General features: G+C 38.0%; 3 protein-coding genes across 7 annotated transcripts; 2 read left to right on the top strand and 1 right to left on the bottom strand.

Annotated features, from left to right (window-relative positions):
* Positions 1-11,469: 11,469 nt before the first annotated feature.
* Positions 11,470-14,873, bottom strand: LOC139968994 (QRFP-like peptide receptor). Its single transcript, XM_071973655.1, has one exon. It carries the CDS (start codon positions 13,586-13,588, stop codon positions 12,437-12,439), a length of 1,152 nt encoding a protein of 383 aa, XP_071829756.1. The 5' UTR covers positions 13,589-14,873; the 3' UTR covers positions 11,470-12,436.
* A 12,227-nt stretch (positions 14,874-27,100) lies between these two features.
* On the top strand, positions 27,101-58,860 carry LOC139968990 (nuclear factor NF-kappa-B p105 subunit-like). 3 transcript variants are annotated; one of them, XM_071973648.1, is made up of 19 exons: positions 27,101-27,623; positions 30,214-30,377; positions 31,172-31,270; positions 39,281-39,429; positions 41,386-41,663; positions 42,087-42,286; positions 42,618-42,756; positions 43,697-43,783; positions 44,907-45,515; positions 46,237-46,329; positions 50,199-50,534; positions 51,835-51,982; positions 52,421-52,535; positions 53,177-53,399; positions 53,794-53,882; positions 54,652-54,999; positions 55,588-55,810; positions 57,415-57,593; positions 58,310-58,860. In XM_071973648.1, the coding sequence occupies exons 2-19, from the start codon at positions 30,261-30,263 to the stop codon at positions 58,415-58,417; spliced, it is 3,540 nt and encodes a 1,179-aa protein (XP_071829749.1). In that variant the 5' UTR covers positions 27,101-27,623; positions 30,214-30,260; the 3' UTR covers positions 58,418-58,860. The 3 variants fall into 3 exon arrangements, with proteins under 3 accessions (XP_071829749.1, XP_071829750.1, XP_071829751.1); XM_071973649.1 differs by having other exon boundaries at positions 27,101-27,669; XM_071973650.1 differs by lacking the exon at positions 27,101-27,623 and adding an exon at positions 27,724-27,743.
* Positions 58,861-70,094: 11,234 nt separating this feature from the next.
* LOC139968992 (nuclear factor NF-kappa-B p100 subunit-like) lies at positions 70,095-101,706 on the top strand. 3 transcript variants are annotated; one of them, XM_071973652.1, is made up of 20 exons: positions 70,095-70,243; positions 72,703-72,970; positions 75,153-75,251; positions 78,151-78,299; positions 85,545-85,822; positions 86,127-86,326; positions 86,564-86,702; positions 87,318-87,404; positions 87,866-88,180; positions 89,318-89,419; positions 90,183-90,515; positions 90,865-91,015; positions 91,472-91,586; positions 92,266-92,491; positions 93,127-93,215; positions 94,217-94,537; positions 95,037-95,232; positions 96,142-96,317; positions 97,478-97,580; positions 98,333-101,706. In XM_071973652.1, the coding sequence occupies exons 2-20, from the start codon at positions 72,782-72,784 to the stop codon at positions 98,383-98,385; spliced, it is 3,321 nt and encodes a 1,106-aa protein (XP_071829753.1). In that variant the 5' UTR covers positions 70,095-70,243; positions 72,703-72,781; the 3' UTR covers positions 98,386-101,706. The 3 variants fall into 3 exon arrangements, with proteins under 3 accessions (XP_071829753.1, XP_071829752.1, XP_071829754.1); XM_071973651.1 differs by having other exon boundaries at positions 70,232-70,329; XM_071973653.1 differs by lacking the exon at positions 70,095-70,243 and adding an exon at positions 70,400-70,521.
* Positions 101,707-102,281: the final 575 nt, after the last annotated feature.

The raw sequence follows: 102,281 nt of genomic DNA, 5'->3' as shown, positions 1-102,281 counted from the left end.
AAATTGCATCTGATGCTGTGACACGTACTACTCTCAAAAACTGTTATTGCCGCAGGCCCGCCTAGTCAAGAAATCTGAGATAGAGGGGCACCGACATTTTAAGGAAAAGCACAATACTCGTGAACTGTAATTTGTGAAGATGTTATATATACACATATTGGTAGAACAGATGGGGAACAGTGGTCTGCGATAGGTAGAGAGGCATACCACTCGGTCTGTTTATGGGCCTCTAGTCAGGAGCGTAGGCTACAGTCACCATCTTTGATACCGATTAGATTTTTGGGACCGATTGCAGTGACTGGCTAAGCAACGTTGCTAAATATAAACCAAAAAGAGTATAAACAAAAGTATAAAGTACAAAAAAAAGTGAGAGAGAGAGAGAGTGTATTCTAATTTCTCTTAAAATTATTTCAAAGACCTAGTGCCGTCAAGGGCGGATGGAAGGGGTAGACGAAAAACCCGAAAGGTTTAACATATGTTCCTTGTTCTCTTGTAGTGTCTTTTATATGATAAAACATTAGAAAGATAAATTATTCTAAACTTTCTATGGAATGGATCAGAACCTTAGTGGGAGCCCAAAGGAAAAAATCCTTTGCAAGATTCAGCGGATTAGATATTTATTGTTCTTTATTGTTCCCGGAAGCTTTAGCACTTCATACTCCGTGTTTTCTTGTAGCGAATTCAAACAACAAAAACACATCTCAAAAAGAATATGTAGCATATGACAGTTCTCTGGGATGTGTTCTAATGTTTGATGTGAATACTGGGGACTTCAGCTGCAGCATTTGCAGATAGTTCTTGTTGTTTTGATTTTTTTTAAAGCAAACTAAAGTTCAGAGAGGAATTCAGTTTCAGTGTATTGTATTACAAATCTTGCTGGGGGTCTGGGAGGCACCCGAAGCTTTAGCAATTTTTAGCTTAATATTATCTTAATCCTCGATATGTAGACGACAGAAGAAACAGAAACAGATAAAAGCTTTGGTTTTCTGTTTCTTTTTCTCATATTTAGCTCATCGCTCCCATAGCTCCCATAGATGAGACTATTTTAGTTACTTTGCCAGTTGGGCATTATACAGCTATGTCAGTTGCCGTAGCAACAGTTGCCATGGTCATGGTTAATTTTCCTTTATAGCTGCTCTCGGGGGGGGGGGGGTTACCCCATGCTAGGGTACCCTAGAGTGATCGGAAGGTGAATGAGGGAGGGTCAAAACGTGTCCGTGTGTGCGGGTGTGTCATTCAATGTGTGTGTGTCCAATTTTTGTGTCAAACTACCTCCTCCTACACGACTGCGCAGATTTTCTTCAAACTTGGTCGGAAGGTACCTCAGGGTGAACCCTTATTTTTCACAGGCCCCTGGAATTAAAAGTCAACTTTACTAGTAAAAATTGACATGGAATCTTCACAAAAATTTCAAGTCGTACTTTCCTCCGATTGCCAGATTGTGTAGTTCATCATAAATTTGAAATCCGTGTTGCTAGCGCATGATGAGATATCTGCAACTCCGTGGATTGCCCCCTTACTTTTATATTACTCTTACATGGGCGTGTATTTTGTATGTATTTAAGATCCTCCTGCAAGCAGGAACTCGCGAAGAAGCCTCATTGGCTTATCAAAGCCGCAAGCTGACCGAAGTCAGTCTCTTAGATCATCATATTTAACGTCCATGATTATAAATTGTCAATTGTCAGCAACTCTGTAACTGGACGACATACATTAATCTTGGAGTGACTCGAACTCGGGTCCTTATGATTGGAAGACACTGGCGTTAACCACTGAGCTAACACTCCACAAAGGTCATTCATGCTGATACATAAAGGTCACATATAAAGGTCACATGTTGAAATGTCAGCAGACATGATGACATTTAACTGTCACCCTGAAAGCACTATTCCCTCATTGTGACATTTATTTATCTACCCTTGAAGGTTTTGCGAAAACCATGGATGTTCAGAACCTCCTGTAACAGTACCGTACAGATTTGAGCAAATTTAGCATGGTAGACTTCGGGCCAACAGCCACTGGCCATTTATAATATATTGGTACTAACCTTAGACAGTGTTACAGATCAGTCGAGCACTTGGAGGTTTAAATGCTCTTGTTGCAGCATTTAGTTTCAGGCTATTGTAAAGACTATGCAAAAGTGCTAAATGCAATAGCCTAATAATGTAATATTTAAAGAACTCCATAGTTTATTAACCGATCATCCCTTTTCCCATCTTCTTTCAGTCCAATAAACGGTGTTTCTGACACATGCAAATTAACATGAAAGTGTCGAGAGAAAAACAAAATGATCAATCTATGCTGAAAAAAAGTTTTGAATTAGCCGTATTTTGATGTACTTCTTGCTGACATTATTGCAGATTTACAAGTGCATCACCGATACTCTACGTGAACTCTTTCATAATAGCTCTCAGTGGTCATTTAAATTAGATACACGGACATGAATTCTACCTGTTAATAAATTTATTTTATAGTACTTCTTTTTACGAATATACTGAAGACAGTTCGTGTTTTATCTTTCAATTCTGACCTTACTAATTTGAATGTGACAGAATAGTTTTCCCTTCAGGGAAACCAAAAATAACGGTGATACGGGGCCTCCACTCACCACTGACCTCAATCGTTACCAAGGGCTTATGATGCTTACTGAAAAATATAAGACGAAGTTTCATGTGTCAGTACAAGGCGTATAGGAGGCAGGGGGGGCTGGGGGGTTGCAGCCCCCAACCAAACTTTTTTTGTGAAAATTCGGCAATATGCTGAGAATTTTTCGGGCACCTACTGAAAGAAGAATAACTTGCAATGTGTTTTGCAATGGTTAAACTTATATTATTATTGTTATTATTGTAACGACTTCCCCAATAATGTTACCAATATGGAAGGGTTACACGGAAAATGATTGTATGTTATTGGCATGTGATGTAATAACCAATGAATGCCTATATGATATGCACATAAACATGTTGAACGCGCGCGGAAATTGTGGTTATATTTTTCGGGCAAGTCGTTACAGCCCCCCCCCCCCCCAATCAAATTAGGCTCCTACGCCTATGAGTACAATAGTTTCAAACCTGCAAGTGAATGTCTTAAACAAAACATATGTTTGTTGCAGGACACTTTCTTCTGTGAGATGAAAGCCAGGGAACATGTCAGATATGTCAGATGTGTGCCTAGGAATTCAACCCAACCCCGCACCCCTCCCCCACCCTGACTAAATTAGGTACGGGTGCATGAACCATCATGCACGGGCTGTTGGCGGATCAAAATGTTATGAACGAGGAGCGTGTATGTGAGGTCGTTTAAGGCGAGGCCCATGTATAAGGGGTCCTCTCTACAGAGAAAAATATCAATGGGCAGTACATTTTAGATATATAATTATCTCTGTAAACGCAAGGTTGTGCTAATAAATACTTTGTAAGTTTGAAAAATTACGCAGAAGAAAGTATGGAGATAGACCCGAATCATTCCGTCCCTTGTGAATACCGCTGTGTAATGTGTTTTGCAGCGAAAGTATACGGTGCTTATCTAGCTGTAGAAAGCTGACTCACCTTGTACAGTATTGTTCGTAGAGTTGTATATAACTCTGTCCAAGTACATTTTAAATAAATCCCTATAGGCTATATGGAAGTCATTTTATCTTATGACAAACACATCTTTGCAGATCTTGAAACACTCAGTCTGTGCCTGTCTTGATTTTGCTTGCTACAAGTGTTCTTTACTTTAATACCCATGCAGAAGTACGGGGCAGGTGAAAAATGTGGGTTGTTTGTTGCTTCATCTGTGAACGCACATGTATATGCCCAAGAGTCGTGTATGCGCGTTAGATGATTCATGCGTATAGTAAAGTGCGGTAAATATATATGGAATGTAACATGGCGGAAGAAGGCCAGAACGATAGTATACCGTACAAATTCTTCTGACATGCAGAGGTCACTCACGTTTAGCGACCGCCAAAATGGGGCAACGAGGAGAAGAAATAAAACATTAAGCCTTCAGGTATGAACGTTTTCTGATAATATAAAATATATAAATATAAAAGAAAATTGTTCAATTGCTCAGATGGAATGAAGTGAACACTTGAACATTTTGCAGGAAAATGTTGAATTGCTCAGTTAAAGCAACTGAGCAATCCAACATTTTTCTGATTTTTGATAACATATTATCTTGTTATCTGAACAATTTACTGAAAATGTCAACTTATGGGGCAAAGGTTTTCTTATGTTGATGGCACTTTTAAGCTTCCGTATTAAACAGCTGCGATTCCTTGCATTTAATACTCTGTGGATTTATCGTCTGTACGCAAATCCAAAGAGTGTCCCATATATCTTATACAAGCAATCCTTAATCTGTCAGGTTGAAGTCAAATTCATATATTATCGAAATCTTCTGCTTTATATTCTTCTCGAGGATACATTTCTACTTTTCTCTAAGTCTTTGGTATTTAAATATTCTTTGTTGAGTTTGGAAACGATTTCTTCGAAGGAAGATTACAATCATGCAAAAGGGAATTACGTGGTAAATGTATATTCCTCACATCTAGGGCCACAGCAGGTGTTTTCAATGTTAGAAATGTGAATTGCTGACCGCATGTTGTAGGTATATGTTTGTCACGATCATTCCCCTAGGTCAAATAACAAGAACTGACAATGGTAGCCCCAATTGCTAAGCTACACTAAGACGTATGAGCTTCACTGTAGAAATCGACTAGATAAAGGTTATGCATACCCAAGTTCTTACTTAATTCATCAAACATATGAATAGTATCTTCTTCATGGGCTACCAAATTGTTATTAAGTTGGCATATTTGGGTTCAAAGTCCCCCCCCCCCCCAAGTTGCCCAACTGATTAAGGTAGAGGGATGAATCTTAACGGAATGTTCAGAGGCTATATCCCTTCCAGGTATTGTGAGGTCATCAATTTCGTCGTCAAATTGTGCTATCTGAGGGAGATTTAGACTATAAATTAGGCATAAATAAGAAGCTCTAAACGCAAGATTGTACTAATAAATAAAAGGAATTAAAAATTTGCCCCACTAATTAAAAAGTGGTTTTGAACTTTCATGGGAGGCGAATCGAGGATTTTATAAAGGAGGTCTATGAAGCCGACTGCCATGTCAAATGATGCATTCTGAGGGAGATTTAGACTATAAATAAGGTCTATATATAAGTTACCTACACGCAGGCTGTGCTATAAATATACTTCTTATGAGGGTGCAAAAAGGAGGGACAGGGTAACTTGGGGTGAACACCCGCAGTATCGGTCTGTTCCTTCCAAAGTGTCGAAATGATAATATTAAATAAAATCCTTCGAGTATGTTTTCACACAATTGATGAAATGCAGACCCTACACTTTACGTAGGCCTATATTCCGCAAAATGTTCAAATTTCTGAAGTACTGATTTTGTTACTTTTCATTTAAATGACGGATCAGTTGATAAGAGTGAAGAATTTTCATTTGCTATACAAACTGTTAGGTTATAACTTATCAATTAACCGTTTTGCCAAACAAAATACTAATTTCTTTATGATAAAATTTGGTATTCCGACTGCACCATAAACAAAGAAAACTGATCAATGCTGAATTCTAGTGACGTTTATGTTTTTATTTGGATTCGTTTGACTTTTCAAGTTCTCATTGTTGGCCCGATTGTTTGAATCCCTCTCTCGAATTCCAACCTATTTCGTCTAGTGTTGGTTTGTACACAGTGAGTCAGGCCGCCTAGCTTTCTTCAATTAGGCCTGTACCATGTTATATACAAGAAGCCAGCTTCTTCAACTTCGCACTTATTGTACTCATCGCACTTATCATACAGGCCGAGTTGAGCCAATGTAATAGATTGACTGGCCGGAACCTGCTTATTGTTTGTCATGAACAAAGACCGATAAAACCAATGCTTGGCCAATGACACATACACAAGCCATCACTTCTCTTTAAGAAAGATTATAGTCATTCCTACTTGAGGCATGTTAATATTGTAATGGATCATAAACCTGCACTTTCCACACGCTATCCTAAACCTTACACACATCAATACTCGTTCTGTATGCAACAAGACTGCGGATATTCTTGATTATGTGCACGATCATAAGATTGATCTTTGATGTATGACTGAAACATGGGTCTCTTACAATGATGATTTAGTCCGGTTATAATCAGGAAAGCTTCCGGGTTAAAAATTTCTTGACAGTCCCAGGCAAAGTGAATGTAGCGGTGGTGGAACTGGCTTGCTATTCAGGTGGTGAAACTGGCTTGCTATCCAGGTGGAGGAACTGGCTTTCTAGTCAGGTGGAGGAACTGGCTTGCTATTTAGGAGGAGGAACTGCATGGCTTGCTATTCTGGGAAATATGGTAGTTGCTATGATTAATGATGGTGAAGAGGACTCGTTTGAGTTTTCCGAATGGATGATTTAACTTCAAAGGCATCAATAGTGTATCATCTTCTGCTTCCCGTGCACCATGCATAGAGTAACCCGATAGTCCCCGCGTCAGTGTGGACTAGACCCCCCCCCCCTCCCCTCACCCCATGCACCTCGGCACCCTCGAGGTGGAACATGACAACCGTCGGTAACAAATCTCAGTTCTTGACTTCCAAGCCAAATCATACTTTAACTGGAAGTCCAGGACCTTTTAAACTATATAAGGGGCTGAGTCAAATGTGCCCAGCCCTACAAGTTGCCTCCAGTGATGATATTTTTTACTAGGCAAATATACCTAAACATTTATTATATCATATGTTGTGAAAATCAGCCACATTATTTCTGCGAATCTGTTCATGCCCCTAGTTTTAGAATCCAAGTTGTTGCTCCAAATTTATTTTTAATGCATTTTTCAGACTGACGGATAATTCCAGCCCACACTAACATGTTAAGATCTCTGGGACTCTGGTCATTCAACGCTCTTCACTCCCCACATTTGATTTGTTGATATCAGCAATGAATTGCTGATATCAACAATTATTTGTTAATATCCTCAAATAATTGTTGATATCAGCAATTATTTGATGATAACATCAAATGGTTTGATGCTATCAGCAATTAATTGGTGATATCAATAAATAATTGCTGATATCATCAAATTGTTGATATCAAATATCGAATAAAGAGTAAAACGGCTTGCCATATGGCCGTCCCATTATCCTTGACTGCTTTGTTCGTAAGTCTGAATCCGAAGTGCCCTGCAGGATACTTATGTCATCTGCTTCCACTAGTTGTACCAGCGACCCAGACCCCACTGGGCTTCATAAAGATACGGTCGACCTTTTAATACCGTCATAGCAAAACGTGTTTAACCTTTCCTTAGATTCAGGCGATTTTCCGAGCTTTAGGAAAGAAGCCATGGTTTTACCTCTGCTAAAAAAACCTGGTCTTGAACCTAAATTTGCAACTGTAGACCAGTAAGCAACCTACTATTTATTTCCAAGCTGGTTGAAAGGGTCGTTGTTGAACAATTTAAATCACCATTTGAAAAATCACAATATTTTACCTGACTTCCAGTCTGCCTATAGGGCGAGGGTACATCACTAAAACTCGTGTAAAAGTTCACAATGATATTATCCCAAGCATGGATGACAGGATATAATTGACTTAAGCGCTGCTTTTGATACAGTTGACCATCGTATTTTACTTGATGTCCTTAAAATAGGTTTGTTCAAAACATGGCCTTAAGTTGGTTTAACCTCTTTTCCACATAGAAGGATTTTCAAGGTAACAATTAGTAACTCCTATATTCTGATGCTTCCTGGCTTACTTCAGGTGTCCCTCAATATTCCTGTGTTGTTCTAGTTCTGTATACTTTTACATCATCACTATGAGCAATTGCCTAGTTGCATGGACAGTTCCATATGATGAACAGAAGACTGAAACTGATGAGACTGAGATAAATGTTTTCGGTTTCGTAATCAGAGACTAAAGTTTGATCATCTAATTGTTGGTAAAACGAGGGTGGATTGCTGTTAGGGGCTATTCTCGACAAAACTTGTGCAACCTGACTTACGAATGAATAACATATATCAATTTGTCATACTCTCATCCATGTCTCATGTTATTAGTAAGTATGTTGCTTTAACATAACCACTTGTTCGTATATTCACTCGACTTGATGAAGTTTGCTAAATGAGACGTATACACCTACAAAGCGACCACACGACACCAAAATAGAATAAAAAACCAACGAAATTTATCTTATCAATCATTAATGCGGAGGCCATGTGTTCAATCTGAAAATGATTTTATCTGGACATTTATTTTATTTTTATTTACTGATAACGGCAACGATGACGACGATGATATAATATTACATGCGTGGCTCAATCTACAATTCTGTGTCACTGGCACATATTGGCCTACTTGTATATCGTTATTAATATTGATTATGTTTTCTGTATGGAATTTTGTTTTGATCGTTATAATTAGGCATAAGACGTACTGATATCAGTACGTCTTATGCCTAATTATAACGATCAAAACAAAATTCCATAGCAAACTTATGTTATCTGTTTGTGTGCCATGTAGACGCGCACATATAGTGTGCATCCGTCCAAGGCTGGAAATTTGGGTAACTCACAGATTTGTGATTCGTTAACAAGGAACGATACCACTAAGATCACAACTGATTACTTCTTCATATATTGGATAGTCTGAGGCTATACTTCATCAAGTATTAATCATTGACCATAAATAACAGGTAAGAACTTAGAAAATTATACAGAGAGGTCATATTCAACCCGTCCTATATACTTCAAACAAATTTCTTCTGGGAAAAAGAATTTGTACAATCTTAATGATAAGACGTTCCTTATGCACTTTTAATTTAAATCTGTCGATATAGGATTAGTATTTCTCTTTACATTACGAACTTGGTTGTAGTTGTTGTTGTTGCAATGGCCTTAGTGGTGGAAGGATTTAGGCACGATCGTGTTGAAAATTAGACAGCAAAACAGGAAATGTCATATCAAGTAGGATGACGGTTCACATGGCAACCGAAAAGGTTTTGCTAGATTTAAGTAGCGGTGGGAATGGTCCTCGTGAAATGTATGAGGCTGTAGAGGAGAGTGACATCATGAATGCCAGCATCCCATACAGCCACACTGACTATACCTATATGATAAACATCCCATACGGCCACACTGACTATACCTATATGATAGACACGGAAATTCTTAATATCACAGAACACAGGTAAGTTGGGTCAGTTCATTAATAAAGTAAAGTCGAAACAACTTGAAGTATTTTAAACATTGATACAAATTAATGAATTCATGACAAGAGCAGTTCAAATCTTGACAGCCATCGATACCTGAGTGCTTTTCGATCACTCTCTCTCTCTCTCTGCATAAACTATGCACTTATCATTTATGTGATAGCCTACAGGAAGAGATACATAGGCACTGAGCCCGTATACACTGGGCTCTGTATAGGCATATACGCAGTAGCGCCGTGTTAACTCGATACACAGTAAATTTTTATTTGCCCATATAAAGAGATATTAACAGTTAAACATAAAGCATAACAGGTTGAGGAAACATGTTCACTGCAAATAAATTAATATATTATGATATTGCTTTTCAACCATTTATGCCAATATAAGCATCAACACTATAACTGATAACTTCAGTAAGAGATTTATTTCCAATTTATTAGTGTGTTATTTGTTTATAGAAGAAAAAGAAAGCTTTTAATTACAAAATTCACTCCCTGGATGGAATCAAATGGAAAGCACTTTCTGATTATCGCTAGCGGTGTGAGTTTTACTAACATCAATGAACTTGTTGAACACTAATTGAGTCTCGATGGCAGCCGGTGGGAAGATGAAAACTTAAAGGATTGGTTCGGGTTTCTGACATGTCTATCTTGTATGAAAGAGCTTAAAAAGACAAACAGAATAGTGAAGAAACTACCATGATAGCATTCTCTGTTAAGGAGATATCACACTTTAAAGATTTCAAAATTTCTTTGCAAATGACTGGTGTAGAAAGACTAACTGTGAGGGTGTGATGTCACATCCTCACTTCCTTAACATGTGTCAATATATTTCATTAAAAAATAATTAAATTTTTTTTCACAAATCTAAAAAAATATAATCAAACATTCTGCAGATGTTAAATCTCAAATACTTTCCTTGACACTTATGAGATCTCCTGACGTATCTTTTGGTTGTAAGTCATAAAATCTTACAAAATATTTTAATGAAATAACAAAGACTTTTCAGGAATGTGAGGATATGACGTCACAGCTAGTCTGATTCCAGCAGTTTCTACATAATCAGATAGAACTTTAAACTTGAATATCTCCTAAACGGAAAAAGATAATTTTTTCACTATTGGGTTTCTTTTATTGTCCTCTTTCATATAAGATAAACATTTGTGACACCTGAACTAATCCTCTAAGCGTTTACACGTAATGTGACGTACTCAAAATCAATCTTAAGGATGGGAAATTGATACGTTTCACCCAATAGTGGTCATATTTCTAGGGGAAAAAGTAAATGGATGGGTAAGTTGTTGTTTTCTGAATTCCTTACACTTTTACCAGGGAAGGCAACAGACAAACTAAAAAATAACCAAGTTTTACGGGTCAACTATAATAGTCCCGAACCATCTTAAGATATGACGTGTGACAATTAGCAAGCCAATCCGACAGGCAGCCAGTTCATGAATATGGCTTCGCATAAACTAAAACTGCACAACCTTCCGCCAGAACCATGCCGATAAGCTAACTGTAGTTATCATGAACTCCGAATACTTTGTGTGAACTCCAAAATTGGGCCCAAATGGCCCCACAAGTTGGAGCGCAAAGGAAGTGTCCCAAAAATGCATTTGACGTGGAAAAAGTTTGCCCAAAAAACTTTCTTGCCCAACTGGTGCCAAAAATATTGGACCTATATATGTGGGACCAAAAATTTGGCTAATAATATATTACCCCCCCCCCCAAAAAATGGGCCCAAATGGCTCCCAAAATGCATTCGAAGTAGACATAAACTTTGGGCCCTTTCGGTCCAAAATTTGACCCAAATGTTTTGGTGCCCACAATGTCTCAAAAGTATGTACCAGCTATTAACTATATACACATACAACTGCTCTAACCTTGATCTTGTGTGGTGCGCGGCGCCTGTTTCCGTTGATCCTATACGCTTCGAATAAACCGCACCTTTTGTTCCGTCTTTTTGGGCGAAACAAAGCTTGTTTCGTGAATGTCGTTTGATTCTCGGGGTTGCAGTTGCGATACGATGCGGTAAATAAGTTACATTTTCGAACAATTTGTACAACTTACAGTTTGTTTCCTTGCTTAATTTGGCTCCAAGGAAATTGAATGTAACATTAACAAAAGATAAGAATATAACAGAAAAACAGGTTTGACAATTAAAGTTTTATTCGGAGAAGAATAACAATTCTTTAAACGTGTTTTTACATTTATAATCTCTGTTGAGCATAATTAAAGGTTTAAAGTCAATTTTTTTTCATTCAAAATTAATTTAACTATTCCGTTTAATTTAAAGTGGTTGCCATATTAAAATAATTTTCAATAATCCGGCCTAAATTAATTTCGTGGGATTGTAAACTAATTTTCTCAGTGTTGTCTTTTTGCCCCGATGGCTGCCCATGATTTTCATATATTGTAGACCCTGCGCGAATTAAACATAACGAGATCTCTCGTCAGAAAGGAGAGGCCGTCTGTGTGATAATGGAGGGGATGGTGTGCATTCATTTTACTCAGTAAAAGTAAATTCTATCTCTAATTTCTACTTAATTGGGGGGTTTATTTTGTGGTTGACGTAAACATACTAGTTATGATTTTGTTGACGTTAGTATATAGGCTAGTATATGTTTCAGTGAGTTTCCCCTCCATGTCTATATATAGACGATCATTATTTACATAAACCAAGTCAAGTCAAGTAAATTCCAAATGAAGCAAAGTAAACATATTCGGCAAGGCAAGTCAAAGGATCTGCCTGAGTCTTCTGGAGACAATAGACTTAAACACTTCAGACAGAAGACTCGCGTTCCTTCCTAAGTTAACTCGAGTCCATGTCCTCTGATTCAAGTCCTTTTTCTGATTCGAGTGAAGTGATGTTTGAGTCCAAGTCAAGATAAATCATTTCCGCTGACTCGAGTCACTTGCTTTACGGTTGCTGATGGGATTCAAGTCATTGAGATTTCCAACTCGAGTCAAGTTACCAGATAATGAAACACGTGTCCAAGTCAGTAACTTAACTTGTTACATCACTGATATACAAGATGTATGATGGTGCTGGGCATGGTCACACAAAGCGTACGTTAAAACTCAATTGGTGTTACATTTATAAGACACGATAAGTTACTACACATATGACTTTGTGACTTTCCGCAACTTGTGAGTTTTCGCATATTATTTTCACATACACAATGTAGTAGTTTAACCCAGTTTTGTCAGTTAGCATACTATGTATTCAGCATACACATCTATAAAGAAGAAACTATTAATCCCATTGGTGTTAATTTCTCTGCAGGTGTTCTCTTACCCGGTGGTGGTAAAGACTTCGTTTTCTTTTTCCCTTTCAGTAAAGCAGCTATATTTCTCTTAAATTTGTCGTTCATGAAGCCATATACAACCGGATTATTGCAACTGTTGGATAATCCAAGAAGTTGGAATAGAGCCATCAAAAAGCGGTTTCTTTCAGTATCTTCAAGTCCCGAGGATTTGAAATCTCGAAAGAGGATAAAGATGTGATAGGGCAACCAGCATAACGCGTAAAGTAGCACTACTAACATTAGCATCATCGTTGCGCGTTTTTTCTTACGTATATTGTTATTGGCAGCGATATCTACATGTGTTTGCACATCAGCTGGAGCCACTGCATTCCGTATCCATAGCTTTTGGACTATACTAGCGTACAGTGCACATACCAATAACAATGGTGCAAAATAGAGTAAAAGGACATAATATAGACTGACGCGTTTCTCCTGCTCCACATCAGACCATTCACAGAATTCGTAGGTGATGTCTTGAAATGGGTGTTGAAAGTAGGCGATGTCGATTAGAAAGAAAAGTGGTGTGTTAAAAATAAGAGTGAAACACCATATAACAACAGAACACAGAAACGCTCTTTGAGGCGTGTGTATGACCCTTGATCTGAGAGGATGGCATATCGCACTATGTCGTTCAAAGGCGATTGCAGTTATAGTTAATACACTTGATACAACCGATACCGTAGTAATATAATTCAAAGTTTTACACATGAATCTCCCAAGAATCCAGTCTTCTGTTGCCTGTTCCAAAAGAGTAAACGGCAGGCAAAACAAAATGACTAAAAGATCCGCTAGAGCTAAAGAAACATTGAATATATTAATAACTGTACGCATACAACGTTTACCAATCACCAACACAATCAGTAGACCGTTACCAGTCAATCCAACAAAGAAAATCAGAAAGAAAATGGCGCTCAACCATCCAATGGCCGTACGTGACAGTCGATGGACAACTTCTATCTCGTCATATTTATAAAACTCTATGAACGCCTGTTTATCGGAAAAGTTTAAGATAGCAAGAAGTTCATCAAGAGATTTACTCTTGTACGGATCATCAAATACAGAGTTAACTAAATCTTCATCCATGGTTGCAGTAGATTTGTAGTCGCTGTGCCTTTTAATATACTGGCAGGTTCGTTCATTGAGAACTTGTTCTATAAACCACGTATTCAACACTTTGTCAACTGAAATAATAAACGAGAATTGTTTTTGTCAACGTTACTCATTATGCAGAGAAAGAAACGCGATGCGTCGCTAGCTAAACTATTTAGGTAGGTCAAATATGTTCCCGTTATCATGCCACACAGATATATAGGTTCAGCTCATCCTCTACAGATTGATGGAGTCGCCGAATAACTGACAAAATCATGCGGAAAGACGAGTTTTAAAGAGAACTTTGAACTTTTTTATAAAAAAAGGCATGGAACTAACCAAAATGAAAAAGAAAAGAACATTCTTTTACCAGCGCAAGCTTTTGCACTTTAACTTTAATTTGAAAGGCGCGACCTTGTCAAACAAATAGTTGTTTCAAAACTTTCGTGTATTGTTTCATTAGTCACAGAGCTTAAACTTAAAGTGAGAGACCGTGAAAAGCGCTGCAAGGCTGTTTTCTGCACTGTAGCATGCAGAAGTAAACAAATCTTATCTCCGTTGTTAAACCATATGGCTTTCAGCAAATAGGAATTTGGAATAAAATATTCACCACTCCGAATCAGACGAATTTTCCTAACGATAAGTCATTGAAAATGTTCTCGTTCTTCACAGTATGAGTATTTTAGAGACTTTATAAAATTACACGAAGAAGCCTCCGTTGGCATATGATTTGCCATTCGCTATGTTCGTATAGCAAAAAGGACTCCCTTGACGCAAATGTTCTCTGTTCAGGACAAGGCTCCAGGACTCTTTAGCGGCAATTGTTTTGGTCAGTAGATACTAAAGACATCAGTAGGTACCGTATCCATCGAAGATGAATCTTTTAATCTGAAATTAACACACGTATTTGGTTGCCACGGATCACACAACAGAGTATCCTCATCAGATGAGCTACCCACAACATTGTACATGACACAAACACATAATAAAATATTCTGTAATCTGTTTCGGTGCGTTTGAAGAGTTTTCAGCCGTGAGCAAGCAGAGAGTAAATGTTAGAGCATGCATCATTACCACCGGAATGACGTCACGATGGTTGTTTGTGTGACAGCGTTCCATGCAGCTCGAATCCGGTAGAAAACAAAACAATTATTATACATCATCCAAACAATTAAAATTGCAGCAATCTGACATGCTCCCGAAATGAGCCCCTTATTTTGAAGCAGCCGAAGATTTCAGTTTCGTTTTACAAATTCATCTTAGGTAAAAACAACGTAAATGATCAGGAAAGTGATTCAAATGATCTTGATTGCTCAAAGTTAATGGCTAGATTACTGGCTACGTAAGAGAATATAAATTCATTGCGCTAAGTGCAATTCTATCCTCTAAATTAAAACGCTTTTGTGATGGTTATATTCAGTGGTCCAGTGAAACATGAGCAACAAATGACTTCAAGAACTTTACAGGATATTACATACAAACATATGTAAGTAGATAGTTCTCCAATTGACACCATATAAGCAGTGGGTGATGTTTTGGTGTTAAAGCGTGATTGGCCTGCATATAAATATCCAAATGAGCATACCACGCCCACTGGGATGTAAATGATTTACATGGGCTCTTCACAGAATGATCAAAATTAAATCTAGTACCAACACTTTTTTAGACTGGAGAGATGCTCTCGCAAAAAGGAAGCAGTAATTATCTAACATTGCACTGGTGATGTTGTATACGATACGTAGTAGTGTCCGCCTTTTATGAAGGAACAGTCCGGGAATAAATCAGTGGCGTATACAAGATATCAAAGGTGTATCAGTGAGGGGGTAATACTAAAATTCTCCAATTGATTTAGGTAAAGGCATTTGTATGGAAGAGCCAGAGAGGTGGATCCAGAATTTGATAAAGACCGGGATTACTGAATCTGCCTCACAAAATATGGAGTCCGGGGCTTCACCACCTCAGACAAAACACTTAAAGCTTATAGACCTCATATAGGTGCGTATAAAATACCCTAGGTAAAAACTGTTTTTATCAAATGCAATATAGTTCTTTTGTGTGAACTTAAAGGGGGAGTGTACCGCCGGCATTATTTTTATTTTAGTTATGTCAATTTGGTTGATTTTAACTGCAATGACGTAGTGTTATCATATCCATGTCGTATTTCTTCCTTAGGTCGAGCCGCATCCATGCTTTCGTTCTAGCAGGACAATAAAACTGCTGGCTCTAAATCTCTGTGAGTTTACATGATTGACTTCCTTTCACACATAGAAAACAGTTATATTTCTTGCAACTTTAATTCTCTACCAAGAAAGAATTACAGTAAAATTATGCTAATGATGAAGTTTACCTAATACTGCATGCAGTTAACCATATGTATAGTTTACTTTACACAGGTGTCCATAAATATTTGTTTATACTCGTAAACTCAGCTCAATAGTTATCCTAAGACTAGTTATATTTATTAATTATACCTAACACATATGTCCGTATACTCTGCCTACCCTGCTTGGCTTGTTTAACACCGTACCAAATATCAGTACTTCATATATTGTAACAATTATAGATTACCAGCTTGCACTTGTTAAATATCATAATGGTCGTATACGTGCAATGTATTTAAGATCATAGAATACGTCAGTTCTTCTGTGCAAACATGGCATCTATAAATTGCATTCGATCTCACATCCCATGTGAGTTGGTGTATAGTGTTCACTGTGGGTGATGTCACAGATTTGTGTGACTCTCCAACGTATTGTAAGTTGCAAATATTGCAGTAGATGAGGTAAATGACATTTTTGGATAGGCAGTTTATTTTATGCCGAATTTGGAACGTGCGTTTGGTTTGGTTGCTCTGAAAGGCCCCAGTCGAATCGACAAGTATAAACACGATTTGCAATATTGTTTACAGTTCGATGATCCTGTAGTTTCTGTTTTGTGTTCCCCTAATGGTATGTCATCCTGAAAGGATGCCCGAACTAAAATATCCCGTAGGTTACTGGGTCTTTTAAATGCGATGACAGGTAGTTCTGAGAAAACTGATTTCAAGCGTTCGGTGTTTTGAAGTAGGTGGCAATTCTTCTGAATGACAAGGGCGGCGGAACCGGGGGGGGGGGGCATAGGGGGCACGTGCCCCCCACTTTTCCTCAGGTTAAAAATGTGCCCTTTTTCTACATAAAAATTGTACCCTTGATCACCTTATTACTAGGTCAGCGATATTTCAGTAAGAGATCTAATCCTAATTTAGAAATATCAGGGGCGTAGCCAGTATGTAGCACTGTAGGCCCGGGCCTATCGTTGATTAACAGACTTTATATGTATAGAGCTGCAGCACTTTGTTGCCTGTTGTTGTCACGATCGGCGTTCCAAGTTCCAAAACAGCCTTTTCGATAAACATTTACTAGCTACAGTTGTATCAAAGGCAATTACTGGCTATAGTTGCAACCAAGGGCGGCGGAATCGGGGGGGGGGGGCACAGGGGCACGTGCCCCCCACTTTTCCTCAGGTTAAAAAATGTGCCCTTTTTCTAAATAAAAGTTGTACTCTTGATCACCTTATTAGGTCAGCGATATTTCAGTAAGAGATCTAATCCTAATTTAGAACTATTAATGAATTTCTGTGGGTCAAACTCAAAGCTATATCGAATGGAAAAAATTGTTAGTATCTCTCCTGTCTGACCACAATGACATTCGCCTGGCTATTCCGAATGTTCTCTGCCTAATACACATATACCTACTGGCACCAATGAGCGCAGCCTCCGGAGAGAAATCCTTCTCCGTACAACGCCGGATAAAGACATACTTGCGGAGCACAATTGGTGAAAAACGGTATAATAATATGCTTCATATCCATAAAGCAAGAACGGACGGATTAGTTTTTACGGGACATCGCTAAAGAGTTTACAAAGCGAAACCCACGTCGAATGAAATATTTCGGGAAGTTACTACCACAAAGTTTGTAACCAGTGGCGGAGCGTCCATACAGTCAGGGGGGCGTATGCCCCCCTGACGGACTCAAATGGACTGCTTTTCAGCTTTTTACCACTTTTCACTTATTCGCGATTATTTACTTTTTAATTGCGCTCTCATCTACCTATTGACATTTGTCATGTTCTGTTGGTGTAATTTTCTGACAAAATGGCGATGACACCTATTTATTCTTCGTTTATCTGCAAATTAGCAAGGCCCGCCGGAAAGGGTCATTTCCGGCGATCTAGGGAGTATCTTCACTCATAAAATTTCTGTACGCTTCGCGCCAACCTGTGGTGGCGCTCCACTTAGATAGTGTCGAAAGCGCCCCTACAGACCATTCTCGACCCCCTGGTCAATACCCCTAGCTCCGCAACTGCTTCTAACATTCTGGTGAGTGCCATTATGCATATTCAATTTAAAAAAAAAATTCTAATGCATTTCAAAAATGCATTGCTATATTATATTGTAACTTTTTAATAAGCAGAAGCCGTTTATAGCCTACTATGAATAATGAGTATAGTTTTAATATCCCATAACCTACACCATCCTTTCGTATTTTGACATATTTCATTTGCTTTCATGCATGTATCGATCGCGTGTGCAGGGACTTTATAATGATTTCACCTCATTTTGTCTCGAAAGAAAACTTGTTCCTTGTTTCCCAATTTGCATATTGGATATTGCAGTGCTAGTATGCATTTTTGCCTTGAGGGTGGGGGGGGGGCGTTGATGGAGTGATGTATATACGCAAATAAGATAATACAATAAGAGTTATAAAGGGTACTAAATATCAGGCTGCATCAGTCCAATCAAATTTCTGCAAAGTGCCCTTCGACGTCGGTGCCCCCCCCCCCCCCCAGATTAAAAGTGCTTCCGCCGCCCTTGCTGAATGATATTAGCCAGTGGAGGAAGACCAGGGTGGAATTTTTGGAACTGGTTTGACCAGGGGCGTAGCGAAGGGGTTTTTGTTGGGGGGGTGTGGAGAATTTGATTTGCCGACGGATCTGGAAGTGGTGACGGAAATGGGGGAAGGGTCTAAGAGGAGGGGGTGTCCCCCTCCCCTTTGGCAATTTTTTAGTTTTGAAACGTCCTTAGATGCAATCTGGTGCATATTTTAAGTCAAATTTGATTTGCCGACGGATCTGGAAGTGGTGACTGAAATGGGGGAGGGGCACTGGCGGATCCAGGGCCTTTGTTTGGGAGGGCCAAAGTGGCATTAGAGTGATATGGGGGAGGGGTTTAAGGGGAGGGGGTGCCCCCCCTCCCCTTTGGAAAATTTTCTATTTCTGAATGCCCTCAGATGCAATTTGGTGCGACAAAAGTGTACAATGGTGATGTTAATTTACTTCTAAAAAAAATGTTTCCCAGGTGTAATTTTCTGAAATATTTATAAAACAAAGTTGAGATCATCTTTCTCAAGAAATTTGATTTCTCATAGGTTATAAATTTCTTACAACCAGCCTGTAACTGCAAAATGGTGTTAAACTGTAAATCCTCATGCTCATACATTTACATAGCTCCCAACTCTTGAGAAGGCAAATGCTGGTCTATGCCACGAATCGCCGTCCTGGGGGAGGGGTATAAGGGGAGGGGGTGTCCCCCCTCCCCCTTTTGAATTTTTTTGGAATCCTGGTGATGCCTACATGTAAAATGGTGGCACTTAGAAAGACTTTTGTCACCCAAAATTTTCTGAGAAATATGCATTTTTGTGTGTGTAACATCAATAAATTGAATAGTAGGTGGTAATTCATTCTTTCCCGTGGCATGAAAATGTTCGCTGCTCGCCCCAATGAAAAGAAATATAGGCTAATTTGAGGTTCAAATGATGCTGTAAAGGAGGTTCTATACTCTATTATGCTAAATGCTAAAGAAATGATGGTTGCTAAGTCAAGATTTTATGCAAATTTTTTATGTATACTTGACAATTACAATGCGTTTTTTTTTTCGGACGCTTGTGCGGGTCAGCGGGTTTGGGTGTTAGAATGCGGGTCTAATTCCCGCGAATTGCGGGTCAGTTGGGAGCTCTGCATTTAATTTTAAACCAGAAAACGAAAAGGTTTAGACTAGTCTACCACTGCTATTCCTCTCGATTTTTTTAATTTCCAATCATATGATTTAGCGGATGTTCGGAAACACTTTTTGGCTCACCTTTGGGGGGGGGGGCCATGGCCCCCCTTGGATCCGCCAGTGGGGAGGGGTCTAAGGGTAGGGGGTCTACCCCTCCCCTTTGGAAAATTTTTAGTTTTGAAACGTCCTTAGATGCAATCTGGTGCATATTTTATGTCAAATTTGGCACGGAAGAAGCTCCCGTTCTCCTTTTCTCTATTCAGCTTTCCTTCTTTCTTCCCCTTCCGCTCTCTTCACCTTTTCTCCTTTTGCCGACAGACCCAAAATTTGCCGACAGCGACCAAATTATTGGGGGGGTGTGACACCCCCCCACACCCCCCCGCTCGCTACGCCCCTGGGTTTGACGAGTTTTGTACGTCAATGTTTCGGTACGGGGTTTGCTTTTAGCCTTTTTAATGGCATTTTCAATAGTACCACAAAAATACTTTCTGTTTAGAAGGTGTTTTGAAAGTTCTTTAGTGCGGGAATCAAAATCGACTTCAGAGGAGCAAATGCGTCGAATGCGAAACGCTTGACTGTACGGAATATTTCTGGAACAGTGACGTGGATGGCAACTGCTTGGTAAAAGGTAGTTGCGCTTGTTCGTGGGTTTATTGAACAAGTCTGTTATGAGTGAACCATTTTGTAGGGTCACAGTGGTGTCCAGGAAGTGAACGTCATGTCCAGAAAAATCAGAAACAAGTTTATGTCATCAATGAAGAGCTTTAGATTTGCCTCGCCATGGGTCCATATCATGAAGACATCGTCAATAAAACGTAACCACGTGTGTGGTTTTAAGTTTTGTCGAGATAGAAATTCTTTCTCGAGGTTTCCCATAAAGATGTTGGCAAAAGACGATGCCATGTTGGTACCCATTGCGGTGCCATGACTTTGGAGGTAGTGTTTGTTACCAAATACCATATTATTGCTGGTCAAGATTAGTTGCATCAATTCGGCCAATTCCTTCTTCGTGGGGTTTTGCCACGTTTCGGTTTGAATGTTTTTGTGCAGGCCGAAATGCCCTCTTCGATAGGGAAATTTGTGTAAAACGAAGACACATCCAAGGTAAGTAACAGAGTAGGTAGGGGAAGATATTTTATTTCCCCAATTTTCCGGATGAAATCCGTATAGTGTCCTGCACATAGGCCGGTAGGGCCGAAACAAGAGGTTGTATGAGAAGATCCACGAATTTGGAAAGTTTTTCAGTCGCTGTTCCATTACCCGATATTATGGGCCTCCCGGGATTGCCTTCTTTGTGAAATTTGGGCAGACAATAAAAGCGACCAGGTTTTGGGTCGTTTTCAAGGAGGTTTTGGCCTTACTTGCGGTAAATGGAACCGTTATAGAGACTATCTTTGGGATGACTCTTTTCACGTTTTGTGTGATTTCTTTAGTAGGATTAGAATCCAGGAGTTCGTAGTGTTGACGGTTGCCGAGTAGTCTGTTAATTGGCTTCCTCTCTGTAGAATTGTTTGCCCATAGCGACAATTGCAGAACCCTTGTCGGCTGGCTTGATGACAATGTCATCGCACTTCCGGAGTTCATTGATAGTCTGTCTCTCAGTTTTGTTGAGATTGTCGCGGAAGACTCGAGGTCTGTGTTTTACATCCTCTTCAATTGCCGATATAAATTATTCAAGAGGCGCCCAATGGGCGTTGTGCGGATTCCACGAGCTTTTGGGCTTAAAATTGGAATGCAAGTCGTTGGCTTGTTGCGTGGTGTTATTGCCATTTTCGTCGGCAAAAAAAAATCACGGAGACGTAAGCGTCAATAGAACATATTTAGGTCAAGAGAAAGTTTCTGAGCGTTAACTTACCGTGGTTTAGGGCAAAATTTTAGACCTATGGAGAGTAGGTTTTTTTCCTCCTACCGAGAGTTGGCACTCAGTGGTAACTACTGCACTTTTGGTGGTGTTGCATGAGGTCTGTATCTCTTTGCGACGGAATCTGCGAGACCTGCTTCTTTTTGAGGTTTCAAGTTGGGTTTCACCAGAAAACTTAAATACCTCTCTTTGGGTGACATTATCCCTCTTCAATTTGTGAAACTGTCTTGAAGCTAGGGTATGTGAGAGGTTCAAGCATACAGTAGTTTGGAGATGAAGTCAAGCTTTCTATCGAACTCGTTCTTTGGGAGTTCTTTCTGCAGTTTTCTGGTTTTGGAATCAATTTGCTGGCTAAGTTTGTGAATGGTTTTGCGACAAAAACTTAATTGTACAGCCGTTAATTCAAGTGAAGCCGACATGAATTAATAATCCGATTTTTTAAACTTCTGCTTAATCCAGCAGAAATCAGTAAGTCGCTTTGACTTCACAACCATGCCGACATTCTTCTCCATAAAATAGTTTCAATTCCTGCTATTCCTTGTGACTTTCGGTGATCATGCACTGAAGAAGAGCTAGTTTTGCTCAAGAGCTCTGCAAAAACCAAACATTGGCTGTTTTACCTCCAATCACTTACCTAATTTATTCATTACGATTTTCCATATATATAAACAGGTAAGGAAGGTCGTAATTCCACTGTATAGGCGCTTGTCACCTGTATAAAGAACAATACTAGTTCTGTTTTGGTGACGTATTTGCCCCGCTCTAGAGATCAAACATAATGCTAACCAACTCGAAATCATTTGTGATTCCTAAAGCCGGATCTCGAAAGAGTTCAGACTTTTGTTAATGAAATGGAGGTAAACGACAAAGGCAAATGAATAAATATATATAATTGAAATCGCAATGAGTTGGAAAATCCAGAGCAGTGAAAAAAACTTCCAGCCTCCACCGGGATTCGAACCCGGGCCTCCCGCTTTATATGCGGACACCCTAACCACTAGGCTGTTGACGCTGATTGTACTATGTCCAGGCGTTCGAATCAGGTAAGGAAGGTCGTAATTCCACTGTAGGCGCTTGTCACCTGTATCCAAAACTAGTTCTGTTTTGGTGACGTATTTGCCCCGCTCTAGAGATCAAACATAATGCTAACCAACTCGAAATCATTTGTGATTCCTAAAGCCGGATCTCGAAAGAGATACTTTAAATAGACTTTTGTTAATGAAATGGAGGTAAACGACAAAGGCAAATGAATGTATATATGTAATTGAAATCGTGACAGTCACTGTGCACATGGAGAATACGGATCATCCGTCAAGCGAAGCCCACTATCGTCGGGTTATCCTCAGAGTTGTCAAGAAGTCACCTTTACACATAAACTGTACAAAGAATCCAGATGGACCTCAGTATCAGTCTTGGCTGGAGTGGTGGAGCCAAGAAGAATTGAAACACTACAACTGCCAGATGTAGATATCGGAGGAATCATCAGATGGAAAAAAAAAGAGAGGCCGCCCTTGAAAAATGGTGTCCATCGGAAGTAGCACTCTGAAAAAGTACTGGTTGAAGTGGGAGGAGCTCATAATCAGACAAAACGTTCTGTACAGAGAATTTCTGTGCACGGATGGTATCTATCTGGTGGCAACTAGTAGTACCCAAAAGGACTCCAGTAAGAAATCATGTACCTAGTACATGATCACCGATTCGCAGCACATTTTGGATTCAAGAAAACGTTGGGACGATTCATAAGAAGATATTTCTGGTGTGGCTACAAGAAGACAGTGGAGCTATACTGCGAGAATTGCCTACAATGTTCAGCCATATATAAAAGGGGTACCCAAGAAGCCAAAAACTCCAATGAATCAAACCTATGCAGCAGGATCACCAATGCAACTCTGTGCAATGGACATAATGGGTCCTCTACCAATCTCAGAGAGGGGTACCAAGCATATCCTGGTTATCTCAGACTATATTACAAAACGGACTTGGGCTTTCCCTATGCCTGATCAGAAAGCAAAAACGGTAGCTGATATTCTAGTCTCAGTATTTATCTTCAGGTATGGAATACCAAGAGAATTACACACCGACCAAGGAAGACAGTTTGAATCTGCCATATTTCGAAATATCTGAAAGTTAGTCGACATTAAGAAAACCAGAACAACTCCCTTTCACCCGCAGTCAGATGGCATGGTAGAGAGATCTAATAGAACCTTAGAGAACATGTTTGATGCTGTGACCTCAGACCAAAGAGATTGGGGCACATGGCTACCGTACCTAACCATGACATACAGGTCCACTGTTTTCGAATCCACAGGATTTTCACCAACGAATTAATGCTAGAAAGAAATATAACAGTACCAGTGGATCTGATAGTTACTGACGCACCTGATAATGCAGATACACCGAAGGAAGGAGCCTGTTCAGGAAAGGTTGTTCCTAATGATGTGCCAGGAGACGAAACAACTTACCAGAGTGAAAGTCGATCAACCAAGCCAAGACGGCATAGACTATACAGTCAGCCCCTCAGAATTGTATAGCTCTAAGAGGAATTTGGTGAACCAACTTCAGGTACCCCCAAACAGAAATAGGCCTTCAAGCTGACTCCAGCCTAGTGACACCTTTGCCACTCACCCTTTCTCATGGTGTCCCACCTTCAACAAAGCCTGTTAAAGGAAAAAAATGTTCCATTGAAGCTGATACCACTCGACCTCCCAGCCTTTACTCTACCGGACCCCAGACAACTAGTTTGGCCAGCCCTCAATTGTGATTGCCATTGCAAAGCTGCCAAGGAATTCCGGAGGATCCGTTCCCTAGCCAAATCCGACAGGCGGACTAGATTCAGGAAGAAGGAAATGAGAGAATCCTTTCGATGGGGGGGGGGTTGACTATGGGGGAGAGGGGGCGGGGTGACGGAATTTGCTGAACTGCCTTAAGGTACATAATATAGTGTCACCTACAGGGATACAACTTTCCCAGTCTGCTGCACTGATGAACCATCTACCACAGAGGAGAAAATATCTGGTTTACTTGAGATGTATACCAGCTACATACATGGTGAAGACCCTTGGGCATGGTCATACGCTGCCATGTAACACCAGGATTTGCCCATACCAGCCCTTGATGTCCTATGCAGACGCCGATAAACGCCAACAGTACTGATGTCAGAATACTCGGACAAAGGTTTCACTTATGTTATTCGCGAGATGTGTTATTGTTTATTGTGTTATTGTTTCACGAACCCACTGATGTAGGCTGAGAAGTGCACCAGTCCGCGAGAGTGTTATAGTTTGTTGTTTATGGTAGGGAGATTTAGGGAACATGGTTTCGGTGACTATGCAACATGTTTTATTTCATGTGTTGGCTCCATATTCATCTTCTTTTTTTTTTTATATATTCACCATTTTCACATATTCACCATTTTCTGCTATGTTCTGTATTGAGATAATGCATGGTCGGTGGAAATGGAGTTGAAGGTCAAGTGTTTTTTTTTTTACATGAAATGCATATTTCATGTTGATTTCAGAAATTTCGGTTGTTATTTTGTATATGGACAGTTGTAACCAACAAATGTTTGTTCATTGTTATTTGTACGTGTTACAAAATGTTATGGTTAATTATGATAAATTGACTTTGCATTATTTCAATTGAAGTTTGTGCATAATGTGATATGCATATGTACGATATGTCCCATTTTTTCTTACTTAGAGAAATGTTCTGCGTGTGTTGCATATTACAGTGCTGCCAAGTCACCCGCTTTGGGCGGGTGTCACCCGCATTTTCGGGTCGTCTCCCGCTCACCCGCCCACCTGTCCGAATCTCCCGCATTTTCCAAAAAACTCCCGCATTTTTGAAGAATCTCCCGCATTGTAGGCCCACAGAGTTTTTCCTGTGAAAGTGTATTATTGCTAGCGTGAAATTCATTTCATCACACCAAAATGCGAATTATCTCAGAACCGCCAGGATCGGAAATTACTCAAAGCCGATCGTGCTAAATATCAAGGGCGTAGGAACCGGGGGGGGGGGGCTGGGGGGGGGGGCGCCAGCCCCCCAGTGAAAAATGTGGGGGGCGGAAGTATCGTTCCGCCCCCCCGCTCCGCAAGTCAGAAAACCCCTTTTTCATTTCCAAATGAGAAAAAAATCTCATTTGAAGCACCAAATTGCATCTAAGGCCAGGTGAAAATGCAAAATTCTTTACAAAATGGAGTGGGTGTTGAAGTGTGCTATATTGCACCAAATTGCATCTGAGGCCACCTGGAAATGCAAAAAAATTCCAAAGGGGAGGGGGACACCCCCTCCCCTTAGACCCCTCCCCCAGGCCGGCCATCAGTCCTCAGCCCCCCCCCCCACTCAAAAGTACCTTCCTACGCCACTGCTAAATATGCCCAGCTGAAAGCAACGTTACCTATACGATTCGTGAAAAATAATACCGTTACGACACACGTGAACGCTACAGCGTCCGCAAAATTTCAGAGATTTCTTTATTTCAAGATATTTTTTCCTCTGGAATTAAAAAAAAATAGACACAATACAAATATGGAGACAGTATAGATTCAGCTGAGATGACCCGGGAAGTGATGTTTCCGGCCATCTGAGGGGCCGTAAGATCCCCAAATTTTCTTGTACGCTTCGCGCCAACCCATGGTGGCGCTCCGCTTGGATGGTGTACGTAACCAACAGCATCAGACAATTTTCACCCGCCTAAAAAACATCTGACCTTGGCATCTCTGATATTACATGTTATCTATTTTCAGATAAGTGTCATTGATAAGGGGTAAGTTGCACTCAGTTCAGGTGCGCCCTCAGTTTCTTTGTTTCTAAGTTGAAAAAGAAGGAAGTTCTTTGTTTGATTGTAACTTGTTTTTCATGGGATTTAGTGAATAATGTTAAACATTTTGTTGTAAGAAACTGTGTGACTGTGTTACACCTTACTCGGGATCAGTAAATTTTTTAGAGAGGGGCAATTGTAAATGGTGTTACCCCTTCATTTAGGTACTTTTCTCCATTCCCCATTTTAATTATTGTTCTTATGCCATATACATAGGCATAGGAGCCCAATTTGGGGGGGGGGGGCTGTAACGACTTGCCCGAAAAATAAAACCAAAATTTTGTTATCACCCTTCTATATTGGTTATAATTATTGGTTAAGTCGTTACAATAATAATGATAATAACAATATAAGATTAACCATTGAAAAACATAGGCTATTGCAAATTATTTTTCTATCAGTAAGTGCCCGAAAAATTCTCAGCATATTGCCCGAATTTTCACAACAAAATATTTGGTTGGGTGCTTAAGGGTGTGACTGTGGGGCCGCTAAACGCGGCTCCCCTGTAGGGAGGGGTTTAGACATGAAATTGTGCTTTCTGAGGCAAGTATATTTCGACTATCATTAGGTCTAAACTCAACGTTGTGCTAATAAATCCTATTTTAGAATTATAAAGAATATAAAAAAAATACCCGGCGAAAAAGAACCCTCCCCTTTGCTCACGCCACTGCTTCTAATCCTGATCCGACCTGCTGGTCCGATTCCACTTCCGATTTTGACACCTTTTGTACTCTGTGACGTACTGTTCCAGCTCAACAGAAAATTTCAATTGAAGGGGATTCCCCTTACAATTAATTAATTGCGAAACGACAGACTCCTATCCGGCGCTAGGTTTCATCGGCCTTCAAACTATTTTCTTAGTTTTAGGACTAAATGTGCTGCACGAAATCTCGTCAGAGACAGAAATAATGCTTCGTGTTTGTTTCTAAAGCACTTTCATGGTACAACATCTTTTATTTGGGACTCTTTTCGGCCCAAACAATTCGTTCGTGTGGAGTTGCCTTCCCACATGGAAAGTTAACCTTATCACAGTGTGTATGCTAACGTAATCGAGTATGTGTACATTGTAAACAACGTTGTCCTCTCATAATAGTACTCATAATGGTACTGTGGCGGGTGCTTTTCCCTTGACGTAAGTTGTTACAACAACACACAGAACAGTATTCATTGATATAAGACGCCATACTTCTAACAGTCCGTACCGGATCAAACAGGAACGGTGTACTGCCGTGGTATTGAGAGGAACCAATTTAAGCCTTACGACTATACTAGTGCAGAAGAGGTTCCGGAAAAGACGAGTTTTTGCTAAATCTGGTAATTATCAACCATTCCTCCTTGGATTTTTCAAACTTCTCAGAAGGCAAGTTTGTAAAGTTATTTCGAGAGCTTTCTAACTTAGTCCAGGATACAACTTAACGTTAAACCTATCGTTAGGTAGGTCTAGTAACCCAAAGTTGACAATAGTCAGAATTAGTTTAGGCCTTCTGTCCCAATTTAAAACAAACCCAGGGACATAGTATCACTGATAATATTGCTTAATCGTCAAGCCATTTGGGTAACTAACAGTTGATATAATTCGGGAATCAGGCATACAGAAGTTAGTTCCAAAATTAACATCGCTGAAAGTAATGGAATGAGCAAGCATACAGTAGTGTGGTTTGGTTTTCAATTTTGAGTGTCTGTTCGGGTGATGGTAACCTCCCCAGAAACGGTAATCAAGCAGTTTTATAATTTTAGGAGTTGTTTTCAAATGTCATTTGTTGTCCGCCTGTAATTTCTTTAAATGTGATGAGTATATATGCATTGTGAAGTGTTTTTTTTATATCCTTTTTAAGTACAATAAATATGTACAACGTCTAGTACCATTTTTGGTAATATTTTGAACACTGTATTTGTAGGGCGGGTTGGAAAAATATTAGGAAGCACGGTCTTTCTTGTTAGCCGAAATCACTTAATTTGTTTCCACTTTGCTGTTAGTTCTATAGCCATAATTCAAGTATCATTGTACAGTAATAATAAAAGCTAGACTAATGTTTTGAACATATTTAATAGCGATCAGCCACTATCAAATTCCTGCTAGGATCAATTCAGTCTACAATATAACAAAGCGATATAGTTTACATTAGTATATTCTCTTACATGTATGTGTCATTGATTGTTCATTTCAAACATACATCCACATTTCAGATGTTCCAATGTTGCAAATCCCCACTTCCAATGGGGCTCTCCATAGATGGTTGTGTCATTTCTGTACTAATGAATGTGATCCTTACTGATATACAGTAGGGGTGTTACTAAAACGAATGACAATTGCGTTACACATAACGAATGACAATATGTTGTACACACTAAAAAATTGCGTTGACTAAAACGAATGACAGTAATGACAGCACAGACATTTTCTTCAACCGGGTATCACAGTTCAGACTTCGTGGGTATCTAGATAATGCACGGACAAGATAAAAACGCACCTTATAGTAAGCGAAATTGTAAGTTTGATTTTAAAAAGTAAATTTAACGTCATTTTTCCGATATTAATTGTTAGAAACTAACAATACTATAATCTTGAAATGGCTTCAGTAATCTTTCTATATAAATCTATGGAGGTAAAAAGCACAGAACTAAGGCGCATTCTCACACAAAAACTTTCCCTGTGGTTTCTATCCATAAATTACACAAAAACCCTGCAACCACGTAACATGCGATATCCTCAAATCATTTTTGCGCAGAAAACCAATAACCACGTACTCCACTCCGTTAATCATTCTATCTCCACTCAACACTGTCCTTCGTTGTCATTCGCTGTCATTCGCTGTCATTCGCTGTCATTCGCTGTCATTCGCTGTCATTCGCTGTCATTCGCTGTCATTCGCTGTCATTCGCTGTCATTCGCTGTCATGATAATTAACCCTGTACAAAGTCAATTGTCATTCGGTCATTCGCTGTCATTCGTTTTAGTTTGTCCCCTGATATAGTCAAGATCGCATGAAATGCTTACAAGAATGCAGAAAAGGTGATATGCATACAGATGAGCTGGGTTACATAGTTCAAGATTTCTTTTGCAGATAGGCTGATTAATAATAATAATATTTATACAGTTCTTATAAAGCGCAATAAACATTAAATACATCTGGATGCGCTGAACATCTCGATGCGCTGATTGTGAAGGAGTGCAAGTTAACGTACTTAAAACAATTAAGTTTAAGACTTGAAACTTGGAATATTAAAGATCTCTACTTCAGTAATGAGAAACAAAATTTTACTTCTAGCGATCAGCAGCTCACAGTACCATTTTTACTGCAGTCAGAGATTGCAGCTTGTCATGTTTAAGTAAAACAGTTGGAGAGTCCCATTCCAAAAGTCTATTCGTGGAAATGGACTAATACAGTACTTTCATTGAATGTAAATCATTGGTCATAAAGATGCAAGATATTCATTTTCATTTCTTCTGACAGCAGCATTGCCAATATCCAGAATTGAGCAAGACTAAAAAGAAACTTGACTTAATACATTTCTCCAAGTTTTCCTTCAGGATATGCAACCGACTGTACTGCACTCATAATGAAAGTTAAATTTTGTGTAACCTGATGTAGGAGAAAAATGTCATCAAGTAAGCCTACGTAGTTGGTTTCTCTGTTTTGCCAATTAAGGCATGAAAACCTAAATAGCAAAAATGATCTGACAGTTGATTTGGAAGGGGGGGGGGGGATGTTGGAGTTTTTGCTGTACTCCTCCTATTATTGCCCTGCTTCACCCAAGTGCTTGTAACACCCTGTACATTAAGTAAAGTGAAGCATTTAACGTTGTTCATTGGTGGTACAGTAAGTTTAAGCCAAGTTTTGTGTATCGTCAATGCTTCAGTCTCTTCTGAGTTAACAAATGTGCTTTCTTTTCTGTCTTGCAGGGTCTGTGGAGGCCACACTTGCTATCAGCTACTACAGGTGTCTGTAAATGATGGAGCCTGATCATGTTCTGGACGATATCTGGCAACAAATAGGTGTGCCCGAAGTTGGACTAACCCCTGTCGAGGCAGAACCGGAATTGAAAATTACAGAACAGCCAAAGACTGTGAGTAAAATAATCAACTGAATTACCCTAACCCTAACCAAAAGAAATACAAAACAGCCTGGGAACATCCAGTCAGCACAGGTCTGCATGCAAAGGCATTGGGTGCAAAATAAATTGTTCTTACCCAAAATTGTATTTTATGGACGCCCTAGTTTATTTTTTTCGGAGATATAAATTCAGACATAATCTTCTTATGATGCATGATTGCTTACTTAGCTCAGTCAACTCAACAATTCAAGTCTTTACAAGATTTTGTGTTATTTGTATCAAATGTTGCAAATTAGCTAACAAGTGTGAAAGCTTACACCACAAATATTGAAAGAAAGTAAACATCACATCAGATAACTGCCATGGAATAATACAGGTCTAGTTTTCAAATTTTGTCTACTTGTATAGTAGTTTTGAAGACTCCAAACTTTGATCTTAACTGTGGTTCCTGTGTAAAAAATATATACATCTTTGGACGTATGTACATGTAGCATTTTCACCATTTGGCGCATTTTGCGAAATATCAATTTATTCCCCGATTACTCATATTGTATATAGGCACAAAAATAGATCAACTTCTTAAAAATTTTAGCATATTGCATAATCCAGACTTAATTGATTCTTGCCTCCAGATTAGACTCATCTTTAAATATTATTATGCATATATATAAGAAAACACATTAAAACCATAATAATTTTAAGTTATGTTTAGTGATTCTCATTAGCTGCATAGGGAAGTTTATCATGATCAGCCCATCTTCAGATTTCTTACCTGAATACTGTACGAACACAATTGACTTCAACAGAAAGGATTCCGATTCCGATATAATTGTGAAGGGTTGTCTCATGGAGGACTGCCAGGTGAACACAATCAAAAAGGAAAGAGAACTTATCCATCAGTAGAGGTAAGTGATTGAATTAAATTTCTTTTATTTCCACTTGAAACATATTTAAAGTAGAGATATGATGACTTATAATTCATAGCTTTCAGTACATGAAGTACAGTCATTTCATCGTTAGAGGGAAAAGAGGGAGGGTAATGACAGCTCACCATATGGGCGGACAATTGCCGCCCCCTCCCCCCCAAAAAAAATCCAAACATCTTTCCATTTTTTAATCAAAACCTAGTTACCATTTTTTGGGGGGAAAGAAAGTGCAGAAGTATTAAATATGAGAAAGTATTTTGTAATTTGATGGCCACAGCTCTGATATCTCAAGAAAGTAATGTTTTCAGTGAGCTGTCACTTTTGCTCCAGAGTAACTCAACTAAGTTTGTAACATACTGACGTGCTACCCTGTTACGTGATTCAGACTTTGTTCATAAACCTCAAATTAAAAAATCTCACTGTAGAAAAAGTAGCAATTTAATAGTACAAAAATGTTCATAAAACACCTGGAACAGAATATGATTTACAGCTTGTGGATGTAATAAAGGCACAATAAAGGCTGTTTAATAGGAGCAACACAGAACATATTGTTGTTTATAATTTCCCTGACATTTATTAAAATTACGGTATTAGTATTTTATCTGTATACATTGTACCTTGGACAGTGGGCGCCATTTAGTATGCATAAATTTCTTGTTAACAAAGTTTCACAACATTAAAAAATTCTACAGAAAAAGGTCAAATCGAAAGACTTCCAGGCACTTTTTTCCAGGAACCCTTTACAAGGCTTTGCTCTGGACCTCATCAGGGTCTCAAGTGGTCCCTGTTTAATGTTGCATATGTGTGAGTAATGTCGGCTATGTGAGAGCTAGCATTTTGCCTCCAAGTAGGTCATCCCCCAAACAAAATTCCATTCAGCCGTCACTTATGGGGAGACAGGGCTGTTTGGCCAAACTGTAAATTTCCCCTGATAGATTCAGGTAGGGGCTGAACCTATATATGTAAGGGCCAGATGCAAATGAAGGATGTTTTAATGTCAGATTGACATGACATGACATACAGTATTACATGACATACATACAGGACATGACATACAGTATTACATGTGAATGATAAATGGATGTGAAGGAGACCAGACAAAAGTAGTTATCTTATTGAGGTCAGGCCACCTTAGCTTATGACAAAAGTGAGGGGTCAAGTGATGAAATATACCAATAACAATTGAGAAGTGAGTCATTACTTATCACTGGGGAGGAGGGGGGATGGGGGGGTGGTAGGTGAGGAGGAGGGACAATCAGAATAGAGTTTCTGTATTTCATCAATGGCAAATCAGTTATTTTTACTGTTAATGTTCATTAGGTTTGGTAAAATTGGGTTGACCAAAAGCAGAAAGCTGAGCACTTTAAGATCAGAGTTCTGAGAATATTATTGTTTAACTTTGCTCCTGTGTTACATGTCTCTACTCTACATGTAAGCTCTATTCATATCTTCCTAACCTTTGCAATTGCTAACAGTTTAGCACTGCATCCCCTGTACCCCACTTCCAGGATACTGCCCACTTTCTCACCATTTCTGAACCAGCAGTGGTCAAGTGGTTGCCAAACCATGCAGATGTTCTTATTCCAGCAAGGTTCATCCATTATAAATCTGTTTAGGACTACAGAGTGCTCTAGTGTGGGCAGTATGTGATTTCTGCCTGTAAGTTGGGATATTTATACGGCATTGATGGATCGTCAAAAAGGGCATGATCATTAATTGAATTTAATTGAAGAGACTGCTGTTTCACTAATATGAAATGATACCATCATGGTATCACCTTGTTTAGCAATTGATCCCTTAAGAACACACAGTTTTCCATTATTAACATACCCTGTGTCCTTACTATATATAGAGTCTCTGTGCAAGGAAGTATACAGTATACCATTTCAAGCATTAACCTACCAAAGGTCAATCAGTGCTTGAGGGTCAGAAGGAAGGTAAAACATGGAAAATTAGAAAATTGTAATAACAATGGAAAAGGAAATGCTTAATACAAATCAGTAGATTGTCAACCAGCAGACGTCATATTATTTCTAAGAAATATCATGATAATGGTAAATGGAAAATGTCTTAATTTGTTCTGACTTGAAAACCTCAAATAATATTCTGCCACAGGCATCATAAGGCTGTATACATTATATAGGAAGAAATCCATCCTTGGGAAGGAAGGGGTGTGGAACTGTAGGGGTGGGGAACTGTAGGGGTGGGGAACTGTAGGGGTGGGGAACTGTAGGGGTGGGGAAGTGTAGGGGTGGGGAACTGGAGAGAGAGGGGAAGAGAGATTGGGGAACAGTTTGGTGGAAGGATATCCCGTCCTACCGGAGATAGAAAACTTCACACTACTCAAACAAATTTGCATTCGTATGTCCGCAAATCAATTTTTATGATTAGTTTTGTTTATAAGTAGTGTACATTCCAACAAATGTTGTTTCCTCGTGATAAACTATGGAAGCTCAGTTAGAAGGTAAATCATACTTCTTCCCCTGCTTGAATACCTGTTTCACCTAGCCACGGTTTTAGTGTAATTCCCTTTGTAAAAGTGTCATGTAAATGCGTGGATCCCACTATTAACCAGAACTATTAATTTATTAGGCTGGGAGTATACTTGAATGATTCACGTCCTTCCAATACTATCCATGCCAATGTACCGTTCAGGGTAACACTTAAAGTAGTGCAGGTAATCTCTCTTTAAAGTCTGTAGTCCCCTTTTCACCAGATAACTCAAGTTACATTGAGCAATGTTATCTACTGGGTCATTGCGAAGTCGGTAGGATTAGTTTGTAAGTTGTAACCGTAGTACAGTATTAAACCACATTCAAATTCCAAAGTAAATTTTTAACAGTGTTGATATATCATGCTATCAGTAGGTTGGTTATGTTAAAAGCTACAACATTTTAGAGTTAATATAGCATTTGCATATAATCTATCTCCATAATAGAAGATAAACATTACGAAATCAAGAAAAAACATCACAAAATGAAGCACATGTAGACTTGATCGAGTATTCTGCCTTGTGTTTGGAACAACATAAAAAACTGTGATATTTTCCAAAGTGGAAGTTCCATCTTTCTGGTTACCACTGGCAACAGTTGATGATGATAACATATTAATTCAGCAGAGATTTCTTATTTGTAAAAGTAGGATCTTGGCTGAGGTATATCTCTGTTAATTTATGAAAGTATTGTTGAGGATCATTAATTAATTTCCTACAAGGGTCTGCAAGAAACATTGATTAAAGCAAAGGGCCGTAGAACCCACTATAACTAGATTGAGCAATATTTATACAGGGCAGGCCGTAGGTTGCTCAAAGACATAAGACCTACCACGTTTGTCAGTGCAAGATTGTACTTTACTCTTTATTTCACTGGCCGGATTTAAATCTCTGGGGATTTGGCCTGTCGTTCAGCCCACTGAGAACTTTGGCTTATTGCTTTGGCTTGGTTGATCGATTTGACTGAAGCAGTCATTCACTTTGACAACGATTCCCACCAAGAAAGTTCTGTCTATAAACACTTTCAAGCATCTTATTATTGACTAAGTATTCTTTGACAAAAACATCTTTATAGTGAAATACATATGAATGGCTATAAATAGTTTGTGCCAAGGCTGTGAGAAAAGCACAGCAGGTGTATATGAGTTCATGACCTGCATGTCAACAACATTTGCTAATTAAATGTGGGTGTGTGTGTGCTTGGACGAAATATGTTTGTTTGCCTTTGAGCAACTATCAAACATGTTGCTGTAACTGTTTCTTCTAGAAACTCTGAGTTGCATTACAAAGTTGGCATTCTTTTTCCCATTATTAGCACTACAATAACAATGTTGTGTTTGTGTCAAACTATACACGTGCAAATGCAAAATAAACATTCATAGTTCCATGTCTGGGCGTATTGTCAGTCGGTCATTGGACGTACAGTGTAAAATTGTCACCAATTTTTATCTCAGTATGTCTACTACACTGTAGCTGTGATTTTGTAATGCTTGATGGCAAAGATTGGTTTGTTATACAGTTTTTATACCAGCTGCTAGATCTCTTGAGCAATGCTTTTTTTTGGGAGATGTTGTCATCGGCAAAATTGCCCTACAAAAGTTGTGTCTGTTTGTAGCCTGGAATCATTTCAGAGACAAGCTCTGAGCCATTTTTGTCCTTGTTTGGTGAATGGAAGGCAGTTGTAAGCTAGGTAGAATAAGATAGAAAAGTACAAAGGTTGAGTAGATTAATATGTGTCTTTTGTAAATACTCAAAACAAGTCAAGTTTTGGGGTTTTCTACTTAATCCTCTTCTTCAACAAGTTCCCTCTTCAAAGACTAGCATGCATTGTTCTTCTATTAATAGCAACCCTCCTCAATAAATAGTGTGCTCTACCATCAGTACCAACCTGCTCTTTTAATAAACAATTTCTAAAGGAAAAATAATTTAATGGCACTAACACTTAAAGGGTGTGAAGACTCACGCAAAAAGAACGTGTAATGCCGGTAATATAGCCTAGTTTCGAATGAGGTGTAGCAGAAGTGTTAGACACCACCATCGATCCCAGAAAATACGCACACAGCTTGCTACCTTCGGTAATTAGACACTAGTGTACAGTCAGTACATACAGCTGCGGTCAATACCCACAGCACAGTGTACAAACGATACAGCGATGGACATCCCAGGTCCAGCTAAAGATAACAAGGTATCACGTTCCATTACTGTCTGCAGTTTGTAGCGACAAGCAGAAAACTTCACTTGCAAGCAACGGAAAGTTAACTTTTTCAGAGTGCGGCACGCAGGTTGGGGTGAGTCTTCAATGCCTTTAAACTGGTGGGTCAACTGCTAGTTTTTTAACTACAGGTAGGCACTACACATCAGTGACATGCACAGGATTTTGCAGTTTGGGGGAGGGATGGGGGTCGTAGGAGAGGGCAAAAGTCTAAATTTCCCTCATATGATTTTGAAGTTTGGGTGGGGGAGGGGGGAGGGTTAGGGGGATGGTAGGAGAGGGACAAATTCCAAATTTTCCCTCAACTGATTTGGGTTGGGGCTTGAATTTTAAAGGAAGGGCTGTAGCCCGATTTGGTGAACAAGGGGTGTGGCTGTGGTGTTGTTGAAGTGACTCTGAAGTACGGAGGTAGTCTGGGAGCCCTCCCTCAGATAAAGTCAAATATTAGAGGTCAAATGGTGCCTTCGGAGGCATAAAGAATACAAATTAGGTCTAAAATGCAAAGTTGTGCTACTAAATTCTTTTCAATTTTGCAAAATCCCCTGAGTGACTGATGGAGTTGGGTGGAGGGTGGGGGGAGTGGGGGAGTGGGGTGAGGGAAATGGTGGGTATGGCTCTTCTGCCCCCCCCCATTTGCAAACATCACTGAGCTACACACAGACTGCACATTTTGCTGGCCGTTTAAAATCCTGTAAAACGCATTCTTTGACACATTTCTTGTGTCAATCTTAGTATGGACAAATCATTCCTGAAAAGAAGACTTCCTGTCTAATTGCTAAAATAATGAAAAAAGAAGAGAAAGAATGAAAGCAATAAGAAGCGGAAACCTTATTATTTGTAGATATTGTAACAGGAAGGCTGAGCTGAAAGTGCAAAGGAAGTAGCTTGGCTATTAAGCTGTGCGTACAAGTAACGCTAGAAAGTATTTCCTTATCGTGTAGTAAAATGTTTAGTAGGTTTAGTGAGAGCATCTGCTTGTGTTGGCAACATACACTTTTACAGGCAGGCAAATGCTCAAGTTTTCATGTCTTAGGGAATGATACATAGCACTTGCTATAGAAACAGGCAAATGCTCAAGTTTTCATGTAATACTTAGGGAATGATACATAGCACTTGCTACAGAAAGTTGAACAATTGTCATAGTTTAAAACACAGTACTGTGTGTACTGTTTTCTGAGTGGCTGTTTATTTTCAAAGCAAATACAAACAAGGTTGAAATTCTCTTGATATCCATACTGTACCTCACCTCTTTCTGGGTTGTTACCAATAAAACTAGGGTATTATTCCTGGTTACTTGGTAGTCAAGGTAACATGGCTTCTGATTGGCCCTGTCCAACTAAGAAATGATCATCGGGATCACCAGCAGCAATTAAGCCCAGTCGATGGAGCGTAGGACTTGTAACCTGGCGGTTCAATTTCCATAAATTTGCAAAGAATTGCATGTATATATAAATAAGGTCAGGAGATTTTTGTTGTTGAATCATTTATGATGATCATTGAAGTTGTGGAAAGTGGGCAAGGATTGGTTAGTTCAAGATTGGGTAGGAAGACATATGTTGTGAAGTTTCTGTTGAATACAGGTAGTTCTGAGTGGTTCATGGTAACTTCTAATGTATCAATGGTACATAGTAACACCTTCCTGTTTGGATCAGTTCGTCATTTACTACATACCCTACTATGTACCCCTCTACTCTGAAATTTGAATTTAGGTGATTCTGGTTGACCCTCAGCACTACTCTTTTCTTATACTGTACTTAATTTGACTGTGGTGACAAAATGGCTTGGAATTCAGCAGTGTAATTTCTGGTGAAATGGCAATGCTACTGTATTTATTAATATGCTGTCAGTAGCATGACTAGCCTAGTTTGGTTTCAACTACTGTAATACATGCAGGTAAAAATGAACGGAAAGTTCTTTGTATGTTTGCTGTTTGTAAGCACTTTCTGTGGTGCAAGACCCTTAAATTGTATTCTCAGTCTTGCATATCTCACACACCAGTATCTGTACCCGACTTTTTTATCGTTGTTTTTGAGAGTTTTTGGTTTTGATGATGATGGTAACCTTCGCATTCATGATGGCGTATGCATGTATGTGTGTGTGTGTGTGTGAGTGCGTTTGTGACGCCCAGCTTGTAAACACGATATCTCAAGAAGGGTAGGTCAGACCAACTTCATATTTGGTGTGTAGAAGTACCACATTGGATACAAGAAGCCTCTTGTTTTTGGTGGAGGTCAAAGGTCATTTGGGTCATCAGAGGTCAAATTGTGAAACCCTTGTAAACATGTACACCCTCACTATACATTACGTCAGATTCATGAAGAAAACTGCTCATGTTTTATCATCGAAACCAAAATGAATTTTTGCATTCTGGTTACTTCGTAATAAGAAGGTTCTGGGTTTCCAACTCACTAGGAACCAGAATGGTCAATTCAAAATGGCTGCTTTGCCGTTTCTGCCAAGCAAATGTGTCTTCGTCCATTCGGTAGGTAGGTTTGAATTGGGATGTGGATTTCTGTTTTGTCAGTGCGTCGGTTTCAGGACGACAAATTCAGTACAGTATTGTTGTAAAGTTGGTTATCCTTAAGTACCCCCTGCAGTATTTAAAATGGTTCTGGTCCTCCAGCTACCCACCCCTTGTCCATTGTTGAGGCCTAAGGGGATGTTAAGAGGGGTCCATGGAACAATTATTTGAAACTCTAATCTCTGTATATGTCATGACAAAGAAAAGGTTCAGTACTGTAGTAATATATATTCAAGTACATGTGTGAATATGTCATTCCATCGATGCAAAGCTACAGTACAACCCAGTAAAAATTCAGCTTTTAAAAACTGTTAATAAATAAAATGAAGACTTTCAGACCAGATTCTTCAATACAGCTGTTGAATTTTTAGAGGAATCCTCTTTGGGATGTGGTGTTTCTGGTTTGCAAATTGGAAATGGTTTTGAAAACAACTTTGCTGGCCATCACCTTCATTGTAGTAGTGATGAAAGTGGTGCCCTGAGAAAGCCCTCAAATACTGAAAATACTCAAATACTCTTATCTGTAAGATGGAGACTTGGAGTGGTGACATTCCTTGGAGAAGCAGTGGGTGTGACAATTGCAACCCCTGCCTCGTAATTATCTGAACACTCATCGAAAGTAGAAGGCTTGATATAGGAATATACGGTATATCTGCCAACCACTACATGGATCTATAGGAGTCTCAAAATGAGCTTCTTTTGGCACCGTAACCCTAGGGAATTACTAAACAAAGTAACACTTCTCTTAACATTTATTTACACCAGATTTACAACTATGTAGGGGAAGCACGCATAGTCGTGTCTCTCGTCACCGACGAGCCGGAGCCAAAGCCGCACGCGCACTCATTAGTCGGAAGAAATTGCAATAACGGCATCTGTACAGTTCAAGTCGGTCCTGCTGATATGACTGCTTGGTAAGTAAAACATCACTAAACCTGATTAAGGATCAGACTAGAACTAAAAAGAAAACAAACAAACAACAATATATGAACAAAACAAATGAAGTTATATTACATATGTGAAATCAATATCAGTCAAGCCTAGAATAATTTGCCAGTTGAAACTGAACCTTGGGTGGTATAGGCAGCCATATATAAACTATAAAAAAAAAGTGGTTTCTAAAGCTTGATGACAGTACTTATGATTAATACTTTGAATTTCAAGAGGTCTTTCCTTGTTTCTATGATTCCATATACTACAAATACAAGTATATAACAATGTTCAAACATATGTGAAACAGAGGAAATGGGGAAATCCCCAACAATATCGACCGTGTATCGCATATCATTAAGTGTACTTCCGTTGTGAATTATTAAGTCCGTATATGTTGTTGTTGTTTCTTTATTCATATCTAAAACATCCGACCATGAGTTATGTTTTGTTTAAGTATCCTTTAGCTTTTATGTTTAGCATATGATCTGGAATTCCTGTTTTGAAATTAGTCACACCCCATTGGAAAAAAGAAAAATCCCCTTGAAAGTACTTGTCATTGATTTTCTCTTATCAGAAGCACCCACCTTACTTCCTCATCTTTTGTTTTATATGTTTTGATAGAGTGGGTTTGGTTTTCAATTTCTTCTGTTGTTTCTTTCCCACTCATTTTTGTGCCTTTCCTTTTATCTTTTTTTGTTGTTGTCAAGATCAGGTCTACAGTAGATATCAACTGTTTTCTTGGTTTCTATAGTTAATTGTGTTCATCAATAGATTTTAATAGTATCGTGGTGTAAGGTCACTTTGCCTGTTCCCTAAATTTTTTGATATTTGATACAGTAGATCTTTGAACTCCTGTATTATAAATAGTTGCTATTTATACTGGTTGTAATATATATTCTAATGAAAAAATGAAGAGTATGCAGCTTCATTGATATGTACACTAGTCGCCATGCTTGTAAGTCAAATTGTAACCACTTTTTCTAATCCCAATTTTGATCTATTGCCACAGTGAAACGAGGAAACATCATTTTAATATTTTGAAACACTTTCGTGGATTATTCCACCCGTTTAGTGGAATTATTTAAAGTAAACTTCAAAGCGTGCTCACAGTTAGGGAAAGTTTTGCCTTGCTTCAACCAGTTTGACTGCTGACTTTAAAAGAATAATTATGTCTGTTTCTGGTGGAATCTGATCAATCCATCGATGAAATCACATAGCTGAAAGATACTTGAACTAAACTACTGTGCAAGATCATCATCACCACTATCCTTTAAAAAACATTTATCGTTACTATCGCCAGTGTACCAAATGAAAAGTCAAGTTGAAACTGTAGCCGATAGTTATCATTCATGTAACAGGGCACGGAGCTAATTTGGCCATGATTTCTTCCAAGGTTTGTCAGTAATGCCTCAAATTTTGTAGATGTCTAAGAATTGCTATGATCCAAAGCTCCATTCCTGAAGGGTTCTTCTTCTTCAAGTTTTTCTCTTCTGAAAATCGAATGTCAGCATTTGGCTTTATGATATCCTGACCCACCATACCATACCACACCCCACCACCATCCCTCCTCCGCATCGAGATGGAATGAGATGATGTAAGTCACTGACGTTGACCAAAGTAAAAGATGATAGAGTTGTCTAAACTTGGTGGTCTAAACTTTGTGTTAACTATTGAGAAGGAAGGTCAGGTTTGAAAATGACTGGCTCAAGCTGCTGCAGATTTTGCAATTACTCCTAAAATTTTCTTGAGTGCTGACTGAAACCCTATAATGGCACATGTTTATAAACCTTCACTCATGTTGTTAATCCTGCTGTAAACTTGTGAAATTTGACATTAGCTATATGGCAAATTTGATATTTCAAAGAGAAATACATACAAATTTATATTGTTGATTATTATTATCATTATTTTTGAGACCATCTGCTATCTTACTACAGTTTTCAGAATTTAATGATCCAGCATGCCACAAGGAGAGATGCAATCCCAATCTTGCAGAGAAGAATTCTCGAGCACCAACAGATCCGCAGCATGATATTAGGATCGAATGCGGAACCCCAGATGTCTGTCGCCGAAGCAGAAGAGAGAGCTAAACTGATGGCCAAGGACATGGACTTGTCTAAAGTTAAACTGTGTTTCCAAGCCTACCTGAAAGACATCTCTGGGAGATTCACCCGCGCCCTCCCACCTATCCTCTCCAATGTGGTTTATGATAGTCGTAAGTCATTCTCATGCAGCAGGGGAGGGGAGGGGAAGTGAGGGGGGAAGTGAGGGGAGGGGTTGAATAGCTTTCTTTGATACTTGGGGGCTATTCAACCTGGGGTGGATTGAGGGCTGGTGGGTGTCCCCAAACATATATATACTCTTCAGAGTATTGGGATTAGCTTTACTGGTATGATAATTTTATTTATTAAATTTTGTAATGTTTCATTGTGATAACTTCTTGAATCTACTGTATCTATTAAAAATAAATGATGATGGGGAACTGTGTGTGGAAAGGTTATGGGGGAGGGGGGAGTTTGTGACTTCCTTCAGTCGTAATGTAGGTCATAGGTTGTGATGGACAATAAGTTTAAAAATTGGCCAGCATTTAATTGATGAGTTTGGCAAAAATAATTCCACCTCTTCTTTTTTTTTTCAGACTCTCCAAATTCTACTGCTCTTAAGATTTGTCGAATGGATCGAAGCTCTGGGAGCACACTGGGTGGAGAAGAAGTCTACTTGCTCTGTGATAAAGTGCAGAAGGAAGACATCGAGGTCAGATTCTTTGAGATGAACTCGGCTGGTGAGGTAGTCTGGGAAGGCTTTGGCGACTTTGGCCCCACCGACGTTCATCGGCAGGTAAAGATTTTCAAACGCCCAGGATCAGGTCACATAGCATTAACATATCTGGTTGTTTGTATGCAGGTGATCGATTTGATGGATTTTTAACATCACTTTTACTAGCCTGAAATTCAGTAAGAGAAAGCATACAATGAGAAAAGAGAAATCACTTTTCATTGGAGTGTCGTCCCTCGTGGATAATATTACTGTTCCTTGAAATGCGCATTTCTTCTAACAAGTATGAGCTTCTTTCACCTTCACCTTAATAGACTATTGACCGGTTCATACAATGTTCTTAAAGCTCAGGAAGTTGTAGTCACGGTGATGTACTATTTTCTCTCCATTGCAGTATGCTATAGTCTTCAAGACACCTCCATTTAGGGATAACAACATCCAGCAGTCGATAGGGGTACAGGTTCAACTGAGACGTAAATCGGATCATGAAGTCAGCGATCCAAAGCCATTCAAGTATCATTCACCAATAAAAGGCAAGTAATCTTGCTGTCATGAATATTCATTGAGCTACAAAGCAATGATTCACGACACTGCCACATTAACCAGAAATTCATAAGGTTAGGTGATTTTGATGTCAATTGATGTTATTGATTAATTTAAAATTTTCAATTAAAAGGAGGAAAAAGATTAGAATTATACTCTATTTTAAAACAAGCTATAATTAGACATCTCACGATATCTTTTTCATTTGAAGAAATCACCTTTAACATCTGGAAGTGTTAATTCTGGTAAATGTGATTCACTCTTAATGGTGTAATATTTGAGTCTATTGTAGAATGACATTTTCCTGCAAACCAGGAAAGTTGAATTATCAAATAGCCTAAGTATTTCTTATCACAGTCGTTATTGACCTTGGATTTGCATAAATTTGTGTTCCACTTTTGTATTTCTTTCTTTGAGGAAATCAGCATTATATGATGTACAAACTGTTTCTTGTCAAATGTTACCAAGCAGTTTCACTGTTTAAAATGATCTTGAGGTGCCTTAAAGGCATTGAAGACATGCCCCAAACAGCGTGCCGCCATCTTTTAAAAGTTAACTTTCTGGTGCTTGAAAGTGAAGTTTTTCTCTTGTCGCTACAAAATGCAGACAGTAATGAAACGTGATACCTTGTTATCTTTAGCTGGACCTGAGATGTCCATCACTGTATCGTTTGTACACTGTGCTGTGGGTATTGACCGCAGCTGTATGTACTGACTGTACACATGTGTCTAATTACCGACGGTAGCAAGCTGTGTGTGTATTTTCTGGGATCGATGGTGGTGTCTAACACTTCTGTTACACCTCATTCGAAACTAGGTCAGACTACCGGTATTAGACGTTTCTTTTTGCGCGAGGCTTCACACCCTTTAACTATAACACAATGACAGGTTTGTTTTATCTCTGTCTACAAATTCATTTTCCATTAAACAGATAAAGAAAGAATATCTCGTAAGAGGGTGAAACGCTGTTATCCGATTGCTACCGATGAAGACCTTCTTAGAGAATTGATCGATGCAGGTATGATTATACAGTAACAACCCGTTATCAGTTTCAACCCAATTGTTAATCTTATTCAGATTACATCATTTTTATCTAATTTTGTGACAGCTAAGTTGTGTTTGAAATGTAAAGTGATTATGCTTTTTCGTTTTTTGGTTTGTTTTGACCTTGTTTGTCACTTTAACATTGCTACAACTGTTATGAACTATTTGAGGGCCATTTATACAACACGTAATCCAAGTGCACACATAATCCAGTAGGTTGAAATATGTGAACGATCAGTTTCATTTGTCTACAAACCTCTAAGCTATAATTGATATCTGTTACTTTCACCAAACTAGAACTGCTGCATGTTAAGGGAGAAGAGATATGTCATTTATGTGGATTTATAGTGATGGAGGTTTTACAGTTCTAGTTAGATCAGCTTATAAAAACTTATAAATCTGATGGAATGTGTTCTTTTGCCTGCTCCTCAGCCTTTGATTGAAGTTTGTAGAATCTACGGACTCGTTAATAAATCTGGCTAAATTTTATTCAGCTCAAAATGTTTAACGCCAGATAACCCAATGAAAATGATGAATATTGATATGAAAATTGCATAGAATGGTGCCATTTTCACTGAGCTTTTAGTGCAGTCAGCTGGAAGTGTGAAGTGTGAATTTTGGCAAACAAGTACTGAGACTTTAAGGAAAGGCAGCAATAATTTTGTCATCAGTCGTATAATGGTCAATCTTGGACTGGTCATCTGAATTTATACCTAAACCAGCCAAAACAAGATACCGTGAGAGAACTGTGTTTTCTACGTTTGTATCAGTAGACATACCAACTGTATAACGTGTGGGAAACAATATCAATTGTTTATGACGTTACTTGTTTACTATATTCTGCAAGTTTCACCAATTTTGATCAACAATTTTTAAGCAAAAGGAACCTCTAAACAGTGGAACTTTAATAATGTAGATGGGGAATGGAATGTAGTAAGGAGAATGAATTGGAGGTTATATGCCAAATAAGTGGTGTGCATGTTATAAAATTAATTTTGTTTTTAACTTTTTAACACATATTTGATGAAGTTTTGTGAATTATGTATATTGTGCATAAGTATCTGTAAAGTTTACAATCTCTCTGTTTTCTTTGAAAGGTAATAAATTTGACCCTGCTATGAACCCGTTTGGTCTCCAACCAACCAACCGAAATGAAATAAAACCGATGGTTCTCGGAAACGGTGTCAGTAACACTCAACAGCCGTCGCCAGGAGATGCAAAGACGTCCTACATGCCAGTCGTCACTCAATCAAACATGAGCAGTGGCATAGCAGCCCAACTGCCGCAGCAGCAACAAGTCAACTTACAACAAAGCCAGCAGCTCTTAGCTCAGCAACAACACCCGTCGCCCCAGACGCAGGGCCAGCCAACGTTAGGGGGCCCACATTCCCATTTATCAGAGCATCCAAAAACTCAACAAATGTTACTTTTGGAGAGCAGGTATCGTCAGCAGCAGCGCATGCAGCAACAGAGGTTACCAGGGAGTTGCGATCAACAACAACAACAACATTCAGGTCATCCACAACAACAAATACTCTCAGCAGTTCAACAGAATGTGCAAGTGACTCAACATCAACAGAATCCACAGATCATACATCAGTTGCAGCAAACTGTCCAGATTCAGAGACAACAAAGGGCTGTTGCCCAACAGGATGGAAACTACCCTTTCCAACCACAGCAGAAATTACATGGCGGTCAACAAAATGGTAAAGGAATTTTTGTGGTTTATGTTAATTAATTTGATTTCCTCATGTTTCGCTTATTTGTTTCCACTTCTCGTAAGTCCACAATGAAATATCGAGCAAATGAGAACATTGGTATGAGGGATTTTCGCTTAGGGGATTGATTAGGGAAAGGTGCTAGGTAGTAGAAATGAGTTTGAAGTACATGTATAAAGTATACTATAGTTAATTTTCATATATTCTCTAATAAGATTGTATTATTTTCTTTTGAGTATTGCAAACATTCAATATTTAACCATTTGAAATTTGATATGTAAAGTCTTACTGGTCATGGCTGGGTTTTTGTCCCTGGACCTCATACTCTTAGGCCTGGTGGTTGTTCCTGTGCTGGTATCTTTGGTATAGGATTACTTTATGAATGTGTAATACCTTCTCTCCCCCCCCCCCCCCACACACACACACACTCACTCAATTCAAGGCCCATCTCTGATAATTCTGAGATGTACTTGCCAGCATTGTTGAAATTTTGAGTTGTCCAGTCATTCCCCATACAAATAATAATATACCTTCAGCTGTAGAATGTCATTTTTTGTTGACCCTTCAAATTCTGCTTGTCACCTCAGACACTTATTGCAACTCCAAACAAGTTTGCCTATTACTAATATTGTTTTCAAAATATGTTGATGATATATTATAACTTTTATTTCAACACTTTTAATGGTTAATCTTTTCCACAATATTCAAGGTTTCCAAGCCACGCCACGTAAAATTTGTTCTGGACTTCAGCGTAGAGGAGTCAGTAAAGTTCTGGTAAAAACCGAACCGTTAAACTGCAGAGGTATGTAGTGCAACTAAAATCATGAAATTGACCTGGTATAGCATTGCTCTGACCTCACAGGAGTGAGAGCCGAGTATTACTACTTTTAAACAGTAATATATGAATCAGAAACCGGTAGGGGTGCAGGCACCTTGTTGCATCTCTTTTCCTTTCCCACCTCCTTTTGAAAGAAAAAACGTTTACATGGTCTTTGAAAGTCAGTAAATGCAGGAAAAACATGAAAGTGGAGAAATGTATGGTCTTAAATGGTGTGAAGACTCGTGCACAAAGAAACGTCTCATTCGGGTAATCTGACCTAGTTTCGAATGAGGTGTAACAGAAGTGTTAGACACCACCATCGATCCCAAAAAATACACACACAGCTTGCTACCGTCGGTAATTAGACACTAGTTTACACCAGTCAAGACAGTGTACATAGCAGCATGGACATATCAGGTCTAGATAAAAAGATAACAAGGTATCACGTTTCATTACTGTCTGCATTTCGTAGCGACAAGAATAAACTTCACTTGCAAGCAAGGGAAAGTCACCTTTTTCAGAGCGTGGCACGCGGTTTGGGCGAGTCTTCAATACCATTAAATAGATTTGTTTTTTCAATGCATAACAAGTGCATTGTTTCAAGGATAAATCATGTCGGAAAATTTATCTGTACTTGCACTTGTGGTCTCCTTTTATCCTCTTGTGTATGAAGAATTGAAACTTTCTTTGAAGTGAAAATTGATAGAATTTATAACAAAGAAAGAAGAGTGGTCTCAACAGCAGAGCTGTTGTATCAGGTTAGGTATGCTGGTTAGGAACATTCTGAAACTGACCACGTATTTTACTAGCGAAAATCTTGATAAACGAATAATACATAGAAATTTGACCCGCTACCACATTCATCCATTTTATTGCACTTTCTTTTATGTTAATACATATATCCGTCTAATGCTACTTTGTAAAGGTCAGTTTTAATGGGTGACTTTAGACACAAAATGCTGACACGTTGCAGACTGTAAAACAACACAGATATCAGTCCACATTGCATTTCTTTACTACTTTTCCATTTTGTTGTTGTTGCAAGAACTGTTCTTTAAAACATCTGTGGCCCACCAATCTAAGTGGGCTGGACTACTGTACTTAGTCTAAAACGTAGACCATTAAATAGTGAGAGTTCCTCAGACAGAGCACAAAACTTAATAGGTCAACAAATGATGTGTTTTACAAGTCATTACAAATTTTGTCAAGGACAAGTAATGTTAATTTTTATCCAGTGGTGCTCTGTTGTTCATACACAATTTCAAAGAATATTATTTGGTTAACGAGTCATGACACTTTATAAAATGATAGTTTAAACATCCAGACCTTGTTGTTAGGAGAGAGCACATGAAACACAACCGCCTGTATACGTTCTGTATGCATATCTCTACAAGTCTATTTTCTTACACTGATATATGTAAACTTTATGCACAATAGCAAATCACTCATGCATAACATGAAATGCTTGTCATCCTCTTAATAGGTACATCCCCTAAACAGATATCACAGACCTGTGCTGAGGACCCAACGTCATCATTAATTTAGCCTTTGAGGAGCATTTACATAGATTTAGCATGATTTAACACTGGATACCTGTCCTGAAAACCAGAAAAACTATATAAACATTACAAGCAGTTTCTTTGTGGGTTTGGACTATGAGAAAGCTATCAAGAGTAAAATTCTGCCTAAAATCCTGTCAATGAAGGAAGTGAAACCCTAGTTTGTTTCATCACACACTCCTTTGTAATGTTAATGTTTGTTCCTGATACAAAAGCAGTGAACATAACGCTGTCCTGCCTTTTTGACCACAGGTGTGAAACCACCTTACTGTGTATATAATGATTTAATCAGTTTTCATATTGCATGGTTGCAATAAAACGAGGACACTTGCACTCAAGCAGCGTGTTGTGTTTCATCAGTAATTTTTAAAACCAAACATGCACATATTTACTAAAAATATTATTGCAAGGTATCAAACTAGGACTATCCTGTAGATTTTGTCAATGAATGAAGGTTAAATTTATGAAACAAGTAATTAAAGATTCCACTCAGTTTCTGACATTTCAACTGCTTGGAAACTTTTCATATTAATATTCACCGCATTTAAAAATGCAAATTGGAAAGTTTGAAAGAATTTTGATATTTCATTATTTAAATTGAAAACTTTATTTTTCAAGCTAATGAACCTAGTTATGGGGCTTTAGTATAACCAAAAAAAAAGCAGTTGGCATCAATTCAAGAAGCTTCTTTAAAATGAGTTTGCTAGTTATTCTGCGATCCAATGGGCTAAATTAGCTGCCAAGTCGGGGGAAAAAAATGCATCAAACATGAATTTGCTGTTATTTTATGACGATTGGCCCTGTAGATGTGGTAGGAGCTATGTGGCTTTATTGGGTCTCTTAGCAGATCACGTTAGGGAGCGAAACATGGTTAAAACTGTTTCAAAGTTGTTACCTATGCATGAATCCTTGAGTTGAACTGAAGGTGGAATGTTTGAAATCAATGTTCTATGAGGGAAAATTTATAAATTTTCAGCTACTCTTTCCATTTAATAAAGAAATGGCGAACTTCTGTTTATCAGGATCTTTCATTTCCCCTGGTCAATGAAATTTAAAGAAAAAGCACCTGCTTTCGAGACAAAGCTGTATCATACACAAAGACATGGACTTCTTTTATCTTGCTGTTCCTTGTTACTGGGATCCGGGAAAGTTTAGTGTTTACTTTTAGGGATTTCTGGCTCATGTAAAGGCACAAAACTATTTACATTGGTTTGATCTAATAGTAGTAACACCTTATTGTGAAAATTTCAGGATATATTCACAAAACTTGAAAGTAAGTTTATTCAGCAAGTTCAACATGGGGTTAGATAATGAAATCACAAAAGGAAGTAAAGAACTGACAACTGAGTCATAGTTGACTCGTTAAAGCGGCTGTTTGCTAAATTGACATCAATTTTACCAAACTGTGACAAAGTTATATTCAAACTAAGAGTTTCAATTGATCAAATTAAGATGCCCTCCCAGATATTTCCTTTCCTTGTTTTTTTTCACTAAATTAACATATTAGTCAAGGAGTAATTAAAAAATAAGTGTATTTGATAAACCATCACCTAGACTAATGTTTCCAGTTAGTGTCAGCATGACAAGAAAAAAACTAGTGAAACTTTTTCAACTGTTGTGATATCGCCTTTGTGATTTAAAATGTTGAGATTTTGTTGAATGTTATCAAACTTTACCACATCAACACCCAAATTGCAACTTTGTTTCGTAGAACTTTCAACATGATGAACAGAAAAGCTGCAGCAGCTGTTCGTGCCCTACCCCTACAGCAAAGACTAAATCGGCATCAAATAACAGAGATGAGCACTTCACACCAGCAGTTGTGACATTTAATGATTCTTAAGCGGTCTGGCTGCAGTCATGCTGCAGGCCCCTCAGCCCAAGCTGACTCTTGACGCAGTGCCTAATTCATGACATTATAACAGATGACTAAAGACAATAACAATTGAACTCTAATTTTGTAAAAGTTTTAGAAGTTCTGGTGCACTGTTTTCAGTGCTAACTTAAAGAGAAAAGTGCTTACTCTACCATTTTGAAATAGCTCCTTGCAGATTGGTATCATAGATATCAAGTCACGCTTCCTTGAAACTGCAGTGTTATGTTACTTGCATAGTTTTCTTCTTTCTCTTTCTCTCCCTCCACCCTCACTCCTTTTCTCTCCCTCCACCCCACTCCTTTTCTCTCCCTCCACCCCCACTCCTTTTCTCTCCCTCCACCCCACTCCTTTTTCTTCCCACCCAACAATACCAAATAATGTCAACTAAATTTGGTTTTGCTTCCTTACTTACGTAGAATTGAAGGAGAATTTGCCGGAGATGGATATGGACGTCTCAGATCTGAGTAAGGATAGAGGACTCGGTCTCGACTTCCCAACGGATGTAAGGAGTGATGCTTTTCAGTTGAACCTTCCTGCCAACATCGAAGCAGATGCTTGTGTTGACAGACACCCATCAAAGATGGCACTGGAGAATGAGGCGAGGGAGTCTCTGCGACGAACCATGGAATGGCAGAAGGACTTCGGGTTGGATATCAATATTGATGACGGCCAGGAGAAAGAGATTAACGGAAGTCTTCCGTTTGAAGGGGACAAGGATATGTCTGAGTTTGTAGAGAAAACCATACAGTTTGGTAAATGAAATTGAGTTTTGTATTGTTTCTTTTTTTAAGTGGTGGGGTTGGAGGGGGATGAAGAAGTTAAAAAAGAGTAATTTGTGAGAATTGTAGTGCTTTTGTGGTACTTTTTTCATCTAATATTGAGCAGCAGGTTTCACTGTCATTTTGCTTTTAAGAGGTCTCCAATTTCTTCTCTCGTGGTTTGAATCATCGGGATTGCCCTAGGGTTTGGGCAGGTAGAATTCAAGGAGTCGTGTTTTGCCATGACAATGGTAATGGCTGCTTTCATCACAGTGTATGTGCATATGGAATTTGGAAAATTCTCAATGCAAGAATTTGCATTGCCTCACAAGATTGTTTGTAGTCACCACAGAATGTTTGCTCCTCACCACATTAATGTATCACGTCGCATTATGTGCATGTTTACTTCATCACCACCTTGTTTCCACATCATCACAGCACAAGTTTGCATTGTCATGACACTAGTTTCCCTTGTCACCACACAGGTTTCCCTTGTCACCACACAAGTTTGCATTGTCACAACACTAGTTGCATTGTCATGACACAAGTTTGCATTGTCTTCACACAAGTTTGCATTGTCACCACACAAGTTTGCATTGTCACCACACAAGTTTGCAATGTCCTAACACTAGTTTCCCTTTTCACCACTCTATGTGTGCTCATCATCACGTAATGTTGCCCAATCTGCATTCCATATGTACATGCATGTCTTTGAGGCTTGTGCACACTATATTCATGGATAGAAAACCTTATCTCATACTTTACATGTGGATGCTAAATTTTAAGTATGAAAATTTAATGGCAGTTCAGTTGGAGCTCAAAAGTCTATTTGAAGTTAGCAGGTGTCAAAGTTTAAGGACAAAAACTGTCAAAAGTGTTTCTCAAAATGACAAGATTGATTGATAGATAACATATTTGGCATTTTTTGTATATATATTCCTCAAACTTAGTTTTCTATGTTTGAAACATAAGAATACCAAAACTGCACAATGGTAGACTATTTTATATATGAACTGACCACATTTTCTCAAATCGATTCAGCCGGTATGCAGTGTGTCCCTACTTGTATTCTGGTATAACTGCTTTTTATATGTACTTGCTACCATTGACTTGTACACACGCAAGCACTGCACACTTTGGAAAGCTGGTAGAGACACTAATATAAGGCTACTCATACTTGTGCTCTTTAACATGGGGAATTCTACTTGTACTTGTAACCATAGTTTTCATACCCTTACTGAGATTCTGCTGAGAGCTGAGATAAACTAGTTGTACTTTGACCTTTGTTACACAGATCCTAACACTGACTATGAGCAAGGTATCATTGAGTTAGCAGAGCAGTTATCAGAGGCCCTGTTGATGTATTCACAGACCGGAGATACAAGAGCTCTCCTGCAGGCACAGAAACATCTCTTATCCATTGAAGATGACAATGGAGACACGTATGTATTATTAGTCTGTGAATATTCATATGTATGGTGGCTGGAAGCATACAGACTAAAAAGGCATAACCTTTATACTGAAATACAAAGGGAGTTATGCATGTATTACATGTGAATGAATATTTATATCTATGGTTGCTGGAAGCTAGCATGCAAACACGAATACACAGTGTATGTACTGAAAACAAAATGAAGATACATGTCTTATATGGTATGAATATCATATTTATGATCACCTATTTGCAAAGAGGCACAAATCCATCTTCTATCTATGGAAGTTGAGAATTGTTATGATTATTTTTTTATAAACTAACACATGTTATCATACCTTGAATATTGCTATATTCTCTTGTGAGTTTAATGATTAATTCTTTAAATATTCATGACATTTTCTACTACAAACTGAATATGCATTGCTTTCATTTACATTTTCCACAGGCCACTTCACCTGGCAGTGATTCATGGACAGCCTGAAGCTTTGCAAGCCATACTGAGTGTGGTCATCACAATTAAAGGTCAAAACATGGTCAACCATAAAAATAAATTAGACCAGGTATGTGAATTATTGAGTCTCATAACTGAAGACTTCATTGGTTTATGTTGTATGTTTACTTGATATAAGTAGAAATAGATTAAAAATACTGAAAGTTGTCTTAATAACTGCTTAGTCATGTAGAAGGGAAGTCGACAAAACTTGGGTTCACAATGAAGATAACCAACTGTGCAGTGTAAATATCTTAATTTTAGGAACTCTCTGTTTCTTTGCTGATTTTGACTTGAATGAAGTATGATCTAAGCAAAACTGAACAAGACCTGTCAGCCATTCTCTATCTCAAATCTGAACATGGCATTTGTTCATGACAAGAAACTCCACGATAGAGATACAAACAATGGTTAGGCATTAAATTCTACTCTAATAGTCATCAGTATCAACTCCATATTAATAATATTGCTAATTTGATCAAAAAGAGTCAAATTTACATTGAAAAAAGTTCTTCTTAGACATAAAAGGAGTGTCCAATTTAGACAAATTGTGCATCCTTGCCAGAATGTTATCCTAACTTTCTAGCATATTGAGATTGGTAAGATTTGACGTTCTCAGCAGAAATCATTTGATTTTTCAGAGTTGTACAGGTCTAGTATTAGATAAATGCTTCATTATCATTAGAGCTAATTAATATTTCCATTTCTCAGACACCACTTCACCTAGCCGTGATCACAAAATCACTGGATATGGTTAATTTCCTACTTGACTGCGGCTCAGATCCTAACATACTGGACCAGAATGGATTCAACAGCCTACACTTAGCAGTCGATGGACGCTTCCATATTGGGATTGAGTCTCTTATTTCTAGCTTGCCAGGAAATCAGGGCAGATCAACCATACCTGCAGACCAGGATGCACTTAATCTTGACGGTAGGTCTTTAGAATCGCCGGTCGTTAAATAAAGCAATGATGATCGTTTCTTATGATTAGATTACTTGATATCGTAAAAAGCTCAAATTAGAGATGTTTGTCATACATGATCCATTTCACCTAACTATTCAGTGCTTGATTGTTTAAAGAAATTGTGATATAAGATTGGCTCTTCTCAGAGTAACTGCTTATTATGGTTTTGTTGACAATGCCTGAGCCGTGTAGAGAAGCAGGTGGTGTAAAAACGAAAGAAGAAAAAAATACATGATGTATGTAAATATAAACATTGTTGCTATAATCACAATCTTCATAAAGATCATGTTAATATTGTGGCAAGTAAGGAATACTGCCCTCATGAAGCATGAAATATTTATTGAACATTGTTGTTTTACAGGTTATGCAGCTTTACATATGGCAGTTGAAAAGAAAGACCTCACTGCTGTGCAAAAACTTATCAAGAGTGGAGCCAACAAAGATATTCCCGTAAGTAACTGTAAGAAATTGGTGTAGCTCAGAGCTCGTACTTTGGAGGTCACAGGCTCAAATGCTATGTGTTATCATTTCTCTTTTTTTTATTTTGCTTTCAAATTTTGATTCAGTTGTCAGTTCCTGTTTATTGTTTTCCTTACAGAGTTAATAAACTCAAAGGCAAAAAAAGGTGTTATCTATCGGCAAAAGAAAAGAACCAGACTTAGAAACGTCAGCTTTATGATGCCTGTGTACAATTAGACAATCAAGAAAATTAACAGGTCAAAAATTGAACTTTACTAACTAACATAGTTCAAAGCAGTCAGTTGTCTTTGTGGAGATTTTTGTCCAGATAATACATGATCATAAAATATGTGTTAATTTGTTGACAAAATAATGTCTCTACTTTTAAGGAAAGTCTTGTCTTTCAAACAATTGTAAATATTTTAAAATTGTAGATGCACCTATACCCTTTCTAATTTGCACATACACGACTGGGCTGTAGATGTAATTGGCATCGGGTAACAACTTAACTTTCTGGCCAAATGCAACATTTTGGACAAGAAAATCCGTTCTTTTCTTTCTGTTGGAAACACTTTTCACTCAGACAGAAATTACACTGTATGACTATTGGTCGTTTGTCAGCTTGTCTATGTTGTACGTGCTTGTATGTGCATGTGTGATACCATAGTTGATTACTTATTGACATGACAACCGCCTGCATAAATACCAGCTGTGGAATGCTAGTTCAACCCCCAATATTTTATTCCCTCTCCGTTTCAAGGATGGTAAAAGTGGACGTGCTCCTCTTCATTGTGCTGTCTTGGCCGAAGATTTCACAATGCTCAGTTATCTCGTTGCCGACGCCAAAGTCAACATCCATGCGGAAGATTTTGCGGGGAACACACCGCTTCACATTGCCAGCGCTCACAACTTGAGGGCAGTAGCCGCACTCCTGATCGCTGCAGGAGCTAACCCAGAGTCCAGGAATGGTGACATCCAAAACGAGTCTGATGACTCGGACACCTCTGACAATTACGAAGACTCAGAAGATTATTACGATTTTGACGAGGAGGAGGAAGATGGTGATCGGTTAGGGTCATCTGCTTTGGACTACGCTAAGAGTGACCAGGTGAGTTATCGTATTCCGAGGATAACCAAAGGTGAAACATGTTAAACATGTGTAACATTGTTAAATCTTTTCTGAATCATGATTGGAAAGGTATAGAATTGTATCGTCGAAATGAAATGTGTATCTCAGAAGATGTAGGAATGTGTCTCAAAGAAATCCCTAATTCTTTGGCTTTCTGGTTCATTCTAGCCTCCCAATCAATCGTGTATCCACTTCTAACTTCAAAACAGATGGAGATACCAACTTCTAAGTTGTATTTATCCCTCGACCTTTATCTGTTCAATTTGTCCGACTCAACCTGCTTGAGTTATTACTGATGTAATATTTTCATTATTTTGTGATGATAGATTGGTCGTTTATCTCACATTCATTTATTTATAGTTTCCCACCTAGTTTTCTGCTTTTGATTTGCTTTCTAATTCACTTTCTCACTTTGTCCATTGTTGTTTGGAAGGGGAAGGGGGTGGGGACATGTTGAATAGGTATAACTTACTGTCAGGGAAGCTGTAGGTAATTGGAGCAGTCAGAAAAACAGGAGAGTGTATCTGTCAATTTATCAACAACAAAAATATTTCACTTTCTTGACAGATGAGGCGAATTCTGCTCGGTGAAAGCTACATCCCTTTCATGTCACCGTCATTTGAAACTAGATCAGAGAGTTCAGCAGAAATGCTGAAAGCACCTTTCCAACTTGAAAGCAGCAAGCCTAGCTTTAGGTCCTCACCTATAAATAGCAGCACCGACAGTGGGGTGCACTCTGAAGAAAGATTCAAAAGGGATTCTCTTCAAGGGAGGAGTATCGGACACAGAGGTAAAGTTCATCCATAGTTCATATATAACTTGTTATTAATTTGATGCAAGGATCGTAATGATGACACAGTTCACGCACAAATTGCAAATACGTATTTACATTTCCAAAAGTTTTCATTGCATTGAAAACTTAAAAATACATAGTTTACATGCAATCTCCACCATAGGACAGCGCTGATTAAATATCTATAGTAACTCTAACACTATATTAAACAAACTAAGACCGCATGTGAGGGTTGCACTTGATACCAAAGATTGGTGAATAAGAGTGGTGTGGTGTGTCACCTGGCCCTCTTTTGGAAGTTTTCATTTTCTGAAGTGTATAATTAAAATTGTTAACATTATTCTTTCCCTAATTTTTCCCCGACCCTAATTGACCCCAGACACAAGGGCTGTAGATCCCTTGCAGCTGACTCTGGTCCTCCCCCCCCCCCCCCACAGTTGAGCTTGGTGAAACACAATTTGATGCAATGTATGAGTGGAATGTCAGTTAGTCTCTGAGCAGTGGGTCTATAAACAATTGAATGCAATGCAATGTGTAATTGATTTTAGGAAAACCCACAATTGAACCCACTGAGGGGATCATTCAAGACAGCCTCGTCAAACGTGTCTCAACCTACAAGTATCTTGATCTAGAAATAAATGATCCGCCTTTGTAGCGCATCCACATTGATTATTTGGTTAAAAGGATCAACCCAAGATTGCATTGTGTTTGTAAATTAAACAAGTTTAATATCAATAAATGCATCTTTACTTTGTTTATTATTCCCTGATTTGCAGTGTGTGGCTGTATTGTAGTGTATGTTGGGCTGGGAATGTGGACAGTACAAATAAAAGACGTATTTGATTCCATTATTAGATAAGCTAGTCATATTTTAGGGGATAATCAGCTTACTGTGGCCTCATCATGTCAACATTATCTTGAGGCTAAGCTTAACACCATTCTTGACGATAACAACCACCCCCTATGTGTAGATCCTAATAGTGCAATAATTCCTTGTAGTGGAAGGTTGAGACTACCATTTGCTGCTCCAGAATGACACAAATGATTGTTTATCCCTCGTTGTATTAAACTTCATAACAATCTCTTTAATCGTTAGGTTTCTGATATTTTACTTTTCTACTGTAACCTCTTAGTCTTTTAACTTGTCTTTTCGTCCTGCCATTTGTATATGATTATTGTTTTTATGTATTTATATTTTTATTGCGAGCATGCAGTTGCCCTTTTGGGATATAATAAACTTGAACTTGAGAGCTAATAATAGTTGCAATATGTTCATGTCTTTGGTCCTGTTCTAACATGATTTGCCTCTCTCTCTATACTTGCCAGATAAATACAAAAAAGTAATGCAAAAACTGTTCCTATCTCTGTAAGGAAAATTGAATTTTCTCGCTTCAAATTTTGTACCGTGTAGGGTATATAGAATGGAACTTAATTTCCATTTTTGAGTCATTGCTCTTAAGTGCTTAAGTGATTAGGCTGATTACTATTGAACTGACTGCACTAGTTTGAGGGGGGGGGGGAGAGGGGGAGGAATTAGATCTGTAATACGCCTCACAATCATCAGGAGGCTGCTACACTTCTACTACTACACTCTATTCCAGGTGGCGACATTTCTTCTGTACCGGAAAAAGTCAAAAGCTCTCTGGTGAAGGCATTAGACAGCCGTCATCCTACTGCCAACGATTGGAGGGCTTTTGCAAGTCACCTAGGGATGGGGAACATGGTGAATCACTTGAGAGGATTTGACAGTCCTTCAAAGGTGTTACTGGATCAGTATGAGGTGAGTAGTAGTAGCAAATGTGGATCAAATTTTCATGGATTGGAAAGAAATTGTTTTGAAGGATGGAATGACATCAGATGCATTCATGTGGAGGTTTTTTTTACATTGAGAAGACTAATGGCTCAGCACACTGTTAATTGAACACAAACTGGTTACCATTATTATTATTATGATTATTATTATTATTATTATTATTATTATTATGATGATTATTATTATTATTATTATTGTCATCATTATTATTACTATTATTATTATGATTATTATTATTATGATTATTATTATTATTATTATCATCATTATTATTATTATTACTATCATTATTATCATCATTGTCATTATTATTATTATTATTATTTATAATTATTATTATTATTACTATTATTATTATTATTATTATTATTGAAGTTGTGACAGATATGGTCTACTTTGTTATTCAGGTGTACAGTATGTGAATATTTCAGTGTTCCAGTTACACACAGATTAAGCTAGCAATTGTATGTAGTGTTCCCTATTAATCAGGTATCTGTCGAGCATAAACAGTTTTACCCTCAACAGTTACTTTCTACTAAGAGGTACTACAGGGGTGCAGTTAATTACAAGTTGGACCTCTTAATGTTTGAAACTATTGTTATAAAGAACCTCCCATTCACTATGTAACAAATAGAGAAAGAGAAGCCTTCATGACCCTAATTGTGTTTTCTTTGTCTCAACAGTTGATGGACGGTACTCTCGCAGAATTACGTCAAGTGGCTCTTGGGATCGAAAGGAAAGACATCGTAGACATTTTAAATAATGCGCTCAATGAAATCAATGCCAACTGAACCAGCTCAAGAGTTTTTATCTGCTCTGTATGAAGGAGAGACAGGGGTGTGGGGAGAAGGTGAGGGGGAAGGTGAGGGGGAAGGTGAGGGGTGGATGTGGCTGTAAGATGAAGGATTAAGGAGTGGACGAGCCAAATGCATATGCTATATATTAGTGCTTTCATTAAAAGTAACAGCTTTTTGTAATTTTTGTATAACTCATTTAGTGGTGATTATTACATTGCTATACAGAATTGAATAAAACCATTGTACATAAGGCTTTGTGGGGGTTAAAGATGCATTTTCTTCTATGTGCCATGTATACTTGCTAATGCAGCGTGTTGTGTAATAGAATCTAAAGATTTCTTTTATTATGAATCTTTAATTCCATAAAACTCATAAATATTCATTTCAAACTTTTTGAACCAAAACTTCAAAACACAAAAGAGAGTTCTCTTAAGGAATCAAAATGAATGAGACCCCCACCATATTCCCTAGAGGACAACAAACTAGATAGTGAACAAGTATGTCATACCAAGAAGCAGAAACTAGAAATGTGAAGAAGAATTTACAGTATATTCAAATAATTACAAATAAGTGGTACGTAACAGTTAACCAACTTATCAAAAACATATTTTTCCTTGGGGGGAGGGGATCGGGGCTTTAAAATAGGGTAAAGTTGTTTCTTTAAATTTCTTGTGGCAGAGTAAGCAATTTAAAAGAAAACTCACCAAAAGTGTACATTTTACTATGTAGTATATACTTTGTTTTCAAAGTCTGGAAAACAAATCTCATTTTTCTACAGACAGTGAATATTTTTAGATACATCTCAATTACCATTCGCTCAAGATTCTTTTTATCTTTCATCGTTAATTGCATCATATTACCGTCGGTCAATATCTAGCAGATAATGATATTATATTTTTATTCTGGAAAGAACATAGAGATATTTTAGTTCTTAAGAGATTTGCCTTCACAATTTGGCCTTCAATGGAATGTAAATAAATCACAAGCGAGACATAAGTAGAACACATGACAAGTAATAGACAAAAACTTTTTCACCGTGCTGTAGAAATCAAAATGAAGGTCCATATAGTTAAAGAGGTTGTGTGGTGAAATAACTGAGCAACTATTAAAATTATCTTCGTATGGGATGGATGTATATAAATTTGGATTAAACTCTATTTACTTGTTCTTGTCATGCATATTTTCTACATTATTTGTAGTTTGAAAATCTTAAAACAATGCCCATGATTTAAATTCCTAGATAGCAAGCAAAAGAATGACATTTTGAAACAGCCTAATTTGATTTTGCCACATCTTTATTGAGGAATATTTTCAGATCTGAATGTAACTATTTCTTTACAAATAATTATAATAAATTAAATAATTTCATTTGTTTGAAAAAAAGTCCAGGATGATTATGTCATAGCATCATGAAATGCTAATCTCGTTGCTAATCTCGTTGCTAATATCAATGCTAATCTCATTGCTAATCTCATTTAGGTAAATACTTGATAGTTTGTGTGAAAATTTCAAGAAACTTTTCAACCCATGACAGATGGATGATATAATTGATTTATCAGTTAAACTGATGAAGAGGATGGATTTCTGCGATAAAAGCTGACACTGAATATTCATAGACACTGTAGAATAATCAAATCACTTCTCTGTTAAGCAGGAGTTGAAGTTATATCACTGAATATTCAGTTAAACATTCAATTGAGTTATGTAGTTTTTGTAACAAAATTGTATAACAATTGATAAGCATAAGGTCTTCTGCAGCAAAAACTGAATATTAAGATTTAATGGTCAATGAACGTACTGCATGCATCAATATATCATATAAGTATCTAAGCAGAGGAGCTGTTTAATCACTACTTAATATGCAGATAAATAATCAAATATGGCATTTTTATGTTTGAGTTAACAGATACACTTTCTGAGGATGAATTTATATCCAGCAGATTAAACATGGTGAATTGAATGTTTGGATTAAGGTTGGAAAGGATTGATCATGCCATGTGAAAGCATTGTTCTAATAGCCTTTAAATGCTCATTTGACTCCTTGGAAATGACTTAAAACCATTTGATGTATTTTGTATTTTACATCCATTGTATTGATAAAGTGTACAGTGGTGCCTTATGTGTAATATCATTGCAATTAAACATCAATTGTTAGCCTGCAATAATGGTATCAGGTTTGACTTCCAATTATTTACCCGTAACCCAAATGATCAAGGTAAGTTTTAGAATATAAATTATAACAAACGGTGACCTTTGCCTTATGAGAAGGCATTTTAGAGAAACTGTGTTATATATCTTTAATGCTTTGCAAGATAAATATCTATTCCCCTTTTGATGTCTGTCGTTGGTTTAAAAGTTATCTTATAGAACTGTCATACTGTTAGAAGAAACTCATTTGTAATTAAACTATTCTCTTTACCAAGCTTCAAATTGACAGTTAATAATTTTCATTGTATAACTTGAACAGCACCTGACTTAGGTCAGACCACAGAAATATATGAAGAATAAAATAAAGGTATGCTTGATTTGTTTTCAATTCCTTACACATGACCGTGGCATGTATTTGTCAAACTTAACTGGTATATGGTGGGAGAAAAAAAAGACTAAATATAAAAGAAAAGAAGCGACAACATGAAAACAGTGGTCGGGCAAACATCGAAAGTAAAGCACAATTGAACTTTATAGTTGATATGAAGATCCACATTAATTCAAGAACTTCACAGTTGACTTGAAGTGAGTAATGGTAAAGAATTCTAAATACTGTGTGCAGTGTTACTGTTCAATGTTCTCATCTATAATGTTGCTAGGAATCACTTAGCCAGCTTCCAGGCATTCTGGTTAAAGAAAAACAACAAAAGTGCACGTTTTACTTACAGAAATAAAATGAAGGAACTTTTTGTTAGCAAAATGGAGTGCTTTAAATTGATTAAACAAGGGTACTTTTGAGGCTATTCACAAGACATGGAGGTTAACATCCCTCTTCCACCCCCTCCCCCCCCCCCACTGTTCCCTTGTATCGCCAACCCTGTTTGTTTTATTATCTCATTGCTCCCATAGGGAGGATGAGATATACTGTAGGTCCTTTGCCAGTTGGGCCATATACAGCTATGGCTGTTGCCATAGCAACAGTGGTCTTGGTAATGGAGTCCCAATGGTGACTGGAAGTCCATAACTGAGGGAGAGGTCAAAACGTGGGTGTGTGTAGGTGGGTGTGTTTTAGGGGCGTCGGAGCAGTTCGCCGGACCACCAATATTCACGGCGCAAAAAAAAAAAAAAAAGTAGGACTAAGAAAAAAAATGGCAAAAAATAAAGAACCAAAATGAAACAAGCAAGTAGGCTAATTGTGACTACTCTGGCATGGCAGGGGTCTTGTTTTCAAGCTCGGGAAGTGCCATTTCCTGCAATCTGGGAGGCACTTTTTCAAAATTTTCTACATTACGCTACGCGCCAACCATGGTGGCGCGTAGAGTAGTTTGACCTACCAAACGTCCCCCCGATAATAATGAGAGATGGCCACACTCTGATCTGCCGCACCAATCCCAAATAGCTTCCGACACCCCAGTGTTTTGTGTGTGCGCGTGTCCAATTTTGTGTCCTAAACGACGGCCGATTTTCTTCAAACTTGGTGGGTAGGTACCCCAGGTTTAACTCTTGCAGACCCCTTGGAACCAGAAGTCAAAGGTCAAATTAAGTTAAACTCGCTTTTCAAGGGGAAACATTGAGTTGATATGGAACCTTTACAGGTATAATGGATATGTAAAGTAATATAAAAATATGTGGTTGCCATGGGAACAGAGGTCAAAGGACACATGGATAAAAGTCAAATGTATATTTTTAGTGCAATTTTATGTCAAAAACTCCTAAACGATTTGCTGGCGATCAGATATGGAACTCCATGGATTGCCCTCTTGTTCAATATAGTGTCTGTATTCTAAAATACATCATGGATTCTGAGGCACATGAAAGTAAACAGCCAGGGTCAGTGGGGGAGGGGCGTTGGTACATACAAGGGCGTAGGAACCGGGGGGCTGGGGGCGCCAGCCCCCCAGTGAAAAATATGGAGGGGCGGAAGTATCATTCCGCCCCCCCCCCCCCCGCTTCGCAAGTCTGAAAACCCCTTTTTCATTTCCAAATGAGAAAAAAATCTCATTTGGAGCACCAAATTGCATCTAAGGCCAGGTGAAAATGTAAAATTATTTACAAAATGGAGTGGGTGTTGAAGTGTGCTATATTGCACCAAATTGCATCTGAGTCCACCTGAGACCTCCCCCAGGCCGGCCATCAGTCTTCAACCCCCACTCAAAAGTACCTTCCTACGTCACTGGGTACATAAACCTGATAGCCCGTTTGGGCATCTTCCAGAATAGTATATTACTTTTGCAGATGCAACGATGGCCCAGATGAGACAGAAAAATTAACAGTTTATCTCAAAATGTTTGACTATTTTCTTCCCTGATTCAAGTTTACGATATAAAATGCCTGAGGAAAGAGTACTGTGGTCGGCTAAATGTAATTAACTTACCATTTTTAGCTTAATGTGTCGAAATTTGCTTACCAAGCATTTTGGGGGGGGGGGGCAAATGGTTTAGGATGAATGGTCCAGCACTAGTACTGCGGCTACCTAACTCACTCTGCTTGATATTTGATCCTTACGTAGGCAATCACTAGCCCCCCCCCCCCATGGACCCTGGCACCGGCACCAACTCCGCCCAGCAAAAAAAAATAATGAAGAAACATGGCGCGGTTAGCCATCATTGGGATCAAAAATCTTTCATGGGCCGAATTTATCATGCAGACTGCGCATTCAGATATATTATGATACTGTATTCTTCTAACAGTACCCGAATGCATTAATTTCATGCTGTAATTACTACAAATGATTTTTACTAAAATCTAATTTATAGATGTCAACCCAATTTCAATATTCTCTTTACTTTAAAAGGAAAGTAGGATTTATTTGATTATGTAATGCTTAAGTTTCACAATGTGGTATAAATATATAATCATGTTAACCATTAACACCGACGCGTCGACAGCCAGCTATAGGGCTATGATTGCTATCCGGCTGGCCGATTTTTGAAGTCTCCACAAATTCATACCACTGAGCGGTCGTGGTCAGATCTCGATACCAGTCGACTAGCTAGGCCGACCTATCGAGAGGCGACGCTGCGGCCTCGACTGTCATCGTTACTTTGGGCACACCGTCGCAGTCGGGTTGGCGCCAAACGGTTTGATTTGTATAACTTAGGACATGACGTCATATACCTAAGTAGTGGCGCTATTAAGGAAAGGTCTGTAACTCAGGAACGGAACATGCAATGACAAATAGCAGTTTCACCCACCGGTGTAATTTTGAATTTTCTATAAAATATCAATTTAAAAATGAACTTGAACATGCTATTTAACATGGGGAAAGTATATGGATTTCTCCCCCCCCCCCACCTCAACCCCACACACGCGACTAGTTCCCCACTTTTCCTCTCCCCAACTATGAAATTTCTGGTGTCGCTATTAGTTGGAGCTAACAGACGCAGTGTAAATAGTACTTCCATGGCATATTTTGTAAGTGATCATTCAATCATTTGATTCCATCCATTCAACTATATATGTGACAACTTAAACACTGATATGACGCCATAGGCATGCATATCAAAAATACCATACGTTTAAACCCCTGCCCACCCCAGCCGCCTCCTACCGTCCCCTCCTATACCTGTCTTTCACAAGATTGCGGAGATTCACTAATTTATATATCTCCAGAATCAGGAGATAGAGGGAACAGGATCATTCGGAAAATTTAAATGATATCAAAAGTAATAGACTAGTCTGGTGTTTTACATGGTTACCAATGCAATAATATAGGTCGTTATGTAAGATCGTACATGTGTCTCGTTCTTCAAATCCGACAAATATTTACATTTACAGAACTGCCAACTTTCAAATCTCATGTGGGGTCACTTGAAATAAGTCTTATACAATATTTGTGATTTTCTGTAAAGATATGAGTCCACAAAAGACACCAACTGCCCAACGAGAAGGTCGTGCCGAGACAGACAGCCTAACAGTCAGCCTTCACCCTTGGCGGTGAATACGAACATCATCGTTGCGACAAATACGGGGCGAGCTAGAAAGGTGCTTTAAACTCTGATGAATTTTGAACTACTCTTGTCTCAAAGGTAGTTCCTGCAATGGGATCTTGTCCCAATCAACGCAGGTCGGAATATTCCACCTATAAGTATGGGTGTTTTGTATGTGTGTAGAATCTAAAACAGTCGTTTTACTGAACGTTATATAGTCGGGTGGTACGGAACAAGCCATCGGAGTGATCGGACATGGAGATATAAGTGGTGTGTTGTAATGGATTATTTTTCTCCTTTTTAGAGTTAGGCTATAGTAATTTTTCTTTGCGGTATCGGACATGAAGTATTTCTCTCAGTTTTGGTGCCGAACTCACACTGTATATTTCTCTGATGTGGGCCAGTATATTTATGAAGGCTCCGTCGCCGTATTGTTGTCGCAACATCTGCTCGTCTAGGTTTCGGGGAAGTTGATCCCTGTTGAGTCCCTTCGTTGCCTTCATCGCCATCTTTGTTTTGGCCCAGTATAGCTCTCGGTAGCCTGCAGGGTGTTCACACCTGTCTGCGGACCAACAAAGTTGAGGGAGTGGTTGCCTGTTTACATGGTGACAAGCCGAGCTATAGAAATATTATCACGTCAACTGAAATGACGGATGATTTTAATGCAAAACCACAGACAGAGACAACTGCAACGGTTCTACTTTTACATTCGTAACATTAATATAACACTGTCATAATACGCCAACATTTTAACTAAAAATTAATATTTTCTCTAAAAAGGAGAGAAAATCACTCTATTACAATACACCCCTACTATATCTCCATGTCCGATCACTCCGATGGCTGGTTTTTACGCCAACCAGCTATTATCCGAATGGTATAGTCCAAAATAAATAACGGGCGTATGGAAAGCCATTTTAACATTTAATTGGGAATTTAAGATATCTGAAATTGTTTCTTATTTCAGATATCTGAAATTGAATTCGAGATATCTAAAATAGATTTCGAGATATCTGAAATTCTTATTCAGATATCTGAAATTGAATTCGAGATATCCGAAATTGAATTCGAGATATCTAAAATAGATTTCGAGATATCTGAAATTCTAATTCAGATATCTGAAATTGAATTCGAGATATTTGAAACTGAGTTCGAGATATACGAAATTGAATTCGAGATATCTTCATATAATTGCAGATATCTTAAAATCAATTTCAGATATCTCGAAATACCAGAGAATTTCAGATATCTGCAATTGAATTCGAGATATCTGAAATTGAATTCGAGATATCTGAAATTGAACTCGAGATATCCGAAATTGAATTCGAGATATCTGAAATAGAATTGCAGATATCTCGAATTCATTCTCAGATATCTTGAATTCAATTTCAGATATCTCGAATTCAATTTCAGATATCTGAAATTCTCTGGTATTTCGAGATATCTGAAATTCTGTGGTATTTCGAGATATCTGAAATTGATTTTAAGATATCTGCAATTATATGAAGATATCTGAAATAAATTGGAGATATCTGAAATTTAATTTGAGATATCTGAAATTATTTCGAGATATCTGAAATTCCTTATTAAACGTTAAAACGGCTTTCCATACGGGCGACAATTGGCAATTGCTGAAGACGTAACAGGAAAGAAATGCAAAAGAAAGTCACCACGCATTTCAAATAGGGCTAGCAGAAAAGAAGCTGAACTCAATAAGGATATAGACGAAATAGCCCTGCAACCGCAGACACCTTTTCATTTCAGATCATTTTTCAGTCACTTTTGAACCACTCGGGCGCTAATTGATCAACAAGGGGAGTATTCATAATGTAACTGCCGGATAATATATTGGCCGAATAATCAACTGATGAGCTTATCCTCACGATCTTGACAACAGTCACATTGACCGATCACATCGTATCTCACCAAGGCCAACAACCACCCACCCCACTACAGACCACCCGAAGCAGAGACCCATCTTTGTCAAATCCGCAACCTATAAAGCAAAGAACGACATTTACATAGCATGGACACTTCTCAAAGGTACCGTTATAATCATTAACGAGGATCTTACATGGCCATAGTAATCAACTTCTTTTCGCCGGAACAAGCAACCACCAGAAGGTAAGAAAATCATGGACCCAAGATGGGAAAGTATTGATCATTGACGGGTCTGGCAAAAGGAACAGGAAAATAATGACCTCCCTGGAATCTCTGGAAAAACTTCGTTAACCTCTGTTGTTACAGACAAGTAGTCGGTCGCCATTTTGAGAACCATCGCCGACCTATAACCTCTCCTATGTGTGCACATTTTGCTTCTATTTTTCTCAAATCCGATTTATTTCCACTATTGAATAAACACTGTCTTACTGGAATCAAGCCAGCTTGATCGGATTTGCTTTTTTTTTTGTTGCTTCATTTCGTGATATGCGGTCCTTACCTCTAGTTGCTGTTCTTACTTCTTTCTTTGTGTTTTTTCTTTCTTGGACTTTTTATTGTAAACTATGGTATGTATAAATCATCTTTGCTGTACATGCTTGTGTTGTTATTGCTCTCTGTGATTGTAATGGCACGACAACTGCATTATTATTATTATTATTATTGTTAAAAACTCAGCCGAGGTCATTCCTTGTGTTATCTGTACATACATTCTCATCTGAATGATAAGTATAATTCTTCTGGATGTGAAATTTACTAATACTCTTTCGATGACAGGTCTCTTTGGTGTAATCCTCCATGACATTTCTGACCATTTTCCAATTTTTACTGATATATGTGAAAATGAACGTACTCAATGTACATCCCTGCAGGACACCTATCACTAATTATAGCAGAAATATTCCTCCAGCCACTCTGTAGAGCTTCTTGAAGATGCCCTACAAATAGTGAGACCTGGACGGATGCTTACAGGTGTAATGACGCAGATAGCATTTAATATGTCGAATGATACTTCTGTTCAGCATTATGGTAACTGCTTGCCTCTTGTCTCCCATAAGACACAGGTCAAAGAATAGTGATAATTATTGGATATCCCCTGGTATTTCAAATTCTTGTAAAACCTAAGCATCGATTGTATATATATAGGAAATATGTAAGTAGACGAACTATTCAAAATCTCACTGACTACAACCGTATTCGTAATCGTCTTATAATAATACCTCTGTTAAACTTTGTGCAAAAATATATATATATTATTTACTTTTATTACTGAGTATAGTTTTGGTAATGATATAGAGAGTACTCTTCGTGGTCAGAGAAACGACATGTCAATACTGAGATAAACTCAACCACCTTGAAGGCTCTGATCCTTAGAAAGTCATGAGCAACGAACAATTTACCAGTGTTTAGTTGGTCCAATAACGCTACAAAATATCACCACTGTTTGCTCTACTACCTTCGATTCCTATCATCTCGAGACTCCTGTTGCTATCTCTATTTTTATCACCGTCCCCACAACTAATGATGAAGTCCTCGAACTGATCGTTTCTTTTAATCTTTGGTGTCCCCAAGGATCTATGTGAAGTCCATTGCTTTTCTTCATTTATTTTCAATGATGTGTATAAACCAGTAACATACTTCAAATAATTTCTTATGCTGATGATGCAAACCTTTCTTTTCAAATCGTGACCCAATGACGTTGTTAGAAACTGTTCAGAATGATTTTGTAAAAGTACGCAACTGGTTTTGCGGTAACAAGCTATCTTAATGTCAGAAACTTCGTTCGCTGTAATGTTTAACTCGCCATCCATGCCCTTCCGAATTTCCAAGATATTGAACTCTGTGGCGTTAAAATCAAGATCTCACAGGATCTCTTAATAATACACTTATTCTGCCTAATTTATCTTATTGTAATGTTAATTTATCTTATTGTAATGTTGTCTGGGCAGTACTTTACCGTGGATTCAGACACTCTTTCTACTTCAGAAGAGTTGCATACGCATATGCGCCTGATTCCCAACAAACGCCATATACATTATTCCATTCCTTTGTTTACAAAGCTAAAAATTCTGTCCATTTCTAATCCTAATCGTTACTACATTGCATCGGTATCTTTATGTAAATTGGCTTCATGACATTTAAACATGTTAACCTTTAAACATTACTTTCACTTCCGCGGTGAAGCTCATGCCTATTATACACACTACTCGAATCATATTTCTATCCCATTTTTTTGTACTCAAAACTTCTCAACACAGTTTTAGATACAAAGGTGTTAAAGTATTGACCTCCGTACCAGATAACGTAAAAAAAAACTGCAGGTCTATCGACACCTTAAAAGTAAGCTCAAAGATCATATCATTTCTATACAGTAATGATAGATACAAGGGCGTAGGAACCGGGGGGCTGGGGGCGCCAGCCCCCCCCCCAGTGAAAAATATGGAGGGGCGGAAGTATCATTCCGCCCCCCCCCCTGCTTCGCAAGTCAGAAATCCCCTTTTTCATTCCAAAATGAGAAAAATATCTCATTTGAAGCACCAAATTGCATCTAAGGCTAGGTGAAAATGCAAAATTATTTACAAAATGGAGCGGGTGTTGAAGAGTGCTATATTGCACCAAATTGCATTCGAGGCCACCTGGAAATACAAAAAAAATCCAAACGGGAGGGGGACACCCCCTCCCCTTAGACCCCTCCCCCAGGCCGGCCACCAGTCTTCAGCCCCCCACTCAAAAGTACCTTCCTACGCCACTGGATAGATACATATCTTCTCTTAGGTTAACCGTATTATATAGTTGTTAAATGTTGTTTCTTTACGTTAACGGGGTGATTACACCTACAAGCATTTACAAGCTTTCTGTAATTACTTCCCGGTCTCTTCTAGTCCTCGTCTGGTTGTATATTGTCTGTATTCTACTAAAGATGAACGAGTCTGATTTACAGTTTTATTAAAAGAAACGTAAACGTTTTTGTCCCTCGGACGCCATTAATGCAGAACACAATGATACAAGCTTTTTGTTAAATTACTTCCCGAAAAATGGCTCACCGAATTTTTCTCCACCGTCCTCATCGTCCAAAAGAAGTAGAAATCAAATTTTGCCATTCGATAAGCACATTGTTTCGGAAGAACATGATATTGCCCTAGAATCCTAAGATTCTTGGTACTACACAGAGAGTCGGTTGATCTGCCTCCCACCCCCATCCGGATCCAGTTGCTGTGTACACACAACTCTAGTATTACCAGGGAGTTGTTCGATAACAACTCCCTGGTATTACTCCACTCATGTACCGGGAAAAGTAGATGAGTCAATTGATTGCGACCAGAGGACTGTTTTCTCTTTCGCAATTGGTTATTGATCAGGGAAAATCCCGTTTTTTCGACATTTCCCTACAAGTGACCTTTGAAATCAAAGGAACATGCTTCTGTTCTTTTCGAATAAAAATTGCCAAAAAGTACATAGAAATGCTTCTCGGAGAATAATAATATGTGTTTTACTTCTATAAAATTATTATAGGTATCACCAATTTTAAAAATTCAAATAAACTTGCATAAGCAACAATAATAAGATTGTGTTTTTATCTGGCAAAACTGGTAAGGGCCCTCCCTTGTTGCTATTTTTAGTAACATAAGTACGCACACAACTCCGTCAGCCATGTTTTCCATACACGCAAAGTATAGTATAGTACACGGACGCCATTGACTCGCTGGCAAACAAGTATTTTGCAAGAGAGTCGTTGGGAAAAAAGGGGATTTTTTGTGTCGTAATCACTCGTACAGTAAGGGCTTGAAACACATTCAAAGACAAGGTAAGTAACGTTGTATATTTCTTCTTTGCATCTCTATAACGAATGTGTCAGATGTACATTTTGTAAGGACCTCATTTTTCAATGAAGTAAGTACTTCCGAATCCGAGATTCGAAGACATCTTTCCACAGTATGTAGCTTGTAATGTAAGCTTACACTTACAGATTCATCTCGACCAGTGCAGTGTTTGTAGTAACGTAAACTTAAAATCAAGTTTATATATGAATACATGGAATACAGCCGAAGAGGACAACTGCCCTAAGGCCTAACTTAAGTTCTGGTTAGCATGTTACAACTAGTTTAGGCCTAGTTTGTATGGTGTTTCGTAGGCAAACGTTAGGATTGTTGTGACTAAGTTTGGCCCTAGGCCTAGGCCTAAGGGTATACAAATTTAAAATGTAGGCAATTTATAACTTAAGTTAGTGTCACTGTTACCGTGTGATCCCTAGGCTAGCTAGTAGGATGTTACACTCTTTTTCTGCTAGTCTAGCCTTAGACTTAACATATTACTCTACTACGCCAAACAGGTATCTGGTTTATTACTGAGGACGGCTGTATAGGCTAGGTCCAATATATTTTGCACATGTTCATCATATGGAAATGCATAGTATTTGACACCAACTTTCAAAGATATCGGCAGTCAATCAAGTTTGAAATGTTCAGCAACTTTGTAGTGAACATAATGTTAGTCACTCCAGAAGCATTTGACTTAATTTCAAACCAACTTCTCAATTGCACAAATCTTCCCAAAATGTTTGAAGCAAATTAGAAATAGGCCTTATAATGTTTTTTTTTAAAGTTGTACAGTACATATATTTACCTAAACTTGTCTTCAATTTTTCCATGTTAACAGTAAAGATTACATAGCAAGGCAGCTGTACTGTCTTTGGCAGTTAGACCTCACTATTAAACTGTTTTGACCAAAATTTGAAAGATCATGACATTTGGATTTGATTCCAATACCAACTCTCAAATTGTAATTCTAAAAGGCTAATTCATGATTTATAACTTGCAATATGGAAATACGCTTTCTCTTTAACAGTGAAAACATTTTGGTATTCATCCTATGACCAGTTATAAAAAAAAAATTGCCCATGACACAGGTTTATTCCTGCCCCACAGGCTACAGGGGCACCTGGATATGTGTGACATTATTTTGTTATTATTTGAGCAAACATTTGTTGCAATCATACAATTATTGAGAAGGAAAACTTATCATTTGGACATTTATAGTGCATTTTCTATGAGAACTGCATGGTGTATAAGATCACAAACTTTTTACAATTTTGATACGTTTCTTGTGGAAAGGAATTTGCTACTGTAGAATACTTAGTAGTGCACTACACCTTGAGTCATTTCTGCAGACAGTGATGGAGTTGTGGACACATACTACTCCTATCTGGTAACAGAACTTTAATTGTGGAAGAGACATGAAAGTAAACATGAAGTAATTGCTTATCAAATATTACATTTTACCATATTGCTTTAAACTTTTTAGAACCATCTGAAGATTCCATCCAAATTATTTATGTAACAGCCAGACATTACTGTATGTGCACTGATCATTGAACAAAACCTATGTCGTACTTGTGTATAATGCAACTTGTATAGAAATTTAGCAAGTGAGAACCCATTTGTTTGTCCCATAAAAAGCCTTCAATTCTGCCAAATCATTTAGACCACTGGTCTGCAAACTGTTAGGCCCACAACCCAGCAGCTTCATGAGGACTGAGCCCACAGCCCACCAGATCCCACCCCTCAGAATAGATACAGCCCACCAGACCCCACCCCTCAAAATAGATGAAAGTTAGCTTCTAAGACAATGGGTTTGGTGTTAACAAAAATAACTTGATCCATCTTCTCCAGCAAGTTCTAAAACTGTTGACAAAGCTTCCAACTTTTCACAAAAAAAAAAAAGGATAGACCACTAATGAAAGTCTTGCATCTCATCTTTGGGTAACCACATATTTTGCAGAGATTGTAAAATTATGATCAGATTACAACAGTGGTGTTCTGGACCAGTGGCTACTTTCTGTGAAATGTGGACCCTGGTTGACTCATTCATGTTGCATCTATAGTTCATTCCTTATGATATATTGGTGTATGGTTGTGGTATTTATATTGTTCTCTCACATGAATAGCACTTGGTCACAGTGCTGTGCACTGAGTGTCTGCATGACATGACCATCAATTGAACAGTAGGCCACTGATAATGGCATTGGCGAGAATGAATCACAGTCGTTTCTTTGAAAACCCAGCTAAGTGTAGTAAAGAAATCACTGTCTACTCTGTGACCCAAATCTATGAAGAAGAAGAATATTTGGAATTTATTCTTTGTCTGTATCAGGCAAGGGAATGCATGGTAATTGAAACATTCATCTGAAAGGCCACCTTGACATATATAAACTAGTTTGTTCATTGCAAGTTGTAAATGCAGTTTTGTTTATAAACTTTCTTGCAGACATAGTTTCAGCAATTGCCACTTTGTATCTGAGGGCAAGACCTACCCAAAGGAAAAGGGAATTGAACCTTCCATCACAATGACGGACGAAAAGACGGACTCTTCGCATTCCATTGAGCTGCCCGTGGGCATGTTAAATGCCTTACGTCAAGATGGGGACCTTGGTGGTGATGATGTCAACATGGGTGCGGGTGCCATGATGGATTTAGACTTGAATCCTATCGGTCTGAATCTTCCAAATCTGAAAATCCTGGAACAACCTAAATCGGTAAGACTTAAAAAGAAGCAATTTTTAAAATTTTACTGAGATTATCTTTATATATTCACCATTTTATTTTTGAAGTAATTGTACCAGTAGTTCTCATCTGTGAAAAGGTCAAGACCGGCTATTTTAAAGATTTAATTCAATACAGAAAGTTTTGTTTCCCACAAATGTAATGTATTTTACGGTTCATATTCAAACCAACAGATACTGTTTCAAACTTCATCATACATGATTTTATTGTGTTGGGTTTTATCTTTGCCATTATGGGTGTAGTTGACAGTTCACGTTAGGTATTAAGTTTTCAGTAATCTGGTCTTTCAAGGCAGTGTTGTGCATTGCAATTGATATGAAGTATTGCAGTGCTAGTCTATTGTAAAACCCCATCACAAAGTAACTCAAATTTCATTTCAAGTAGCGAAGCAAAAGTAAAAAAAGTTGTTAAGCTTGCTTTTACATGAGAAAAATTGAGATGGAAAAACGTGGGTTGTTTTGATACTTGGAAGAAGACACAGTTTTGATGGTAGTCACCACTACAGTCTACAGTAACATAGGTCGATAGGCCTAGCTTTCTCAAGGCGGGCATCTAGAATATGGTCAAGTTGTTCGCCTCTTCTAATTTGGCTGTTGTCATTGACGTCAAACTATATGACCAAAAAGTCCAACAGAGACTGACCCAAGATGAAGGATACCACATAAAAAACAAGTTCTTAAATATTCTATGACATTACTAAACCTTGCAACGCTGTTCTCTCGACAAACAGGCAATGAGCGCTAAAGGCAACACTCGCAGGATGAAGTGTAACCTGCAGAGACTATTAGTGGCAAAGTAGCGTAAATGCAAGTTCTATATTTGTTGTACCATGATTGATATTAATAATTGTAGAGACAGAGCAAAGATATGAAATTAGGAATCGAAATTAGAACTTCCAGTATTGAGATACTGCGTCATTGATGCTCTTGTACTATTATGAAATATGTCCAGCCAACAAAATGTTGCAGATTAATTAATTAATGACTCACTCAATTACAGTGATTTGGTGAAATAATTTTGATTAAAGAAAATCTTATTTAAGAAATTATCTTGGAATAAATCCCCAGCAAACTCAAAATTCTGCATTAAATGGTTGAATATGGTAGCACCAGGTTATAATAATAACAAAATACAGCTTCCCTCTGGTGAATCAGATTTCTGAGATGACTGAACCTGGTACTAGGTTGTCAAGAAACGATCAATTTTCATTTGATCCACGGTCCGTCCCAAGGCATTGTTATTAGAAATGTGCCCACATACCATCTTTTCACATTGTCCTAAGACTCTACTAGCAAAGTGTTTCCTTTATGTATGTCACACCCACAAAGATCAGCCTTTTCCATTGTTTGGTCATTTTTATGATTATTTGTTAGTTATTTATGTTAAAATCCATAATACAGCAGTTCATTAGGCTGACTATTAAAAGTTTCAAATGATTATAAAAAGAAAGCAAAGAAAGGAATAGGGAAAAAAAAGACTTTGTGATTTGCTTTGTGCAAATAACTGATACCTATATAGAAAAGTGTAGTGCAGAAACTTCAGCTTTTAAAATCATGTACTGGCCAGCATGAACATTTTCTTGCTAACCAGTGCTACTTTTGAGAACAGAGATTCTTGAATGTTGCCGTGAGTGGATCAATGGCGGATTATTTTGAGGAATACTGCTGTAAGTTTGGCAGAAAGTTCTAAGGCAATCTAAGGCAAACAGCTGCCGTGATGATGTGGACAGTTTTACGGGCCAGTAGGTATAGCCAGTTCACAAGTACACACAGAAACTTGCTGATAGTGGGTTTATATATAATTTGTATAGCTGTCCCTTTGTATATTCTATATTTATTTGTCGCAAATCAATACAGTAAAAAACTAGAAGTAATAAATTAGTTTTGGTATTAATAAGTTGACAAATTTATAATTTTTTGGGATCTATTTTTTAAAAGAGTTCAAGGTTGAGGCCTATAGGGAGGGTACCTATTTAGTTACACTGCAATCTGTCCTTGATGTAAACAACAAGTCGTCCGCCGGGCAACATCCACAGCTGATTTGGTTGTCCGAACATGAATTTGGCATTCTCGGATGACCGGACTACCATCAAAACTTGCCCTGCGAGAAACATGACGTTAACTTTAAAACAAAATTTCTCATTTCTTCTATCAGAGAGGTTTTCGGTTCAGATACGGCTGTGAAGGACCATCACATGGGGGCTTGCCAGGAGAACATAGCCAGAAAGGGAAGAAATCATATCCATCTGTAGAGGTGAGGTCAAAAAGTCTGAGGTGTAGTAACTCCTCCTCTGGGACTTTATTTACTTGCAATCCTGATGGGATTTTACAATAAAACAAACTTTAACTTTGGCCATCAAAACTGTTAACCATCACTGTGTCAGTGTTTTGGTTTGGATGTTAGTAAGCAGTTTAAAGCTAGGGATTTTTTTTAACAAAAGTACACAGCTTTCAATTTTTATTCTTTTCCATTACTTTGATTTCCAATTACCGAAAGGCGAAAGAATTGACTTTATTCCCTTTCGACCAGGTCATTTTAATTTGCTCTAGAAGTGTGCCTAGAGTCCACTTGTAACATTTTGAACCACAACAAGCTGCATGCGTAAGGATTTCACACAACTAAATTTGTGTTTTCAAACATGTTTATTAAATATATTTAGATTTCAGCTAGGGGTATTTCAAAACTTAACAAACAAACAGAAGAAATTCCAAAGAGATTACACCTATTCTCCATACAATACCTCCATGTGATGTCACATTGAATTTACAATACACCTCACCAAATAACATTTCAGATTTGAATGAGTTCCCTTCAAAAAAAGGGGAACAATCTCACTGTTTTGTAGTCATGTTGATTCAGACTTGGTGTCATTTGCTTCCAAAAATATGGCTGTTCACTTTTTTTTTCTTTTCTCTTAACAATAGACACTCATTTCCACACTAGAAGGTTTCTATTGTGATATACTTTACTGTTTAAATTTAGCAAAGACATCATTCAAACAAGTTGTACTAAACCTGCCTAACTAATTCATGCAACTAATTTATGGAATTCAAACAACTCAGTTACAGTAATATACAATATGTATGAATTTTGGCGGCATACTGATAATGCTTACAGAAAAGCAATTGGCAAAACTCAAAGAGTACAAAACAGTTTTGATCAGACTGCAGTGTGAACACACTACAGTATGTATGTCTACCAGGCTGTGAGCCTTTGTTGCATTTTTCCATTATATATATAGTACTGTATTTCGAACATGGTACGTACTGAAATTTGAAAGCTTCAATGATTTCCTGTGTTGTGGTGTACTTGTCCTCAATGTGTTGTATGATATGCAATGTTTGCTGTGTAGACCAAGTGTAGACATACTTTACTCTACCTGTAGTGTTGAGGGAGCTGATTGTTGCAGATTGTAAGAAACTGAGGATAAAATGTGTATTCTTGGAGAGAAAAACAGAAATAAATCAAATTAGTTTAAAGGCAGAATGTTTAGTGGTAGGGTTTATAACCTAGTGAAAGTAAAACAAGGACAAAAAGTATTCTTGATGCTGTACAAAATGTCTACAAATCAATGTTGTCAGACGAGTGGGAACAAGAGAACAACAAATTTGTCAGTTCTGTGTTTGCTTGAAGTAATGAAGGGATCGTAGTTTTGGTAATCTGCTTAGTGGTTCAATATCTTTGACATTTATTTGTGCCAGTAGCCTGTTTGTTCAGATGGCAGGGAATTATTTATCTGGTATCACATCGCAAAATGCTATGCAAAGTGGGCAAATTGCTGTACAAGTGTGAAGATGTATGTATCAGTATTGTACACAGGTACCATAGTGTTATACAAGACAAAGTTGAGGGCTTTCAAAAGTGCTGCGAAAAATCTTTCATTCTTTCTTTTGTTTGTTTGCTCGTTCGTTCTTTTGTTCTTTCATTCGTTCGTTCGTTTGTTTGTTCGTTCTTCCTTTCTGAATTTCTTCCTGAACTTCTTTTCAATTTTTTTCTGAATTTCCTTCTTTCTGAATTTCTTTCTGAATTTCTTTCTTGCTTTCTGAATTTTTTCCTGAATTTCTTTCTGAATTTTGAATTAATTACTTTCTTTCTTTCTTAATTAATTAATTCACCATGAAAGAACCAAAGTAAATTTGACATTGCTATAATTGTAGAACTGTGACAGCTGTGAGCTACAGTAGGTAGGTCTGTGTACATGTGTTTAGTCTGTACAGTCTGTACAGCAGTTTATTACTCACTTCATAATTTCATGATCACGGTACAACTGTTCACTGTACATATCAGTGATGAGAGAGCAACGTTCAGGCAATATGCACAAGATCAAAGTACAAACTCCATGATTTTGCTGAGTTTTGCAAACAAAGCAAAGAGGGATTTTAATCCCTGAGCTGTTTGGCCAAGTTGAATGTACCCAACAGGAACCGACAGAAGCCAGTCTGTAACTAAGAAAACAATTTGGTTTGGTCTTTTGCTTATTCAGCATTGTCCACACTTTTACAACTTAAATACTGAATTTGTGTTACATTATAGTCATTAGAAACAAGAGACTGGTGGTTTTATCAAACATCCATGGTTTCATGCCATGATATGCTTAATGAGCAAAAAGTAAACGATTCCTAATTGATCTGAGATAAATTTGTGAATGGGCTCAGCATTGTTGCCAAGGTGATTATCAGTCACATAGGTAGATGCCCAAACTTTGACTGTGCAAAGGGAAGCAAAATATTTTTTTTAAAAATGCTAACATTCGCAAATTGATTTCTCCTTACAAGATTCAATATGAAAGAAAAATAATGAGATAGTTATACTGTAAGGTTAGTGTTGAGTCACTTCTCTAGAAAGTTGAGAGAAAACAAGCTGGTGCAGTATTGCTTCCTTAAATGTTTTAATGAATGGCTACACGTTCGTTTTGCCATGTATGTTTGCATTTCTTGAGTACATACATACATATATACAGTACATACATACATTGGGTACATTGTTTATATATTAGGTTTACTGCAGTTATGAGTTTACAGGTGGCCTGCTACAGTACAATAAGTAAATTACCCCTCATGCCTCTCCCTCTCCCTGCTAATGTACTCATTTGTTTTTTAACTCTCTTGAAAATGTCATTTTAAGAAAAGACTTTCTTAATTTCCTGTCATAGATTGTCAACTACAAAGGAGATGCTCGCATTGTGGTATCCCTGGTCACCGATGAGGAAGTTCCCAAGCCCCACGCTCATTCCCTAGTCGGAAAGCACTGCTGTAACGGTATCTGTACCGTTCAAGTAGGACCCAAAGATCTCACAGCATGGTAAGTCATTAATTTGTAATTAATCATATAAAATCAGTAGTTTTGATGGAATCTTCAGTCAAGCCAAAATAATGTCAGGTGATATTTTGTGGACATGGAAATCCTGGAAAGTTATTAGTTAGTGGTTAGTTTAATATAGAGTTATCTTTCTTTTCTTTTTCCGTCTTGAAAGTTGAAACAAACTACTAAACAGCATTGAAATTTGAAAAGTGTTTAGAATCTGTGAAGAAGGTTGTGTCTGGCAATTTTGTGAAATTTAAAGTCAACAATTGCAATGAAAGTGGCAAATTTGTGAATGCAGAAATGGCCATCTGGTACGAATAAGTACCTATATTGTGATTTGCTGATGGATTGAAAGAGCCTTATAGTTCTATCTTGGGATGCTATGAATATTGGTCATTGTCAAATCATATACATTAGGCGGACAAAGAACCATCGACTTCTCCCCAAAATGCCCATTTTTTGGGAGGGATGCAGGGGGAATTTTGCAGTGCCATGGACTTGGTCCTCATTATCTTTCCCGTACTAGTATTATAACACATTGTTATGAAACAGAAAAATGGCATCCCCATATGGAGTAATGAGCAGGAGATTTAAACTGTTGGGTCGTGTTGGATTGGGCTAATGTGCGGCTAACCACAACTCTCTCCAACTCATTCACGACGATGAGGAGTGGGAGAGAGTCATGTCGGGCTGCAGTCGGGTCAGGGCAATTTGTGTGTGCCTTAAGCCATGGTTTATTTCAGGAAAGAATTATTATTTATATTATGTTGCAATTACAAATTATGCAACATTATCGTAAGTGATGCTTGTTGCACTCATGTTATTCAGCTGTGCCCTATAACAATGGTGGAGTTATAAAAACTGGAAAAGGAGTAGAAAGGCGGCAAGGCCTGTGAAAAGCAAGGCTTTGTTAATATAGCTAAACTATATCATGTACTGTAGCTAGTGCAGCGTAACTTCTGAGAAAGTCTTTTTGTCTTGCTAAAGTTAACAAATTATTGTCTGTGTGTGCCGTCCATTGAAATCCATATGTATGTGATTTCCCTTAGAGAAACTTTGGTATCCACATGAAACCTTGCCTAGTGGTAGAATATATATTAGGAGAATAGTGCACCAATGGTGCAGCTTCATGTTTACGTACAACTTGATGAACAATAATGGAGAAATGTAACTACTAATTCAGAGTTATTTTTTTATATGGACTGATATGGACTTATGGACTGATGAGCAGGATATTTAAAAGACATACTGTAGCTGGTGGTTTTTCGACATCTTCTAATCCATTTAAATTTATGTTACATTGAATATTAACACTTGTACCTTTCCATTGATGTATGGCCGTTGTAATATTTTCTTTTGCGACTTGGTAAAACTTGATCAAACCTAGCACTTTGGACAAGGAATTTGCTCTTTCGAAAAAAAAATCCTAAGCGCTCACGTGACTGCAGGTCACCCTGTGATGTACATGTGTGGAATCGGTTAAGGAAAAATTGCGATCAAGCTGTTCACTTCAGCACTAACACTATGTGATACGACACTCTGTCATACTGTTAATATGAAAAAGCCTACGAATTGTGAAGTAGGAGGTTGCAAAACTAGTGTACTTCTGAAATCCGAAATTTTAGTTTCTTAAGGTTTCCCAGTCATCAAACCGACGGTAAACATCGCAGGCTTTGGATTAACCTTGTAAGTAGCACCCGATAGGAGGGCACAAGTGGTGCAGCTTCATGTTTACTTACAACTTGATTAACAATTATGGAGTAATGTAACTATTAATTCAGAATTAGAAAATTTAGTGGCGGATTCTGAATTTCCCTTGACAGATTTAGGTAGGGTCATTAACCATTATGAAAGGTATAGACACGAGTACAGGATTTAAATGAAGCGGTGCGGCCCTTGGGTGGTTGAAGCAAACTCTATGTGGGGGTCTCATTGTTTAACCCCAGCAACAGTTTTAGAAAACAGCTTAGATGTCAAATAGTGCATTGTGAAGCATACTTTATACTATTAATTCAGTCTGAGTGTAAGGGTGTACTAAAATGTACTGTGTGGCAGTCTGCATATCATTGGCTGTTTTTTGTTGTTTTTGTTGTTTTTTTTCTTCTGGGAAACTAGGGTAACATTTACCATACATTCTTTAATAGGATTATAAATATCCCTTTGAAGGGGAAGTACTGCAATGTCAGGTCCAAACCACACCCCGACACGTGGTTGCTGATATCAGGTTGTGGTAGGTGTTATAGTCGGTGATAAAACTATCCTCAAAAGCTTCCGGTCTTCGACCCAATGTGAGAGGAAAGTGGCACTGTATCGGAACAAAATACACAATCAGATTCTCTGATAATACTTTGTCCAAATACAATATACTAAATATGTTGCATAAATTTATAATACAAAATTTGTAACAATAAGCCATATATGAATCTTGAACAAAGTTTAGTTTGTTCCACATACAAACAAAAAATTGGTTAAACTCAAACATATATACATTCCTACTCCAAAGCTATGGTGAGCACATCGTAACTCTCCTTTATGCACACTAACCTCATGTTCACTCCACTGAACATATAACCCCTCTCTGCCAAAATCACTTGAATTAATTTGTAATGCTATAAAAGTTACCATCACTATTACAATCATAGCAAACATCCACTTTCTTAAGGAAAGTCAATTAAGGCGTGACTTTTACTATCCAACATAATGAAAAATTACTACACAAAATTAAACTGACTTTTGTATGCATATTCACCTCCAAAAGTATACAAACTTTAAAGTGGTTGCATCCCGAATATTACATATACAGAACAGATTAATATAACAAGTTTCTACTTACAATGGTTCCAGTTCTTAAACTGTCAGACGAGCTCTGCAATACAGCTTTACTTTATCCGGTCAGGTGATGTACTTCCATCCCAACTCTGCCGACAAGCTGCCCTATCCAGAACACTAAATATTGTGTGATACTGGAATCTCCAGGGAAAAATTGTGTTTCAAGCTTTCACAGTTAAATGCCAGATATTAATTAAAGTATGCCAGCCCAGGCTTCAATACAGGTATCCTATATATAGGATCCTGTGCCCCATGATATGAAAATCACAATATTGTAGCTCCGTCTTTTTCAGCTAAGAGATATAGCAGGACTCAATCCGATGATGGTATTTTGGAGAGTGAATAAAAATCTTATCCAACACTCACTTCACTGGCTGGATGTGATGTCACACATAATTAATAGTGTATCAATTTGCATAACTTGGCAATACAATACATTGTCATCTTGACTATGTCCTGCCCTGGTGGGTTTCTTTTGTGTGCACTAGCTATGCTATGCTACCCTGTACCTTTGTATTATTATACTATGCCCTGACCTGGTGATGTTTCTTTTGTATACATACTCAATTATGCTACCTTGTATTTTTGTAGTGAATAGAGGGATTAGGGTTTATGTAAATTGTCCTACATCCTTGGATACTACTTTCCAACATCAACAACAACCAGCATTGACTAAAGTCAAAGTTACTAAAAAAAAACTTTCTGAAATAAACAGCTGACAGATTGACTTGTTCTGTCATACAAATACAAATTAACTAAATTATACTATTCTAATGTGACACATTGTGTAATGTGAAGATACTGTAATGAAGTTTTCAAATTTGATGGTATTTTGAATGATGTCAGCAGAGTGAATGTTGTCATCAGGGTAATTCAGCTAAAAGAAGTTTTTATTTTTTTTTGCAATGTTTAAACCACTTGCTCACAGAGGAGAAGAATATTTGTAGCAAAAAGTTGCATTTTGATGAAATTCTTAAATACAGATAAAACTTGACAGCTACTGTCTAAAGCAAAACATTTCAAATGTAACAAGTTTCAAGAATAATTCAACAAGAAGATTATATATGGTAGGAAAAGTCAAGCTCTCTAAGAACATTACTCCAATGAGATCACAGACCACCTCTTGTACAGAACTTTACTGTGATCCAGCCTCTTTGAAGAATAGAGGGTTTAAGCCCTGAGTCAACGTAGATTACATTCGACCAAACAATATCTCGAGTCAGGGTCATGATATTTAGATCCAGGGGGTTTTAACCTACAGTGTGGAATATTTCTTTATCTCTTTGATATTAAGCGGACATACTGTCTGTCACCAGAGTATTTCTGTAACTATTTTGTGACCTATTCACATGCTGAGACAGTTACTACTTTCATCCAGGTATAGATGTCCTGTAATATCCTATTTATGAACCGTTCCACCGTAGCGCAGTTCTGAATTGGGTGTCATGTGACTATATACTGTAATATGCTATTGGTGCCAGGAAGGTTGCTTGGTGTACGCATTCATGCACACAGTAGCCTTGTACGTCATTGTTTGTTCAAGGTTTCGTGTTTGCTGTCTGCATTATTCGTAGATTCTGATGGGCGTCATTTACATTTCAATGGTTAAAAATGGAGTTATGAAACAAGTTTTTGTCAAGGAAATGGTAGGGAGCTTTGAGGGGAATTACCCAAACAAGATATCTGCCATATTGAGTGAAAGCAATCAGGCGTGCCGTGGTTTGCTGTACAAGGCTAATTGAATTAGACAAAAATTATTATGACGATATCTTATTTCCATCATGTAATCCTCTTTAATTTCTGTACAAGAAAAATGGAAAAAATTGAATATGACGTTTGTTGAATGGTGGCCTGGTCATTTTGCCATTACCTTGAAACCTAATAAATTCCTGACTGAATGGACGTAATGTATCATTACGTTTCCTACTTGCTCCCTCCCCCCCTCCAATCGACTTTACAGAACTTGTATATTATCGCAAAAATTGTTATTGCACTGAAAACCAGAGTTGTGTATAACTGTTTACTGTATAACTGTATGCCTTCATAAGTGCACACTGTTGTGGTGTTTTATATCCTTGTTATACCTGATTGTTGTCCCTGATGGTTGTCCCTGATTGTTGTCCCTGATTGATATCCCAGATTGTTGTCCCTGATTAGATACTAGTGCTACACAGTCATGTGTGACTGGAAATTGAAGTCATTTACCGTAATGTTTACTGTTCCTGTGTGGTATCACTGTCTGTATATTAAGAACAAATTCACAAATACTGAGTAAGCAGATTTCTGTGGCAAAGAATAAAGAAATTTATGCCTAGAACAGGATTCAAAACCAGTGACCCCTGGCAGACTGTGGGTTGCAATCCCTTTGCTGTAACAACCAAGCTATTTAACCCTTAGTTGGTGACAGTGCCTATAAAGCTGATTTCTCTGCCGAGGGCATCAGTCAGAAGCCACAGTACTATACATTGCATATAGTGTATTAGTTTCCTTTAATATATAACCAAGCAAGTGGCAGGGATGGGACATCAAGAGAAAATTTCTCAAGTACTGAGCCCACTCTTTCTCCATTGACAATCAAAATCTTTTGAATTGAAGTCAATGGAGCTGCACATACAGTATTGATTTATAAGAATTGCAAAAAAAGATTTGAAATTATAGTAACCATACCCCTCATTCTAAGCTGTGGAATAACACAACCTAAAATTTGAGAAATCCTGCATTAAGACCTAGTTTTAGAATACTTCCTCTGAAGAACTTGTTTCTATATTGATATATAAATATATTTGTCGTTTACCTCCATTTCATTAACAAAAGTCTGTTCAAAGTATCTCTTTCGAGATGCAGCTTTCGGAATCACAAATAATTTCGAGTTGGTTTGAGTCCTGGTGGAGGCTGGAAGTTTCTTTACTGCTCTGGATTTTCCAATTCACTACGATTTAAATTATATATATTCATTTGCCTTTGTCGTTTACCTCCATTTAGTTTGTTCAAAGTATTTCTTCGAGATCCGGCTTCAGGAATCACAAATGATTCAAGTTGGTTAACATCATGTTTGATCTCTAGAGTAAGGCAAATCTGTCACCAAAACAGAACTAGTATTGATCAATACAAATGGCAAATGCCTACAGTGGAATAACGACCTTCCTTACCGGTTTGGAAACTCTGGACATAGAATTAGCACCCATAGCCTAGTTGGTAAGGGTGTTCGCATATAAAGCTTTTTTTTTCAGGTTTACTTTCTTTGACTTAAGTTTTACTTCCAAGCCAAGCCGTACAGTACATAAATATGCTATCAATATCTTATCCTAACACACGGCTATGAAAGTATGTACAGTACAGGAAACTCAAAAACACTGCATTGTTCAGAAAAGTTCATTCAGAGTTCAAAATATGGACCACACCTTGTTATTTTAAACTTTGGTTCCCTCGTTGACCTCTGTATCCGCTGCAAAGTATGTTAAGTTAAATGCAGAACATACTAAGCCTGTGAGTCATTGCTCTAGTGTTACTGTAGGACTAAAGCAGCTGTTATAAATAATATATAAGCTTTATGTAGTGGTATTGCCCCAGTCCTGGATTCTAAGATTACTACAAAGAGATCAGCGACTAATATATTGTTTTTAAAATAAAGAAAAGAAAAAAGTTGGCTCAATCGGTGCAATAGGCAAAAGTGGATGTTTTAAATGTTCTTTTTTTTTACTTATGATTGGTAACTAATTTTTAAAACTGGTGGACTGGTTGATTGAATCAAATCCTTAGTTGGACTGTACGTTGATTATTAGTGTTTACTTCACTCTGTGTCCGGCAAGGTGTCCCAGTGTGCTCAAAGTGTGGGTTCCTATGTGAAGAAATACTGTACAGTATATGCTATCAATATCATATATCCAAACTCACTGCTTTGTTAGTCAGTACAGTACAGAAAACTTGAACACACTGCATTGTTCAGAAAAGTTCATTCAGAGTTCAAAATCGACCGCACCTGTGCTATTGTTTAATGTTTGGTTCCCTCAGTGACCTCTATTTCCATTGCAAAATACGTTAAGTTAAATGCAGAACTTGATTAAGTAAGCCTATAAGCCGTGGCTCTAGTGTTCGGATATGGCAGCTGTTATGATTTTTACGTATGATTCTATTGCAAAAGTACAAAAACTGACATGGAAGTATGCATTCATATACTACATTCATTGCAAATATGCAGCAAATTTGAAGTACACATAGCGAGTGATTTCTGATCACTGAAATTTCAACACTGCCACCTCTTATTATGAGCAATGTAGGTAATTTTATAATTTGTTCAGATGTCTCCCTCTTTCCTTTATGATTGTCAAGATTCTTCCATCATGGTGTTTTTTTACTTTATTTTTGCTGCTGGATTCGGTGTTGTAAGAAACATAACAAACTTTATCCTTGCAGCTTTCAAAATCTTGGTATACAACATGTTACGAGGAAGGAGGTCATACCGGTGTTAAAGAAGAGGATCTTGGAACATCAGAAGGTCTACAATGCACTCATCGGTCCAAACTCCTCCACCCAGATAGCCGAGGAAGAGGCGGAGAAGAGAGCAAAATCGATGGCCAAAGATATGGACCTCTCCAGAGTGAAGCTCTGTTTCCAGGCATATCTCAAAGATTCCGAGGGACGCTTTACTCGGGCCCTCTCGCCGGTCCTCTCGAACGTAGTCTATGACAGCAGTAAGAAACCCATCTTCAAATAGTTGATGTCCTTTAATTTGAAGAGACTTTACAAAAGTTGACTCTTTCCTTCCCCAACACCCCCTCCCCTCCTCCCCCATCCCTTCCCCTTCCTTCGTCTCCCACAGTCCCAATTTACCACGCAGTATGCTAAAAATGAACAAATACACAAGTCTCACAAATGTATAAATGAACTAACTTTATATCATCAGTATATATGTTAGGCAATAATTTACACACCTGTTCATTTTGAATCATACCCTTTTTTTTCATTCCTCTCTCTATCTCTCTGTTTGACCAACAGAAGCACCAAATGCTACCACTCTCAAGATCTGCCGGATGGACAAAAGCTCGGGAAGTGCCAGAGGCGGGGACGAGGTGTATCTCCTCTGTGACAAGGTCCAGAAGGATGACATCGAGGTTCGTTTCTTTGAAGTCAACTCCAAAGGAGACCTTACCTGGGACAGGAGTGCAGATTTTGGTCCTACAGATGTTCATAGACAGGTAAGAAACGTATCTTTTCTTAATAGTGCTTGCTCTGGTTTAATAATGAGGAAGGGGTGGGGACGGCATCCAGGGTATTAGATTATTAGATGATGCAAACGCAACCAGCTGTATTAACATAAATACTCATCGCTTATATCCTGTTACTTCTGTGAGGAAATTTCACGTTTTCCGTCCAATTCTTTCACACATAATATGTCATTGTGATATCTCTGATTGTGTTCTACCCCCCCACAGTACGCCATCGTGTTTCGGACACCAGTCTATCGAGACGGCAACATTGAGAAACCGGTGTCGGTACAGGTGCAACTGAGGCGCAAATCAGACAATGAAGTCAGCGACCCAAAACCTTTCACTTACCATCCACCCATCCAAGGTACACATCTTTTTCCCTCTCACACACATTTACCATTTAAAAGTATACTTCCTGTGGACATATTTGCAAAACTTTGCCCCTCTTTTTTCATTTCTGGTTCAGATGCTTTGGCATCCATCAGAACCTATGCAGTCAAGTTGGCATATATATGTGTATGTATGTGTGTATATGATGCCTTAGCTTGTAAACACAGCATCTCAAGAAGGAATTATGTGATTGATGTCATACTTGCTTAATATGTTGGTCATGGTCAGTAGATGATCCCTATTGTTTTTGGTAGGGCTATCTTGCATATTAATGAGTGGGCGGGCTTAATGTAAAATTCTGAAAATGTCAGCATCTCTTCAACCGTACGTCCGATTTAGTTCATACTGGGTATAGTGATGTAACTACATAGTAAGTATATACATGTTCTTTGCAACAACAGTTTTAACATTAATACTCATGAGTGGATGGAGGAGCTTAATGGGAAATTGTAAACACAATTTCTCAAATACAAATTGAATCGATGTCATATTTGGTAGGTAGAGGACCTACAATGAGTAGATGTGCCCTAATGTTTTGGTTCCCATCTCAAGAATATTAACCACTCATTGTTTTCTTTATCTATTGCAGACAGGGAAGGTATCTTGCGTAAGAGAGCCAAGAGGCTGCCAAACTTTGATCAGGGAGCTGGTCCAGGAAGTGATGGAGGTGGAGGTGGTATGTCATTTCTCTCTTTGTTTTTTGTTCGGGGTTGGGGGGTACAGAAGGGGGGACTTGCTTATTACCACCCAGTGTTAAATAGCACAATAGCTTGATGACGTCAACTATGCCTAAAACTACGTACCCAAAAGGTCAATTGAGATACCATAAATATATTTTTGGTGATGTTTGATTTGTTTAGAACAAATATCATTTGTGAGATGCAAATTCTTAGTACCTTGTTAACATGATAACTTGAAAAGCAAAGCTAGTATAAATTTTGTAGTTGATATATGTAGGTCTACCTTACTACAATTATATTGTTTGTTAATAATAGTCAAACCTTGAACATCTTGCCCATAGTCCCACTCAATATAATTGTCCAGTTGAAGGGTAGCAAGGAATAACAAAGCCTTCTGGCTGTCAAGTTTTCCATTTTGATTAAATCTCTACATTCAATTTGGTTTCCATGGTACCAGGTGGTCTCAACCTACCAGGATTCCCCTTTTCAGCGAGAATGCCTCCTGGCAGCTATACCACCAATGGACTACAGCTGAACAACGGTATGGGAATGCAGAGGAACCCCACCCCCCAGATTCCACAGTCTTCCCAACCAGTGGTGACACATCCAGAAATGATACCAGGTATTAACCACTTGCAGCAACGACAACAACATCACCCTATCATTGAACAGCCCCAACAGATGTTTATGCAAATGCAACAGCAACAGCATCAACAGCCACATCAACATCAGATTCAACAGCAACAACAACAACATCAGATTCAACAGAATGGTGAGATTTCTTAAATAAAAAATTTCTAATACAAAACATTTGATGGTAGCTTCTAGTTGTGGTAGTGTCTTTTAGTGAAGGCATCTTAGTGATGGTACCATTTGGTGGTGGTGACATCTAGTGGTGGTCGCATCTAGTGGTAGTAAAATCTTCAGTATTGTAGCTTCTATTGGTGGTGACATCTAGTGGTGGTCGCATCTAGTGGTAGGAGTATCTTAGTGGTCGTTAAATCTCCAGTTTTGTAGCATACAGTGGTGGTCGCATCTAGTGGTGGTAGCATCTAGTGGTTAGAGCATCTAGTGGTTAGAGCATCTTAGTGGTAGTAAAATCTCCAGTATTGTAGCATCTATTGGTGGTGACATCTAGTGGTGGTCGCATCTAGTGTTAGGAGCATCTTAGTGGTAGTAAACTCTCCATTATTTGTAGCATCTAGCGGTGTAGTGTCCAGTGGCAGTAGCATCTACTGTTTGAAACTAGCAGTGGTAGCATCAAGTGTTGGTCATCTACACTTCTTACTGGTATGAAACATTTGCAAGCTGCATTTTGCATTGAATTCGCCACAATCTGGTGGTGCCACATAGGTATAGATTGAGGTATCCATGTAATGGTTACAATGAAATTACTCAATGTTCAACAGTTTTACCAATGGAAATACAAAAAATCATAAACTTTTCTGAGGTACTGTACTTACCTCTCCTTAAAGTATTTTCTGATGGCTGAAGTTGATTGCTTAAAGATTAAAATGCTGGAATTTTCTGTATCTCTAGGCAAAAGTTAATTCTCATAACATTTTGTATCACAAAAATATGAATTTTTCAGATATTTTGATTATTTTCTGAATGCATCTGGCAACATCAGAATGAATGATGTCATCAGGGCACTCCGGCTGAAAAATTCATTTTTTTTGTCGTCGGAATTTGTCGATCATTTATCCACGTGTTCAACAAAAATGATACATTTTGATGACAGTACAGAGAACTTTGAATGCTAATCAGGTTTCAGGGAAAAGTCATTAAAAACAGTATGTTGTATGTTTATATTTATCCCTTCAAACTGAAAAGAATATTAACAAATATAACAAAATACTATAAGGTTGATAGTGAACTGCATAGCTGTTGTTTTTTCTCAATGCACCAGGCGCAAATGGAGTAGTGATGAACGGAATAACCTCTGACATGCAGGCGAGAGGAACTCACAGAGGCCCATTCCAAATCAAGCCGGAACCAGAGGATTCAGACGGTAAGTGGAGTTGAAACTATAGAATATTTGGTGCTTCTTCCACTCTTTCCACTCTATCACTCTTTCTCTCACTCGTTCTTTCACTCTAAAACTTGGAATTTAAAGTCTCAAATTCCAAACCGATACACATAAACAGAGGAAGGATAAGTAAGCTTTTCGGCCCAATGGCCCTCCTTCCCTTCCTCAGAACGTATTTTACTGCTAGTGAAGAAAATAATAAGACCTTACACTGAGACCTTCCTCTGGGCAGTTATGTAATAACAAGTACATGTCTGTAGCCCAATAGATGAACAAAACACCCTGCATTCCTGAGCAGGCCTCGCAATCCGGCCTATCAACCGGCTAAATGTCAGTGGATTCTGTCATCTGCCAGTTAAAAATAAAAAAGTGCCTTCCCTTTTCTGCCAGTAGAACATAAATACATGGTTTGTTGATTAATAATCGTCAGTTTAAGAATCGGCATTATGTCCGTATTTTAACATTAGTCCTGTATTACAGATTATTATCTGTAAGTCACATTTATTGCAGCTCGTTATCAGCAAATATAAGTGGGCTGATCTAAAATGCCTGTACAGTAACTTGATGTATATTTTGAATCAGGAAAATACCAGTGAGACCTTGAATAGAGCCAGTAGATTTTTAGCAAGTGTCCTAAAATATGGAAATTCAGATATTTCTTTGCCCTATCACAAAGAGAAAAGTGAAACAGAAGCTTTTTTGATATGGACTTTTGATTTTCTCTTGTGTAATCTGATGTAAACAGATTCATCAGGCAGTGTTGAAATTGAAGTTACCAAGAGTGATACCGAGAGAATGGCATTAGCCGAACAGTTTGGGGGACCTGTGTTTGCAGATTCATTCAAGTTTAGGACGGACGAACCAGATTTTGGACTGGACTTTGGGGGGGACATCGAAGCGGACGCTTGCGCCGCTCCGGTGGTGGGTCAGATGATCAGTGGTTATGAATCCGACGACGAAGGAGTAGACGATATCGTTACCATCAAGAAGAATCTGAGAGAGAGATCTTCAAACAGAGAGGCAGGATTGAAGCCGGATGTAGAGGAAGATTCCAGGACCAGCCAGTTAGTTCAGACAGGTATTAAACCTTTAAAGATCATCAGCGCTGTATTAAATATTAATAGCGAGGCAGACTTAACCGTGGTCATTATTACATGTGAGAGTGATTACTGTAACAGCTATCAGAAAGGAAAAAAGAAATAATCTATTCGACTTGGAAGATTATCAGAGGTTTAACATTGTTCCTTCCCCACCTCCTAAGTATGACATCATCAATTCAATGGTTTGAAACCAAAGGAGTTAGCATTAGAGTAACTAACTGATAAGGAATCCCCCTCCCTCCTCCTCCATTACCCCTTCCCCCCCCTCTGTGGGTATGCATAGTATATCACTCTTTTTGTATAATCTCATCTTCCTTTTAATTTTAGATGATTTTGAAGTAGATTACGAAGCCAAAGTCTGGGAGTTTGCTGAGGTGTTTTCTCGATGTCTCCAAGAATATGGCAGAACTGGAGATGTGAGGATATTGGTCCAAGCACAGAGCCAGCTTTGTTCAGAGTATGATGAGAACGGTGATACGTAAGTGACCTGCACCACTGAATATTCATGACCATGGCTTATACTACACTTTACTACCACAGCTAGGCTTAATTGAAATGACACACTTTGCTATGCGTTTATCCTTCACAAACAAGAACATTTTCCTTGCATGTAAACCAGCCAGTTTGGACTATATCCCAGTGCTAATACCGCAATGTACTGCACTCTCATATCATGCTTCAAAGCACTCTTAATGTCAGTATGAACAGTTCCTAACCATTTTCTTGATAGAGGCATACTGCTCGTACTGTCTGTACAAGTGCTTTGAAGCATCACATGAAAGTACCCTAATGGAAAAAATTGCCCCAATTGGATGGGACTTGAAAACCGCTCCACTATACTGACTGTTAATTCGTACTTCTTGTGACCTGAGTTACGAGTAGTGAATATTCATGACCATGTCTAATACTGATGAATATGCATTGTTCTCATTAGGCCTCTTCACCTGGCAGTAATTCACAAACAACCAGAAGCCTTACAGGCTATCCTCGATGTGGTCACTACAACTGAAAGTCAAAGCATTATCAACCAGAAAAATAAATTGTGTCAGGTAAGTCGTTTATCCCTTGTGGGGGGTTACTGTTTGGAAAAAGACTGAGGTCCATGGATAACAAATTATTCCATTGCCGTAACTTTCTTCATGGGCCAGAGGGGAGGGAAACAGAAGTTACAAAGAACAAATAACTAATCTCACTATAGCTAGAATCCAGCAAAGTAGGGTGCTGAAACCCAGGGTCTTGAGGGTCTGCATTATCCTCACTGATGCATGATTGTGGGCCCATCTTTTCTTTCAGTGACCGGAAAGAAAACGTAAGTGGGCAGGATTTGGTCCCTGGGCCACCCTATTGAGAACCCCTGATCTATATTATACCATATATACAATGGGTAAAGGTTAAGGGGAGTGGAAACTTGTTTATTGAGGATCTCAAACAATAGGTATTCGTTGTGTTGTGTTCATTTTTAAGGAGAGGAGTTGGGTTTTCATTTCTGTGAAAGAATATTCCTGGAATTAATGGTCTGATTTCTTGAAGCATGTACGATTTATGAGAGGCAAAAAATAAATCATATGTGGAAATTTAATTTTCCTTTATTTACTCTGTGATGACTTACCTTTGTGATTCAAGATCAATAATAGTTATTATATTAATGTTTGGAAAAACTGCAGCAAAGATTGCAGTGAAATTGAATATTTGGGAAGTAAAACCCTGGATGTCTCATGCAATTTTCAGACTCCCCTTCATCTGGCCGTCATCACTGAGCAAGTGGAAATGGTGAGGTCACTCATGAAATGCGGAGCAGACCCGAACATTCTTGACCAGAACGGCTACAATGCTCTCCACCACGCTGTGGATGCAGGCGTTGATAACGCCATAGCAACCTTGATTGAGGGACCACCAACTGGAAACACCTCTGTTCCTCTTATTAAAGTCAACCCAGACGCTTTAAACTTAGACGGTAAGAAATGTGGGGGACAGGGTTGGGGGGGGGGCGTTGGGAAGAATGATGTATCGATGTAATTGTTGGAATTATCATTGCTTTGAACTCTGACATCTTGACTTCAGGTATTGAATTTTTGAATTTTGTTTTAGATATAAATGTGTTTTGAACTTTTGTAAGAATAAATTTGTTTCCTTCAGTGGGGTGTTTGGCATCTGTTAACAGCACAAAAATTGTGAGCAGAGTTTCATTCCAGTGTAAAGAACGTTTTGGGGAAGAATGTGTGAATCTGTAGGAAGGAAACATTCCTTCTTATGAGACTGCATACGGAACATTACGAGAATAAATAGTATTTTACATTTAGAATAGCAATATTGGAGGCTTAAAACATTTGGTTATTATAAAATACTCTGAAAATGTAATGGTTCTGTTGACTAATCAATGTGCTATGTGTCTTGCCGTTTGTGTGGCAATATATCCAAGTTGTGAAGCAGCTTGCTGTACGGTGGTAGCTGATAGATTTGATTCATATATAAACAAAAAATTGTTTTCAGTTACTGAATCAAATCTGTCAGATTTGCTTCGGTAACTGAAAATATTTCTTGTCAGTGGTTTTAATTTGCAATATTTTCTACCTTTATCCATCATCATAGGTTACTCTGCCTTGCACATGGCTGTGGAGAAGAAAAGAACTTCTTCTGTTAGAGCTCTGGTAAAGAGTGGAGCCAACAAAGACATTCCTGTGAGTACAAACAAATTTGGGGAATAAAATATCCTGGACTCTTTGTCAGATTCACTTTGCCATTCATTCACTTGCCTTCACTTGGAGAAGGGAGGAGGAAGATGGGGAGGGGGGAGGTAGAAGGAGATAGTAGAAGGAGATAGGGATGAGTTTTATACTTTATATATATTTTTATTTTTTGCTTTTGGTGAATTTTACATATCTATTAGTGATCATCAGTCGTAGGTGAGAGGTAAAGGGGAGTGCTATGGTGTAATGGGCAATGGAACTCACATAATTAAAATGATGATGATGCAGTATGAGTATGATATTAATGTAGCCGTCCTGACCTAGTACGTATCAGCAGAGAGAGGCTCTGGATGCAACGCCTTCGTACCGTTCAACCTCATGGGCTGAACATTCAGGAAGGACATGACTAACTTTCCTCTGTTCCCTACTCCTTCTCCCCTTTCTCCCTTCCCCCCCCCTTTCACTCTTCCTCTCACAGCTCTCTTCCCCTCCATTTTTCTTCACACCTTTCTGTCTTTGTCCCTCTCCAGTTTATTCCTTACCCTGTGCCTTTAATCCTCTCTTTGTCCCTCCACAGTTTATCTCCTTCCTCTCCTCTTCTCCTGTTGCTTTCTACTTATAATCCCCTTTCATCCATCTCATTGTGTTCACCGTGCTCATTAACCTGTCTGTCTTCTGTGCGTGTTTTTGTCCCCTCTGTTACTGTAACTTGTCATTTAGCCTCTGAAGAAGATCCTGCTAGGATCGAAACGTCAGGCCAACTTACTTTTACACATGATATTAATGTATCAGTATAATCATATTTAGCCTGGACCAAGATATTAATTTTTATAACACACGGCAAAAAGAGGGGGTATTTTGGTCAATGAAACATTCTGTTTCTTATTAGTTTATTGTTTCCTTTCATATTTTTGGAAAGTCACTTTCTGTTGCAAAGCATGAAATATAAGAGTCACAACTTTTTGCTCTCTGAATTCTCCCCTCATCAATAGGATGGAAAGAGCGGGCGTGCTCCTCTTCACTACGCAGTCTTAGCGGAAGATTTCAATATGCTGAGTTACCTGGTAGCTGATGCCAGAGCAAACATCGAGGTGGAAGACTTTGTCGGCAACACACCCCTCCATCTTGCCAGCGCCTACGACCTGAGCGCCGTGGCCGCTCTCCTGATCGCCGCCGGGTCCAACCCCGACGTCAGGAATTGTGATGGCAACGGGGAGTCGGACATCGACGAGGGGTGTGACGTTAGCGAAGAAGAAGATGGAGAGGAAGACAGAACAGGATCATCAGCTCTGGATTTTGCGCAAAGCGACAAGGTACGATGTGTTTGTTTTTTTGTTTTTGTTTACTTGACAACCAGGCCCCCATTTTGATGATATTGTAGGAAATACTATTAATAAAATTTCGTTGCTGCTTTCCGTTATGTATAATTTCCCATTCAGTTTTATTTTTTCTACTTACATACATAAAAAAAGCTTTTCTCTCTTGAAATCCCTTCCCTGCCAGTCTCCGAGTTGTATCGATGAAGCTGGGGTTTGATCCTTGGTTACATGGTATGCATGATACTGTGGCTTCTGAATGGTGACCCAAACAAAGAAATGTCTTTATAGGTATCGTCACCCACTAAGAGGCTAATAGCTCAATTGGTATAGGTCATAGTTTTGGACCCTGGGGACATTGGTTCGAAACCCCATTCCAGCCAAAAATTTATTTTGCTCTTTTCCAAAAATAGAAGACAAGATTAAATTCCTGTTCAGGGACCGATAAATGAAGGAACTCATTTTTACTTTGAGGCCATATTTTTGATATCTACAGATGAGACAGATTCTGAGAGGTGAAAAGTACATGCCAAGAGTTCCTTCATCGAGTTTGGTAGACACCAGGAGCAAGTCACACCGCGAGAGTTATCGTTCCGCAATGTCAACGGCAGCATCCACAGACAACAGCACGTTCCTCTTCGAGAGGCTCAGAATCGAAACCCAGCTGAGGCACCCGCCAGAATCCAAGCAAAGTATGTCGAAGGTTGTCTCTCTACTTTCTTGGAAATGTGTATTTAAGTGCAGAATGGACAATTTTTTTGTTTTGTTCATACGTGTGAAAAATATTCAAATATTGTGATCAACATTCTATGAGACGAGGAGAAAGTTGCGTGGATAAAAATAATGTTTTTTGGTTGCAAGAAGATATGTGGGTAGAATATGTTTTGTCTAAAAGAGTTGAAATTACTTTGAAGGGGGAGTACATTGAGAGAAGATGGAAGTGAAATTAGCAACCAAGAAATTTGGATATTCCATGAAAGTGGAAGTTTATTTCAGAAATAAACAACCTTTTAGTGTCCTCTTTCTTGCATCTTAGTAGTCTTTCTATAAATGAAACTGGAACTAAAGTCAATTCTTCTAAATCTAGAGTAGCAAGATCATCTTTTCCCAAATTGTGCCAACAGTTTCAAAATTGCTTCTTTATGTTCAGTTTTGGTCTGGGTGATTTGGAATTCTTTGACATGGATGAGTTGAAAGATTGTTAGTTTGTTAAATTAAGCATGGAGAATGTCGACCGAAAGTCCGATTTCTATGAATTAATAGAAAATGTGACTTTTCTTGAAGATTTTAAAGCATGCAGTGTACATTTTATGGGGTTTTATGAGGTTATAACATTAGTCTGTGTTGGGTGTTCCTGAATTGTCTGTACGACAATTAAGGCACATGATACTAAACACTAAGATCCTTCATGCTTCCTTCATGCACTAAGATCCTCATGTCCAAAAAAGAGGGAAAAAAAACCCTCAAATCTTGTCATTGATGACTTAGCTTCGTGGTCATTGTGAATGAGAACGTCCCGAGCCATCAGCCATCGTTTTGCTTATTATGATACGTTTTCTTCTCTTCAACCAATAAGCTAACGATCTCTCACTCATCTTCAGGTGACATTCTCATGCTGCCGCAAGCCCACATGAAATCTCTGGTGAGTCGGTTGGACATCGCCCATCCTCTCGCAAATGACTGGAGAGCCGTCGCTGACCGTCTGGGCATGGGCAACATGATTAACCACTTGAGAATGTTTGCAAGTCCCACACAGGTCTTGTTGGATCAGTACGCTGTGAGTAGTACTATTGAACCAAATATTCCATCGCCGATCTGCACTTTTAATGCGGTACATTTTACAGCTTCCACTTGATTCCATGAATCATACTGGAAGTGTTCTGCTAAATGTGTAGAATCCAGGCATTTAATATTAAGGTTTTCCAGTGTTTTGTCTTTTATTGCATATCTAGCTCTCTCTTTCTCTCTTTCTTCATTCATGTCTAGTGTCTACTTGTGGATATAATTGGTTTTGCTTTTATTTTTTTCTGAGATTTGTGGCTCTGCAAGATACATTAACAAAGTTTCAGTAATTCTAAAGTTTTTTCAAAAATCATTTTCCCTGTTCAGTTGGTCTTGGGGTGGAGAGAGGTCATGGCAATAGAATGTGCAGAGAGAAATGTAAACCGGTTGTGGCATAAATAATGTCTAATGTAGAATAAATAAAATCTGTTCACAAACTGCTTATCTGCTGAAGAAAGCCTGTGTAGGTGAAAGATGTTCAAGTTAGAGAACCTCATGCAGAGATGCCAATCAGTACGATTTTATCGTATTTAGTACTATAAAACAAGTGAAATACGATAATACGATATTGCCTCTTGAAAATACGATTTTCATCTTTCAAAAAAAAAAAAAAAAATTTTTTTTAAAGGAAGCGGAATCGCATAGAAACATGTACAAGTAACCCCACAAACCCAGACAAACATGTTGAACAACGAGCCTACATGGGCGGGAAATACGCAGAATCGGCAGCTTTACAATTAAATCTTAATGAAAAAGCAAACATTTTACTTGCCCGTTCTTACCAGTAAAACATTCGTCTGACATTTTACTGGCTCGGGGCCAACGGGCCAGTGGTAGTGTCGAGTTTTCGTGAAAATCTAATATTTCTCTCAAAAATCTGATTTTTTAGGATATTCAGTCTGTTTTTATGTGTCAAGAGGTTGGCATCTCTGCTCATGCAGTTAGCCTCTGAAGAAGAATGTCAGGCCTTTTAAATTTTAGAAATAGAAGAAGCCTAAAAGGGCAACCGTTAAACTAGTAAGAGAAGCTGAATGAAATGCTGCATTCTGTCCTGGCTTTAATAATGCCCATTCTGAAATGATTCAGTGACAACTACATAACCTCACAAGGACCTTAAAGTTGAAATATTTCATTCTCTCTCTCTCTTCCTTGCAGTTGATGGATGGTACCTTGGCAGAGTTGCATGAAGTTATGGAGGATTTGGGCAGGAAAGATGCAATTAATATTTTAAATGAAGCCTTCAGTCATATGAAAATTGGTGAGTAAAATATATTGTTGAGGGTATATAGTGTGCTCCTGGAATCTGACTTTGATGCCTCCCAGGTCAGAACTTAAAAGCGGTATTCAACATATCCAAGAAGTGATAGTGATGATAAATGGTGTGAATTACTAGGCCCGGGGGGGGGGGGGGTGGAGGGTTTAGAAAGAGGGAGGGGAGGAAGAGGGATTCATTCAATGCATATTATAGATATAATGCTTGAGAATGAAATATTCTTATAAAACGTGAATGTTTTCTTTTGGTTGTCTACCATTGCAAATTTGATTGGTTTCATATGGCATCAGGGGACACTATATGTGCTTGGTTTAAATGTGACTGAATAGATTCAAACAAATATAATGTATGGAAGTGGGAAACAGTAGTAAGGTCACTCGTGACAAAACCACGAAAGGAATCACGAATTGGATCTGATCTTCAGAAGAGGTTATGAGTTGTTCCCAATTTCCTGGACTTTTCTCTTTTTTAAATAAATTGAGAACATTTCTAGCAGGTTTTAACAAAGAGTCAACAGAGCGTCTCAGCAAAAGAAATGGAAGATGGGGAGGGGGAGGGGGGAGGGGATTTGGTGGGTAAAGGAGAATGTCAGTTGGGTTGTCGTGGGATATGACATGGAGGGAAACCTGGAATCATATATGTGACTTTTCAAAAATGTTAATTTTGATGGTATTGACTGTCGTTGTTTTGTTTTGTCCCAAACAGCTTTTAGTATCATTTTTGTTTTTCTTTTACAGGTGGTAGAGGTGGTGATGCCTTGGATAACAGACCGTCCCAACTAGCCATGTAAATGGTCGGTTAGTGTCTGTCACTGATGGAGGAGTAAACCTCTGTTTTTTAAATTAACCCATTTAACCACATTGGTAGTACAGGATTGGAAAATTGTATTATTCTTTGTATCCATTACGATAGGTACCTTGTATTTTTTTTTCTTTTCGGTTAATATTATATTTTAGTATTACTAGTTTTGATATCCTGCTGAAATGCCTACATACAGGACACAGTTTTAGTGTACAGTTAAAATGGCATGGTAACTTAATATCTTGAAAGACATTAATCTTTCTAATGCCAAACTAAGGTCAATCAAGACTCATCATCACTGTACAAATAGTAGAAGGAATAATGTGATTGTCTCTTAAAGGATGACTCTTAATAGCAGCTTTTCTTCCGGTTCGGTCAACAACTTTTCCAAATCCATGGATTATTGATAGATTTGACCAAATCTGAGGTATATTTTAAATCGAAACTAGATTGCAATTGATCAAACTAACAGAACACTCGAATAGATTTGTTCTACAAAGAGTGAAGATTATTGAGTGAGAAACTCACCAATTGGTTGCAAAGATGTCACTTCTCAGTTAAAATTGTGTCTTTCTGTTTTTTTGTGTCAAACAGGTGTGAATTTCAATTGCAGAACATTTCCCCTGTATTATCATCTTTTGAAAGAAAAAATATTAAATTTCTTTGTTCTATGAAAGTTATCTGATTTTTCCTTAAAAAAAAGTTCCTGAACAAAAGTGTCAGCAACTCGTCAACATCTATTTTTTTCTTTCTTTTTTTCTTGAGAACCCTTTCCATTTGCCATGTGAGTCTATTTTTTGGATGTATTTCAGTTACACATGATGAAAAAACTTGACATGTTTTGGATATCAGGAAGTTTTGTGTATTTCTCGATAACAAATCATGCCCCTTTTTAAATTTTCTTTATTTTGGTTTTGTAATTTCTTGTATAGAGTTTCATAAGTTTGCAGAATGAAGTTTTTCAGTTTTACCCGTCAATGCCTTTAAGGGGTCTCTGCCAAATTCAAACGCCACATCCAGGGCGAAGAGTCTCACTGTGTATCAAACTCACTATCGTGAGCTGAAAGCTGATCATTTCTCTTCAGAAATCTTTGTGGGTGACTGTGTGATGTCCTTGAGAATATTTTTATGTCAAAGGACATAGTTCAGTTCCGTTGTGGACGTGGCGTTTGAGTTTTGCAGCGGCCCCTTTAACCCAACAATAGAAAAAAACTGTTTTACATTTTTATGCTGTGAAGTTTGAACTAGCTAGCATTATATTTGTTTATCAGAATCAAAATGATAAAATAAACAAAAAAGCTTTCTAATAAAATATGGTTTGCCAAGTTGATGGTCTCTCACCTTGCCTATCTGTCATGTGGATTGATTTTGTCTTGACTAAAGTGGTACAGAATTTACCTCCCCCCATTGATTATTTCATACTGAAGTATTGCAAGTGAACAAAAACAACCTTCTTTCTCTCCTTGAGAGGATTCTAAAATTCTACAGCAAACTTTGCCATTTACCAAGAAATGATGTTTGTGATAATCATTTACCTTTCCTTTTGTTTTATTACATTCTCTGTAAAGGTGAGAACCTCTTAAGGTTCAGTAGGTATAACCTGGCTTTTTGCTTCACGTTACATCACCTATGTCTTAAAGAAGCGTTAAAACAAGATTGAAATTGTCCTGGTTTCAAAGTGTCATTTCAACTGTAAAGACTCATTTTGCATACTAAACTTCAATTTTTAGTTTTTATAATTAATGTGTAGCCTTTGCCAGGTGCTGGTACAAAACCGAAGTGACATGTGTTGGGCCCATGGGAGGGGGAAATCAGTGCTTCATCGTGAGACCTCATTTGATATATTTAGCGATTTATACACGGATTAAAAGTAAAAGTACAACTTTGTAGAAAGCTTGAAATAGTCTACATCTTTATGTTGGGATTTGGCTAAGAGATTGTTTAAGTGCAAACCTCATCTAAATATGGTTAAGCCTTGCTTGGTTTTTTACCCGGAAAAAAGGGGATTTTCCTAGTATCATGTGATCTACAAAATAACCATAGCTGTCTTCCCGATCATACTCCAGCGGAAGTCAACGCAATAAATTCACACAATAATTTTTTTCGGGGTATAAACCAAGCGAGGGCTAACCAGGTTGAACTTGTAATGACTGTAAGCATTTCTTGTTTGTAACTTTTAGAGCAAAGAACAATTCCTGTACACAAAATAGAAGTCTTTCTATTCCATGCAATTGTTTCGTATGGTTTCAGAACAGATTATTTCATAGGTTACTGATATAACTTTGTTGAGGTATAATTAAAATATTTGTACACAATGAATCTCAAAGTGGTTAATATTGATTCTCCAACATTTGAACTAGCTTTAGATTAAAGTAATTTTGAGTTTCATCGATCTATTCGAATCGATTTGTTCATATTTTTATCTCAGCTTTGGAAAACTCTTAGTGTATTTACAGTAGGTTACAACAGAAGTTTTATCATATCAAACTTACCGTTTTGGCACAATGTAAATGCTTAATCTGAACTATCTGGAACAGGATTTATTTGATTTTAATAGATAATGATAAAATATTAGAGAGCAAAAACTCTTTGTGGGTAAATGTATGAATGTTATAGAGCGGCCTGATGTTTGATTCTAGCATGATCTTCGTCAGAGACAAGACTGACCAAAAAGAGAGGAAAACGTGCTATGTGTCACAGAGTAGTTAGTTGAAACACAATGTGTTCCAGATAACCTATCAGTGACATAGATTGTTAACTTGTAACCTCTGTTTTTGACTTTAGTCTGCTCTGAAAGATCTTGCTAGAATCCTAACATCAGGCTCTCTTACTGTTATTGTCTATTATGCATGGGTAATGACAGATAATTATTTAGTGTGAATATTAATACCATCCTCTTTCTCATGTTTCTGTGATAGCCAAATGGAATGTCGATCTTAATGCGACTATTATGAGCTTAGCTTATATTGTTCATCATCTATATACCTTACACCATTGAGTAATGAATCCATGGTTACATGGGTGAGAGAAAGAATAAATGTACATAGTAACAGAAACTTGAAAAGAGTTATGATTTGGAAAAGCATTGAAACTATCATCATTGCAAGGTTTAATTCTAAATTTAGTGTAATAGCATGGGATAAAAAGTTAAATTTTCATTTTTTTTTTTTTATGTGCTGGTTTTCCATTTTTCATTCACACATGAAAAGTACTGGTGATGATGTTTCACGGCGTGTACATAAACAGTCAAGGTTAGAAGTTTCCTTCAGAGAAGTAACAAATATGTAAATAAATGATTACAAAAGCTAAAGATTTGTCCGTCTCATCGGTTTTTGTTTTCATCAGGCATGAGACTCTTCCGCGGAAACACGGATTTCAGATTTTTTTTTTTTCATTTTCGCGTTTTTTCTCGTAATTCGCGTTTTTTATTATTTTTTATTATTTTTTTATTTAATTTTTTTTTTTTAATTTTTTTTAAATTTTTTTTTTTGCCGAACATGCTAGACTGTGAAGGAAAGGAACACCGAATTTGACCAGTGGTGGAATCAAATAGCACAAAGCAAGCAAAAAAGCCTTTTTTTGGTTCAAAAAAGCTAATGGATAAATTATACAAGCAGAAATTCCACACTTTTTTGGCGAGTTACGTGATGTGATAGATTCCATCTAGAGTCCACCATTTTGCATTTAACCCCTCCTTACCTGACAAAATAATCCTAAAGGGGAGGGGGACACCCCCTCCCCTTAAACCCCTCCCACAGGACGGCGATCGATAAATTTCAGATTTTTTTTCCCCGACTCAGTCTCATCCCTGTTTCATAGTAGATTTCTCTCAGATGATTTGTTATGTTCATGACCTTAATATCCTTTGGCTATTTAATTAACCCC

The sequence above is a fragment of the Apostichopus japonicus genome, chromosome 6, assembly GCF_037975245.1.
Source record: "Apostichopus japonicus isolate 1M-3 chromosome 6, ASM3797524v1, whole genome shotgun sequence".
NCBI classification, from domain to species: domain Eukaryota; kingdom Metazoa; phylum Echinodermata; class Holothuroidea; order Aspidochirotida; family Stichopodidae; genus Apostichopus; species Apostichopus japonicus.
Note: the sequence above shows the minus strand (reverse complement) of the source record. Positions and strands in the feature narration are given on the sequence as shown.

Bases quoted from the DNA above. Each gene is read 5' to 3' on its own strand.
- LOC139968994 (XM_071973655.1), bottom strand. From the start codon at position 13,588: ATGGATGAAGATTTAGTTAACTCTGTATTTGATGATCCGTACAAGAGT.
- LOC139968990 (XM_071973648.1), top strand. From the start codon at position 30,261: ATGATGGAGCCTGATCATGTTCTGGACGATATCTGGCAACAAATAGGT. The intron at 53,883-54,651 runs GTAAGTAACTGT...CTCCGTTTCAAG, and splicing joins GAGCCAACAAAGATATTCCC to GATGGTAAAAGTGGACGTGC. The intron at 55,811-57,414 runs GTAAAGTTCATC...ACTCTATTCCAG, and splicing joins GAGGAGTATCGGACACAGAG to GTGGCGACATTTCTTCTGTA.
- LOC139968992 (XM_071973651.1), top strand. The intron at 72,971-75,152 runs GTAAGACTTAAA...TTCTTCTATCAG, and splicing joins TCCTGGAACAACCTAAATCG to AGAGGTTTTCGGTTCAGATA. The intron at 87,405-87,865 runs GTATGTCATTTC...CCATGGTACCAG, and splicing joins AAGTGATGGAGGTGGAGGTG to GTGGTCTCAACCTACCAGGA.